The sequence below is a fragment of the Anolis sagrei genome, chromosome 1, assembly GCF_037176765.1.
Source record: "Anolis sagrei isolate rAnoSag1 chromosome 1, rAnoSag1.mat, whole genome shotgun sequence".
In the NCBI taxonomy this organism is placed as follows: Eukaryota; Metazoa; Chordata; class Lepidosauria; order Squamata; family Dactyloidae; genus Anolis; species Anolis sagrei.
The window spans coordinates 136,733,294-136,877,472 of NC_090021.1; the positions used below are offsets into that span (position 1 = coordinate 136,733,294).

Consider the following 144,179-nt stretch of genomic DNA (forward strand, 5'->3'; position numbering starts at 1 on the left):
GCCATCCTCTACATAATAATGACAGGTATGCTTGAGACAGATATAATTTCCTATATACATAAATGATATATCAAAGAAGCCTATATTTGGCCCATCCATACAGGGAAGGCACCATCCAATCGCTCCCGACAGATACCCAGCAATAGAGAGATAGAGAGATAGAGAGATAGATAGATAGATAGATAGATAGACAGACAGACAGATAGATAGACAGATAGATAGACAGATAGACAGATGGCCATGGAATATAACAAATATGTTTCAGGCAGATCTGATAGATCAGGGAACCAATTCAGTCACATACACACATGCCTGTAGATACACACACACACATATATACACAGACACACATACCTGTATACATTTCATATAAATAAAAATGTAATATCTGTTTGTGGGGACATCATACCTCCCAAACCTTGGGAAACTACAAATTGCTTCCTGTGTAAGATAATTGCCCGTCTCCAAGGATGTCACCCAGGGGGCACCCAAAAGTTTTCACAACTCGTGAGAGCCTTCTCATTATAGATCTCTGAAAAATCCAGGGTGGAAGAAAGAACTCTTTTCTACTTCAACCAAGTATAAATGTTCCAAATGCCCACCTTGATTACCATTGAATAACCTTACATCTTCAAACCCAGGCTTCTTCCAAACTGTGGGAAACCTTGATTGAGAGGTGTGACCTGGCCCTGATTGCTTCATGTCTGGAATCCTCTGTTCAGTCATTAGATTTGTCTGACATACATCTAGGCATCTAATACTTCACTCATGGACAGTTATATGTTCCATGTTCCAGATTAGGAAAACCACACAATCCGTACATCAACACCAACAAACGAACAACAAGAAATATTCTTTACCTACAAACATTCACATATATTACAGACCAACACTTTCTCATTACATTATTTTCCATACCACGACACTACACCACAGCAATGCGTGGCAGGGCACTGCTAGTATTTTATAAAGCAGGACACACAGCCGAATTGTCTATCTTAGGAAAGAACTGTGACTCTCTTCGTTGTCCTCTTCTGAGGTGCCTGATGATATTGCTTTCTTTATGAGTGAAAAAGGGCAATTGGCTGTAAAGCTTAACTTTCCACTGGAGTATTTTATATGCAACCATTTTGATTCTTGACAATAAGAGGAATTTCTATCAGCATTTCTAAAAATGATAGCTTGAAATTGTATTTTATAGTTTGTTCACCTGTACTGAGTATGAATGAGAACACTACCAGCACATATGGAAAGAGGCTGAATTATGTGATAGAAATGACAATACAGGTTTTTTTTAAAAAAAAAATACAAACTTCTGGCTTATATACTGTGTGCCTTGCTTTTTGCACTTTTAGAAATTACTCCGTAGTGATTTACATCTTTAATAAGAAGGGAATGGCTGTGGAAAAATCCATCATATATCACTGGCATAGGTTTTAGTGTTAGCTGGTACTTACTCATTTCAGTACTTGTTGAAATCATTTCATATATTTTCAGACAAATGAGTGACCTCTGGCAATGTGGGAACTTGTATTTTTTTTTCAAAAATTCAGCAGGTTTTTTCTTATATGCATATGTATTATTCCATATTCTATCCAGATTCATAGCTGGTCTCTTCCAATAGATGTAAGACAGATAACCTAAGAAAAATACTTGAAGGAAAATATCAACCATGCAACAACTAGAAAACAATGTGTTGAAGGCGCAGATTAAATCTACTGTCCAATTCATTTGCTACAAACCAGGGTTTGTCTGGAGAGCCCCTTCTTTATTGAGGGGGTTAAGGCAATAAAGGTACTGTCTGGACGGGCCCTAAGGAGCTAAAAAGAGAGGAATAGAAAATCTCATTGCTTGAATTGCTTCCTTTTGTGACACCTCTGGATCTAAGCAAATGTGTCTTTGTTCAAGGCTAGAGATCACAATGGAAACCCTTTCAGGTATACTGAGAACAAGTGGATTTATTTGTACCACTTTCTCTTCAAACAGTAATTAAAAGAACATCAAAGACTGAATCAACCTGCCCTGCAGTCCTTACATAAATACATACATAGGAATAGGAATGTATACATCTAAATAATTTTATTGCTATTGTCGAAGGCTTTCATGGCTGGAATCACAGAGGTAGTGAGAATGAGGATGCTTGCCATAGATGCAGGCAAAACGTCAGGAGAAATGCCTCTAGAACATGGCCCTATAGCCCGAAAAACCCCCACAAGAACCTAATTTTATTGCTACTTTCTATGTTATGTCTTACAAAACTTTGGTTTGCAGGAGATTCAACATGTAATAAACAAGCAGACCCATCTTGAATCTTTCATCATAATATTCAAGTTGGCATGATTATTCTAGAGTAAATGGTCGGGAGACTGGAATTGCATCCATACCTCCTTGTCCCAAACTTTTGGGGAGATTTTGGCCCCACAGTCTCACGTTATTTGAAGTCATCCATTAAAAAGAACTCTGACATTCTTCTATTTGGCAACATCTGAAAAAGACTTCCTTTGCTTGTTCCCTTGTTTTTTTTAACATTCCAGAATTGCTGATCACTTCATACATATGGATCACAGTATATTAGCTTTGGCAAAATCCCCCAAATTTACTGAGGAATAAAAATTCACACCTTCCGCAGATATTTTTTTTCTGCATGGGAGGCTCTCAATTTTGTGGCAGTACCTCCAGAAATTTGGGGGATAATTGCTTTTTCACAAGGGGCGAGGTTTCAAGTTGCTAATTGGCAACACAACTGATGCACCATTGTCAAGCTGGGGAACAAGTTATTAAATTTTACTTGTGTTGACATGTTGCCTAAAAGTGATATAAAGGGGGAAATTTTCTAGTCAATGTAACAAAGGTGTAAGCTTAAACTGAAGATTGCAGCATTTTATTTTATTGGGCTGTAGAATATATTCTATTATTCAAAAATACATCCAGTATGAATATGACTTGCCTGCCCACCCACTCTCTCCCACAGATCTCATCCAGTAAAAACATGCATTCATCAGCATACACCAAGGCATGGCATTTTAATGGAAATTTTGCAGGTGTGGGAAATTATTATACTTCCTAATTTCATATGCAGTTTCTAGTTTTGACAAGATCAAAATCTCTCTGTTGTCAACTGTGTAAAAGATTCACATTTCCCCAGATGAAACAAACTTCTAATGTATACAGTCTTTAAGAGGAGAGTAGAAAGTGAGCTGTGTTGTGGGGTGGTCGTCCTTGACTCTTTGAGTGTTTTTTTTTTTTTTTGTGGGGTGTGGGAGACATGTTTGGCAGCCTTTATTTGTTTTGGGGCATATTTTTCCCCAAAGTCCATACTCTAAGGGAGCGAGGCTTTTGCTTCGTCACTGACTCACTTGTGGGTGGAGCTATCAGCCAATATAACTGCTGCCTCTGGCTTTTCAGCTCAGTCTCTGAAGGCCGGCAGCAGATGTCTTGCACCATGCACAGTCAGTAAGAATTATTACCATCTGAAAGGGGTGAAAAAATAACAAAAGAGATGAAGTCAGGTGGGTGGGTATGCAGTGTTTGTCTTCTTGCCAGAAAGTCTCACTGACTACACTTTCAGCAAGTGCAAACTGGTGGTTCCTTTAGAAGAGAAGACCAACACAGTACTTCCATATGTTGAGATTCTTCAGTGCATCAGAGAGCAGAGGAGCTTCCTGGATAGAAAAGAAAGAGAAATGGCCTTGTAGAACCAACAGGAAGAAACTGTCACTGAAAACTAGGAGGGCTATAACACTGAAGGGATAGCATGGAGGACAATCTCCATTAGCAGCAAATCACACACAAGGAATTCAGTTAAGCAATCACTTCCTACATCTTCCTGAGATAATGGTGGTAAAGAGATGCAAATAGAAGATCAGAAGCAAGAGACATTGCATGCCAAGGAAAGAGCCAACCTAACCACTGACTGCAGCAATAAGAATACAAAAGCACTGGTTTGCTGCTCAAGGGTATAGCAAAAACTGTGAACTGAGAAGTGTGTTGTGCATATCCAGAATGTCACCAGCAGATTGCTAAAACTGATAGAACTGATGATACTAAAAACGCTTTTGAAGATATTCCATTGTGCTATCAAGCCCTGGGCAGGAAAGTGAATAGTTTAGAGGCATGAGTTATATTGTTGACAATTCTACCAGTGGAAGGTAGAGAACAACGTAGGGACAAGATGATACACCATGTGGATAATTAGCTACTTAGATCAAGGATCAAGGGCCCTCAAACTTTTAAAGAGGAGGGTCGGTTCACTGTCCCTCGGACTGTTGATGGTGGTGGTGGGGGGCAGACTATATTTTGAGAAAAACATGGACAAATTCCTATGCACACTGCAGATATATTATTTGTACTGCAAAAAACATGAAAGAATAATACAGTGTTTAAACTGATAAACAATTTTAACCAACATAAACTTACCAGTATATCAATGGGAATGGTGGGCCTGCTTTTGGCTGATCAGATAGTCAAATTAATTCAGATAGTTGTTGTTGTGTGACTTGAAGCTGTTTCAGACTTAGGGTGACCCTAAGTCTAAAGTTTAGACCAGGGGCCAAGTAAATGACCTTGGAGGGTCACATCCGTCCCGTGGGCCTTAGTTTGAGAACTACAAGCTATGATGCCTTTTTTGCTCCCCCCCCCTGCCAAAAGAGCACTTTGCCCTTCCATGCATTAGCACATATGCAATTAATCTGGGTTGCAAATCAGTTCAGATCTGTAGGTCCAGATGAAATGCATCCCAGAGTACCGAAGAAACCTGCTGATGTACTTGCAGAATAACTTGCCATCATTTCTGGAAATCTGCAGCTCAGGTTCCAGAAGACTGAAAACAAGCAAATACTTTTCATAAAGAGCAAAAAATAAGATTCAGGAAACTATAGGCTAGTTATCCTAGCCTCAATGCCAGGAAAATATTACAATGGATGATACAGGAGTTTGTTTACAAGCATTGTGATGACATTTCAGAGATTGATAGGAAACAGCATTGTTTTTAAGGAATGATTTATGCCAAATTATTCTTATATGTTTGTGTGATTTAAAAAACAAACAAACCTTGATCCTAGTTTAGTAGGTGATGGGAATACAGTGGATGTCATTTCACTGTATTTCAGCAAGGCATTTGATAAGGTTATCCATAATATATTGATTAGCAAACTGACTGAATATGGAATAGATTGTAACACCATCAGATGGATCCATAATTGTTTGGAAAGGTGTGGCCAAAGAGTGGATGTGCTTAAACTGGAAGAGGATCTCAAGTGAACCTAATGAAGGCAATCACGGAAATTAAAATGGAAAAATATAAAGAATTGGAAGTAATGTTTTTATTAAAATTGTATTGGTCCCCAGCCCAACTCTCATATATGATAAAAGAAATATGATGAAAGCCCAATATGTTGGGATTGTGATATGAGTAAAGTTTGGTATGCCCATATGTGGTGGGAATGTTCAAAAGTCAAAAGGTTTTGGGGGGAAAATAGAAAATATTTAAAATACTACTCCAAGTGAATAGAGAACCAATGTTAATGGGAGTAGTAGGGAAGAATAAGATTTATACAAAAGAACAAGAATGGTTTGAAATGATAATTCTAGCAGAACAAGCTAGATAACCTGGGGATGGAAAAACAAAAAAAAAACTATAGAAAATTGACATAACTATATTTATGATTGGGTTCAATCTGAAATCATAACATTTAATTTGGGAGGAAACACAGGAGGACAAAACAGAAGAAGCTAAAAATAAACGGAGACATATACAGAATTGACAGAAAGACCTAAAGCCAATGTAAATATTGTACAGAAATTAAAGAAATTGTGCGCATGATTAAAGATAAAGATATAGGGCAAATACACAGTCAGAAGGAAGGGTGATGGGGGTGGGGATGAGGGGTGTTAACAATAAAAATAAAAATGTCATTGAAGAGAAGGATGTATAAAAAGAGAAGGTGCAGACAAAATTGTTATATGAAAATGAAGTGTGTATAACTATGAGCATCAACAAAGAATAAGTGTAAGCAAGATGTAATATTGAAACAATAAAAAATTCTGTTCTGTTCTGAGACCAACATTATTCAGTATTTTTTTCTCAATGATTTAGATGATGAATTATAGGGAATTCTTAACAGATTTGCGAATGATACAAAACTAAGAGGGGTGGCCAAAACATTGGAAGATAGAAATTGAATTAAAAAGGATAACTTGAAAACTGGGCTGAAATTATAAAAAAGAAAACTGAACAGAGCCTGAATTAGATGATTATGTTACAATGTGGGCTTAGTAACCTTCCTATATTTACTATATATTTTACTATTTTACTATTTAGTTACCTTCATATATTTACTATATATTTTACTATATATTTTACTATTTACTATATATTTTATTATTTTTATTTATTAAGCATGCTATATTCATGCTAAAGTTCTCCTCAAAAGAAGGAGGGCTGAGAAAAAGGAAACAGCCCTTAACCAAAGGGCTAAATTTGGTTCCTGCCACTTTTTCAGGCATAGGTTGAGCTACAAACCCAGTTATGTGGTGACGTAGTCATCACTTTTCTTTTTATATTTTCTTTCTGGCAATGCCATAGTGTTGTTTTGGTTTTTTTGGCTGTTTTTTAGGAAACCTTGGGGCTTAAAAAGTAAAGTCTTAATAAGTCTCCAAGTTTTAGCACTATATAAAAATAAAGGTTTTACACCTCTATTAAATAGTCACAGTTTAGTTTGGAGGAAAATGTTGTGTTCCTTCAGGCTGACTTTTTTTGTTAGTTGCAAAGGTGTGGCTGGCTTTCGGTCTCCTGGTTTTAATCTCTTCATCCGTCTCACCTGTTTTGTTTGCAGTGCCACCAAGGTACACAAAATGTTGGACCTTTCCTATTTCAAGCTGAAAAAAGGAAAGCCAAATCAGGAGAGTCAGCCTTTCTTCAAATTTGCTCTTTCTCAGTATTTTTTGGGGTTTTTCCCCTCAGTGATCTTCCTTAATTTTATTAACTGTGGTCAAAGATATTTTTTCCCTGACAGCACAGAAAAAGTAAAACCAATGTCTTCTCAGTGAACTCAAAATCCTTTTGGGTCTTCCTGCTCTACCTTGCAATGTTATATAAGTTTCTATCTTAAAGACAAATTATTTCCCCAAAAGATGATGCAGTCAAGCTTAGTACCAAATCCCAGTAGAGAAGCCAAGGTTTATCGGAAAATGATGTTATCCTGGAACAAACAGATTTACAGGTCACTTCCGAGTTCCAAAATAAAAGCTGTTACCCTGATGACAGTCTTCCTTCAATTGCTTCAGATGTGCTGAAGGTTTCGGTCCAATTCCTGTTGGACAGGTGTCCACTTTACTAAGGTCACCAGCTGGAAATGACTACACGTTTCCTATAAAATTAGGTGGTTATTGCTAGTACAGCATTAAAAAAGTTGATATAAACTCCTCGTAGTTACCACAGCAGATGTTATACAAACTCTGAGTTCTGTTTGTTAAAAACAAAATTGTGCCCAGATGCTTGCTATAAAATTTTATGGTCTTTGCTCTGTCTTCTATATCCAGCTCCCATAGATATCAACAGAAGTGATGTAGGTCCCTTTTAAATCAAAGTTCGGTCTTCAGAGCATAACATGGAAAGCATAACAATGTAGTTGGAGGAGTTACTAGATAATATGTGGCATCCTGCAAAATAGCACAAAGAAATTCCAAGCATCACAAGTTGTTCGGAGGTAGGGACACACGCTCCTTTTCAGAGAACAGTGTGGCCCTTGGGACCTCAGTGGCCACTAACCCATCAAATAATTTAAACACTTATTGCTCAGCTGAAAAAACAATTCTCTCCATAGTGGGAATGTTTATAAATGTGGTTTAGGTTTCTCCACCCTAAAACAACAACCTATACCTCCCCGAGCCCCTCAAAACAGCCATAAAAGGCATTTGGAAAATAAGTGTCATCATGCTTGGTCACCTAAAAGTGTGGCTGCAAATTGCATTACAGCACTCAAACACAGAGCTCTGGAGAAGTGAAACACTTGTCAATGCAATCTTCTAGTTTGTTGGGCCAATCAGTTAGCAACCCAGTGGCATCTCTAGAGGGGTGCAGGAGTTGTGAACAGCATTGGGTAATACCATCAGTGGTGGTGATATTAAAATGACTGTCTATGACAGTGGTTCTCAACCTGTGGGTCCCCAGATGTTTTAGCCTTCAACTCCCAGAAATCCTACCAGCTGGTAAACTGGCTGGGATTTCTGGGAGCTGTAGGCCAAAACACCTGGGAACCCACAGGTTGGGAACCACTGGTCTATAAGAAAATGTATAAATATTGTTTCAGGACAAAAATACTATTTTAATTTTTTAAAATCCTTTAGTTAGAGCTAACCATAAGTGGGTTAATATTTTTGTTATCTTGTTCTTTATCCATATTTCTATAGGGCTAAAACTTGAGGCTGACTTAACTTTTTACCTTCTCATGTGCATGTATCCCAGTCAGAGGTGTTGTGATTACCAATTACAAGAATGGTTAGAAACATGTGATTTCATCCACATGTACCACAAGCCTGGGATGTTGCTTTTGTTGATAGTGGAGGATTTAAAGATGCCCCCCAAACACTCTGAGGGTGGAATAGTTTTTGGAGTGCAGGGAAGTGAAACAGTGGATATTAAATACATGGATAAGACAAACTGTATTGTATGGTAGCATTATCTGGTATGAAAAAAGGTCCATGGGAGTAGCAGGGATAAATATCAATGTTCACGCCAAAATTTGTTTACAATGCAGTTCTATACATTTAGATAGAAATCCAGATGTGCATAGAAGTGTGGCGTAACAGCGCAAACCTGTATACTTCTACTAAGATGAATTTCATTTAAGCGAGAGGGCGTCAGTCACTTCAGGATGGCGGATGCTGAAAAATGCATAGAGCTGAGTCCCCCTGGGGAGATAGGGAAGGGTACAAATAATTTATTATTATTATTATTATTATTATTATTATTATTATTATTATTATTATTGGCTGTATAGCCTCCCTACCATACAACCATCAGGCAAATAGAAGGACAATGCCCTAACACCACTATTAATATTTGAGGCAAGATTCTACTGCAAATCTGGTAAATGGACACAGCTAGACATTCTCTTTAGTTGCAGATTTTACTTTAGCACAGGCACCCAAATCTTCCAAAACTTACGAGGGTTATCCAGAAAGTAAGGTTACAAGGCATGTAGTTCTTACAGGGAATTTCCTTTGGGGGAAGTTGGTATTACTGCTGTGTAGTGGGAAGCCAGCAGAAGTGAATGAGCAGTGCCAGTCATTAATAGCTCATCGATTGGCATTTCCCTCCAAGTGCAAAGTTCACACTATAATACACCACCTAAATGCTAAGGGCATGAAAGCTATTGCAATTCATTGTGAAATCATTTCAGTTTATGGAATGGACATAATGTCAAGACAGCATATGACAAAATGGGTAAGGAATATATTGTGAGACCATGCAGAGCCATCCAAAACAAACATCGTGGGATGCTGATGGCGAGAGTCTTGTCTCCTTCATGACAATGCACACCCACACACCACCCATGCAACACAAGAGTTGTTGACTTAATTTGTTGGGATATTGGTTGGCTACCCTTCAGTTCTCTAAACTGAAGGAACACCTTGGTGGAAAACACTTTTCCAATGACATCAAGGTGAAAATCGAAGTGACAAACTGGCTGAAAAAGGCCGAGGAAACTTCTATGACATAGGGATCAAAAACGTGTCCCAAGGATGACAAAATATATTGAACTGAATGGTGATTATGTGGAAAAATAATGTTATACCTATGCTACAATCCATTTAAGTTTTATTAAAATATATTGATTCTTCGTATTTTCTAAAAATCATGTAACCTTAGTTTTTGGATAACCCTCTTACATATAGATGCAGCTGCAGCTGCAGCTTTTCCCCTGGCAAAGGCTACTGTACAATGTTGTATGAAGTATTGAATTGTTGAAAATGTAGTTAATTATACTATTTGTTGCATTAAACATTGCTTTTTTATTTTTTCTCTTTTAAGTTTTTAAGGAAAGAAAACTTGAGAATGCTGTAAAAGATGAACACATGAACATTTCTGTCCAAATGCTTCTCATTGCTCTTTACAAATCACTATTTGACATGCCAGTAAAATACTCCCACTCTTCTTCTTCCTCCTCCTCCTCTTCTTCTGTTTATTTATATCTCGCTTTATCTCCCCAAAGGGGACTCAAAGTGGCTCATTATCTTCTTTGGAAATGTGGCTGTATTGTGTTCCCATTATCATGAAAGTGACAAAACATTTCTGCTTTGCAATGCGGTTATTAATCACGTACAAGTACATGATTAGTTTTATTAACATGTGTTTTTACTGTTGCTGACAAATAGTGATAGTTAACAGTAGCATTTCTTTGTTATGTGTGTAAGCATTTGGGAGCCTGAATTTGGGGTCATTCTTTCTTCAAATACATGGAATTGCTGGATAATGACTCTTTGTTTAAAAGTGAGACACGCTGCTGTAATTTTGACTGTTATCCAACCCATTTCTTGGGATCTTATTTCTCCCACCTCATCTCCAAGATCAATGTTGTTCTCCAAACTACCGAAATGAATTCCAGCTGACAAGTTGCTAGGGGTCGTACTGTTAGTATCATGAATCAGTGGGTTCTGTCTCCATTGTCATCTGAAGGGAAAAAATGGATTTTCTCCAGAACGGAGACCACAAGCCAGAAGCGGGTATCTATGAATCATTGTGGTTTGCATTCACTTAGGAATCAAATAATTTCTGGTTCTTTTAGCATTAACAAATCAGCAGCTAGCTTTTTTGGTCTTCACTCTTCTGGTAACTGCTTGATTAGAACCAGCAAAACCAATTGCATGGCTCCTTGGAGGGAAGGTCTGAATCACAGATACACCGTTCTTCAGCACCACATCCTGAAACCTCTTATATTTTTGGTTTTGTTTAGTAGATAAGCCTTGCCTTTTTAAAAAAGTTTGTTTTAGCACTGCTTAGAGCTTTAACTCATCATAATAGCATTGAGGATCAAGACTATTTATGAAAGATACAGGTTCTTTTCAGGAGTCTCAATGCAAGTATCAAGCATGAAAGTTACTTTGGCTGTTATCAAGGGAGCAGAGTTGTGCTCTTTGGAAAAGCGCAACACAATTTGGGTGCATTGGCAGCAAATAGCATGGCATTTAGAGATATAAAGCAGTGACTATGTCATTAGTACATGTGAAAATGAATAATTATTATAGTATCTTCCACTGCAGGAGAAAAATGAATGTTCCTCCACAGTATTTCCTGCATGGGGAAAGAATTATGGAGGATTTGGTCCAAAAATCATGTTGTCTGCTTATGTCCAGGAAACTTGTTTTCTGTGCAGAAAATCAAGTATTTGCTCCATAATCCATGTGTTTTTCTACACCAAGTGATTCTTCCACAATGATGATATAATTATTTGCCAGTTTTCTTCTGAAATCAAAACAATTAGCTATTTAATTCCCACTGCAAAAAGCCTTTGAAAACTATGTGATTTTCAGAACCAAATTGGAATCTGGGACTCACTCAGCACAGCATTTTTGCAAAAACGACTTACACTAAAAATAGCATTTTCTATGCAGAAAACATCAAAAACATTCAAATCTGTTGCTTTTCTTGTACAAAACAACAACCTACAATCACAGATTTCACACATATGTGCAGAATACAGGGCTGCTCTAGGCCAGATTTACACTGGGCTAACCTGCGTGATGTAGACATACCCTAAGGTCAGATAAAATAAAATATTTCTTTACATAGTAAATATTTAAACTGTGAAATTCCCTATCACAATGCCAACTTGGATGTCAGAGAAATTAGTACCGAAAATGGTTACTAGTCAGGATGGCAATCTTTCACCACTATACTGTATATCAGCTGCTGGGGAACATTAAGCAGAACATGAAACCTTGCACAGTATGGATAATTAAGGCATTGACCCAATTTAGTGGAATGAAATGGGGCTGTTAGAAAAAGGTGTACAGTTCAAGTATTGTTTGAACATATATGTCAAGTCATGAACATAGCTATCAAACCAGTTGCGTCCGCACCTTGGGAAGTCGGGCTTGGTCATGGTGGTCCACGCTCTTGTTACATTGAGAATAGAGTACTGCAATGTGCTCTACATGGGGTTGCCTTTGAATACTGTTCAGAAGCTTCAAATGTTCCAATGGCATGCAGGAAACATATAAGTCTCCTGTTGTGTCAGCTCTACTGGCTGCCTGTCTGCTACCAAGCACAATTCAAAGTGCTGGCTTTAGCCTACAAAGCCTTAAATGGTTCCAACCCAGCTTACCTGTCCAAACGTATCTCCCTCTATGATCCACCTCAGAGGCTAAGATCCTTACGGAAGACCCTGCTCTCAGTCCCATCTCCTTCACAGACATGGTTGGTGGTGAGAAACAGAGTCTTCTCAGTGGTGGACCCTTTTTATGGAACTCCCTCCTCAATGAAACTCTGGGTGTTTTCTTGGCCATTGTGGGTGCCCTGTGCTGGTTGGTATTAACAAAGGAATTTGCCTGACCAGGGTGAAAAGGGGAGCAATCGCTCCTCATTCTCCCTGGCTGCATGGGTGCCTTTGATGACTGCAAGGGAAAAGGGAATGGTGGCGGTGGGCCAAGTGGACAATAGTCTTCTCTTCATCTTTGCCCAAAGTCTGACTTCATTAGTGTAAGACTGAATCCACCTAACCTCCTTTCCCCATGATAAGAACAAGAACTCCCTGAATATACTGTAGACACTCAAGAGTGACTTCTGACTCACACTAGTCAGTGTAGACCAGGGGTCCTCAAACTTTTTAAACAGGGCCAGGTCACAATCCATCAAACTGTTGGAGGGCTGGATTATAATTTGGGGGAAAAAATGAATGAATTCCTATGCACACTGCACATACCTTATTTGTAGTGCAAAAACACTTAAAAACAATACAATAATTAAAATGAAGAACTATTTTAACAAATATAAGCTTATTAGTATTGCAATGGGAAGTGTGGGCCTGCTATTGGCTGATGAGATGAGATTGTTGTTGTTATTGTGTGCTTTCAAGTCATTTCAGACTTAGGTTGACCCTGAGCAAGGGCTGGGTAAATGACCTTGGAGGGCCATATTCGGCCCCTGGGCATTAGTTTGAGGACCCTTGGTGTAGACATTGCCTTTAGAGTTTAGGCCAAAAAAGCCTAGGGGAAACCATCCCATTATTGTTCAGGATAGATATTCAGATTGGAGTTGGATTGTTTTGTTCCAGCACAGTCAAGTCTGAATTTGCATCCAAGGAGTTTGGATTAAGAAATCCGAAGAGGGTTTAATTTGATGAAGCAAAGAAAAGCACAATAAATTCAATTGCTGAATGGAGTGGATTTTACAAATATTCTTTGTGAACATTGAGGAATATTCTTGACTAGCGCAAGCCTTTGATCAATAAATGTAGTAGAATCACAGCTGTAGACTGTCAAGTGAGGATTGGACCTTATTAATAGAGTTGTACGGCTATCAGGCAATAAGTGCAGCAGGCCACTTATATGAATGAAGATGATTACTTACACGTTGCCACAGCTAGCAGCACTGCTTCTGTTTGGTTTGTTGTGGGGAGTTTAGTGGAGTTAAATGGTAGGACCCGAATCAGCACACTGTCTGTCTTAACCGTGGTTATTTAGTTGTTGATTGCGTTCTCCATTGTGAGTTCTTTGATTTTAATCGGATCATTGTGTGCACATATGGAGATTCCTGGTGGCCTAACCAATGAAAGTAATTAAAAGAAATGATGGGCTTTCACTTTAAGTAAACATCTGGTTTTACTTGAAACAAGATGACTTGGCTGTTTCAGAAACATACTTGTAACCCTGGATTCACATTTTCATCTTAGAATATATATTTGCTCTGTTCAAGCAGCATGGTAATGTAAACACTATATATAACTGACAACTCAGATTTTTAGAAATATTCCGTGATCTGGGCATTAGTGAGACCACAAGAATTATTACATTTTTTATTTGATCTCTGTAAATCAGTTTCAACAGTCACTCTGATTTAAACAATTATTCTGATTTATATTCCGAGAGCTATAATTTGTAGAAAATGTAGCTCTGTTTGTGTATGAATGAAAATGTCTTGGCAATCTCGTTTGTTGTGATGTCATAGCTTTCAATTTAATGGAAATACTGAGGGGACAGAAGAAAAATAAGCCCCTTGCATGCTTTGAAGTAAGTTCCACAAATTCTCCTTCGCTTTTCGCTTAAAGTAAAATACCATGGAAGAAGAAGATAGTGTGTGGCTACAATCCTCCATACAGGTTGGCCTCACTACAAATATGGCTGTATGAATGAGTTTGTGACTAGGTTTTGCAGGCAAAAAGTCACCAGGTAGGGTTTTGAAAGATCTCTGTCAGAGATCCTGGTGAACATTGTCTTTCAATGAAGATGGTACAACTGAGGTAGATGGACCAATAGTCTAACTTGAAACAAGCTTCCCATGTAACCCCCCACCCCCACCCCATGTTGCCATTTTTTTCTATCTCAAATATGTAGAAATCACCCCAGTTGGACTTCCACAGGACAACTCATACATGAACTGGGTGTTTACCTATTTATTTATTTATTGGAATGCTGCTTTTCCCACAATATTGGAATCCAAGTGGCTTACACTATACATTAACAAAATAGTATGTGGTATACATATTTTACAATGTAGAAATTGATAAACTGATGACTTTGATCATAGAGAAGCCATTAACTTTTTAAAGCAGGGCTGATGACAGTTACCTGGGGTCCCCAGATGTTTTTGGCCTTCAACTCCCAGAAATCCTAACAGCTGATAAACTGGCGGGGATTTCTGGGAGTTGTAGGCCAAAAACACCTGGGGATCCACAGGTCGAGAACCACTGGTGTACATTGTGTTTTAAGGCATCAAATTGTTGCCTGTGTGTAAAGCTGCCTTGAGTCCCCTCTGGAGTGAGAAAGGCGGGGTAGAAATATCATAAATAAATAAATAAATACATTTATATTTGAGAAAATATTGGGAGAAGTTCTCAGTGGGAGTACAAATATGTTCCTCTTCCATTGAAAATGTGAGGACCTGTTTGGAGTCGTCCTCTACTACTATGTCTTTATGGTTATTAAATAATATGGGGTGGGGAAGTTGGATCAACTGACTAGCTGGAAGTTATCTACTGTATGTTGTTCTTCCTTCTAATTTTGTTTTCTGCATTATAATCTTTATTTTTGTAGTTATGTTCTTTATTGCTGCAGTGTTATGTAGTTTATGTCTATTTGTTCTTATATGTAGTTTTATATTGTAAAACATTTTTGGTTAATAAAGATTTTTTTAAAAGTTTAAACTACTCTCTCCCTTCCCCCCCTCTATATATGTCCTCAACATAGAATATCGTGTGGATCTAGAATAGGCCTGCACAGTCACTTACAGATCCACCTTCAAGATTCCACCTTTGGAAGTCAATCACACATGGCCACAAGTCATCCCCTATGATACACACACACACACACAATAATAATAAAAACTCTCAATAGAAAATTAAGTATAGTGTAGAAAAATCCAATATCATATATATTCATGTACAAGCTTACTTAATGAATAAGTCAAGAATAGGTTTTGGGATGGGGTTCTGTGACCTGTGGATAAGTCAAGGGTTATTCTGCTTGTGGGGGGGGGGGGGGGGGGGCGTGCAGTGAAATAGTGCAGGTAAGTTTGAGAGTACCATAAAAAGACATAAAAAGAGCAGAATCAAATGACCCCATTTCTTATTTATTCTAGGTTTTTTTTTAATTGTGTGTGTGTTTTGCCTCAAGTATCATAAGGTTGCCTGTGATTGCATGAACATAAGCATCAGTTCCAGTTTCAGTCTCATGGAATTCATGGGGCTTAAGATAATTTTCATGACTACCTAATTGCTTTGTTACCAGTGGATCTGCTCCAATCTGGATGTGGGGGGGGGGGGGGGGGGGAGAGATTCAAATCCTCGCATGAAAAGGATTTTGCTATTTTGAGGTATTTATTTGGATAACACTCCTATCTTGATGTTTATTTGTAAAACAGGCTTAGCTTAATATATAAGATGCAGCCAATGTTTGTGTATTAGACTAGGAATAAGAAAAAAGGGTTTGAATCCCAACTCTGTCATGAAAACCCAGTGGATGGCCTTGGACAAGTCACACTCTCAGCTTTAGAAGACAACAAAGAAAACCCTGTGATAGGTTTGCCTATGATTTCCGTAATTCAGATTTGAAGGCACACAACAGCAATAACAGCAACAACACGCTTTAATACTAAAGCTCCCTTTCAGTTAATATCTTTGCAAACTAGTTTTGAAACAGTGACGTACACACAACACACACAAGAGTGCGGGGAAATGTCATTTCTTCCCATTTATCAACCAAAGAAGAAAGAACAGAACTTTCACCATTGGAATACTATCTAATCTAGGTTTTTTTTAGATCTAAGGGAAGACAAGTGTGTTTTATTAAACTGCAAGCTCTCATGCACTTCATCACATCTGCTTTCTAAAAAAATTAATAAAAATAAAACAAAATAAATGAAACATTAAGTGAAGTCCTTCATTATAAATAGCGCACATTACTGCTATACCGTACACTGGAATGAAAAACAGTGAAGAAAAATCTACTCATATGGAAGCCATCCATCTGGATTCACCTAGAAAGAGTACATGGGGATTTCCATCGCTATTGAAAAGGTTATCCCTAGTACAAGATATTAAAAATATGCCTTATGTGATTTAGGGATTTGAAGCATCACTTTGAGTCTTTTAGCAGGAGAACAGAGAAGGAGAAATAAATAAATCTGAAACGCACTTAGAAATAGAAGGATTTTTGTGCACTTTGCCATAATACTGCAAACAACAATAGGGGATATAGACGAAATGTACATTTCAGCTGTGATAATGTGGTTGTAGGTGCAAAACTCCATATAAATAATGTTGCTCACTAAATCCAATTTCTTACAATGCTTCCCCCACATTCCCTCTCCGAAGGATTAATTCCAAAATTGTCCTTGTGCCAAGGCTTTTCCTTGCCTGACAGAGATGTATATGCAGGATGTTTTATTACTACTGAGGGATATTTTATTGATGCAGCTTCAGAATTATGATATTAGAGTGCAACCCTATGTTATCCACAAGGCCTAGAATATACTGAAATGACCAACAGTATTGAAAGCCAGTTGCTTTTCTTTTATTCTTTTTGCAGCTAATCCTGATTTTTTTTCTATCTGCTAGGGGGTTTAATCTATTTTAATGACAGTTTTATTTATTTATTTATTTACTTATTTCATATACTTTTACCCTGCCCTTCTCCCCCCAAGGGGGGACTCAGGGCGGCCTCACATAAGCTCCGTACGATGCGATCGTCCTACAAATAATCAACAATACATTAAAACATTAAAACAATTCATTAAAACAATAGATTAGTCACCCCAGTTAAAACCAAAATCAAGTCTGGGGTTAATTCAATGTCGTAGTATCCAAGTCTTCTTTCCAATTCCCGCTGTCCACTAATCGAATGCCTGGTCCCAAAGCCAAGTCTTCAGTTTTCTTCTAAAGGACAGGAGGGAGGTGGCCAGCCTGATGTCCCTGGCGAGAGAGTTCCACAGACAGGGGGCCACTTCCGAGAAGGCCCTGTCTCCCGTCCCCACCAATCATGTTTGCAATGGTGGAGGGATCAAGAGCAGGGCCTCTCCTGATGCTCGGAAGCTGATCAGCAACCAGGGGAGCTGGCGTAACAGAGGAGTTGTATGCTCCCTGTATGCCGCTCCAGTGAGCAACCTGGCTGCTAACCATTGGACTAGTTGAAGCTTCCGGGCAGTCTTCAAAGGCAGCCCCATGTAGAGTGTGTTGCAGTAGTCTATTCGGGATGTAACAAGAGCATGGGCCATTGTGGCACAGTTCCATTCAGCCTACTAGATGTGGAACTGTTTTGACAAGCACAAGGAGCCCCAGGCTGAGAATTTGTCAATGGGTGCATCTACACTGTAGTTAATGCAGTTTGAAACCACTCAGCTGCCATGGTTCAATGCTGCAGAATCCTGGGAGTTGAAGATTGGTGAGGCACCAGCACTCTTTAGTCAAGAAGGCTAAAGATCTTGTAAAACTACATCTTGGAGCTAAGCTATGGAAGTTAAACTGCCGTCCAACTGCATGGATACTACAGTGTACATACACCCCACGAACCCAGTAACATTTATTTGCTGGATCCCCAAGCCTAGCTAAAGTCATGTGGACTTAATCAAGTAAGATGTGATAGGACTGATCTATTGTAGTTATTTTAAAACTCTTGGGAATGGAAACTGCACACATTATTAAACACAAGGAGGAGAAAACTTTGGACCTCCTAGATACTGAATCACATCTCCATTCATCTCTCACCTGGCTGGGGATGATAGGAGATCAATCCCAATAACACCTGGAAGGGCACAAGTTCCCCATTCCTGATTTAATTCTCCAAAACCTTGTGGGTTTCCCTTAACACTCAAATGCTCATTTCATGAACTGGCAACTGTTTCTGCTCCACCTGCACAAGTAAATGAACACAATGTACCTCGGACATGACCTCAGTACTCATCATATATCGTGTTCTCCCAGCTGTAGTCAATATTTTGTAAGACTCCATAGTTGTTTCCATAATTTTGATTCATTCTGCAATATTTTCTCCTCCCATCCCATCCTCCTCATGCCAGTCACAAACAAGTACCTTTCAATTCTGGTCCAATAAAATAAGTGCAATGTTCAGACATTTGGAAATCCTATAATACTCTTATTTGGCTCCTCTTCTGCAAGACTGTGGCTTTTGCAGTTGACAGAGGAAATGAAAGTGAAATGAAGTCTCTGCTTGTGGATATCTACAAGTGTTCGGAATGATTGAGTTTAAGGTGGATTAACTCCACTGTCGTTCTTGTGGTTCCTGGGTCTTCTGCAGGTGGACCTTTCATACAAAATCTGACAGTGCGTGCAAAAACGACAACTGAAGAAAAAGGGAGGGGAGTGGCAGATAGGTTAACCGAGTACAATAAAGCTTTCATACAAAGAAGCAAGTGCTGAAATGACGTGAGGTAGCTTAGAAAAGCCTTAAGCAAGTATATGGAAGCAGTTTGTCAAAATTATGTCTGATTAGAAAAGTAAGAACAGGCCTTTTTATTCCCTAATGTATAGAACCCAAGGTTAGAGGTATCTATTGAAGGCAGCTATAGGTTGGCTAGCTTCTATATGGCAATATGTGTCAGCCCATGAAAGCAGGGAGGAAAAAAGAGACAAAGATACATAGATTCAGGATAAATCTACATATATAGATCATTTTAGGTGATTTGTGACATCAAAATGCATATGAATTGGGGTGAGAGAAATGCTGTGACTTTGATTTTATAGATTTCTAAAATTCAGTTACTGTATATACTCAAGTATAAGCATAGTTTTTCCATCCCTTTTTAGATTGACTCCCCTCCTCCCGCTGGCTCATACTTGAGTCAAGGTTATTTATTATTTTACTCTATTGTTGTTGTTGTTGTTGTTATTATTATTATTATTATTATTACATTTATCATTTTACTCTATTATTATTCCATTTATCATTTTACTCTATTATTATTACATTTATTATTTTATTCTATTATTGTTACTATTACATTTCCATTATTTTACTGTATTATTATTATTATTATTATTATTATTACTACTACTACATTTATTATTTTACCCTCTTTATTATTGGAAGGATATGTAAGCATATTTACATTGAAAAAAATTAGAATAATGGTTTAATCAGAGTTGGATAGTCTTGTCTTAAATTACAGTTTTATATAAATATTCAAAAACATTTAATCTACAGATGCCTCAATTAATGTAATTTGATTGGTATCTATTTTTATTTTGAAATTCACCAGTAAATGCTGCATTTCCCATCCTCGGCTTATATTTGAGTCAATACATTTTCCCAGTTTTTTTTTTTGTGGTAAAATTAGTTGTCTTGGCTTATATTTGGTTCGGCTTATACTCAAGTATATACGGTATTTTCCTCAAAAATTCAATAGGAACAATGATGGTCTACACTGAAAGCACAACTCATTAAAAACATAAGGCCTATGGGTTGATAATTAAGATAACTGCCTGTTTGTTGCATACAGCCTCCCACCCCATCCACATTCCTTTTGTTAGTAAACAGGATCTGCTAGATCACCACCAAAAAGGAGGACAGAGAAAATTATGTCCTGGAAGATGCTAAACCCACACTACTGAGCCACAGGGCTAAATAAACCAATAGACCTTGAAGTAAATCCCAGATCCCATTGCTATCAGATGCATGTAGGACTCTGTCCAAAGACACCCTGTTAAATTTCCTGAACAAGGCTAGCCAAATTCACAAAACTTATTTCTTTTCAGATAGAAAGATAGGTAGTAGTATGATGGTGAAATAATAATTGTGTTTAGATCCAAATGATAGATCTTACAGATAAGCTTTGAAACTCCTGAAAATGGAATTGCTGTGCATCACAGCCTTAGTTACTACTGAATGAAGGCTGTCCAACTCTTCCTCTGGGGAGGTCAGAGATTCCTTTGATATTAGCCCTTCCACACAGCTATATAACCCAGAATATCAAGGCAGAAAATCTCACAATATCTGCTTTGAACTGGGTTATCCGTCCACACTGCCATATTTTCCAGTTCAAAGCAGAAAGTGTGGGATGTTATTCAGTTGTGTAGAAAGGGCCTGTATCTAATGCATGCCCAGGTGAATCAACATCGTGGTGGGTATCTCAGCCTTGCCCTTAAGGGGATGGCTAGCTCCCAGACAACCCTCTTGAACACATTTACTACTTGTTTGGGGGATTCTGGAAATGCAATCCAAAAAGCACTGAATGGAATTGATTAGTTTTCACATTATTAACTTTGCTTCTACCTTTTGTCATTGACTGAAAATATACAGCTCACCTACTTTGTTCTAGTTGAGCAGATACAGAGCTGTTCAGAGTAATGTGGGAAACTGCTTAGGAACCTAACTAAATGTAAGACCTGAATTCTGTGGAAGGTATGCAGAAAATAAATAAAGAATGCCAGTATAGCAAGGAAATTCTTCCTGCACTTTAGACTGAAGCTATTACAAAACACAAATTACCAACCTTGATGTCTTTCAGCTTTTACAAATGTATAAGATGAAAGCATACAGAACCCAAAAGCAAAACTAAAACAAAGAGAGAGAGAAATAGAAGGCCCTTTCACCAAGAATTGTTAACAGTCATGTATTCCCAACCAAATAAAGTGTGCAAATGTCTACATATTTCATAGTCCTAACCACAAAATATTTTTATTTCAAAAAGTCTATCTCTTGAGCAAAGCCAAGCCTGTCAATGAATATTTTTTCCTAGACTGTTAATTTTTGCATGTAATGGATTCCAAGCTTGTATATTTTTGTGTGGTGGCTGTTCAGTAGATATCCTTTGACATAATCCTTTGCCATTGGAATGGGAAAGATCCATGGCAACATCTAAGACTGTTTGTTTTTTATCAACAACCACCCTTGTTGACTCAGGGTTTGATACCACTGAAATCAAAGACAGCCTTCTGGGGGAGTTTGTGGTTGGATTAGTGCTGAAAGAAACATAACTACTGTAGTCAGGAGTGAAACAACCAAATCTAATCAATGCAACCCTGTAGAACAAAAAATTATAAAACCTACTGAGCATCAATTCTTAGAAATATGTGAGTGATTTAATACATGTACTGGGATATCCTGTCCTCTTTCCGACTAATAATAATATTTCCACATGCTGTACCATAGTTAACTCAGAAACCTTGGGAGTAATTTATGAGCTGGCATATATTCCATGGTTGTACAATAATCCATTAACTAGTTATTCTGCTTTTGTAAACTACTAGTTTGGGTACTCGGCATTGCCCGAGTTATTAGAAGATGTATTTTTTATTTTACAAAATGCATAAAGTTCTGGGTGTACTATAACTCACATCATGCCAGGTTAACCCCCTGAAACTTAGTTTGTCATGTTGGGCAAATTTCCTCGGTGGAGTTCATTACGCTCTCCAGCTGCAGAATGAATTACAACTCCTACTATGGTGGGCCAGTCTGTTTAAATCGCACCAGTACATTCAGTTGGTCATGAGGTTTCTGTGTGCCAAGTTAGGTCCAGGTCCATCATCGGTAGGGTGCACAGTGCTCTTTGAGTGCAGGTGAACTATAAATCCCAGTACCTATAACTAAAAAGTGTCAAGGCCAATTCCATCCCAAACCCACCAGTATTCAAATTTTGGCATATCAGGTATGTGTGCCAAATTTGGTGCAGATCCATCGTGTTTACATTCATAGTACTCTCTGGATGAAGTTGAACTATAATCCCTATAAATCAAGGTGAATTTCCACCCAAGCCCTCCTGTATTTATTGTTGGTCATGGGGATTCTGTGTGCCAAGTTACATAGGTCCATGACCATCTTTGGTGGGGTCCACAGTGCTCTTTGATTGCAGGTGAACTATAAATCCCAGTACCTACTACGATGGCTATAAATCAAGGTGAATTCCCTCCAAATCTCTCCAGTATTTTTCTTTGGTCACAGGGGTTCTGTGTGCCAAATGTGGTTTAGGTCCATTGTCATTGGGAGTCACAGTGCTCTGACTTGATGCAGGATGAACTACAATTTCCTTCATGTGTTGTTAAAGTGTGAAGTATGGAACCTACGCAGTCAGTCAGCCAATGCGACTTAAGTAACATGCAGTCATTGAATTCTTGACAGCAGAAAGTGTCACCCCAAATGAGATTCATCAGAGAATAAAAGCTGCTTATGGTGGTTGTGTTGATGTGAGTACTGTGCGTCATTGGGCAAGTAAGTTTAAAGATGTTGAGGTGGGAACATCTGATTTGTGTGACAAACAAAGAGTTGGATGTCCTGTGACAGCAACCACTGAGTTTCACAAGCAAAAGGTTGACAGACTGATTCGGGACAATCGTCGTATCACTCAGAGAGAAATTTCAAGCATAATCGGCATTTCACAAGAACGTGTGGGTCAGAGACTGGATCTCACCACTGTACGACATCCTCCATACAGTCCAGATTTAGCACTGTCTGACTTTCATCTGTTCCTGATAATGAAAGAAGATCTGTGGGGACATCATTATGCTTCTGAGAGAACTGTGAGACTCTGGTTGCGGAAACAGAATGTCGACTTCTTCCATGATGGCTTCATGTATCCAATTGTCTGGTGATTATGTAGAGAAGTGAATAGTGGTAGTTAAAGAGCACATTATGAGGATTATTTCTGTGTTTCATTTATTAAAATATTCCCATCCAAACCCAAGTAACAAAGGTGGAGGCATTACTTTTCACTCAACCCTCATATACGAAGGATTTCAAAATGGATTTCAAAATGGATGTCTCCTGCAACATTTCATATAGTCATCATAGGCTATCACTTGTATCTGGGTATGATTGTCTTCCAAAGGTAAGACATGGTGGTGGGTTAGAAGAACTGAATCCATCTCTACCACCCGTAGGCCAATCAAAGACGAGGAGCTTCCAGATTTCACAGTCCTGCTCCTGTTGCCACTTTCTGATTACCATGGGGCATGTGGAATGGAGGGATCTCCATGAAGGCAAAGATCATCCAAGGATCTAGGATATCTCTGTACTGTGAAGCCACAAGCCGTTTTCTTAGACAATGTTGCATTTCTCAAGATGTCTCTGTACTTTTACATCTAAAAAACGTGCTTTAGGGGTTATAAAAATAGTTTCAGGGAAAAACTTTAACCTGTACTGGAGGTGGAAGCCTCATTAAGTTCTAGTCCTTATTTCCTTCTTTCTTAGGATTCCCTTGTTAGGGCAAAATCTAATATCTCAAAATCCAGGAAACATATTCAGGGGTTTCTTTGTTGATGATATGGAAAAATTAAACAAAATCTAATGTTCCAACACTTTTATTTCTTTGTTTTGTAAAAGCAAAACTGTAAGTGGCAGATAGCTGAATCCAAGGAAAAACATTTTGCCATAAGATATGAAAATACTATGAAATATCTACACATTACAGATTTAGTTCTGAGTGAATACTTTGACAATGTATGCTTCTGGGGTTCCAAAACATCCCATCTTGTAGGACAAGGGTTAAAAGAACATTTTTATTATGGCTTTGTATATGGTTTGGCTGAATCTTGAACAATGAAGTGAGGTGAACTGATTTGCACCAGCTGTGAAGAGAACCAGACAGGCTCACTTGGTTCAGGAACAGAACATCATGATCTGAAGCAATTTGGATGGATCAGTAGGTCTGGTTGTCAGTTATAGGTGAGACAAAGCCAGGAAGGGTCTCCAAAATGGCCATAGAAAGAAAATGCCAATGTGATGTGCTGCAGAAAGAGAAGAGCTGAATTCAGCTTTGCTTACTGACTGCTCTGACATGAAACCAGAGACAATGACTGGCACTTTCCAATTGCTTTATTTATGGAGAGGTGCTGTGTGAATTTAAGCTGTCAAACATCTCTTTTTTAGTTTACAGATAGTGGCAGATTGAAAGTCTTGGTGTGGGTTTGAAATGGGGGGTTCTTGAATGTCACCTGAATTTGGTCTCTCACAAGAAGACCTCGCCATACACAGGTATAGCAGTTTTGAAAAGACTTGCACTCTCACAGTTTAATCTGAATTCTTTGATATTTTCTGTTATAGTGCTGACAAGGTGTTTATATATAATTTCTAAGTTTCAGATCATTACAATTTAAGGCCTTAATGTCCTTCTTTCAGTTCTTTTAAATACATTATTTCTACTTGACACTATGGAGAATGAATGGAGACAAAATGATTCTCTCTGTTTTATTAATATTGTTCATTCTGTTATTTATTTATTTATTTATTTTACAAGTATCTACAATGGGCAAAAACTAACGATTTCCTTTGAGGCCAGGTGTTCTTTATTGCTCAAGTCCTTGTAGCTTCATGTGTAACCATAATGATTTAAATTAAATTCGTTTTTTAATCCTATTTGGAATCACCTATACTTTTGATTAATATTTTTAAAATTTTCAATTTACATTTTCATTAAAAAAAATAGTGAAACAAATCTATGTACATGTATATACACATGAACCAATACAATTCTTCCTAACATCTATACAATGTTCGTGTTTGGTTATGCTCTCCCTTCCTCCCACTGCTCCTAATTTAGTGACTTCCTGTCCCTTGGGTTGGAGACATTCATACAGAATTCCTTCTTTCTTCCTATTGCATGAATCGCCCATATTTTTAATATATCTAATGTAATAATTTCATGCAAAATCAATGTGATGGAGAATACAGAAATATCAAGGATAGGAAAGGAGATACGGACAGAAATGCATGTATAACTTACTTCAACAAACATACAAGTAATTATTTGAGCTCAGGAGTCCAATCTAAATATAGGCTCAAAGGTTGAGGAAGCAGTGGTACCAATAGATGAAGTACCATGGCCAAACAACATTAGATAGCAAGTTTGTTCATGGCCTGACATACTAAACAGTCAAAGATCCCCCAAACCTGAAACCTTTGGTTCCAGATCAACAGTGGCAGTCTCTGAGCTTAAGTCCAGCACTGGGACAGCGTGCATTCTCTCTAAGAGTCTACGATGTCCAGACATAGACAGTTTATCCACCAGTATATCCAGCCTGAGTTCTTGAGAAAAGAGAGGAAGCTAAGGGTCCATATCAAAGGTCTTTCCTTTTAAGATATCACACTTTGCCAGATGGGGTAAGCCTAAGAGAGGTAGTCTGGTTTCATTCATATATATATATATATATATATATATATATATATATATATGTGTGTGTGTGTGTGTGTGTGTGTGTGTGTGTGTGTGTGTGTGTGTGCATGCCGTCCCCTGCCATGCATTGCTGTGGCCCAGTCTGTGTATACGTGCTTTGTGTATGTATATATTTGTGTATGTGTGTATATATGTGTGTTTGCATATATATGTGTGGTTTTGTGCGTGCGTTGTAATGTATTTTTTGTTTGTTGGCTTTTTAAGTCTCTCCTGCTGTGTTTTTCAGTATTTTTATGAGTGACTAGCTGTCCCCTGCCATGCATTGCTGTGGCCCAGTCTGTGTATATGTGTTTTTTGTGTGTATATATTTGTGTATATGTGTATATATGTGGTTTTGTTCATGTGTTTTAATGTAATTTTTGTTTTTTTGGCTTTTTAAGTCTCCCCTGCTATGTTTTTCAGTATTTTTATGGTCACTTGTTGGCCTGATACAGTGGTTCTCAACCTGGGGTCCCCAGATGTTTTTGGCCTACAACTCCCAGAAATCCCAGCCAGTTTATCAGCTGTTAGGATTTCTGGAAGTTGAAGGCCAAAAACATCTGGGGACCCCAGGTTGAGAACCACTGGTCTGATACGTGTATTGTGTCCAAATTTGGTCTCAATTCGCCCAGTGGTTTTTGAGTTATGTTAATCCCACAAATTAACATTGCATTTTTATTTATATAGATACACACACATGCATACTTTGGAGTTATTGGAGGAAGTTAAGTTGTTCACATAGAACTATCCTCGGTGCTGGTGTGATGTCTTTATTACTGGTTGCTGCATGATAGTAGCAAGTGAATAAACAGTTCTGCATTATATATCCAATTGTTCTGTGATACTTTGCTGATTCTCCTTTATAACTAAGGTCTTACAAATTTAAGATACTTGTCCACCGAACCCTCAATTTATTAATGCATAGAAGAAATGCTATTCATCCTATACACCATATTTTCCCAACAGGTAGGGGAGAAGAGAGTTAGGCATCTTATACAGAGAGATTAAAATATGGTGATGAATTGGCACTGACTTCCTTAAGCACATCATGCGTAATTGTGCCCTTTACAAATCCTTTCCCCCTTGGCAAATAAGTTGTTCTGTATCTTACTCCCAGATTTTCTCCTGCTTACTAAAACAAAGCTATCATTACTGGGAAATGACGATGAATTGAATTTCTGATACATGCGTTTCTCATTTTATGTTGTTATTTTCAAATTGGTAGCAAGCTTAGCTGCAGCACTAACAGCCTTGGTTTTGTTTTTCCACAGGCATGTCAAGCTGACGAAACCACAACACATTCCGAAATCAGACAGCACCCGTACAAAGTTGTGCAAATGTTTCCAGGCCACATACATAAGCCTTAGCAATACTAAGAAAAACAAAGATGGTCATTAAGCTCTGCTGGTTGAATAAACATGGCCACTGGAGCATTTCACTTTCCATGTGGTACAATTTCCTTTGGTGATGCATGCACCCTTGCTTACACACTATAGAATATTCTGGTTTTTAAATTTATTTAATCTTTTAATCAGGCACATATTATGGTTTTTGAACAAAATAGAAAATAAAATGGCTTTGAAAACTCATAGAAGCTCAAGCATGTTGACTGGCCTTCATATGAAAAGCGATATTTGACATTCTTTCCAGCACAGTGCCTCGTAATTGCAATTAACTCAATTGCAGTATTAGAAAGGACAGCAAAGGTTCCTTGGTAAGTGACATGCCTCTAAAATGGGGCCAGGCCAAGTATACACCTTGAGTTGCATATAATCCTTAAATATTTTGAGAGAAAACAAAAAGGAAAATAAGAAAAAATGAGACTAAAACTCCAATCCTTTTCTGGGGAAAAATTGGAAAATTGAATTGTCTGTCCTGGAAGCCTTCAGAAACAGTGAGTCACCTTTTTAATTAGAGTACAGAAACCTTCTGCTTTGTTTAATATTGGAAAAGGTCCATTAAAAAATCAGAAGGGGACTTCCTGCCATTTCTATCTTTGATTTGGGGTTTTACAGCATTTTTGGAAGCTGATATCATTTATATGGGGCTTCAAGTCAACTCTGACTTTCACTACTCCCATTATAGGGTTTTCACACCAAGATTTATTCATTGGGGTTTTGGTATTGCCTTTCAATGGTATTGCCTTTCAACAAGAGACTTGACCATGCAATGTGTTTTCAGGGATGAACAAGGAGTTTATTCTGCTCTCCCACAGTCCAAGACTCAAATCACTATGCCATATAGCCCACAGTCTCTATTCTGTTGTTACGTCCATGAACTTTGTGAAATTTAATGTTGTGTAGATGCATCATTCTACAACAAAGTCAATGTAATTACCCTAGATTTGGCTAACCACATTGTTCTCTAGACCTAGTGAAGTTGATCATCCCTGTTGTGAAGATCAGTCCCAATATTATGCTCATGCTGAACTACATCTTTTAGTCGTAAGGCAACACAAGATTCCTTGTTGGTGTCTTTAAGGCTAATCTTTGTGAGCATTACAGCTTCTTGTTGGATAGCATGAAAAGTAAATGGAGAAGCCTGTTTTCAGAGAACAAGTGTGATGTAGTGGCTTGAGTGTTGGACTAGGGCAGAGCTTTCCAAACATTTCATGTCGATGACACACCTTTTAGATATGCATCATTTCATGACACAGTAATTCAGTTTTGCTAGAAGACCGGAGGTTAAGCCAATCCCTTACAAGAACTAATTGGTGTTGAAGAAAAAGAATTTTTCACTCAAAAACTAGTCAAGAATGAAAACATTAAGGATTGGGAAGAAATTATAAAATACATGACAGTCACCGCCCAAGCAACTGTGGCCTTGGGTTGGAAAGAGCATCAAAAATGGGAAGTTAAAAATGGTTCAGATATCTAGCAGACTTCATGCTCCAGAATTACATCCTTGAAAGGAGAACCAAATATACATCACTCTGAATCAAGAAAAACTGGGATCCGAAATGGGGAAGATTGGTAGATAAGGTCAAAGGAAAAGGAAAATATAAAGAACTCTCCATGACTGATCATTTAAAGTAATATCTGAAGGAAGAAAAGTACTGTTCCTGGCGGGTGGGTCGAGAGGGGGATGGGAGGGGAGTAATATTGATAGACACAAGTGGGAGATAAAGGTGGAATCAGCAGTGTTAAGAATATTAAGAGAAAAACATTCTGTATGTATTTTGAAATGGTGACTGATTTTGATGTTATTCTACCTGTGTTTACAATAAAACATTATATATAATGAAAACTTAGGACATAACTGCATGAAGCTGTAAGGCACGTTGGAGACCCTCTAGACACAAATGAAAAAACTTACTACTATATGGCCTCAGAATAAACTCATCGGAAACCAATTTTCAAGGTGTGTTGGAATTGTACTTTATGAAAATGATAAAATCCTTCTGAATGCACCTGCAAAACATTTTCCAAAATGATTTCTGTAATGTGGCAATGGTGATGTCAATTGTGGGTTTGTCATGAGATGTATTTCTCTCTGCTAAAAAGCAAAAAGTTAACCCTTTCTTCTTATTCATCCATAATTCCAACCTTTTAAAAATTAAATAAAGGAATAAATTTCATTCCCATGGCTACACCAAGGACCTCTTCACATGGGGCAAAATAGCCCCATTTTGCTGCTTTTATCTGTGGATTGGATGGGGCCTGCCAAGCGCCATCAGATAACCCACAGCCAGACTCGGCCCTAGGTAATTATATATATATATATATATATATATATATATATATATATATGGTTTTACACATGCAATGTAATGTAACTTTTGTTGTTTGGCTTTTTAATTCTCTTCTGCTGTGTTTTTCAGTGTCTTTATGAGGGATGGTCACTTGTTAGCTTGATAAGTTTACTCTGTCCAAATTTGGTCATCCAATGCTTTTTGAGTTATGTTAATCCCACAAACGAACATTACATTTTTATTTATATAGATTGATTGATGCTTACTATCTAATGAGCTGACCAACATGAATCATCTCCTCCTTGTCCTTATTTATCCTGATACTGCTCTGTGAGGTAAGTCCGAATGAATGACTAACTCAAGGTCACACAGTCAATGCCATGTCTTAGTATCGACTTCAACCTAGATGTTTTAAGTTACAGTCTCACAATGTAACTAACTACTACACCACATTGGTGATAATAAATTTTCTTGGACAAATGTATTTTAAAAGGGGAAAGGAGAAGCCAGACGAATCTCTCAAGGACAATCTTTTGAAACACATAGCAAAAACAGGCAATTTCACCAAATGAGTAGCACACCGTTTTGTTAACTTTGTGCCTAATTACCCTTCAAGCTTTGTTCTTCAACAGGGATTTCACTCCCAGAGTCTTTAAACAGCAATCTGTTAGTCTTGGCAACCTTCAGTCCACAGTGTAACATTCATCAGTGGCTTTCTTTCCATTTCAAAGGCAGTGCTTGCATCTAATGATTTTGCTATGAAACAAAACAGAAAATGTGCATTGTGGTGCTGAAAAGACATTTCACAGAGTCATTACAGGCTTATTGGAAGGGGGCCCTTGCTTTAATTAATCTTTTCACATTTGTGCATGTGTTGGTATACCCCCCCCCCCTTTAAGTTTTTATTAAGCTCTGTGGGGCTTGATTCTTAGCTTCCTAGGGGATTGCTGCAAAGAAAGTTTGGCTGGACTGAAACGCCTTTTACCCCTGATGTATTTCCATGATTCCTTCACAATTACAGTGACATGGTATGCAGGCTTACTGTGAGAAATCAAATGATCTGTTTTCTTTTTCCCTTGAGGTGAACCACATTTTGCTTGTGTGAAAAAGCAAACACTCCTAACAGGACCAGAACGTAACCTACTGCTTTGGAAAGACTTCTAACAGCCCTGGATATAAACCACTGACCTTTCTTGATGGGTCTCCTTGTGGCCATGAACTGTTCCCTCCGCAACTGCATCTCTGGCTACCCACAGGCTTAACACATGTATTTATTAGTCATCAGGCCTATAAAGTTTTGCTTTACTGGATTAAAAGCCCATGAGCTAACTGGCTATCCCACAAAGACTTATACCTCCTTTTTCCCATAACACACAAGTGCACACCTGATCTAGTGAAATCTCAAACACCATTGATTTCTGAGTAGAGGTGGGAAATGTAATAATTATTACACAGCTATCTTTTCCAAGTCTTCATTCTTTCTGTTCTGAATATGGTACATTTCCCAAAAAGGAGCTGACGTTTTGGCAATTCTTAACCAGAACAAAGTGAAATGCTCACCTATCCATACACCTGTGCTTATTGGTGTTCTCCATCCAGGTTTAGTTGCCTACAGTGCTTTTCAATTTATGTAGTAAGAGCCATACAAAGAGAAAGTGTTTAGTGTCCTTTTTGAAGTGATTTCAGCTAGGACAAGGTCAGTGCCGCTAAACCAGATCAGCCAGGACAGGGAACAAGCACTCTGTGGCAAACCACAGAGGTTTATTGCAGCTTATCCAAAAGGGACACAATACCATGAAACCATTCAAAATGTACAAGCATAACTCTATAGAAAAATAAAATGCATTTTATACACTTCCAATGAATATTCAGACTTCCCGCACCTCCTCCTGATTGGCTGAAAAATGAGCTGGTAAGGATTCACACAGAGATTGGCTGGAGGTTTGTCTGATATCACAGGCAGGAGGAGGAAATCCCTATGGCAAGAAGAAGAACGGCTGATTGTTGGCTGGTTTAGAGGTCCAATTCATTACAGAGACACCCCTGTGGAGGGCATGAAACTGAAGGAGATGATGACGTGGGTGTTCAGATGATTTCTTGTTTGATTTAAGTGTCCAGTTCCATGAAGACAAAGGTGCAAGACCCAAAGGACAAAGGGTGATACTCTTGGATGATCAGAGGCTTGGCACCCTTTCAAAAGGATAATGTATTTGTATTTTGTTTTAGCCTTTCCTTCTGTGAGTCCATAATTACCCAGTGTTGTAGCCCAGCCACCTGCGTGACTTCTTTTCACCCAAACAACACACTGTTCAAAGGTACTCAACAATAAGTAATAAGTTTATTAATAAAAGAATATATAATAGAAAAGCAGGTTCAAAAATGAATAAGCAATAATCTAAAAATCATTCCAAAATAATCAGAATAATCAGAATAGGTAATCAGCAAGGTACATTCAAAATCCAGACTTTAAAGGCATTTTCAAAGTAACACCCACAAGCTTGATATTAATGAGCATAACAACTCATAACTCACATTGATCAACTCTGAACATAAATCCTAAAATCCCAAAAGGTAAAAACAAGAAACTGTAATGCAAGAGTTTCAAAACTTAAACCAAGAACTATAATCCAAAGGCTTGAAAACTTGAACAAAATACTGTAATCCAATTGAGAGGCACTGATTTTATACAGGAAAGCAAGATACAGAATCAATGACAAGAACTCTTAACACAGAGCTCCCAAAACGGGTGATTTGACACATGAAAATCCAACATTGATCTCACAACGAACATTGTTGTAGATCACTTGAGAATTCTAATTCTTGCTCATGACAACTTTCTCACACCTGGGTTCCCTTTGCTTAATTTACAGCCTCTGAGAAAAATGTACCGTAGTTGTCTCTTTGGAACTGTAATTGTTGAGTTGTAGGCAGAGTCACTGTCACCTCCACATTCCTTTCAAAGACAATCCCTGGCAGATTCTCATGAGAATCACTTTCAGTTTCCCTAACAGCAGATCTACTTGTAGAATTCTCATTCTTCAAGGAAACTTTCCAAGACCCCAAAGAAGTAACCAGCTCAAAAGTAAAAACATCAGGCCCCACCAAAAGGTCCCCCTCCTCAACCTCATCCTCAGAGGCTTCACAGGCCTCAACACTCAGCCATCGTTAAGTAGATAAACTTGTTGACTCTGAAGGTCTCAATCTGGAGAGGGAGGAGCCATGGCTTGACAAAAGATAAAGATATATTAAAGAAACATATCTCCCTCTACGTCCCACCTCATAGTTTAAGATTCATTTCAACTAGGAACTTTTTTGAGGAGTTTGCTAAGTGATTTCTTACTTTTTTTAAAAGGTAGTAAATACAATTGTTTATATTGGGGGGAAAACTGATGTTTAACTTGATCTTTTTGGAGGATCAACTTTTTGGAGGATGTTTAACTTGATCTGGGGAGGCCCTGCTCTTGGTCCCACTGGTTTCGCAAACGCGTCTAGTGGGGATGAGGGACAGGGCCTTCTCGGTGGTGACCCCCGCTTGTGGAATTCGCTCTCCAGTGAGATTAGATCAGTGTCCTCCCTCCTTTTCTTTAGGAAAAAATTGAAATGATGGTTTTAGAACCAGGCTTTCGGCTAGCAGGCACAACGGCACTTTGGACACTGAATTGGACCATCTGATTGTTATGATAATGGAAATGGCTATGTGATTGTATAATTAATATGATTGTTTTAATCTATTGTATATTTATGGTTTTATATTGTTGTTATGTTATTGCGGCATCGAATTGTTTTTCAATGTTAGCTGCTCTATGTCCCCCCTCGGAGGTAGAGAAGGGCGGGGTAGAAATGTAAATAAATAAATAAATAAATGTTGAAAGCATTCCTTTAAAACATAAAATAATGATAAAAATAAAAGCACAGAATAACTGAAAGATGCTCCTACAGTGAATGGTTAATAATTAAGACATAGATAAACAAAAAGATATTGATTGCTGGCAGAAAAGGGAGCAGAGAAGGGGACAACTTGGAGTCCTTCTGTACTGTGGAGCTAATGCAGTTTGACACCACTTTAACTGCTATGGTTCAATGCTATGTAATCATGGGAGCTGTAGTTTTACAAGATCCTTAACCTTCTTGTCAAAGAATGCTGTCACCTCACCAAACAACAACTCCATAGCATTGAGCCACAGCAGTTAAAGTGGTGCCAAATTGCATTAATTCCACATGTGTAGATGCACTCTGTAGGAAGGAACTCTATGGTTTGGGAACAGCCTCCTCTCCAGAATCATGACTTTAAAAAAAATCAGTGTTGCGTATGTGGGTGCCTGCCCTTTAGAATTATGAACACTGGAGTTATAGAGATTTTGATTGCCATTCTGTGCCTCTCAGCACTCATTAAAAGGGAGAAAAAACAGTTTGTTTAAACATAAATGAAGCTATGCCACAGAGAGGGGATACTGAAAACCAAACTGAAGTGAATCATCCGTCTTGCTTGGAAGCTTATAAAAACTCAAGTCAGTCCCTTGGGTTTAGTAGGCTCATTTGAAAACTACTGACTAGTATTTCTTTCTCAACCGATGACAACATATACTAAAGATGCAGAGGGTATCCACTTTAAAGACTTGCTGGCTCTCTTGTGTCTTGCCAGATCTTGTAAAAGCAAAGCTTGTGTCGTGAATAGGGTATTCCTCAGATTCTAGACTAGCAGAAGCAAGCTGGAAACTGCCTCAGTCAGCAAGGCTTAACATTTGCCCGTGTTTGAGAGTGTGCCTGGTCTCAACCGGCTTTCTCCCACTCAATTTTTTTTCAAAAGCCCCTTTCTTTGTAATTTATTATATGCTTTTTGAAACACATTTTGTAGCTTGGGGCTGAAATACAGAGAAAGGATAAATGTACTGATCAAACTGAGTCTGATAAATAAGATAAGTGTAGGGATGCAGATATGTATGCATCCCTACACTGTAGAATTAATGTAGTTTGACAGCAATTCAATTGCCATGGCTCAATCCTGTGGAATCATAAGAATGGTAATTTTACGAGGTCTTTAGCCTTCTCTGCCAAATGGGACTAATGCCTCACCAAACTGCAACGCCCAGTATTCCATACCATTAAGCTATGCCAGTTAAAATGGTGTTAAACTGCATAGGTTTTTCAATGTAATGCTAGTTTGAGATATTGACAAGCTGGAATGTGTCCAAAGAAGGGTGACTAAAATGATCAAGGGTCTGGAAAACAAGACCTATGAGGAGTGGCTTAAAGAGCTGGGCATGTTTAGCCTGAAGAAGAGAAGGCTGAGAGGAGACATGATAGCCATGTATAAATACTAGGCTTGGGCGGTTTTGTTCATTAATTTCGTAATTCATTATTAATTTGTATTTAAATTAGCTTACGATCCAATATTGAGCCATGCAGGAATAGTGTGAGGAGTAAATTAGATTTGAAACAATTTTTTCAATTTATTTTGTAATTATTTTGTAATTTTTTTGTAATTATTTCGTAATTATTTCGTAATTATTTCGTAATTATTTCGTAATTATTTCGTAATTATTTTCGCATGTCTGGTGCAAGTTTTATAGTTGTTGTTTGTTTTATCACACCAACAGTCAATAACAGAGGGAGAGGGAAGTTTCAGAAGTTCTCCCTGTCCCATTTGGAGGTTTTTTTAGCATATTGCGCAATCGGGTCCGCCATTAACGAATCGATTCATAATTATACGAAATTTCGTATATTTCAAAATTTTTAAATTGAAAATTTCAGAATTATTAAAAAAAACGAAACGCAAGGGCCCCCTAAAAACAAAACGAGTTTAGAACCAATTTTTTCCGTGGTTACCCAAGCCTAATAAATACATGACAGGAAGTCATAGGGAGGAGGGAGCGAACTTGTTTTCTGCTGCCCTGGAGACTAGGATGCAGAACAATGGCTTCAAACTACAAAAAAGGAGATTCCTTCTGAACACGAGGAAGAACTTCCTGACTGTGAGAGCCATTCAGCAGTGAAACTCTTTGCCCCAGAGTGTGGTGGAGGCTCACCACACTCTGGGGCAATGCAATGAGGTCATATGTGATATCCTGGAATCATCCCAGGGTGATGGGAAGATGGATTCGAGCCAGGGCAGCCTATTTAAGGGCAGCTGCCTCTTCTCTTTGGACTCATCAGCCCATATCCATCTTTATCACCTTCCACATTGTAAGTCTTCTGGTCATTCCAGGGCTGGGTAGGAATCCCACCCCACTCCCCTTCATTTTTCTCATTTTTGTCATGGAGGACTTGGCAATTACCTGCATCTTAATTAGGATGCAGGTACTGGGGTGGGGAGATATGAGTTTATTGAACATCTTGGGCACCCATTTAGTGAAGGATAGGGATCTGGAACTGCCCGTGCAGATTATACAATCAAAATGAGGAAAAATTTACTGTCCTAAGGGATGGTCTCAGGATTTTCAACCACTTCAGGGCCATGTCGTTTGGGAATTGATACCCTCTAATCCAGTTGTTCTCAACCTGGGGATGCCAGATGTTTTTGGTCTTCAACTCCCAGAAATCCTAACAGTTGGTAAACTGGCTGGGATTTCTGGGAGTTGTAGGCCAAAACACCTGGGGACTCATAGAGAACCACTGCTCTAATCAGTCTTCCAGCTTGGTAGTAGCTGGTTTGGGAGAAATCTGGGTTTCTCTCAGAGGTGTTTTTATCCAGGGGAAGTTGAATGTGTGGTCTTGGTGAGACCTATGGAAAGAGTAATCAATAAGGACAGCTTCATACAGGGTTTTTTTTGGCCTGATTTTTCTATTTGTTGACTAGGCCTGCCGAGCATCATCAGATGATGCTGGCATGGACCCACCCTCATTCCTCCTGAAGTGGAAGGGAAGTATTACAAGACGCTTCCTCCTTCATGACGGAGAGGAAATTGTTTTTTGGGTAGCTCCAATGGAGCTACCCACATTTTCCTCTCCTTTTCCCTATATGGGAAAATGGGGCAATGCACGTTGGGGCAATGCACGTTGCTGCCATTTCACCCATCTGATGAATAAGGACAGAACACCAACATGCCTTGTCTTGTCCCCACCATAAGATAGGGGAAGGAGGGAGGGCTCCATGAAGTGCCCCACAAGCCTTCCCTTTTGCTGGCAACTGGCAACGAAATGGCATGGCCCCAGGGGCTATATGAAGAGGTTCTAAGATTCATCCCACCCATGTTTTGCCAATGGATATTTTTTTTATCAGTAGTAAAACACTGTTTGGAGACCGCATAGTGAAGGAGTAGAAGATGGAGGAGAAAGAGAATATAACTTTGTTTCTATGATCTCTGCTTGTTAAATGACTTTGTTATCAATTAGATGTTTTTCCATTTATTCTTATTTAACTGATGGAGGTATTTGGCTCAAAGGAAAAGCTTTCCTTGGGGAAAATAGCTTGTTTGTTTTATGCATTTTGGCAGCTTTAACAGTGATTGGCGTTTTTCTTTCCTATTATGCCAACACCCGTAAAAGCACACACTTGTGGGTTTGTTTTGTTTTATTATGTGTACTAAAGGTTAAGCTTGTGATTTCTTTTAAGAGAGTTACCTACAGTTTTAAGAAAATGTAGATTGGCAGGTCACACAACACAGGAATTATCCCCATGTTACCATCCAGTGTGGCTCCCAATCCTTCTGCCTTTCATGCTGCATTCATTATCTGTTTTACAATTCATTCTTAATAGGAATACGGAGCACCATGGCTGGTGGCCCCAGTGCAGGATCTAAGCCATGGCTGTTACAACGTTGATGTAATGCTGAAACAGTCAGAAGTAAATAGTAATGGCATGATAAAAACCAGAACCAAAACAGCCCTGATTTCAGCAAACAGAAGACATGTGTGAATTAAAAAACCAATGCCAGAGGGCTTGTCTACACCGTAGATAAAGGTCATGCTCATATTCATAGGCTATGCCATCCTTACATAAAGCATTTAGCTCATCTGCATTGTGATAATGTAGGCTTAAATCTAGTTGGAAAAAATCCCTATCACTTTACCAAGCATTATCATCTTGTACTTGTATGTCCAAAGTATGACAGCCTCAGTTTAGTCATCTTGGCTTCTAGGGAGAGTTCAGGCTTGATTTGTTCTAGTTTATCTTTGAACAGTCCACAGAATCTGTAGAACCTTTTCCTTCAACACACATCAAATGAGTTGATTCCCTTCCTGACATCTTTCTTCATTGTCTATCTTTCCACACATACATATAGACATTGGAAAATTATGATTTGGAAGATGTAATTTTGATATCTGATTTTGATATCTTTATGATGTTACACACTTTGATTTAAAAAATGGAAAAAATAGAAGAAACAACAACAACAATTTTATTTCTTATCTACTTCTCCCCAAGGACTGAGGCAGGGTGCAACATAGATTAATATATAATATAAAACTAAAACCACCTAAGACATATAGATTAACACTAAATAAGATTAAAATACATTACACATTTAAATTATGCATACATACATTTAAATATGTCAATTTTTAATTCATAAAATCAACTTGGTAGACCTACTGGAAAAGAGATGTCTTTAATGCTTTTTAAATTTCAGGTAGCAATTAACCTTTGAAATAATCTTGAATCCATTCAAATAATGTTTTTGAAACATGAAGCTTTACTTAACAACAGAAAAACTAATATGTTAGTATCATTTTTCAAATGACAACAACATCACTATATTCCCGTTACTCTCAAAGATAACAAATTAAAGGCAATATTTTTACTAGGCCTGTCAGAGCAATGAAAAAAAAAGTTTCAGTACTCATTACTAAATTAGGCAGTGGCGGCTAATCATTTCTAAAGTGTTACTAAAATATTGTAAGTAGTCTGCTTCATGACTATAATGATATTATGAAATTTTGGCTACTTTTTAATTATATAATTGTGCAAATGGGGAAGCTTCTGGGGCTCCTTTCTCTCTTATTTTTAGAGCTATCAGGATGAAACTTGCAACGATTGTAGAACACATTTACCACTGTTACCTCCCCTCCCAAATTTCAGAACATTTCACGCATTCACTGATTTTGGTAATCTTTTAAAGTTTTTATGAACAACATTTTTTTTTAAAAAAAAAGACTACAAGAGCTATCTCTTTGGATTTCTATTTCCAGTGTTGCAACCCTAATCAGGGCACTATTCACCCAAGTTTCAGAAAGATTTGCATATCCACTGAATTTTAGTGAATTTTAATCAACATAAACTTAACAGTACTATTTCACTGAAAGACCCCAGGGGCTATCCAGTCCAATTGTCTTCTGCCAGGCAGGAAAAGCTCAGTCAAACCACATCCCAATAGATGCCCAGGAGCCCCCGGTGACGCAGTGGGTTAAACCTCTGTGCCAGCAGGACTGAAGACCGACAGGTCGCAGATTCGAATCCGGGGAAAGGCAGATGAGCTCCCTCTATCAGCTCCAGCTCCTCATGCGGGGACATGAGAGAAGCCTCCCACAAGGATGATAAAAACATCAAATCATCCAGGCGTCCCCTGGGCAACGTCCTTGCATATGGCCAATTCTCTCACACCAGGAATCACTCCTGACACGACAATCAATCAATCAAATAGATGCCCATCCAGCCTTTGAAATAATCATAACAACAATAATAGGAAACCTACATGGTAAACTTTGGAGTTACTGCCTTTCGACTTTTCCTATCTCATAGGGCTGATTCAACTCCCAGCAATCCCCTTTTATCTCAAAATCCCTTTAGAGAATGAACATGGGTTTTTCTCCACCACAACTTTCAGGGAGAAGGAGGAGGAGACACAAGGCAGCTTTAATGCGAACGACCCTGGTATTGTGAAGCAAACATAATTCTGGGAAATGTAGTCTGGGAAGGTGAGGATCCCTATGGAAGGGAACTTAAAAGGCTCTGTCCTAAACTATATTTCAGAGAATTCCAATTACTTTAAAATACCGGGGCTACCCGCATTAAAACCTTGATGTGATGTTCTCTGTCTGTCTCTCTATGGGCCAGCCATGTGACGGAGGGGCTTCTACCTTGTCTGACCATCCAGCCAGGCATCCCTCCCTCCTGCCACCTGCCCCAAGGCCCCCTCTAGCTGAAATGCAAGACAGATTTTCAACACCAGACCCATTTTAGAGCTTTGTGTGATAATGTCCATGAAGTCACTGGAGTAAGAGAAGAACACAGGGACTGATATCTCAATGGTGCAACAAGACAGGAAAGTAGAGAGAAAAGAAAAGGCATTTATTTTCCATTTCAGTTAGCCAGTTTCTTGACAGTATTTACTGTACTAGCTTTTCCGACCTCATCCCTGAAATACATACCTTTGCCAAAATATCCCCTCATACCCGTGTACCCTTCCATGCCAAACAAGCTGTTCTCTTTGTTGTTCTGTACCTGTCAGGATGGAATTTCTTTAGATCTTTGTGACTTAAGCCTGGTGGCAATTATACTTAATTACATCTCGGTGGGATGTTGAAACTACAGTTGTTCTGCTTCCATAGATTTAATTTTAATCTTGTTTTATTATTGTTCATGACAAGCAGCATTAAATAGGTATTGTAATATTTGGGATATGAGTACTGGACATGGACATGACCTCCTCCTCCCCATGTCTGCCTCATTTAATTTATAAAGCTCAGTTGCTTATTGGGGTGGGGATAAAGACTGTAAACAATGGCAACAATAGCAACAATGGTGATCGGTCATATCACAGAGTATTTGTGATACAAATTAAGTATCCCTTATCCAAGTGAAAAGGGCACTAGCTATTCACAAAGATGATTTATTGAAATGGGAAAACAGAAGAAAAAAGAGGAAATCTGTAGGGTTTGGCAAATTCTCACCAGATTCTCTAGCTACACTAAGATAACTGGGTTGTTGTAGGTTTTTTGGGCTATATGGCCATGTTCTTGAAGCATTTTCTCCTGACATTTCACCTGCATCTATGGCAGGCATACTCAGAGGTTGTGAGGTCTGGCATCCTCAGGCCTCACAACCTCTGAGGATGCCCTCCATAGATGCAGGTGAACCATCAGGAGAAAATGGCTATATAGCCCAAAAAACCTACAACAACCCAGTGATTCTGGCCATGAAAGCCTTTGACAATACACTAAGATAACTGATCTCAACAAAGGTTTAGGTTTATATCCCTCCTCCCTCCCAAACACCCGTCTAGTTCTAAGATGTCTCCTAAAACATTACTCTAAATCAGATCAGGTGTTTCAAGATCTGTTGACTATTGTAGCTAATACTTGGCTTTAATTCTTAGAATGAGTCAGGATGTAGATTCAAATATATACATAAAATAAACGCCTGTCTGTCTCTAGCAAGCGATTCTATACTCCACATGCTTGTATAAACTCAAGGATGTTAAAGGTTCTTGTTGGCTTTAAGCTGTAATTGTTCTATGGTTTTATTGCACATACTTTTGTCATAAGCTGCCATTTGAAGAAAGCATTGGTTATAAATGGAAAAATAAATAAAACCGAAATGTAAGTTGACTGTTGTGGTGGCAGTCCATGCTACCTCAATAGGTTGTGAACTTACTCAGAAAAGACAAATAAATCTGGTCTGCCTTAAAAGATCCCATTTGGAAAAGAATGTCAGAGTCATCTAAACTGGGGTGGTTTTATGGAACTTTCATACCAAATAGCAATATCTCCAAGTGGGTAAGGATGAGACAGTCGTTGAAATGTTTCTAAATAATGGCAGGAAAGATGAAAATAAAGATGGAGAATAAGGATAGACCAAAGGACATATAGGTCTCTGTAGCAATAGAGGGAAAAGGAGAAAAGTGGGGTTGTTTTTCAAGATTACCTGCCTTCCTGAGTTTTGCCACCAGTGTTGAAATTAGATCATTAATTCATTTCCACCCTAACAGAAACCATTGTAGGCCAGCCTTGGCAGTTATGGGAAAGAAGTAGTACAGTACTGTGTGACAGAGTTAGGGCCTCCTTGCTCAACTTGACCTCTGCCTTCTCAATACAAGCACCTATTTTCATGATAAGAGATGGTCATACCCATGGATCATGTCACAGTCAGGTACTGTTTTCCTGTGTCAAACCGATAATAGTTGCTGTAAGGACCATGAGCTTGGGAGGAGATGGAGGAAAGTAGGATACTTAATAGGAGAGAAGAAGCAGAAGAGAAGGTGGATATAATCAGAAAGACAAGGCACGAGCACAGCACTGTGATCAGTGAAGAAGAAAAGCTCCTGGGTGTATGTATGTCTGAGCCCTGAAGTCCAAGGAGAAGGAAGTGGAGGTGAACATCACAGGAAATGGGTAAATTAAACAGGGTAACATTTATGACAGATTGAAAGTTATGGCTTAGAAAACTTGGGAGAAAGCAACAGAGACAGAAGGTTTCTGGAGAAGAGTTGAGAGCATAACTGAGGCCATAGTGTCAAATGGGAAGCTTGGTGACATGGGTCCAGATATGCCATAATTGGTGGAGTTCAGAATGCTCTTTGATTGTAGGTGAACTATAAATCCCAGGAACTACAACTCCCAAATGACAAAATCAAAAATATTTGAGTGAAGAACATACATTGAGTTGTTAGGTGTATGCTGTCCAAAGTTGGTGTCATTTGGCCCACTGGTTTTTGAGTTCTGTTAATCCTATAAACAAACATTACATTTTTATTTATTTTATTTTATTTTATTTATATTATTTATTTTTATAGATTAACAACAATAATAATGGGCATAAGTTCATATAACAGAGAACCTCCAAAGTTGCCATAAATGTTAGAATTCAAAAATTTCCTGAAATTCATGGGAGCTGGTGTATTCACTTAACATGCAACAGGTCATGCGCATCAATCCTCATGCAGCAACGGAAGACTTCCCAGAAACTATTTATTTTTAAACTAGAACTTAAATGATGGCAGGTAAGGAGACAACTGAAGAGAATGCATGTGCAAGAAGTGATATATTCCAGTCCAAAATCATAGGAAAAATATGCTATTAGTACAAAACCATTAAAAATACAGAGAACAATTGATTTAGTTCCATATGGTTGCTGCTGTTATGGAAGGGCTCAGAAGTACTGTTGATGGAAATAGCACTACTATGAATGCCAACAATAATAGTCCCATTAAATTGAGCCCACACAGCATTTAACAAGATTCAAACCAATACATTATATCATGCACAGTAATAACAAAACTCCATAATTGTTTTAGAAATGGCATCAGGAGAACATTAGACAATTTTGATCTTAATAATTATTTGCTTCCTTTGCACAAATCTATTCAATATGCTTTTTTTGTAAGAATAAATATTTATTCTTCTAATTGTTCTGCTGTTCTCATGGTTATTTGAAAAGTTGAAAAACAATGTCAGGCCATCAACTCTCCACAAGGGGGAGGTTTGGTTGTGGGTTTCTTTAAAAAAAATAATTTTCTCACCTTGTTTTAAGTAATTAGTTTCCCCAGTACTTCTGCCTACTGTCCAGATTTCAAGATTTAAGTATTTTGTATATAATTATGGTATAATATTTGCCAGAATAACAGTTTTCTTTCTAGCACATTCCATTTCCCCCATATGTATTGTAGGGTATCTCTCCAGAATTATTTATAAGATGTGGATACTTGCATGTTAAACTTAGACTCTCATGTCATGCTGACAAATTACATCTAGTAATATCAGATCTGTCATAACTAAGCTGGATAGCCCAGTCCTCTTCCTCTTTTCATCTCCCCCTCCCTCCTATCCTTCCCCTTCTCTTTTCCTGCTCCATTTCCCTTCTTGATTTCTTTTCCTTCTTTTTCTGTCATCTTCCCATCCTTTTGTCTACCACATGATGTCTCCTTTTCTCTATTCATCCCCTCCACAATTTTTCTTCTCAATCTCCTTCCCTTCTCTATTTGTCCTTTTACTCCATTTTACTTTTTCTATTTTTTAAAAAATGTTTTTAAAGGAATTTAAAAATGGTATCTGCTCATAGGAGGGAAAGATACTTGAGACAAAGTTGAAGTACTTTGGCCACATCATGAGGAGACAGGAAAGCTTAGAGAAGACAATGATGTTGGGGAAAATGGAAGGAAAAAGGAAGAGGGACCGACCAAGGGCAAGATGAATGGATGGCATCCTTGAAGTGACTGGATTGACCTTGAAGGAGCTGGGGGTGGTGGCGGCCGACAGGGAGCTCTGGCGTGAGCTGGTCCATGAGGTCACGAAGAGTCGGAAGTGACTGAACTAATAAACAACAAAAATCTGAGCCTAAATGTTCCTAAGTCTTAAACTATGTTCATTACAAACTGAAGCTTTGTCCATTCTCCACGTGGGTCTCTATATGTGGACTACTTGCCCATAGTTGATAGACCAGATGTCCATACCCTCATCAGAAAATGTTTAGAGAACTGTTTATATTCCCAAAAAAAGAAGAAAAATCTTAATTTAATGACACATTTTAATGGCACTTATTTTAGATCCACATGGGACGTACTAGAAGGATTGATCTTACTAGATGAACATTTCAAGTAATCTCCCCTGTAACCTCCCCTTTTAGATTAACTTGCTTAGTGTATGTATTTAGTGAATATGTTGTTATATGAGAACACAGAAACTTTCTATTAGACACTGGAGAAAAGACTAAAAAAGACATTTCCAGCTCCAATGTCTAACATGACTGTTAGAGACTAAAGTTGAGAACATGCTGTTGGACTGTTAAAGTTTAATAACTTATAGACCAGAAACCTAAATCTCTAGTCTCTTCCTTCCAACAATTTGTAAGCATTTATTTGGAGGGATGGGGAGTAGGCTAGCTCTCACATTTGTCTTGAGTAAAATTGCACATATCTTGTTGAAACACATTGAAAGTAAGCTACTGTCAAAGGTGATTCTTGGAAATGCAACACCCTTCCCCTGCTTCTCCCATCCAATTTCTCTCACAGGACTGAAGCTACAAATCTTGGGTGCTCCCAAACAGCTGGAATTTCCTAACACAATGCAACCTTGACTGCATTCCATTGAAGCTATGCCCAGTTGCTTGGAGAATCCATTGGTGAATTCCTTAAGTCTCATTAATCAGTTAAGGAGCAACACTGCAGGCGAGGTCTTTATTTTTTTATTTCCCATTTGTTCTCAATATTCCCTGTTTATTACAAAATCCCTTCCTTTACAAAAGTAATAATGTCGCTGTTTTCCAATACACCATTATCCCTTTTCACTCTCCCTGGGAGACAGCCCCTGTGTGAGAAATAGGAACTAACGGACTTCTGAAATCTCTCATAGGAGGAAAAAAAAACCTGGTGGACAAGTGTTCCAGTAAGATCTGCTTGCAAACCAGCCCTGTGCTACATCCAGCACTGGACACATTTCCCTTTGTTATCCTAGAAAATTGTCTATGTATCATTAGGAGCAGAATCAAATTGTTATTACCAACTAAAGTAAACCCAACTGCAGAATTTGAGTCAACACTTAGTGGTGCACTTCAACTTGCTTCAATGGATCTGCACTAGTTGCCACTGGGTCTAGGCCTATCCATGTGCAATTGCCAAGCAGTTCTCTAATGTTTTCCTAACACCATCCACCAAAGGAACCAATGGTTTCACATTGTCTAACAGCGCAGTACATTTGTGAGCTGCTCAGGATCCCAGTCCTGAAAAACAGCGCCAGTAGCATTCTGTAGAGGAGAACCCAGATGGTGGTGCTGGAGGATTCCTGTTTGATATCTTGATTATTGATCAGTCATTTCCTCCCAGGTTCCTTTTTGTTCCCTATGTTGTTTAACATATGCATGGAACTGTTGGGAGAAGTTGTCTGGAGATATGAAGTTCAGTGTCTGAAGATAACATACAACTCCATCTTTTTTTTTTCTGACTTCAAGGAGGCTGCCTCACTGTTTTAAAAAAAATCTCTTTTGTCAGTAATAGACAATATTAGTATCTTTCAGCCACCATGTTACATGCCAAAACTGTTACAGTAAGTCATAACAGGATCTAATATGTGTGTGTGCTAAAGAAAACCTTATGCTGTTCATTATTATGTGCAGCTGCTAATGTAGGTCAACTAGTAAGTTTGGATCACACCCGGTGAGGTATAACTGTATGGTTTTTATAGAATACAGTTCAGCTTTTGCTCTGAGGAGCCTTTGCTCAGGTATTTTGCTCAACCATTTCTACTGCTCTCGCATTTGGATGAAGACAAAGAAGCCTTATTCTGTATTGCTTACAAAGACTATGTAAGTTTGTTGCACTGTTTGTAACATTGCAAGTTTATGTTTTAACTCTGCTGATAAGAGTAAAGTTTTTCTGTTCTTTTTCCTCTTGCCTGGGTGCAATGTTATTGTGTCTTCTGCATTGGACTTGACTGAAATACGCTTAGCGCAACAAAAACAAACAAATAAAAAGCATCCAATAAGGATCTTCAGATATGCAAATGATTGTGATCATTTAAGTATTAGCAAATTTGAAGCTAAAGCCTTAAGATCATGTAAGCAATAAGGGCATGTAGAAAAATGGCAGCATCTGCCGGTTCCTCTTCCTCTAAAGCCTCCTTGGTGTGATCCCCTTTTCCCCACACACACTCATGAGGGTATTCTGGGAGTAGTGGGACAAAAATTTGAAGATTTCAATTGCGAAGGGAATAGAAAGAAAAACATTTTTCTTTCTATTTTTTTCTTTGCTCAAACTCTTCTTGGAACAACACAATTTTACAGCATGGTATAGTTCCAAGAAGGATAATATATGGTGTTGTTCCAAGAAGAGGTTGAACACAATAAAATGACAACTCAATTAGTGTTGCTCCCAGAACCGGTAGGTTCCCCTCCAGTTTCATCTTCCTGAAAACTAGTGGGCAAGATATTCTGAATTAGACTTGGCTGTTTTTTATTTTATCATCATTTAATTGGCTCTTTGAACAAGCCTTTGGAAACATAGTGTAATGGATGAATATGGAACCAGGACTGAGCGAACATGGAACGGCTTAGACAATGCTTTCAGAAAAAGAGTTAACAGAATGTCACTGGTGAATATATGTTTTTAATGATTTTACATGGTTTTATAATGTGTGTTAAATGTTTCTAATTGTGTTTTATGACTAGTGTGGCATCGAATTGTTGCCAGTTTTAAGCCGCCTTGAGTTGCCTTCAGTCTGAGAAAGGTGGTATAGAAATACCGTAAATAATAAATAAATAAATATTTGCATCCTACCTTTCTCTCAACATAGGGATTCTAATTAGCTATATGAGGTTAAGTTCTTCTTCCCCTACCCCAATATATGGCTGCTTTGACACTCTTGATGCCTAGCTTGGGGAAAAATGTATTATCCAGAGCTTGGGAAAGTTATTTTTTGGATTAAAACTTCCAAGTTCCTTTAGCTAACGTGGTCAGTGGCCATACTCAATGTGTATTTCAGAAAGTGGCAGTTTAAAATAAATCTTTCCTAAACTACCAGCTGATGTTGCTCTAAGTGGGCCACATAAATTGGCCACATCTGATATTAAAATGGCTTAGAGGCCATTTCTATTTTGTTTTTCAGAGAATTCCCAGGCTCTCACAACAACAATGATTACGCAAAACAGACAATGTAGTGGGAAACCTCTCTCTCTCTTCGATGCATCTCTGCTGGATTCATCTCATATCCTTTTGTGATATTACAACCCAGGAACATTCTTCAAAGAGCAGACATTCCTTTGAGCTTCCTATTCAGTGATGGCACACTGAGAATGTGGGACTGCATTTTTGTAGACTTACATGTACAATTTTGTAGACTTTGCACTGCGGCAAGATGTGAGTAAATATAACAGACATATGTCTGCAAGAGGAAAAGAAGTGGGAAGGAATCAACATATTTAACTTTATGTTGATAGGGGTGAAGATGATGATAATAAGCATACCATTTTCCTTGTCTACAAATTATGTCTATTTCCCATTGGTTTTTGTTTATATTACAGTGGGCTGTTTGTATCTGCTGGACTTTGGTTCAAGGACACCACACAGATACAAAACTTTCAATCTCAAGTCCCATTATATACAATAACACAGTAAATAGCTGTACCTTGTATAAAATGGTAACACCAAAGTTTGCTTTTGGGGGATTATTTTTAAATATATATTTATCAAGCCATAGGTGGTTAAATTCATGGATACAGAATCCATATTATAGACTGTTGACTGTATTATAAATATTTTTCAGTGTAAGCTAATTCCTATTTATTCCCAGATGTTTGTTGCAAAAAATATAGATATACATATCTCTGATGATCCCCTTTCAATTTTCCAGTGGCACAGGAAGGATAATTTCAGGGCAGAGTGAATATTTCCAGTGTAAGGAAAAGGTTTTTAAAAATGAGAATTCAATTTTCTGGATGTTATTGTACAGTGCATTGTTTTGGTGAAAATTCTTTCATGAACTGGAATTTAAAGACTGCAGAGTAGCAGAAGCTTGCCTTTAAGAACGGGCTAAGGGCATTACTTTAGGCGTGCACATTTAGAATAGTTTGAACATGTCTGCACTGTTTGATCACTCAAGTCCCTACTTACTCACAAAGACCAGAATAAACCAATCTAATTCAATGATAAAAGATCATTAGGAAATATGAGGTATGTTGGCTAAACTACGTTAGGTAGGCATCTTAGTTAGGTGGAGCTGCAGTGGTATAAAAGGATCACGATCTATACTAAATCAATATATCACCAAATATCCCACAGCTGAACACCACTGTAAAGGGTTGTATGTAATATCACACCACTGGACACCAGTAAGAAGAAAAATATCACAACCAGTGATGTGAGGCTGGAGGCTTATTGATAATATGTCTAGGCAGGATGGATCTTCCCCAAAGATACACTTTTTCCTCAAAAGTCCTACCCCTGTGCCTTCAATTTGGTAGCGAGACGTAGATAGATATGTCGAATGATAAAATGAACACTGCTTGTCTTTTAGTATTCTTTTGGTTTAAAGCTGCCACCAACCCAAGTTGCCTTAGGATTTTTAAAATGAGTTTTTGAGCTAAATTTTTCCCACTTCTGCCAACACTGCTCTTCCCCTAGCTCCCAGAATGACTATTTGATAAGAAACCTTTTTGTGGTATCAGGATGTTAAAGATGCTGGAATTATCACAAAGGATTAATGATAGATTGAGGAACAATAGAGACATTTTTGAAAGTTAAATAGAAAAAATATTTATTTATAAAAATAGACAACTAACTACTTCTGAGAGGTACAAAACGCTTGATGGTTTCTGGAATAAGTTTCTTCACTTAGTTACATACAGAGCTAATCAAACAGATCTAGCTGCTAGTAACAAAAATCCCTCACTCTACTTCAGAGAAATAGTAATGAGTTTCTGACTAACCTATCCCAGGTAGTCCCCTGAGTTATCAGCTAACTCTTCCCAGAGTTCTTCCTGCTAACTAACTCAGCCTAGAGAGCTAATCTCCTGTGCTATCTCCCACAAGAAATCAGGTTGCTGTCTGGCCTTTCTCCTGTCAGCTAATCAGCCCTGACTGGCACAGACACACTCTCCCTGAAAACCTAGTTTCAAAAACACTTCTTCTCCCACCAGGTCCCAGTTCTTATCTCCACAGAAGCTGAAATCTTTTCCCTCCTAGGACTTGGCTCCTCCCAGCTGCTTTAGCCAATCCCAGGAGACCTCAAACTCCTCCTATCTTCTAACTATCCTCACTCAAGATGGCTGCTTCCCTTGCTTAAACTCTCAAAATGGAGGTTTGCCATACTGTTATCCAGGCTTCCTTTCCCGCCTACTAGGTAAGATTCACTACAAGTGGTCTATGTGAAAAAAAAATCCCCTTGACCAGGTGCTCTATTTTTCAGTCTGTAGGGTTTGAGTGTGTTTCCCTAAAGATGGGTAAAATATATTACCAACTCATCTCTTTTAGTGTGGCTGATATTTTGAAATGTTGCGAGAGAAAAACAAATTTGCAATAAGAAATGTTGGTACTGTTCCATTATCCGGTCAGAGGTCACAAGGGGGCAATAGACAGAGAAGGTAGTCCATTTTAGGGGGGGGGAGGGGAGAGAAGGTTGAAGGAGTTAAACCATTTCCCCACATCCATGTTTTCATTGTTGAAACAACCATTGTTTATGATATGGGAAATGGGAGGAGGGAATAACCAGCAAAAACGGGGAAAATAGTTTTCCTCCTTCAACTCCCCCCCCCCCCCCCCGCAATAAAATGGACTATCCTTTTCTGTCTAGACCAGTGGTTCTCAACCTGTGGGTCCCCGGTGTTTTGGCCTACAACTCCCAGAAATCCCAGCCAGTTTACCAGCTGTTAGGATTTCTGGGAGTTGAAGGCCAAAACATCTGGGGACCCACAGGTTGAGAACCACTGGTCTAGACCCCATTCTGGAGTCCACCTGGATAATGGAACAGTACCACACTTTCTAATTCCAATATGGTCAAATACAATTCAAGTAAGTCAGCATGGGTACTCATTTGTTTGTTGATAAGAGTAATTATACCTTATAGTCTGTTAAAAAGGGCCCTCAATGTGGCTTACAAATCATTAATTAAAATATTGTTATCAGTTCATGCACATTTTGATTATCTGTTAAGACAGCTATTAAAGAGCTTATTTTTATTAGAACTATCTCTTCACTATGAAGTGATCTAAGCCAAAATGACAAAAATGCAGTCAGCATATAAAGGGAAGTAACCAGATTGCTGATGTTATTATTATTTATGATGCTGATGTTCTTAGAACAACTTTTCTACTGACAATTCCTTCTGGTTTCCTTAAATTAATTCCTGGATTCATCACAGCCACCCTTGGTTTCAGTGGGGAATAGGGATTCGACCTAAGAATTCCTTAGTGGAGCTTGGGACAATAAGCAGTAGTCATGCTTCTTGCTCTTTTTTCCTATTGTTATTATAAAGGCACCCCCTCGATTGCTCACTGTTTATGCACTTACACTATTTCTCACACATTTATTGTGGTGCTTTCCTTAATTTGATATCACGCTGTGTCCCTATGGGATGCTATTCATACGTTATATCAGTGATCTCAGAGCTGAACTCCCAAAGGTTTCTCTTACAAATGACTCCTAACAGATGTGTGGCACACTTTATTAACTTAAGTACCCATTAGTTGAAAATTTCATTAGTTTGAGGGGAAAGGGGATCAGTTTCATCAATAGACCTGGTATGGGTGGATTCTTTGTGTCAACCTGACCCATATCAAAATGGATTATTGTTGTAAGTGAGACAAGTGACCTAATGTTCTGCCTATTATGCACACATGATCTATAACCTTTTAAAATACTAGTGTGGGAAAACCGCACACTTCAGTGAATCCCCAAACCATAGATTCTTAACAGGTGGCAGTCCCTCACTTAGCAACATTTGTTAGAGAATCTGTGTGTGTGTGTGAATTATCAGGGGGTACATTTTCTAATAAGGTAACCAAGGGGAAATCAGACCAGAAAATGAAAACAGGACAACGTATAGTACAAGACACATCTTAATGAGCTCAGATGGACCCAGTGGAACTTTGTACACAGTGCCACCATCTGACCAGTGGGGAAAATCCACTTTAGAAGGCTTCTCCAGGAAGGTGTCTTCAGACTAATGCACAATATGGAAAGTAAAGGAAAAACTCTGGAGATACCATGGGAAATAGTAGATAAGACCACAGATAATGATTTGTAAGCATCAGTGAGTAAAGGCTGCAAACCACTATAACGTATTCTTTGATGGAGAAGGGTTATCCTGGTGAGAGTGTCACACTAAGGAGACCCATTTTCACGTTCCCACCAAGCCATAAAATCCACACGGTGACCAGGGATCAGATATTCTCTCTTAGGGCTGCTGCTGGTGGTATGAAGATAAACTGGAGTAGAGCCTTATTGAGACCACTGAAGTCAATTTGAGAGATATATGACAAAGAAACAAATACAAACATTATTATATGATATGGGTGATCTATTGTCTGCACTATTTCCATCTAGCCTTTACTTCTCTAGGTGCTGGGACAGGAATCCAACTATTATTATCTACTTAATTTAGGATTGTATTTAGCTATTCATATGTTGCCTTTCAACTAAGATTGGGGCAAAAGGCTAAATGCATGAATTCTCTCTTTGGATTACAATCTGTAGTTCACTAGAACCCCAGGAGGTGTGCAAAGAGGCTGTTCCTAGTTGCTGTTTCTGAGTTCTTGTCCAAGGTCATGTTATCTGGAAGCAAGGTTACTCATACCAGCTTTTGCTAACCTAGGCTAAATTGGAAAATGTGAGAGGTAATGAATATAAAGGGAGGGGGTGAGAAGGAGTGATAAAAACACTACTACTCTACTTGATGAGAGAGATCTTTGATTGCACACATAGTATTCATTCTGTTTAATTTGTTTGTACCTGTAAGACAGATGAAAAACTGATTTTTTGTTGCTCATAGACTACTTCTTCTACTGGTCACTAATCATTCTGAGGCCACTTCTACACTGCTCTATAAAATCTGGATTATCTGCTTTGAACTGGATTATATGGCAGTGCAGACTCATATATCTGCTTTGATAATCTGGATTACATGGCAGGGTAGAAGGGGTCTGAGAGAAATGAGAACAGATCCAACTGAAACAAAGAGGACCATGGATCTCTCACCCCTGATCTCCCAAAACAATATACATTTTCTTTGTTATTAGACTATCCATGCATGAAGGAGTCATAGAAGAAAAGACATCTCTTTGAGGATGGTGATTATTACTATTTTGTCAGTTGATGTGGACAGCTAATGGTCAAAGATGGTATAGCAATGGTGTTGGGGGTCTAACCGAAACTGGTAATGTAAATCTTTGCTTATTTCATTCTCCCGCACAATAATGAAGAAAAAATATCTGCAGTCAAGAGATTATGAAATTTAGCACAATTTCCAGTGCCCTTCCCCATCCAGATCTATAATTTCCCATGTTACTCTGGAACATTTTTGTTTCAGGGGGTAGGAGGAATCAGGAAAAATAACTTCTCTTCTTTCCTTCAGCAGGTACATTCTGTTGGCAACATTCTTCTGTAAGCAGAATTCAGAACCCATTTCTCAGAAAGTGTGTGTGGTGGGAGGGCACAGAGTTGAGGAAATGCTGGCCTGTTTAGGTGTTGCTGAGATTCTCTTGGCTACTCTGCCAGCTCCTTAGCTTTTAACAAACATTTTCCAATAATAGATGTCATTTTTGATCCAGGGCCTTCAATGAATTTAACTATATTTGTAAATTGCTTTGAAAAAAACCTGCCTGCACCCAGTTCTTGCTGGTTCTTTCAAAAAGAGCCTGAGAAAAGGAGAGTGTAGAGGTCTGGAATGGTGTGATTTGGATTAAAGCTCTGTATATGAACGCATCTGATTGCATCTCTGTATATGAAGCCACACGATCCCTTCGATCTTCTGGAGAGGCCCTGGCCCTGCTCTCAATCCCACCAGCATCGCAGGCATGTTTGGTGGGGACGAGGGAGAGGGCCTTTTGGGTGGTGGCCCCTTGACTCTGGAACTTACTCCCTAAAGACATCAGACAAGCCCCAACCCTGGCAGTCTTCAGGAGGAGCTTGAAGACGTGGCTGTTCCAGTGTGCCTTCCCAGAATAATGAATCCCATAGCACTTTGTCCTCCAAAGCACTTTACATTTCCATGAGTCTGCTTGTATGCCCTGCACAAACACTAGTATCTCCTTTCGTTTATGGCCCAGCATTATTTCCAATTTTAACTCTACATTTGGCCTGCCCACTGTTTTAATTATGTGTTGCTTTTTTTTGATAATGTTGTGTATTTTATTGTTTATGCTTTTTAATTGCTTGTATTGATGTTTTATTGCTTTTGTTGTTGTGTTGGGCTCGGCTTCATGTAAGCCGTATCGAGTCTCTTGGGGAGATGATAGCAGGGTACAAATAAAGTTTATAAATAATAATAATAATAATAATAATAATAATAAATTTGCAAAGCAGAAAGATAACATGGCTTCCTTTCAAGTAGACACTTACATAGTTTTGCTTGAGCTAAATTACTAACACTAATGACCTTATCACATGGGGAACTACCCCCATGCCATTTTACCAGCCTCTGTGATGAAACTGCAGGGATTAGGGGCAAGTCTATCACCCCATGTGCCACTTTGTCACACGGGAGTATCATCTCCAAAGCAGCGCAGATCCATACTTAATCCACTGGAGTCAGTACAACATGAGAAGGCTTCTGTGTTGCAAGGAAAGCGCCATATGATGCAATGACCAACCATTGCTAAACCAGCAAGGAAGCATCCTAGGATGCTAAAAAAAAAAAGCCCTGTGTTATGTGGTCATAAGTGTTACATCCAGTCTATTCATGCCTTCCTTTATATGTAAGTGTAAAGTCTTTATGATAGCAAGAAATGAGGACTGTTTTCTTAAAAGGTATCTGTGGAAGGTCAGTCTAGACTCCTGGCCTGGAAAGATAACCAAGAAATCTGCTAGAAATGTTGGTCGAATGGAAAGTTATCCCAATACATGTGCAATGTGTGGATGATGTGACAATGTAAGGTACAGAAGTGCTCTGCTCAAGGCCACTATTCTGTTCGGATCCTGGTCTGTCAGTGATCCTTGATCTATTAGCACAACCTTCTAATTTTTCTAAATTTATCTTCATAGATCTTGTTATTAAGCACATGAATAGTGAGGTATTGTGATGAAGTCCTGGGTTTGAGACTCCCCTTATGTTTTGTGAATGGAAGGAGAGTAGAAAGCAGAATTAAAATTCACTTCCACAGATTATTGGCATGTAAACCAGGAAAAGAAAGATGGAAACCAAATAAAACAAATAAATAAATTGTGGTGTACTCCTCCTCCTGATAGTATGGGTGTTGAAAAATGTAATGCTAAATTATATGTGCAAGTCCTGCTAACTAAATGAAACCTTAGTTCTGAAGAGAACAAAGTCTGAAAAAAATCAGAATCTCATCATTTAATTAAAAGACACATTCACACAATATTTCTACTAATAGTGCAAAATGAGTTTATTCTGATAGAAGCAGGAAGGGAAGGGGAGAGGAAAGGAGGCCCATTACGTTGAGCTCTGTTATGTACATAGTTGATTAACAGCAAAAAATAATAATACCAGACAAATTATTATGCTCAGGTGTTTTGCAAAAACTTAAATTTTAATCTTAGGGACAATTTTGATGAGGCCTCATGCAGGGCTACCCAAAGGGGGCTCCTGACCTCTGAAATACTGTATTGGTTGATTTTTTTGCCCCTTTTACTTAGATATGTAGCACTGTCATAGTAAAGAAAAGCCAGTAAAACATCCCTTAGAACAAGGAGCAGACAAGCTTGGATTAAGCATGCCTAGACAAGAGATGACCTTGAATTGGCTCAAAAAGGAAGTGTTACACAACCCAGAAATAAAAACAAAGTGCAGAAAATACGAACATATTTGATAAAGAAAAATAAATTGTTTTTACAATGAAGGAGCTTGATTGATAAATTGAATATTTAGGACAGAAAAAATAAGCACTCTACTTTACTTGTAGACAGATTTAATGTGACTAATGACTACCACTGTGCTTTCTCTCACTCTGTTCATTTTTTGTTTTGCACATAATGCACATCTAGCATATTTTCCTCTTGCTTCCTTGAATAATTATGTACACCTATGTTTTTTTTTCTTGTTATTGATAATTAACTTTGTTTAGCTTATTCTGACCTTTATCATGGATGCTTTTTCTCATTCTGTAGTATTCATTTAGCTCAGGACTTCCAATGACAAAAACTGGAATCATAAACTATGTCCTACATGGTTTTAATAAAGAACACTGATATGTCATGAAGAATTCATTTATTGCTTATGAAGAGCATTATACTAACTCACAGATTATTCCGTTTTCATTGTACAAATACCAAATGCAAATAGGTAACTTTTTGATATTCCAAAAATACAATGTTCGTTGGATTGCTGGCTTTAAATATGGTGTTGTAAAAGCTTTTCTCGATCAGCTTGCCTACTTAGGATTGTACAAGTTTATGTACCGCTTGTATAATCTGTTGAATGGTCAGTTGCCCAGCACAAATCTGGAGTTCAGTGAAACTCTGGAGCTCTTCTCCTTTTTATGTGTATATATATATGTGTGTCTGTATATATATATATATTTGAGCTTTGATCAATGCTGTGCTGAAATAGTTCATTTCTTGTGGAGATCATCCTCTCTTAACTGGGGAGGCTGATAAAAGGAGTTAACAGATGGCATGTCAAATGGTTTTGGTATGTCTATTCTGAGTTCTCCTTGGCGAACCATTATATAGGGCCTCAGGGTATGAGCTGCTGCTTCCTCAAACTGATGGAGGAGCTGTTGGAGATCCTGGAGGAATGCAGCATAATTATCTATTACCAGGTCGACCAATTTTTTGGTGTTAGTAATGAGCCTCTCATAGGAAAGGTGTTCATATGCCTCCTGTAGCTTTTCCTTGACCTGTATGTTTTGTTCAGCAGCACTCTTCTTAGCAGTCTGAGACCAATACAGAATTTTGTCATGAGCAGACCTGGAGAACTCTGTGATTTGTTCATGGTTGTCCACAAATTCTTGTGCTTTATCTGCCAGGCGGACAATAAAATCAGCTGAACCAGAAACATATTTCTTATGCAACTCCCTCACGGCATTGATCAAGCTCATCAGCCAAGCCATCACTTTCTCTTCCACTTCATAGTATTTTACAGACCATCCAACTACGCTTGGATCAAAATATTCCTCCCGCAGATTTTTCAGACTTTGCAGAAGTTCTTCTCCTTTGTTGGAACAAGTTTCTACAATACTTTGGATTAAGTTTTCAATGCGAAGAGTCCAGTTTTTTCTCTCTTCTGCTAAGTTCTTCACTCCTTGTAAAGCCTCTGTGAACAGTTGTTTTGCCTGAACGCTGATATATTCATAATTTTGGGCTTGTAAATTTCTGATCAGCTCTTCCACTTTCTGGAAGACTTGCTGAATGACCTCTTTTAGGTCTCTGAGATGTTGTGCAAAGTCAATTTCCTGAAGCCCAGCAAATAACCCACCAACTTTGTTTCGTACATGATTTAGAAATCCTTTGATTTCATCAACTATAGTACTACCTTTAATGATCTGGCTGGAAGCTGGTATTTTAACCTCTAGTTCATTGATGAATGCAATGAAAGCATCAAAATATTCTTGTACTTTTGCAATGCCGACATCTACAGCTCTGCTCAATTTTTCAGTAGCCATCACAAAAAGTTCTTCACCAGTATGCTTCCCATCCACTCCTGGCACCTGGAATCTTGAAACTTTCAGGAATTCAATGGCAGAATCGATAAGATGCCTTATCCTTTTATTGTATTCTTTTATTGTCTGCATTGTGGCATCAAAAATTTTGGCTCTGAGTTGTTCGTAGTCAATCTGGTTGGCTTGATCTGCAGCATCATAATACAACTTTTTGGCTCTTTTCCTCATAGTTTCATACTTCCCAGTTGCCTGGTCAGTTACCACATGAAGCTGTTGTTGCAGTTCACTGATATCATTCAAAGTGTTTTCATAAGCTGAATCTATACTGTGTCTCAGGTTGTCGTTGAGCTTTAAAGCCACAGCACGCATCTCCATTCCTGTATGTTCCTTGTGGTATTTGTCAACAGCATTGTATAAAGCACTGGTCATTTTAGGGACTCTGTCCTTAAACCCTTGGAGTAAGTCCATTGCTCCATCTGTTTTCCAGTTGGCCTTGAGCTGGATCAGTTCAGGACTTTTGAATGATATCTCACTTTTTAAGACATCAACATCATTCTCCGGGTTTGACTGTAAATGGAAATATGTTTTTAAGGAAATACTCATTCTCTATTTTGTTATAAGAACAAGACATTCACATATTATTACATGGCATTATTTGTTCTGATTTTGCATGGGCAAGGACTATGACATTAAATTGTAGTAGTAATAAAGATGTAAGCATGATATGGCAAAGCCACCACACTCTTAAAATCCAATATTGGGCACTATTATTATTATTGCGTTTGTTTCATTGCATTACACAGGGCACTAGTAATGCAACACCAGAGGCAATCAAAGTGGTCAGCTTCTGATCAAAAGTTTTAAACGTTGTGATTTTTCATTACATTATAACTGTATCCTCAATTAGCTTCTGACACGATAAATAAATACACAGGACACTAACCAAAATCATGTATCATTTGACTGTTGTTTATATATATGCTTGCAATTCAACCTGATGGATAATCTCAGGCCCCTTCTACACTGCAATATGAAATCTAGATTATCTACTTTGAACTGGATTATATGGCAGTGTAGAAGGGGCCTCAATTTCACACTAGAGGGGTGATTCATGCCTCCTTTTATTTAATTTGATAGTTTTAAAATAGGTGAGAACAAATAAGTTGTAGTGGTTTGAATCCTTGCTGACCTATGGACAAGTCACAAACTCTCATTTGAGGCCCCTTCTACACTGCCATTTAATCCAGATTATCAAAGCAGATAATTCACATTATCTGCTTTAGACTGGATTCTAGGAGTCAACACTATAATATAACCCAGTTCAAGGAGATAATCTGGATTTTAAATGGCAGTGTAGAAAGGGACTTATAGAGTAAAGAAAAAAATTACATAGGTAGGGTTAAAAAGTTATATATGCCAGTTGATATTACCATACTGATTTACTGCAGGACCACAGTAAAAGTGGTGTCAACTCCACTAATTCTACAGTGTGCATGCACTTTCTGTCTTCATTGCCCTTTCTGTCTTCATTACATTGCTTAAGAGTTGACACCAAAACACAAGTGCTTGGAGAAACACTTGAACTAAGCACCAAAACTATGGTGTGGGAAATACATAAGCCAGTAGTCATAATACATTATCACAGGACTGGTGATCAGTTCATGTGAGTGGGTCCAGATTAAGTAAATTATTCTGACAAGTTTGGCCTGGACTCATGTCCCATTTATTTCAGGAGTCCAGCTAACCTGATCTGGATCCAATCCATAATAATTTAATCAAAGGCACACAGTCTGATTTCAGCCTGACCTACCTGAGATCGGTAGAAGATCTTGCTCCTGTAAATATCACTATTCATGTCAATGAGGAGGCCCAGGGTTCCAGCTGATGAGGAAGACACTGATGCAGCAATTTTTGAGTCACTTCCCTGGTAACGCGCTTGAACGTCAGTGAATGTTGGGCTGGTGATATCCAAAGATGCTTTGTGTTCTAGGACTCTAAAGAAGTCACAGATCAATCAGATTATAGACTTTTTCATTATAACACCCTCCCTTGAGATTATAGACTGGCACTAACTTTAATTTAGTCTAATTTAGCTTTTTGGAAGGCAAACATTTGTATTTGTTCATATGTTTTACCTGTTATTTTGATATTGTTTACATATAAGTATAAATCTTGACAGTTTTACTTTGTTTTTAACATTCACTGAGTGTTCTGCTGTTTTAAAATGGAGACAAGGCTGGCTGAATGAAAAAGAATTCACACCAAATTTTCACCAGTTCATTCCATCAAACACAATCCTTTATGACAAATCCCATACAGTTCTAACTGGTCTTATGTTCGGAATTACCTTTTCAAGGAAACACTAAAATTAACCAATATGAATTAGCTACTCACAACAACCAGTATTTTATTTTTGCAGAGATAGAATTTTTTTTCTGAGGCTTTTGCACATGCCTGACTTATTACCACTTTGTGGAAAAAAGTTATTTTACATATTTATTTAATTTACTTAGAGATTGGTTGAGAAGTTTCTAAAGGGCTTCTCAACAAAGATGGGATTAAACATAGTCAGGAGAAGTCACTAGTGAGGGGAAAAGTATTTTTGGTCCTGTTTCATTATCTGGGCAGAGGCCAAAAGGGGGCGCTAGAAAAAAAAAGGATAGTCCATTTTTTGGGGGGAGGGCGAAGAAGTAAAATCATTTCCCCTTATTTTTCTATTATTCCCCCCACCCATGTTGCAGTCATGGAAACAATCCTTGTTTATGAAATGGGAAGTGGAGAGGGAATAACCAGCAAAACCTGGGGAAATTGTTTTCCTCCTTCAACTCCCCCCTCCCCCCCCCCAATACAATGGACTATCCTTCTCTGTCTAGCACCCCCTTTGGTCTCTGCCGGATAATGGAACAGTACTGTATTTTTTAAAAAATATTGATTGACCTGTCTTCTAAAAAAAAAGAAAAGTTTTGAAAATTGTCATAGCAGGAAAAGAATCTGGTAAAATTTAATTGTGCAGAAAGACTATGGTAGAGGGAGCACTACTAAAAAAAAGACCCTGAGTGGTATTGAGCACAATACTGCAGTTGAGGCTTCATAACCTAGATTTAAGGATTTGTAATTGCTCTGAATTCAGCAAGGTTGTGTCATTTTACTGGACGACTACATAAATCCTGCCCCAGCACACCTTAAGAACAAAAGTCATCCCATTCAGCTTCCAACCAGGATGCAAGAAGCAGGATGTTTTCATTTCACTCTGAGCAGCAAATGAGCTTACAACAATCAGAACCAGTCTTGTTGCAGCCTTGTTACTGCTTTGAGGGCAGTGGGAATGTCATTCTCTTTGCACACTGATTGGAGGATGAATAGACTTTCTTTGTATTGTCGAAGGCTTTCATGGCTGGAATCACTAGGTTCTTGTGGGTTTTTTCGGGCTATAGGGCCATGTTCTAGAGTTATTTCTCCTGACGTTTCGCCTGCATCTATGGCAAGCATCCTCCTAATTCCAACAGACCTCACTACCTCTGAGGATGCTTGCCATAGATGCAGGCGAAATGTCAGGAGAAATGCCTCTAGAACATGGCCCTATAGCCCGAAAAAACCCACAAGAACCTAGACTTTCTTTGTTTGATCCTTGCCCTTTCAGTTGTCTGGGGAGGAGTTGGTCGGAGGGAGGAATTAGCTATGCACATGTGTTCATAGGAAACCATACGCATTGCAACATTACAGCAGTTTCACACCACTTTGATTACCATGACTTCATCTTATGGATCCTGGGATCTGTGGTTTGTTATGGAATCAGAGCAATATGACAGAGAAGGGGAGATAGCTCATAAAACTACAAATCCCAGAATACCAAAGCATTGAACAATGGCAGTTAATATTGTGTCAAACTACTACAATCCTGCAGTGTGGATACCGCCTAAGAAGTGGCTCTAAGATTCTGGTATATCTATCAACAATCATGTTGCAGTTTTATCTTGGTTGTTAGTGGAACCTGATATATGTCTCATTTACAAATCTCAAAATACACAGAGGCACATAGGGAAAACTTTGCTCCATTCTGTCATTAGGAACATACCAGATGGCTATGCAATCCTAAGCACCCATTCCATAGCATAGTTAGTTAAACAGGGTTCACCATTTATGGCATAACGCTTGCCATCCGATGTGTAGCCATGCTAACAAAGAAAGTCCTTACCTTAGCCCTTGTGCAATTAGAATTTCTTTGTATTCAGCACTCAGGTCACGATGCGCAAAGGTGCCTTGAACACTTGCTTTATAAAAATTGCCTTGATATAAGTAGGTGGTCACAGCTAGAAAGAAAAGATTTGAGAAAGAAAATATTAACTTCTTTCTGATATGAATTTACCGAAATTCTCCTTTTGTATCTCTACACTCTGTGGAGCAGATTTTACCATAAGTTGCTCAAATTTTAAAACTTTTGTTGCTGCCACTGCCACTATGACTACTAATAGTAGAGCAATAGTGTAATATAGAGCCCAAAATGTGGACCAGCAACTCCCAGTTCAAATTTGGCTGATCTCATCTACCCTGACTGCACAGGATCCCTGATTGTGGGGGATATTCTGTTCAGTTGAATTCCCACTAACTACCTCATCAGACTTCCTTGAAGGAGTCTGCTGGATGTCATCACACAACATAAGGCTACTTCTGATGGGGTTCCTTCGAGGAAGTGTCCTGGCAGAGTGCTAGGACGCTTCTCTGAGGACATGGGAGGCTTCCTATGTTCCATGGAGAAGAACGGAAGGAAGCCAGGCGGCGGTGCTTCCCTCATGGAATGTATAAGGAGGGCAATGTGGGGCGCGGGGTAATATTTTCCCTGACATTGCCCCATGGATTCAAACCTCTAGTGATAAGGTCCTTAGTTTCCATCCTTAAAGTGCCAAGATCAGGACTGAAAGAGAGGTGGGACATACTGGGAAGCAGGGAGGGTTTACTACAACATATAGACCCTCATGCTTTCTACACCAGGGCGTGGAAGTAACAAGAGAAGGTAACAAAACTACTTGCATTGCACTATTTTTCTTGGTCAAAAAAGAACAGTATGATGGAGTTACATTTCAAAAGTAAAAGAGTAGGAGGGAATAGGATTATCTATACTAGTACAGTGAATAATGTCTAGCATCCTTTTCATGACATATGTAAGATTTTCAACAATTCCTGATGTTTCAACAGCTTGGGTGGAGGTAAAGGGTGGTACAAAGGAAAGGAATGATTCAGCAGATAAGTGACAAAACTTAATAAATACTCAGGTGATATTAGATGCAATGCTTTACAGACAGCTCTTCCCAACTTGGCACTTTGCAAATATCTTGGTCCGGAGCACCACCATTCTCAACCAGTAATCATAAAGAGCAGGATTTATGTAGCAGCTTCTAAAAGAGGACATCTGAAGAAGCTAACCACAAAACGTTCTACTTGTAAGCAGTGGTATGAACCCAAGTATTATATGCTTTTTTCTCATTGAGTCCTATACATACAGTCCTCAAGTCATTAACAAGATGGGCTCTGTAAGTTTGTTCTTAAGTTAAGTTGAATTTGTATGTAAGTTGTAACAGGTACATTTTTAAGTGTAACACCAGATGGATGGATGGATGGATGGATGGATGGATGGATGGGTTGGTTGGTAGGTAGGTAGGTAGGTAGATAGATAGATAGATAGATAGATAGATAGATAGATAGATAGCTTTGGAAAGCATAGGGAAGGATTAACACCCCAGTGATGCTTGCTTATTTTGCTGTCTGTGCTCCTGTTCAGAAGATTTCACCTCACCTTCTGTCCCTGTGATAATTGGATTTTGAAAACATTAGCTTGTTGTGGAAACAGGGTTTGGTGAAAAAGATTCAGTGGAGACACCTTTTTCCCATGATAACCCTTCCAATGTAAAATGGTTAATTCATTGATGGTTAACAAAATATACAAAGCCTTTTCTGCTAGCATTTTAGTTTCTGCTCTACAAAATTTACCACATTTGATAGTTAAAGCTGTCATATGTGGGATCTATAAGGTAATAGTAAGGGTAACACAGATGGTAAAAATAATTTAGTGAAAAAATATGCTATATGCATTCTAAGTATTATTATAACAAAATAACAAAGGAGAAACCCACTTCTCTTTTTTGCAGCATAACACTTTTCTTCCATTGGCATCCTGTGTTCAATTGGTTTGGTATCTTGTACTCCACTTTACTGAAGTACAGTGGTTTGGACCCTTAGGCAATTTAGGGCACATTGTAGAATTAATGCAGTTTGATGCCAATCTAACTACCATGGTTCAATGCTATGGAATCCTAGGAATTGTAGTTTGGAGAGACACCACCACTTTTTGCACAGAGAATGGTAAAGATGTTGTAAAACTACAACTCCTATGTTTCCATAGCATTGAGCCATGGCAGTTAAACTGGTATCAAACTGCATTCATTCTTCTACATATATGTATCTTAAATATAAGGAAGTTCATGGAAGGAAAGTATTCAAACTCCTATTTTCCTTATATACCTTGTTGAGGGTAATGGGGGAAGAGACTCTTGAGATTAGATGAAGACAGTACTGTATGAGATAAGATGAAGACAGTACTGTAGAAGACCATCCAAATTAGGCAGGGACAGCTTCAGTTAATGAACAAGAATAGCGGTATGAATGTCATTTCCTGCTATCAGAAGGCAGGAAATGACATTCATACATGCTAGGAGCTAAGCTATTTTTTCAACATCCAAATAACATAAGAACATTGAAGGAATCATGAATAATCTTACCATCCAAATCATATTCCAGAAATTGCAGTGGTGAAATTGCAGTGAAATCAATGGAATGCTCAAAGGAGTTCTTTTTGTTCTTGAAATCCATTTTCCAGGTGGTGCTGTAAAGTGGAGAAGCCATCGCCAGAGAACCAGCTAAAGCTCCAAATTTTGGGAGGTAAATTCCAGCAGGCAAAACCGCCTTGAAAGCTGGGATTTCAATCTGCTGCTCAGGAATGGTAATTGTTGGCAGATCAAAGTCAGCTATCTTATTGGCTATAACATTAAGGTCCACAGTCATATCACCAAAAGAGAGCGTCTTTGGAAGACTGAATTGGGAAACTGTTAATACATATTCTGGTACAGTCAACTGAAAGGATGGAATTTTATAATCTTCTGAATCAACATAGCTTGTTAGGATATCTAATTGAGGCAACTGAATTTTTGGCAATGAAGGCAATGCGATGTCAAATGGCATGGTGAACAATGTTTCAGGAACTGTAATTTGACGTAGGTCAATGGTGTAAGATGGAATTTGCAGGCTTGTAAGTTGATCCACATTTATGGGGATAAAATACCCATCTTCATTTTTTGTATATACTATGGCTGTTGTTGCATTGAGGTATTGCCTTCCACCACTAGTGGTGAGATCTAATTTCAAGATGTCCCATAAGCTTCTGTCATAAATTGGCAAACGATGTCTGAGGAAATCCATGTGACCTCCCAAAGATCCTGACATGGTGAATTGAGCAACTGTGTTGTTATTTGTTAACAGTAAGTCGTGTCCAAGGAACAGAGAATAGATTTGGTTTTCACTTGTCCAGCTCATCTTCTGATTTTCATTACTGATGGTCGTTAAAAAGGCTTGATTAGCTGAGGCCTCACCAATGATATTGTTGGACTGGGTAGCTTGTATCTGACCAATTACTGACATACCGGTTGACCCTAGTTCTAAAGTTACTTTGCAATTCTGATTTCCTTTAGTTGAAACAATCAGATTGGGAAATAGTTTATTTTCTGCATTATGGTCCCATAAGGCATAAAGACGTTGGCTAGATGCTTCAATGGCAACATTTTCTTTCATACCAAAATTACATATTTCATCAACATTAGAGTTAGTCTCAAACTGAAGTGAGGCTCGAGCACCTTTAGCATTTAGGTAGGCATTTGCTTCATGAACCAGCTTTCCAGAAAATGGAATCTCTTTGTAAAAGTTTCCATTAATGAACCCATTGGTCGAAGTATCCACAGATATATAAGATATAATGCTTTCTAGAGTGACCTTGTGTGCAACTTCTCCTTTGGCATTGGCAGCAACAGTATCCAAATCATAATTTAAATTAATGGCAGAAGTAACTATTGGTTTTGATTTTGTATTTCCCTTAAGCTCCTGCCCAAAATTCACTTTTAAGCCAGGCATATTGATTTTTGCAGTGGTTATCACTGATGCTTCTATATTTCTCTTTGTGAGGCTGATAGTGCTGTCATGGTTGCCTTCAATAAATTTATGATTCAGGGATAATGCAGTTGCTAGCTTCAAACTCCTCTTCCTTGTAAGGCTGGTTGTTCCATCCAATTTATATTGCAGGGCATCAATCACAGAGGTAGAAGATGAACTCAAATGAGCAACAATATCAGATTGGTTAAAAAACCCAGCATTTGTGTTCAGGGTAATCACACTAGATTTAAATGAAAATTCATAAGTAATATTTCCTAAGGCCGGAATGTAGATTCTGTTGGATGGTGCATATGTTCGATAGCTGGGAAGCTTAAGGGTCTGTAGGCCTTGGGGAACATGAAGGACTGGTAGCTCCAATGATGGAAGGACTAATGTATACGATGGCACTGAAAAGCCAACAAGTGGGACTGTGAAACTTGGAGTGCTCATTTCTTTTGGGATGATATAGCCAAAGGCAGGGAGCTCTGCTGTAAAAGGAGAGACCTCCATGTTGACCACTGGAATTGTGTATCCTGGAATCCTGATGATCTGTGGGATTTGATTCACTGAAGTATCAACTTTGTATTTGTCAAAATTGGTCTTGGCTTGGTTATATGATTTTGTCAGGAATGCCAAGGCATTGTCCCGGCCTCTCTCAAAATGCTTGTTGAAGAACACAATGTAGTTATTGATTGCTCGATGTACTCCATCTAAAGGAATTTGAAATGAGTGCATATATTTGTTCTTCTTATATTGAGCTTTTAGATTTAAGTCAAATGATTGTTTTGTGGTCTTCAGTAAAGTCTTCAGCCCTGTTTCTTCCCACAGACAGTATTCTTGAACCTTAGGTGTCTGGATGCCAACATAGGGAACAGCTAGTTCAGGAAGTGAAATGGGTTTTGTTAGGAAATCCAAGTTAGCATCACCATTCATAGACAGAAAAGCTCCGATTAGATCTTCATTGTTACTGGCAGACATGTTGTGAGCATATCTGTATTGGTTAAATCTACCCTCAGCTACCCAGCTGATTTGTTGAGTAGAGGGACTCAGCATCAAACCATAGTTATTCAGGAACTCAATTTTGCCAGTCATTTTTGGTAGGAGACTAATTTTTATATTTGCATCATTATTTGTTGATGCACTTACTTCAAAGGGCTGTACTGAGAAAGCCACATCATTATTCAGAGTCCCAGAGATGCGTCCGTTCATTTTAGCATTTTGTGTGCCAGTTACTTTCATTTTCATTTCTGCAAGATTGCCTGTGCCTTGTATGTTGATGGTACTATGCCCCAGTTGTGGAGATTCTACTGTAGACTCGATCTGTAACTTTGCAGAACTAGGTAAATTATATTCATATGCCAGTCTTTGGTTGACCTTCAAGTACTTATCATTTATCTTGTTTTCTGCTACTAATGCAGCTACAGATCCTCCTACAGTAAAACTGACAGTTGATTCATGGGTTCCTTCATCAGAATAATCATAAGTAGCCCATTTCCAGTCTCCTTTACCAATGGAAGTAAGTGCTATGCGTCCTGCTTCCAGTACTGTTTTTATTTCATTGCTCAGTTCAGCTTGGCTGGTGAATAGGGCCTCTGGAACATTTAGTCTGTGTGTATATGTTGTCTTGCTCTCCATGGAGATTTTCTTTTGCAGGTTGAGTGTCAACTTGTTGTGCAGATCTAATGCATTTCTTTCTATACGGAGGTTTGCTGTTGTTTCAGCATTGCCATCAACAGAAGTGCTTGAAAATATTATTTCACCAACATGATCAGCTTTAACGTAGTCATGGGAAAACTTGAAATTGTCCCTTAGGATTAACCGCTCCATCTCAGGTGCCAAGAGATGTGTATCTGCAGTTATGGTGAAAGCAAGGAAGTCGATTTTGGATGTTGAAATAGCTGAAATAGAAGCCATAAATTCTGGACTGTGGTCAAAAGCTGTTACATTTTGAAAACCGGCATTGGTGGTCAATGTGATGAAAGGAGAAGCAACTCTAAAGGCACCAGATAGTTTTCCAAATGTAGGAGCAGTTACAGAGTGTGGAATACGTGGCAACTTGAATTCTGGTATCTGCACATCTGGGAACTGGAAATCATTTAAATTTAGTTTTGGGATTATGAATTCAGGTATCTGTAGCTCAGGCAAATTCATTTCTGGGAAAGAGAAGTCTGAAAAAGACAAATCTTGCATCCTCAGATCTTGGAAAAATGCATCAGCAGGTGGCAGCCGAAAGTCACTTGTTAATATTTGATCTATTGTCTTCACAATCTGCAGTTTGATTTCATTCAAATCAATTACATAGGATGGAATCTTATAAGTATTTAGTATGGTAAACGCAGGAGTTTCAAATCTGGTTGGAATTCTGATTTCTTTCAATTTCTTGAAGTTTACCTGATAAGAAGGAACACGCAGGTCAGTTAACGGGATAATAAAAGCTGGAGTTTGAAAGGTTGCTTCTCGTAGGGCACGGAGGCTAACTTCAAAAGCAGGAATGTTGATTATGCCTGTAGAGATTTCAGGAACTTTAAAACCGGTTTCAACAAACTGGTTCAAACTTTCAGCCATATTTTTCACATTGTACTTTTCTGCTAAATCAGTAATCTTCTTTGAAGCAATATACCATTGATCAGTTAGATAGGTAATTATGGTATTGTATAATTGACTTGCTCTTTCAAGGTATCGCTGGCATTCCATTGCAATGTCCATTTGATAAATCCGATCACGGGCATCTTTCAGGTAATCACCGACCTTAACCCTCAGTTCATCTGTTATGGTAGAGCTTAGGAGATTGAACCAGTTAACAATTACAGCAAATCTAGAATCTTTTAATTCTTCCATGTACTGAGAAACCACATGACTGACCTCTCTGACGTATCGCTTTGCAGCTTCCACTTTCTGTGGTAACTCTAGTGCCCTGATTTCATCATTGATTTTCTGTCTTGCTTCTTGTATTTTAATGTTTGTTTCATCAACAAATTTATTGTAGTCAAAGGATCTTAGCTTCTTTATAAGATCATCAAGGAAATCGTTGACTTTATCCACCAGATTTTTGTAATCAATTGTTTGGAGCTGCTGAACTGCATCATCAATGAATTTAAGTACTTGATTGAAGAAGGACTTCATGTCTATTTTTCTGAGGGACAGGTTTATCTTTTGGATGGTTTCTTTGATTCTCTGTTGGTTAGAGAATTCAATAAATTTCTCTATTAAAGCATTCACTTGTTGATCAACTTTATAGTTTACAATAAGTTCATGCATTTTGGTCTGAAAGACATTTATCTTTTCAAATACTTCATAATCCTCCAAAAAATTAAGAATGAAAGTTTGGATTTCTTCAAGATAGCCTTTCATTTTTTCCAGTGGCAAGGACACTTTCAGCTTTTCTAAAAGGATTTTGATGTCAATTGCTTCCACTTGCTGCTTCAAACTTTCTGCAATTTGTTGGGCATCTATGCTTTGAATCTGTCTTTTCAGTTGGTCTAGTTTCTCTTGCAGTTGAGCTTTGATCTTGTACTGAGCATCTATATTTTGAACCCAAGCTGCAGCATTGCTTCCTATTTGGCTAGGGTCATATTGAGAGATAGCAGATTGCAGTTGTTGAATTGTGTCAATTATCTGAGTGCTGATTTTGTATTGTTGGTCTATAACTTTCATTTTTTCAATAATCTGTTCAATAAGTTGTACAATAGTTGCTTTCAAGTCATAATTCTCTCTAATATAGTTGTCAGCTTTTGTCAGGATTGTTTGCAGTTGAGACAAAGCTTCGTCAAGACTACTTCTAGCACCATCCAAAGCATGTTGTAGGTCCTCTACTGTTATGCTGTAATCTTTCAAGAAAGACTCCCATTTGTCCTTTAGCATAGTCATTCGATTTTCAAAATCAATGGTGTTCACATAGCTATTTATTTCTTGGGAAATTTTATCTAATGTTGCTTTGTATTTTCTCATGTACTGGTCCATATTTATGCTCCTTAGGTTCATCTGAATAGACTTCAGTACAGTTAGGATGGACTGCCTGCACCGTTCATAATGTGCTGGCAAATTTTCCAAGAAAGGTAGATTGATGATGTGGACATCTGCATTCTTATCATACTTCACAGAAAGGGAGAGGCCAAATTCTTGAGGCTGCGCTAGATTTTCTCTTAAATCCAAAGTGTCAATCAGATTGATTCTTCTAGTGGTTGCAAATGGTATATTTATAGGGAAATCCAGTACGGAAAGGTCTGCTAAAGTTTGTCCACTCAGCTCCATTCCAATTTTTTCAGCATTGTTAAAAATATTAAGATCTTGGGTGTATGCCTGATTGTTCAGTTGGCTCTTCATTGTCCATGTGCTGCTTTGCTCTGATGGAGTAAAAATGACAACAACTTTATTATCAAGTAATGTATTGTATCTCTTCCCTGAGTTTAAGTTGTGGTCAGTGGATCCTTTGTAAAAATGTGAAAAAGTGAAGGCAAGAGGTTCTGCTTTTAGCAAGAATTTGCTGTACAGCCGTCCTGACTGTTCTCCAAAGGCCAAGAGTCTTCCATCACCATTAGTATGCATGTCAAAGGTGACAGTGAATGGAGCCACAACAGATCGCATTTCATTAGAAAAGGTTAAGAATTTTGAATTACAGTTACTATTGATGGCGACTGAAGAGGAGAGTCCTGCAACATCCACATTAACTCTGTGCATCAGAGCTGCCCCTTGAATGCTTGCTACTGTGTCCGTTTTCAGATGTGCTGCCAGATCTGCATAGGTGAAGGTATAGGAATGTTTCACTTCATCACCACCATAAGCAGCTTTCACATTACCATCCAGATTTACTTTAAGAAGTTCAAGTTGCAGCTGGGCTTTGTTGTTTGCATTGGCACTGGCATATTTCAAGTCACTGTTCACATTTGCTGTAAGAGAATAGGGCTGCAGCTGCATCTCCAAGCGGTGTTTGTGGGACTTATCTAGGCTGATGGTGTGGTCTAAATTTGTAGTATAAGTCAAAGCCAAGCCCACAATATTTAGGTCATGGGTGTGTTCAAGCTTCATTGCTTTGTAAGATCCTATCAAGCTGTTTGATAACTTCAGCCCTCCTTTATTCACCCTGAAGTTTAAAGTGTTCTTGCTGTCCACATCAGAAATGCTGCCCTGGTAGACACTGGCAATCCCTATTTCTTTAAGAGATGCTTTCCCATCCCAGTCAAATCTTGCATGGTGTTTTCCAAAGCGTCCATTAGTATTGAGCTTCATGGAGGCTCCAGTGGTGGCAATGCGGGCATTCATTTCATTCTCCAGTATCAGTGGGTTATACTGCAGTGTTGTTGTTGCGCTGCTAGTCAGCCCATCTTGGTTGATACTTAATGTGGACTTATGCTCTGCTTTGTTTCTTTCCCCCCTTGCCAACATGTGGCTAATCAATTCGACACCTCGGTTATTCACAGAGCCAGAAATCAAGGCGTAACCTTGGCCTTGTGTGCAAGCAGCCCGGTACTCAGAGCTTAGTGCAACCCCTTGCCTCTGTAGACTTAAGTCAAACTTATTGAAAGCTGTATAGTCCCTGTGTTTTCCTGCTGTCTCGGATGACAACATCAACTTGCTGTCTTGATACTTCAAGGAAGCGGTGTTAGTCAAAAAGCCATTCTGTACATTGGAGATGGAGGTGATTGCCCATACCTCATCCGTAAATCTCTTGGTTATCTGATTAGTAGCTTGAAGGAATGAAGAATCAAAATTGAGGTTGGATTCCCCTACTATTGCATTGCTATTTAAATCATAGGTGCCTGTATCTGTGTATGTGACTTTTGCAAAGGCTGAAGCAATATCCAGTTGACTTTCCAAGTTTTCGTTTGCAGTAAGCAACATGTTGCTAATTTTGGCATCTCCACTGTAAGACAGAGAAAACTTGGCACCTAAAGGACTGGAAGCCCCAGCTGTAATTCTATATCTGGTAATGTGACTGGGTTCAATAATGTCTAGTCTGCTGATTTTAAAATTTGAATTGAGGAGACTGTGTTGCAGTAAGTTTTCATAATCAAAGGTGAACGCATTCTTGTCATATTTGGTTTCACCCTGACCTGAAATAAAAAAGCAAAAGAAGAAACATTAGAATTGACTTGGTGAAAATGTTAAATAATAGAAGCTGTTGGGATAATTATCTACATATTGGTTTAGTCACAGATGCAGTAGGTCAAAGAATTTCTATACATCTTTATGAAAATATCTATAAGATAGACTTGAATGTAACTGAATGTAAACACTCATTGCATTTGGAACCAAGGGTTCAGATTTTGGAAAGCTGAAGTTGTATTGTCGAGAGCTTTCAAGGCTGGGCTGTATGGCCATGTTCTAGAAGCATTCTCTCCTGATGTTTCGCTTCATCTGTTTAACCATCCTCAGAGGTTAAGAGGTTCCAACAGACCTCACAACCTCTGAGAATGCCTGCCATAGATGCGGGCAAAACATCAGGAAAAAATGCTTCTAGAAAAAGGCCATACAAGCTGAAAAACCTACAACAACCCAGACCTGAAGTTATTGTCCACATAGCAAAAGAGTAAAAGGAGACTAGGCTCTACATACTATGCAGTGGTCAAAACCTTTTATTCTTTAAAAATCCCAAAGATCCAAATGAGGATTTGGAGATATACTCCTTTAATAAAGAAATTCTAGGGTCATTATGGATGGAGTAATTTTTCAGTCTATTACATCAGCTGGGTAGAAAAAAAGCTTTGGGAACAAATTATATCACCTGTCTTTTCATTGGTCTCTTACTAGATGGAGTCATTTTAAAAAAAAATTGATAGAATTATTTCTTTTCCTTTAATATTCAATGGTCCACTTATATAGAAATACGTACCGCAACATATACATGGATGTGTATATGTTTATATGTAAAATTAAAACTGATACTTTTTAAGAAAAAAAAGGGGGAGGGTTAAGAGTCTGTTGTTTTTAGAATAACCCCTGAAGAAGACCAATTTGTGATAAGGCCAAAATGCATTAATTAAAAAAATACTTTGTGAAGAATAAACATTTTGCAATCCCATAGCAGGGAAGCATAGCTGCTTTCCAGTTATTTGTCTTGTGGTCAACATAACTGCATAGGAATAAGGCTCACTGAGCTTAATGGAGTTTATAAAAATCTAGAAATCCCTTGAAGCCTCAAATGCACTGTAAACATATCCATTAATAAATCAGAATCTAACTTAGTTTATCCTTAAATTTATTGACTCATTTCAAACTATAGCACTTTCTTCCCTGCAAGATTATAATTGTAGTTTTAATTGAGGGAGGCTTCAGATCTTGGTCATGAATAATTGTGACATAGAAATACTTATGCCATTTACCTGAAATATTGTCATGAAAATATTTTCATAATGGAATTTCATCATACTAGAAGAAGAAAACTATCAACATATAACTGAGAACAAGGCAATGGCAGGAGTGAATATCACTGGAGGACTTAACCCAGTTCTCAACCTCTGGGTCCCCAGGTGGTTTGGCCTACAACTCCCAGAAATCCTGACCAGTTTATCAGCTGTTAGGATTTCTGGGAGTTGAAGGCCAAAACATCTGGGGACCCACAATTGAGAACTACTGACTTAACCTCTAGTGCAGTCCTTAAGGAATAGAGGATGAATCCTGACTGCTGACTCTATTCCACCTTCCTTTCTCATTGGTTATAGTCAGTTGTAATGCTAAAACTCTAGCTTCAGGTTTAGGATTAATCTATCATTTGCTCCTGCAGTGAATCTGTAAGGAGCCAATTTGAAGCATTTGTTTTCAGTTCACTACAGTTGGAGTGAACTGGACAGGACCTCTGCATCTATAATGGTTGTGTAGAAGAGGGAATTTCAGTTGGCATTACTAATTACCTGGTTGCAGGATATGCAACACCTACTGCAATCCCCTCATCTGCACAACTTTTGAAGGTACATGATTCACCCCCAGTTCTCAGTCTGGCAAATTTAGTCAGAAATAGAAAAATGCTAATGTATTCAGATAATCATCAATACTCTTTAGAAACCAAAGTCAATTACATTTCCATTCCAAGGGGAAAATTTTCAGTTTATAATGTTTATGTTAAAATGCCATTTAAAATTAAATTACATGTCTGGGATAAACCTCTTGATGGAATGCAGCTCAAATGTGCCACCTATTATTTTACTCTCCCTTTCCTTTTCCTCGTTTTAGGTTCGAGAGAGAGGGAGTCAGAAGCATGAATTCAATCACTAAATTTTAAAATAATTTACTCCAGTTGCTTCCTTTTGTTAAAAAGAATTCAAAATGATTAATGACATCATTGATTTTAACTCTTTAGTTCCCGTCTTTGGCCATAAATGAAAAATTCAGTGGTAATGCAGTTGTTAGGTAAATATTAGAAATGTTATTTCATGTTTTGTATACTAAAAGAAATACGGCAATGTCCCTGTGAGAATATATAAGGCTGCCACAATTTCCAACATAAGAATATATTATGAACAGTTCCTAGATTCACCTACTCACAATGGGTTCTGTGATTATAGTAGACCCCATTCACTGGGGTTAGAGGTACAGGACCCCCATAAAAATGGAAACATCATGTATAAAACCATGCATTTTTAAGCTGAGGGAACACCTCTCTAGTAATTTCTGGGTCCTCCAGCACCACTCTGTGTTCTCAACCTTTAGCATAAATTAACCACTGAGGCCCCTTTCATACAGCTGTACAAAATCCACATTGAACTGGATTATATGGCAGTGTGGACCCAGTTCAAAGCAGATATTGTGGATTATCTGCATTAATATTCTAGATTATATGGCTGTGTGGAATAGCTAAGAGTCACACTGGAGGACACGGGCTTTCCTAGAAAGATCAAATTTGTCAAACTCCCAAAAGTTAAACCCACAAATGTTAAGAGGAAAGTATTATTAAACTCAAGGATAGCTGTGCAAAGTTAGCTTTTGGGCAAACATGAAATGGTGCATAGTTTGGTGGTAGAAGGAAGGGATTATAAGTAACATATTTCTAAATTATAAAGCTCTGGATAAATAGCATTTGGTTACATAATATATTCTGATTAATTTCGCCATCAAAGTCTTTCTTACCTTGCGTGCTATATGAAAGTAGATCCAAAACAGAATCAGCTTTCATGAAGTAGCTTGTTTTCAGGATGTAGGCCTCGCTTGTGGTATTAGCCAAAGAGTAGGAACCTGACCAATTGTAGTAATTGCTGTATACATTCGAAGAGATCTCAAAAGTGCCGAGCAAAGGGACCTGCAGTGTGTAGGACTCTGGGATGGTGAATCGTGGGATCCTGTACTCTTGGGAAGGCATGCTCACTCCCAGTGATTCCATCACCAATGGAGGTGTTCTTACAGTCTTGGGCATTTTTATGTCATAGGATGATCGGCCACCAAAAGGCACTGGGATGGTGAAAACGGCTTTTTCCTTGTTCCAAATGTATTTAATCTGGCCATCACTGCAATACAAAGTTAATCAGAATGAAAATACAATGACACACTGTGCTTAGGAAGCAGAGTTATAACAAGTTAGGTTGTTTCATTCATTTAGCCCAGCCTAATTTACTCAGGGTGGGAATGAGGGCTGTCTCGTTAATGTATCTACCAGAGAATGGTTTTTCCTATCAGTGGTGACCTTTCTACCTGCACCACAAACTGAATACAGAACTTTCCATTGCCTCCATTTTCTTATTGGTTGTTCAGTTCCTTTTCTTTCTACACACATATATTTATTGAGGAAAATAAAATAAAATAAAATTCTACAATATCTTTTGTTTTTTGAAGTTCTAAGACTTATGTGTCTGGAAGCTCATACGATTAAATCCAATTAGGTCCTCTTCCAGTAAATTAAATTTTGCATTACAATAGTGGGTAACTCTTAGAAATCAAAAGGCCCACCAAAACACTGAATAAGATCAACTATAAATAAGATCATCTATGGTTTTACCTTCTCAAGAAAAGCTCTTCAGGAATGGTGATAAGGTTCATGCTCTGAAAATTTAGATCCTGGAATCCACTTAATTTATCTTTTAGCTGTTGAGCATATGGAACATCTCTGGATGCCTGATGTAGCCATGTATTAGTTGCCTGCAAGTTCAGAGTAAAGTATCACAGCACCATCAGTTTATGATTTATGATTCAATTAGTTCTACCAGGCTGTCTGAGTAAAGCATTAAAAACAGGAATTAGCTTTAAGCAGGTCCCCATTTGTCCATTGGTTCAGTACAGCAGTATCATCCCCACTCTCTGGGGCTGTTTGAGATATCTCAAACATGTTGGAGGATCCTACCTAGGAGATCTTTCTATGCTATCATTTTGAAAAAAATGTATTGGCATGAAAAAGAGCCCAGCATCGTCTCCTCGTTGCATAGATTGTGACTTCTTGTTATTCTGGTAGTTTTGCAAAGAACCAATGATGCACTAGCCCCTTACATTGCTTATTGCCCCTGACATTAACGGGCCTTTCCCTTCTCCACTTTAATAAATCCACCCATCTGTCTGTCACAGAAGATGACTATCTTTACTCATTACAGATGCTCACGTGACACATTCTAGTCAATGCTCTATCTATCAGACCTACAAGCACATTGCATTTTACATGAAATATACAGTGTTCTGCAATTAGTTTTAAAATATATCTATATTCCCCATCTTAATAATTACCAGGATGTTTTCGTTTGATTTGTTGTGGCTCCATCTTCAAAATATTACCTTTACTTCAATTAAATCACCTTGATAGAAATACCCCCAACAGCACATCCACTAAAAGCTGTAAACAGTGCATTTTTTTAGATACTAGCAGCTATTCACTAGCAATATATTTGCTTCTTTTGCCATCTCTATCTATTGTCTCCTAGCATTGTCCTCCAGTAAAGAATGGGGCCTCTCTTCTTCTTGATCACAGCTCATTTTTGCTTGACATTTTTTTCTGCTATTTTCCACCAGTTCCTTCTGGGTTTCATGGACATTCTAGCCATATTTGCAAATCCTTACTATCCTTAGTGTTCACAAAAATAATTAGTAGAATTAACATTAATTTGACAAAAGGCACTTACTGTTATAAAATGTGAAATGATATGTCGGATTGTCATATCTGTATTGGCAACTTTGCGGTCCAACAGCTCACTCGTTTGCCTCTGCAAAGCCTTGGAGTAATCATCTATTGGCAATTTTCCCGACATTTTCTTCAGGGCAGCACTTGTGCCAGAATTCCACTGCACTTCAATTTTTTCGTTATCTAAAATTCATTTTTAAAAAATCTATTTGTATCGGCATTCACACAGTTTGTTTTTCAAATACTAAAATCAGACATAAGCCTTACATTGATGCTTAAAAGCATTTAGAGACCTATTTTGGCTTTGTATGTGCTGGTGGTTGTTTTACTACAACTAAGATCCATCCAATAAATCCTGTGCAATTCTGAGCTCCTAGGTTCAATTTCCAGAGTCATCATAGTGAAGTGGAGTGAATACTGTAGTGAAAGTCTATCGACCAAGTTTCAAATCACCACTTGATCAGAGAACTCTACTGGGTGAACTTGGACAAATCATACTTTTTCAGCCTCAGAGAAAGGCAAAGCCAGCCCTCTTCTGGACAAATCTTGTCAAGAAATCCCAGGGCCCTTCTACACCACCATATAAAATCCAGATTATCTTCTTCGAGCTGGATTATATGGCAGTGTAGACCTATATCTGCTTTGATAATCTGGATTATATGGCCGTGTAGAAGGAGCTCCAGTGATATAGAAATGGAAACAACAGCAACAGCATGAATCTAAGCCAATAATATTTCCATATGAAAAACCACTCTTGGTTATCCCAACAACTTCCGTTTTGGCATAGCTTAGGCCCAATGGTCGCAATCAATGACACAGTACTGCACTTCATCCCATGTCCTTGTTCCTTAGCTACAATTTGTACTAACCCATTCCCTTGTCTTGTTTACAGTCTGGCCATGTCTTCCAGTAGTTGTCACTATAGGCTATTGGGTGTTGTTCTGAGTTTTAAATTGTTGTTTTCATATGCTATATGTTTTATGTTATTTTATTATTGTATTGTATGTTTATTTTATGTGTTGTAGGCACTTTGTGCCATATGTAAGCTCCCCTTCAGGGCAATGGAGGCGGGATACAAGAATAAAATTGCTGTTTTTATCATCATCATCATCATCATCATCATCATCATCATCTTGGTGCTAGTGTAGTTGAATAACTGAGAATTATAAATCTTTGCCAATCTACAGCAAATCTACAAGAAATTCGCTAAGAGATCCAGAGCTATTCTTTGCTCACTTCTCATTCTTTTAACTTGGTTTTCACACAGGATTCTTTCATGGCCACAATTAGATGCAGAAGGTCTTTTACAAGTGAAACATGTGCCTATCACTGAACTGTAATACTCTTAACTATACTCTCTGATTTAATAGTTTATAGATTGTATGGTTCACATTTTTTAAATATTCTATATGTATGTTATGCAATGGTAAGGTAATAAAGGTCCCCAGAGTTGAGGTGTGATAACCACAATTCTGGTCCTTCACTGTACATTAGATCAAATGTCTGTGCAAGCCTTTTTGTGATTGTGTGTTAGAAATCAGCAGTTAGAAATCCTGACTAAAGAACAAAGGCACCAGTGGCTTGCAGAAATAAAGTAAAGGCTATATTATGAGAACCTCATTCTCCGTCTAAACTGGCATTTAAAATCCAGATTATCTGCTTTGAACTGGATTATATGGCAGTGTAGACTCATGGATTATATGATTTGATAATCTGAATTATTTGGCAGTGTAGAAGGGACCTATGATAGGACTAGCAGGAAGAGAAAAGATTTTAAAAATTCTTAAGGATTAGGTTATGGGCTCAGGTGTTTGTTGTTTTAAGAGATCTGTAATAGGATTAAAGGGAGATCAAAAGGAGGGAGAGATTTGATCACACAGCAGACACATCTTGTTTCCTCTTTTTGGATGCTGTGGTGATGGTTTATTTGTTGAGAAAGGAGCTTACCGTATCTCAAAACAATTCTCTCTGAAATTGAGGAGCCATGTGCTGTGGCTGAAGAGTCAATCTGGAAGATGATTCCATTAGACTGTTGCAGTAGTGATACATCTGTTTTAGCCTGAGTCTGCAAGCGAGGAATTGAGACTGAAGCTTCTATTGATGACTCTCTCCCAGCCTGATATCTAGAAAGCAAAAAAGAACATAAATGTTACTCTTTCTTACTACATTAGGGCTTTACTTTCCATACTATTAATGGGTGAAAAGGTAACAAAATGTTTACACTCTTATCTGTCAGAGTGGCCATAATTAATCAGTAAATTGATGTTACCTGACCATTAAAGTTTGTTCAAATTGCTCAAGCTGAGCACCATTTAAAATAACTTCATTTTTTTCCTGTAAATTGCAGGGTGTTCCACCAAATGTGAAATGGATCAAAGATTTTTGACAGTGATATCTTCAAAAATTAGGAAAAAGATTGTGGCATTACCCTATACGTCCCGTGAGAGTAACTTCAGGAATTTTCTTGTTGTTGATGTCTAAGATGAAGGAATATGCTTTCCTTTGCTCCGTGGAAGAATCAGTAATTCTGAGGTTGGTACCAAAATCAATGTCAAAACTGGGAATCTCGAGGTCACTCGTAAAAATATGTTTGCCTCGGTTGTATCTCAAGGTCAATGTGGCTTCACTTTTCTTTACACCTGAAAATACAGTGGAAAGGAATGGTTTGCAGGCAGCTTAAGCTAGACATGATGGGCTACAACTACAATACTATGCCCAAAAATATTTATTTCAAATATGTATATCTCATCCTTCTCAGCCGCTGAGGGGGACTCAGGATGGCTTACATATGAATACATCTGGAAAGCACCAATCTAGTTTGTCATTCACTCAAAGAACTAAAGGAAATATAGCAAAGTAGCTGACTGTTTTTTAGATGTTGGCTTAAAAAATCTCATCTTTCAACCTTTCAACATGCATGGGCATCAGGGAATAGCACTGTTGCCAGTTGTATCTCTTGCTCCACTGTTGATTTATGGCAACTTCATCAATTTCATAAAGTTTTCTTACTCCCCTTGTTTAATATGTATTTATTTTATCAAAAGAGCTGAATTTTCCAGGAGTTTATAGCAGACTCTTCAAGGATGTTGCAACTAAGAACGGGAACTGGTTTGTGGGGGGGGGGGGGGGGAGCAGGTATTTATTTTTTGAAAATCTTAATTTGGCAGATAATTTTGTCTGAAAATAATAGTGCTGTATCTTACCTTCAGCTTGAGCAATGAATTTCATGGTGTCTACCAAGTCCTCTTCTTCTCTCTTTAGTTCATAGTTAGCACTTGCACTGTATTCCTTTACTTCTCCTGTTGGCTGGATTTCCACTTCATATCTAATGATAGCAACATGGAAAGTCACCACTACATATGCAGCTTATTTATAAACTACTTTTTACAAATCAACTACCAGACTCAATTTGTAGCTCTGATTTAGGGTTAAGTATTCGTTTGTGGAAGCCATTTAGAAAAGGTTTTTGACAACGGCCTTAGATTAAGATTAAAGAGATAGTCAAAACTGAAATTGTACTATTGTTTATTAGGTGGGATCAGTGTATAGAATGATCTCTAACTTTAATTTATGTGGTGTCTCTCACATCGGAAATAAATCCCCATGTTTTTCCTAGGGATAGACAAAATCAGTTTCCCCCCTCCCCAATTATGGTATGTTTACATGTGAAAAGTCTCTATCCCCACAAGTCTAAAATACTTGCCATCCTATGTACTGTAAATTCGATACAAATGAGAAAAATCAGCTCCTAATTATCACAGTTTCTACTTTTTCTTTTTAAAAATGATGCTTCTAGAACTCTGTGTGATGAAGAGAAATTTCAAAATGTGTGCGTCATTACCACAGTTTTAGAAAATAATGGCGAGTGTGAATTTCATTTGCAGTTCATTTTTTATAAGAACTAGCCATCCCCTGCCACGCGTTGCTGTGGCCCAATCTGTGTATATGTGTTTTGTGTGTGTATGTGTATATGTGGTTTTGTGCATGCATTGTAATGTTTTTTTTTTTTTTTTTGCTTTTTAAGTCCCTTCGGCTGTGTTTTTCAGTGTTTTTATGAATGATGGTCACTTGTTGGTCTGATAGATGTATTGTGTCCAAATTTTGTGTCAAGTTGCCCAGTGTTTTATGAGTTATGTTAATTCCACAAATGAACATTACATTTTTATTTATATAGGTTTATCCAAAATTGCCAGGTGTCTTGACATTTGAAATAAAAATTCAAAGTTGTTTTTATTTTTAAAGTTAAAGCATGAGAGTATGAAAGTGATCGATGTTCTTCATTCTTTTCCTTGCCATTGGAAATGAAATACTAAAGGTAACTAGGAAACTAGAATATGTTTGTTATGCATTGTAATAAATGAAAGAGAACAAGAACTGATGTGAACATTTACCTACATTACATGGTTATGGAAATTATCGTTTGTGCAGTTCACAATTTTTGTTCATTTGAGGCAATGGAAAAACCCTAATAGAAAATATAGGCTATTTTTGCAGGAAAAAAAAAACCCTTGGACAAACTCACCTGGTTTCTCCAGTGAGAGGATAATAAGGAGCTGCTTCTGTGGAACTTGCGTTGGAGTATTCTACTCTGACACACATGTTAAGACCAGCAAAGAAACGAGTACAAGATGTCTGGGATTCTCTGTTCTCGATCAGAGGGGGAATTACTTCAGTTCGAGTTGGGGTGACCAAGTGCAAGACATTACTGGGGGAAAAGATGGTGGAAAGAAGAAGAAAATGCATTTTTAGTTTATTGATTATGTACAAGAGCAGCCTTCCCCAACTTAGTACCCTTCAAATGTGTTTAGACTACAAACAGAAATATTTATTTATTTATTTATTTCCTATATTTCTATACCACCATTCTCAGCCCGAGGGTGACTCAGGGTGGTTTACAAAATGGCACAATTCGATGCCCACAATAATATAAAAAACAGTTAAATCATTCAACATAGATAAAATTCACTAAATAATAAAACTTACTCTAAAAAGAAATCTATAGCACTGTACTTAGCCAGTCTGTTGATTTTTTTTAATTTTCCTAACAAAAGTTTTAAACATTTCATTATAGTGGTTTGCAACATTATCAGCTGTAAGAAGAACAGAAATCAAAATCTGCAAAACTGCAATCTGCAAAGTAGCCCAACTATTGTCTAGAATGCAATTGATAAACCACAAAACTGGTTGTTTCACTCAGAACATTACATCTTGGGAATAATTGCATAGGAAGTACAAGAGTCTAAGTATAAATCAGCAAATCATGGTTACAGCCAGAAGCCATTTCTGCTGACTAAAAAAGGCCCACAACAACTCAAAAAATGATTGCCAAATGTCTCCATAATAATGCTGTGGATGTCATCTTGTTTGGGAAAATGCAGCATAGATGTTATATGTTAGAAACAAACTACAATATAAGCTGCTTACAACTCTCATCTTCCTAAATAAATACCTGAGGCTGAAGAGCTTGGTTGGAGATTTTGGTGCAGGAATAGCTAATTTCAGCTGGCCAGCTCTCACCCCAACATGGGCTTCAATTCCAGACTCGTGGTACATGTTGGTGTTCATCTGCACACCACTTCTAGCAAACTCAGGGATGTTCACTCCTAGATGTGTTACAAACTCAATTGCCATTGAAGGTTTAGCAATCAGTTCTGCTTTCATCTATTGAACAGGGAAAAAAATACAACACTTACTGATTTGATTCCATCAGTTTAATCAGACTAGTAAAGGGTTAGAACACAATCCACTATCAGTCAGGTCTATGAAGGTGCTGTTGGACTACAGCTCCCATCAGCCCTAGCCATCAGAGTCAGTTCTTAAAGATTGATGGAAATTGTGGTTCAACATGTGGAAGGCCACAGGTTGTTCCCAATAAGAACACATCCACTTAGGTCAGTTTTGAACTGGCATAGAAGAAAGCAATTTCACTGTGTGGATCATTAGACTGTAAATCCATGGACTAGTTCGAGGCCTTGATGGTATTTACACAAGCCACAGAGGCTGGCCTCAAACCAATTCCAGGATCCACGTTTTTTTCTTTAAATTTTCTTTCATAGAAACCTATAGAAGTCATCACTCCCCTTTAAAGGAGGTTGTAGAGGCCATTTGAACAGATCTTCAAAATCAGAAAGTGTTTCCTACATACTTTTGATTTAGTATTATGAGAAGTGCCAAGATGCTTTGGGGAGAAACACGTCTTTGAAATCCTAACATTCAGTCCTTTGAATGAACCTTCCTCTATTCCTTCTCATGATTCCCATCTATGTCTTGGATAAACTCATAATATTATAAAAAATTAAAAATTGGTCAAAAATATTTTTGAGTGATAAGTTCAAGGTTTATTTTGTAGTCAATGTGTTTGGTGTAGTCCATATTGTTTCAGCACAGAGGTATTGTTTTTCTTTGCAGAAAATAGCTATTTCCCGCAGAAGAAATTCTCTTTGCTGTGTAAACAATTACATATGAATTTTGCTCAGGATAAATCATAAATTGTGAACAGCCTTCAAAAATAGTGTGGTTTTCAGAGAATTTCATGTAAGGGAAGAAAATTGCAAAAATTAATGGTTGTTTTCTTGGAGAAAAAAACTTTGTGAAGAATTGCATTCCTGTTTCTTTCCATTGCTTTCATATGTGGATAATAATATTTACACTCAAATGGGAGACATCAAAGACTCACATTCCTCTGTGAAATTTTCACTCCAGCCTTCATCCCTGGAGTAGCTACTCCAGACAGAGCAAACTGTAGCTGCAATCCTGCCCCAGTTGGCAGCTCAAATTCATTGTCCATGAAGATATAGTGAGCGAAGAGGTCATTCTCCGTCCCCCTTGACACTGCCTGTGTGATCTGGAGGCAAGCAGGAAGAAAATCAAATTGAAACAAATATACCAAGTACTCTCTGCCTTCCTCCAGGAATGGAGAACGTCCTTTTGTAGCATTTCTGCACTCCCTGATATTTTTTACTAGTGGATACTTTGCAGGTGAACTTAGAAATATCATTTTGATATAAAAAACTACTTTTAAAAAACCAGATTATTGAAACAATAAGAAAAGAAATAATAATGCTTTGTATCTTTTATTTTGATATCAATCTAAAATACAAAATGACAGTATTTCCTAAAATGACTTCTAAAAGGGTGTTTTGAGTAAATGATACCTCTTGCTCAAGAAAACTGTGTTAATAATTTGACTGATTGATTGAAAACAATGATGTTGACTCTCCTTTTTTTAAAAAAAAACTCTCTAAAGGTAGATAATATTACATTTAATGTTACATCTGTTCTGTTGTCTGATAAGCATCTTTTTAACACTCTTTCCCTTCCTCTCTCCTCCAAGGAGCTCAAAGCAATGCATTTTGTTCTTCTCCCTATTTTATTATCACAACAATTTGTGAGGTAGGTCAGCAAAATAATGTACTGCTCTTAGATTACTCAGTGAGTTTCATGACTGAATTATATCTATAGCTCCGTTGTCTTCCCTTCATTGCCATTCTACCTTATAAAAATTAATAAAATACTTTGTTTTCTTGTTAAAGTATCAAAGTAAATAGTTATTTTAATAAGAAGAAGAAAACACACTACGAGACATTAGGCAGTGAGATGACTTGGCTAATATAAGATGACTTATCACAAAAATGCCAATCTGAGCTTTGAGCTTGTTGGCAAATTAATAAATTAAGGAGTCAAGAATAATTTGGGGTAAAGGCAGGATATATATGAAAAGAGGAAGAAGAGGAGGAGGAGGAACAGGGAGGAAGAAGGAGGAGGAGGAGGAGGAAGGAAGAGGAGGAAGAAGGAGGAGGAGGAAGAAGGAAGAGGAGGAAGAAGAAGGAGGAGGAGGAGGCAGAGAAGGAGGAGGAAGAGGAAGAGGAAAGCTTACCTTCTCAAGCCCAGTCTCCAGAGTTCTAAGGCTTCTCATTATCAGATTCCCCACTAACTTTATGTCACTAAGTTTCAAGTAGCCCAGCTCTTCCCCAAGGATTCGGAGGTAGGCTTTAGCTTCAGGTGAATCTTTGTTGACAATTTCCTTGATCAGTTTTTCAAAATTAAGCATGACTGCTTTCATAACATCCTGGGAATGTAAATAAAAAAAAAGTCAAAATTAGAAATAATACACCATCACACCAAAACCCCTGAGTTCAAACACGGCACTGTTAGCTCGTAAGCCCATGTATATATGCACAGGAATTTTGGTTTCACTTACTTACTCAAAGAAAGACTTTGCAAAATGATAAAATGATGTATGCCAATGTTAATCAAGGATGATGCATCTTTAATGTCATGTACGTATGGCATATTATGGTGAGCCCAGCTCCTATGCTATCTTTTAAGAAAGATGTCTTTGAAACTGGCTTGGCAGAGAGTGTGGTAGTCTGCTCTGGGATAAGGAATTAATCCATAGAAAACAGCAGCATACCTGGTCTTGCTTTCCATCCTTGGTATATCCAAAATAGTCAAAGAGTACTTGGGAAACTTGGTCAGGTACTTTGCCGTCAATCCAGTACAAAGCTTTGGTGGCACTATCAGGGAAGAACCCTTTTGGTCCGAACATGGCATCTAATGTAGGCTCAAAATTTTTCCCATCCAAACCAATCTAATATGGACAAGAGAGAAAAGAAGAGGTGAGCGGGGAGTCACTTCAGAATCTCATATTAAGTAAAGGAGGCAATTATACACAACAGGCTAGAAAGGGCAAACACCCTTTCCTTTTCAGGGCCAAAGGTTTCACTTCTGATAATATTTATTCTGCAGAGTATATTTATAGAAGTAACATCAGATATTTTAGTTGTCCCTCCACATTTACATTTATGACTTTTGCTATTTTGATTATTTACAGATTTCATGCAAAATGTTCTCTTTATTAATCTCTAAGTGCCCCAAGGTGATTTTGTCTTGCTTTTATTTTGTATTTTATTTTTTATGAGTCCAAAATAGGACCATCATATTGCGTAACACAGAGAGACACCGCAGACCAGTAAAAAGACAAACAGACTGTAAAAATGGGAAAGGAGATTTTATACCTCAAACAGATCCATAGGTCTCATTCCAACAACCTCTAGTGTTGTTTTTAGCATTGATTCCCTCGGTACATAGCTTCCTGGCTCAAAAATCAGATTTCCTTCGAGTTGTCCCATAACAGGATTATTTTTCCATGGTATCGACAGAGTTTTGAATGCCTGGTAGTTCCGTGAAAATTTTTGGAAGTCTCCGGCTGTTGGAAGCTGGTCTCTGTTGATGGCCTCTCGAACTTTACTCTGAATACTAATAATGTGGAAACACAATGACAAATTTGATAACAAAAATATTCTTGTGAAAACATTTAAGGTAGATTTTTGGCAAAAAGGATTTGGGGTGGTCAACTCTCATGGGCTTTGAGATCAAATTAGTCCTTCCAAAAGATACAAAGGTTCACACCCCACTACGCCGCTATAAGAAATTCAAGTTTTGCCCCTAAATGCATAAAGGACTTTTTGCCAACTTTCAATCCTTTAAGGTCCAGTAAAGAACCAGACATCAATTTCTAGGTCACTTCTTGTTTTTGTTACCAAGCACTGAAATGGGCTGGGCTGTAAAAGTAGCAATGCCCCCTCCTTGATGTACACATATCCTACCGAGAGGATGTGGGCAATTATATATTTAAAAATATATAGAGACATTTTGACACTAAAAGCCACAAAAATGATCCTGAGGGTTGCACACTTTGCCTCAGGCTTGGTTTAATGCATTCTGGGTCCCCCATTTACACTGCCATGCAATACATTATATTTGAAACTGCATTATATGGCAGTGTGAATGGAGCCTGTCCACTTCCTCACACATGACAAAATAAGCATCCCAGGATGTTTCTGCCCCAGTTCACTCACGGAGCTCCACAACACTCATCAGATGATGTAGGCTGACTTCTGGCAGGGCTCTGTGCATGAACTGGGGTGGCAGCATGGCAGGATGCTGCACCACCAACATAGTAGCCTCCCTGTGTTCCATTAAGAACAATGAAGCTATTGTGGGAATAAGCCGCAGGATGAAGCTTCTCCATGTGTGATGCCCAGGTGCTGGGATTGCCCCGCTGCTGCCCTGATTCACCACAGAGGCTAGCAAATCGCAACACTGGACTTCTTCAATGTGATGAGGTCCCTAGTCTCATTGAGGGTATATTTGCCACCTCCAAGTAAGACTGCTCTCAGTCTTACTTGTCCTTAACACTTGCACCCCTCCCTCCCCTAGTGCTTTTACTATCCCTTTGTTTACATTATTGATGTCTGTGGGTTCATCAACACTGTAGAATTATTGTAGTTTGACTCTACTTTAAAAGCCATTGCTCAATACTATTGAATTGTGGGAGTTATAGTTTTTCAAAGTGTTATGTCTTCTTTGCCAGAGAGTAATGGTGTCTCACAAAACTACAACTTCCATGATTCCATAGCATTGATTCATGCCAGTTAAAGTGATGTCAAATCGCATTAATTGAACTTCGTAGATGCACCCTGTGTCTCTAATCTACACTCTTATGTAGTGAGGGTAGGCATGCCACCCTAGCTGAAGAAGGACTGGGAGATGACTCTATGGATTAGCTTTAAAAAAATCTTTGCAAATATCTACTAATATGTTGTTCATTCGTTCAGTCGTCTCCGACTCTTCGTGACCTCACGGACCAGCCCACGCCAGAGCTCCCTGTCGGCCGTCACCACCCCCAGCTCCTTCAAGGTCAGTCCAGTCACTTCAAGGATGCCATCCATCCATCTTGCCCTTGGTCGGCCCCTCTTCCTTTTTCCTTCCACTTTCCCCAGCATAATTGTCTTCTCTAGGCTTTCCTGTCTCCTCATGATGTGGCCAAAGTACTAATATACTGGCTGAATTTCAAGTATATCCAAGGATATATCATCAGATTCTATAGGAGCCTTACTTACAATTCAGTGTAAGGGTTTTCAGAATCTAGGATGTTGGCAATATGAGAGGCAATGAAGCTTTTCACTTGTTCATTCTTGTCCCTCTGAAGAGTTTTAATGACTTTGGAGATGTCAGAGGTGGAAGGATTTCTCATCAGCATCAGATAAGCTGCCAGCCGTTTATCAACTGGAGAAGAAGCTTCTTGGAGGACCTTAACGAGAAGTCCTCGATCCTGCAAGAGTCAGAAGGACTGGATGTTACAGTACAAAATATGTTGCTATTTGAATAAATATTTGAGTCACCATGCTCAAAGTTGAAGGTTTTTTTACAATCTCAAGTGAAATTCTTTGAATTCAAAAGTTATTGTAACTCAAGTGTGCTGGTGGCCCATCTACAGTACCAATATGTTTAAGTAACTTTTAGTATTGTGGTTTTTATTCAGAAGTGTATTTGTGTGTGTGTACTTATATATAATAATTAAGTGAAGTACTTTTATTATAAATTTGAGTCAGGTGATGATAACTTATTTGTGCATAGAAACAAAGTGGAATGTATTTGATTAGCAATCTAAAGCCTAATAAAGGAAGAGGAAACAAATAAACACGATGGTATCATAATAATACACACAGATTTACCTCATCATTTATAGTCATTTTCCTCAGTGCCTGAATAGCTGCTTTCTGGACTTCAGGGGATGCAGCATTACTTCTAATACATGTTTTTACAGAGTTTTTCAGATCGGCATTGTTCTCGTCCAGTGCATTTCCCATGTTGCCGATAGCCTGTAGATCACATTCAAATGGTACAAATTAACTTTCTCCAACCAACAAATATTAGCAGGTAACTAGAGTTTGGAAATATTACTTTGAGGAGATATATTCCCTGGTTCCCTAGCCAGCATGGTTAATGGCACATTTCTTTTCTTGTGAGGACTACATGTAAAAGGTAAAGGTTTCCCCTTGACATTAAGTCTAGTTGAGTCTGACTCTGGTGCTCATCTCCATTTTTAAGCCAAAGAGTCAATGTTGTTCATAGATGCCTCCAAGGTGGCTGACATGACTGCATGGAGCGCCATTACTACATGTAAACAACACCAAATATGCAGTTTTTTCCCTCTTTTTTAATTACCTTCAAAGTCAAGTAGGTGAGTTCATCTTCATTGGAGCATTCGTTGCCAATCAGTGATATCATAAAATTTGCCACATCATTTATTTCTTTTTGCAGAGGGCCTATTTCACGATAAAATCTGGAAAGTAAGAAGAATGCATCAAAGTTCTGTGAGTGTCAGGGGCCACTCATAGAAAAGAAGAACGAGTGGTGGACCCAAGGGATAAAGCCATCTTCCAAAGCTATTTTACTGCAAGAACCGTATCATTTTGTTATCAAGATATGGCTGAAAAGAACTTTGCCATAAACTCTTAGGAAAAATTATTTCTGAAAGCTAGGCATTAAAAGAACTCCACAGTTTAATGTTAATATTTCTTGCTAGTGCGGGAAGGAGTTGTACATAGTGTTACACTAAAGCTTCCAAATATGGGAAACTGATTTAATTTTAGTGTTCTGCAGAATGGAGATTGAAAAATCCTTGGGAAAAGTTTCTAAGGTAGAGTTTTTTCTTCTAAAGTACAGACAGTCCCTGAGTTACAAACATCCGACTTACAAATGACTCATAGTTAAGAAACAGGAGGAGACAATAGAAAGAGAGGGAAATCCGCCTCTCAGAAGGGAAATTCACTCCTGAAAGAATTTCCACGGGGAAAAGGTGTCCCTACTGAAGCTTTATCAACAATCCTTACATACAAATTCAGTTTAAGAACAACCCTGCAGAATCTATCTAACTGCCAGTATACCGGTGTTGATGCTGAATTTCATTTTCCTGTTAAAAATGCACCAACAAGTGACATACCTATTTACTGCATGACTCAAGGCATAAAAAGTTCCTCGACTTTGCTGATATTGGGCCATGTTAAGGAGTTCCTGTATCATCCTGGTAGAGGGAGAAGATAGTAGGCCCAAGCTGTACGTGATGGTATCTGCTATAAGCGGATCAACATTGCTGGTCCTCAGTATTTGGAGGAGAGCTCCATAGCATTCTAGGGTGCCACACTGACTTAGAGCCTGTATCGTGATGGAACTAAGGAGAAAACAGAGAAACAGAAAATAATACTGATTTGAAGGGGGTGGAATATGTCTTCCTTACACTATCAATATAACACCCACTTTACATGTTCATGATTATTTCATTTTGTTTTCAAAACTCAAGTTAACTTAATTATAGTCAACTCACTGTTGGAACAGCAGCAAAAATCCAAAATAATATTTCCAAAACAAGTTTATATACTCCTGGAGATCATATCAAGCAATCCTCAAAATAATATAAGACCTGATTGATAAAAAAATAGATAGCAAATTCTTATGAGAACAATTCTGAAGGTGTCTAAGTTACATGGCTCATTGTGGTGGAAGGAGCTGTGGTGGTGCAATGGGTTAAACCCTTGTGCCAGCTGAACTTCTGACCTGAAGGTTGGCGGTTCGAATCTGTGAGATGGGGTGAGCTCCCCTCTGTCAGCTCCACCTTCCCATGCAGGGACATGAAAGAAGCCTCCCACAGGATGGTAAAACATCTGGGCATCCCCTGGGAAAGGTCCCTGCAGATAGTCAATTATCTCACACCAGAAGTGACTTGCAGTTCCTCAAGTCACTCCTGACATGAAAAAAGATGTGAAATCCTGAGTATTCTATTTGTCAGAAAAGGCCAAGAACTTGAAAAAATACAACTCCCAGGATTTAATGTCAAACTGTATTTATTCTATAGTGTAAATTTGTGAAAATTCTGATTTGAATGTTTGAAATTAATCCTGATGGCCTAGAATTCAGTATATGGCCTAGATTTCATCACCATGAAATAATGTTTCAGTTTGGGTGATGACAGCGCATTTAGTACTTAATAGATAGCTTGTAGGATAAAAAAAAAAAACCCCAAATGTCTTAGATGGTCTTATAGGAATAAACTGTTTTGATTTTTTAAAAAATCTATGACTTTTATGCTTATGCTCTATTCATGGAAAAGCTTTCTATCTCTTGCTGTTCCCTCTAATCCTTATTTGTAACATCTGCCTTTCTATTGCATCATCTCAAGAACTGGCTTATATGTAACAGAGCTGAACACCTCATGTGCAGTTTGTTTGCTATCGATTTAACTGTATTGACACAACCATGATTAATAAATTACCTGGAAGTTTCCATCAGCTTTGGCACCAGAGGACCCAGAGTTTCATTGTGCAAGACCCTCAGCCCAGTTACAAATCGGTAGAAGAGGCTGGCTCTTTTCTGGTTTTGCTGGGTGACTGAGAGTCTCTGCAGTTCCTGGAGGATTTTCAGAACAGCATCATTCTTGGAGGACTTGGTCTCGACACCTTCCAAGGACAGCTGTCTTTTTCGCAGGCCATAGACTGCAAAGTAATATGACTTTTTAGAATACAACCCCTGACAATTCCTTCTGAAATATAACTGAATGGCATGCTGCTATGGTTGCAATAGGTAGAAGGCCTGTGAATTCAAGAAGTGTATTTTTCTATCTCTCTGCCTACTGCTATTTCCTCAGTATGCCACCTTGATATTTATTTATTTATTTGGTAGTTTTGTATGCCGGTCTTCTCACCTCCATTCGAGGGACTCGGGCCGGTTTCCAACATCAATATTACAAACCGTCATTAAAACATCATATTTCTAAATCACACTAAAACATTAAAACACTGAAACAATTAAAATGGCAAAAATACAATCATATGATTACAGTGGTCAGTCGTCATCAAAGTTATTATTCGTCGTCATCCATCCATATCACAGGATCATGGCTCATTCGTTGAATGCCAATCCCCAAAGCCAGGTTTTCACCTGTTTCCTGAACATTAAGATCGAAGGGGCAGTTCTGATCTCCAGTGGAAGGGAGTTCCAGAGTCGAGGGGCCACCACCAAGAAGGCCCTGTCTCTTGTCCCCACCAGCCGCGCCTGTGAGGCCGGTGGGATCGAGAGCAGGGCCCCTCCAGACGATCTTAGTAATCTTGATGGCTCATAGGGGAGGATACATTCGGACAGGTAAATTGGGCTGGAGTTATCCTCTTTATCTACAAAACTGGTTTTATAAAAGGAGTCATTGAATAAATATTTCTTTAAGGTGCATCCAAGGGGTGAATTGTAATAGTAGATCCCGCACTGTGAGGTCAGAGACATAGCAATCCTAAATACCCCTAGAGGTTTTTTTTTATTGTTTTAAAGGGGTGCTTCCAAGGGGCGTTTGTGCTATGTTTTTGACATAGCACAAACGAGATCTAACCTATTATAGGCCATGGGGGACTGTTTCTCAAACTCCATTTTTGTGTCCCAAAATTCAAACAGTTGTTCAGCAAGTGGTCATATTCAGTGTGTTGTGCAAAATGCACTTCTCTGCCTAAACATATTTTTGCACTTTTCCCCCCAGAGAGATGAAATACTCACAAAAAATACAGAGGAACAAAAATATCATTAATCACTTGCTATCCTTACATTTAATAATCAAATCAATAAAGATTTTGATCTTTAATCCAGCCTAAAGAGTTGCATTTTCCCTCCATTCTTCTTGGATCAAAGGTCTTATCTTAAGTTCACATCCTCCACTAAAGACTAGGAGGAATTATCCATTTTTCTTCCTTTTATTTAAGTTGTCCACATTCCCTTTTTAAAATGTATTTAAGATTTATGAAAATCTTCATTCCTTACCATCCATTTCTCTGTTGTTGATTTTGGGGGTGTCTTCAATTCTCAAAACCTGCTTGACAGTTGCCATCATGCCATATTGATTCCTAATACACATCAGAAAAAATGAGCATAATTTTGCACTGTCTCCATAAGAAGCCTTAATTAAAACCATAGTTGTCTCCCAACATTATAGAGCTAGAACAGCATGCAACCTACTTGTATGAGGAAGGCAGAAACAAGTGCTTCTCAGAACAGACTGCTCCAGAGATATGCCTTCTCTTGGGATCAATTGTATACTGACAATGCTGCTTGCTGCTTATCAAGGTGGATAATGGAGCATTCTGTAAAACACAGTAGTAGTTGAGTTAGTTTTATAGTCAGAAGTAGTGAAATAATATACGTTGAGCCCAGCTCAGGGTGAAAAGATCTGTTTCTTTTGATTTCTTTTCCATTTAAATTGTTGTTTTTTTAAGCTTGAAGCACTTTCTATCCGAAGCATGAAAAGAAATGCACATTTTTGGCAAATTCTTCAAGACTGAGCTGAAATTATTGTCTCCCATCTGGACTGTCCAAACTCAGTAGGAACTACATCACAAGGACATTGAGGTACTTCCTTGTCAAACTAATGGACATTTCTTGGGGGAAAGAGTTGGCAACCCTAATTCAATACTACAAACATCCATAAAGGAAGAAAAAACAATCAAACACTGATTTTAAAGCATTAAAACACTCAAAGCTGTGGACTGATATGGATGAATCCATCTGTTTTGTTATCACCCCTTAAAATATCAATGTTGTTTCATTCAAAATATGAAGATATTTATACATTTGGAATATTCTTTTTAATGATCCCTTCCTTTGCATTATTATCTTAATATTATTGATTTACTACTGCGAAATGAGATCTTATCACTTTATTGAAAAGTCAGCCGTCAAGCTTTACTGTTTTCTGAAAAGTGTAGGAGGGCATCAATGCTACAAGGGGTGCACGAACTCATTCCCACATTCTGATCCTATCTACTTACCAAACCTTTAATGAGGGCGATCGGGCTGACGAAATCTCTGATGGGTATAAAATTGTCACAGGATTTCAGATCTCTCTCGATCTCAATTTCTCCTACAGCGGCAGCACCATTCCTCCTGGTTTTGATTTCACTCTCACATTTTCCATAGACAGTATCCTAGAAAGAAGAAAATATACATTTTCCGTTGTGTCCTCAAAAACAATGGACATGTATCTAAAAAGGATTCCCTGATCATCCAGACTTTAGCTTTCTAGTTTGGATCAAGTACTTGATCACTCAAGTTCGCTTCAGTTTGTCAATGAAAGGGGAAAACTGTGATGAACACACTCCTTACCATAGTTAATGTCTGGGCTTCAGAGTCTGTCTCTATCGGCACTATAAGAGCAGAGATGATGCCTCTCTTGATGTTGAGTATGTGCATAGGTTCATCATCCTCAGCATACAGCTGGACTTCGTTCTGATCCTTAATTGAGAATTTTAGCTCATACCTGTCCCCCAAAAAAGAAAGATGGGGTTTACACAAAGAAAGGGGAGGGACCCTAGATTTCATAGCCATAGAATATAGCTTTCCACTATCTCCCACTTTCATGGAAGTCAGTGAAATGCCACTTAGAGTATGAAGCAAATTAGTTTTCCTTTTCAAAATTATATTTAAGTTTCCATCATTACTGTAAAAATCTGGTGGGTTTTCACTCTGCTTTGAGAACCAAGGAGAAAAATAATTCAAATATATATACTGTTGGTCCTATGTATTTAAAGGTTTAGCCTTTGTAGATTTGATAATTTGCAGTTTTAATTACTATCTTTTCTATGGAAATCTCTAAGTCCTCTAGCGTGAAAAAGAAAATCATGACTTGGTCAATGTCTATGGAAATGTCTAACCCTAACCCTAATGTCTATGGAAATCATGCTGGAGGAACACTGGAGAGCATATAGACTCCTAGAGAAGTATACTCTCTGGGAAAAAAACCTAAAATAATATTTTATGCAATTTGTTTTCTATTGATCCAAAGTATGTTTATGTGCATTTTAGGAACTTCTAATCATGCAAATCTTTCAAGCATATAAAGATTTTGTATGCATAACTTCCTTCATCAGGCACGCCGGCAAATCTCCGATATGGAGGATTTTCAGTTTTTCATTTTCTGCAGTGCTAGAGATGTTGCAGACAATGTTCTTATTTTGTCTCCCTGTAGCTACATCCCATTATAACTATCCAGAGGTTTGAGTATTATACAAAGATTTGTGTTCACATAGTTTATATATAGAAAGGTGAAGCCGGTGCATCCACTTTGAAAGTAGCAAAACACCATGGCTTGGGTGAAGGCTCCTTAAGAACACTAAAGAATTCACAACAAAGATCTCATGGAAAATTAGATTTGATTTAGTTTTTCTTACTTGGACATGGCCATAGCAAAGTCATCTGAGCTCTTTGATTTCTTCAACAGAGCTTCTCCCTCAGGATTAATACCAGACACCTCACGGAGGCTACACTGGCTTGTCCTTAGGTTGAAATGACATAGTTGAGGGACTTCCAGCTCAACCTGAAACAAACAAATACTGATTAGGATATCAATGGTCCAATCTTTAGATTTCTTGCAATAAATGAAATTTGAAGCTGAGTCAGGGAGACATCTTATCAAGAATAGATGGTGGTTTTATTACAATAATTCTTGGGATCTATTAGGATTTGGTTCCAGACCTCCTGTGGATACCAAAATGCATAGATGCTCAAGTCCGATTATATCCAATGGCATAGTAAAATGATGTCCCTCATATAGAATGGCAAACACAATGTTTGTTTTGGGGATTAAAAAAACTATTTTCAAGCATGGGCAGTTGTATTTGTGAATGAAGAATTTGTGGATACAGTGTGTGTATGACAGAAAGGGAAACAAATAGAGGAAAGAAGATCGCCACTGATAAAAATTAGGATCAATGGGGGTTAGCATGACTGAGGCCAGGGATATAAATTATATAAGTAAGTTAACATGTGAAATTCAACTTTAATAGATTGTATTTTCTATTACTATCTATTAAATAAGTATTTTCCAACCTCTGCACAAAAGAGGCATAGCTCCATATGAAAGTCAACTTCAAGCATTTTTGGATCGAATCCCACTGTGCCTCTGGACAGCTAAATATAAGTCACCCTGTGGTGGCTGATGGATCCCATATCTGTGGGTTGGTGAGTCTACTCAAAGCTTCAACTTCAACTTTAAAAGAAATCTCCAAAATGCTGACTCATATTCCCAAATGAGCATTAACTTCTTCTGTAGTTCTTTAAAGTGTATATTAAATCCCAGAGTGCATTTTCCACTTCAATAAGCTATCCCCAAAAGCAACTCTCGCTTTTTCTCCTTTTTATATAAAATATATAAAACATTTCCCCAGATAGGCAAAGGAATCATCCTCTTACTTATTTGAATAGTGCTTGTATGTTTTAGAACAGATACAAATACATTATTGTACCATAATAAGGAATTGACCATGTGCCTTTTTTTTTGGGGGGGGGGGATGATTTGATATCCAAATGACTGGATTCTTTCTCCTTTCTTACCTTGCAGACAATTTTGGAGCCACTGCGTGTATCTGCTGTTCCTGTCACCCCACTTGTCGTTTCTGCTTCATAATTATAGACATATTTTCTGAGATGCTTAAACCTGGTTGTTTCTCCTATAAGATATAAACAAAAATAAATCTTTACACATGTAGTTATTGATTTTTTTTTAAAAAAACACACCCTTTGAGTTTTAAACACTGCAATCTTTTTTCCACAATATTTCTAAGTAAGACTTTAAAGCAGTCGTTCTCAACCTGTGGGTCCCCAGATGTTTTGGTCCACATCTTCCAGAAGTCGCAGCTAGTTTACCAGCTGTTAGGATTTCTGGGAGTTGAAGAGCAAAACATCTGGTGACCCCCAGGTTGAGAACCACTCCTCTGAAGGCTTTGATGAAAAACTATGTTTTAATTTGGTATTTGCATGACATCAAGATCAGCCCCTGTTGAACCTCCAAAGTGAAGGCATTTCATGATTGAGATATCACAACAGAGAAAGTTCTCTCACACATCTTCACAAATGCATTGGCCCCACAAGTGGGATGCAATGGGATGCTCTCAAGTAAACCTTGGGGCAGGTGATTTCAGAGAGACTTTATCCATCAGATTATGTACACAATCTTTTTAACCATCTGGATTTTATACATCTCCACATGTAAACATATAGCTGGTAGTATTCTTCACACTTAAGGCAGTAAGAAACTTGAACAAGAAAATAATAGAAATTCTGGGTTGTTGTAGGTTTTTTTCAGGCTATATGACCATGTTCTAGAGGCATTCCCTCCTAATTCTTCTTTTCTGGTTGTTTCTTCTTTAACAACATTGCATTTGATTGTGATTTTTTTACTGTTTTTTTTTTTTTTTTTGCTGGGAGGGATGAGGGCTAAGGTTCTTCTTTTCTCTGACCACACAACATATGGATTGACATGTGGATGAAGCTCAAAAACACCAGCAAGGGATAATGAATGTGTATTCTACCAAACGTTAAATGTCATTTTCCACCAACCTTACTCTGAATGGCCAATAGTGCAAGATACTGGGGGATGTTCTCCAACATCTTCTGCCTATTTTCACATTCCTGAATTTAGATGCTAGTATGGTGTACCAAATTTAGTTGGAATGTGGTCCCACTCAGTCATAAAAATCATTGGATAATCTTAGACCAGTGAATATTTCTGCCTAGTCTACCTCCTAAAATGGAAGGAGAAATGAAGGAAGTTCCTTGGAGAGGACATAGGATACATATTAAGAATAAATTTCATGGAGTTACTGTTTTACATTCTTATGCTGGGTAAATAACATTTAAATGGGAAATATACGATGAATACATGTTGGAGTACACCAACCAATTGCAGTCATACTTTGAGCTATTAGGGGCAGTCCTAACCAAATATATGGAAAACTATGTTTTCTATTCACACTCTGTATGGGTCTTCTACATGATCATTGGCCAGTCTCAGCTTTTGGTAAACTGTGCATTGGTTCTTAGTGAAGACTTGAGCTTTGGTCCCATCAGTGGCAGCTGGTGGCCCTATGTCAATGGGTGATCAATTTGTTGCAAGTTTTACTCCAAACTGAGAAGGCGTTATCAAAAATATTTTTCTTATTTTGGTGATCATATTTGTCACGTTAGACAGCTCCTTTAAAGTTTGGATTCACCACATCATTAGCATGAAAACACTTGGTTGCTTCTGGATCCACTCAAAACCAGCTATTACTATACCACATAGGCATTTCAATCTCCCATTATGCACTTTTCAGAACTTTCAGTATGAACTATCTTTTCCAGCAAGTAACTGGAGAAGAGTATTTGATAAAACCAAATGCTAAATCTTACTATTTCAGTATGAAAATAAGAAACAAGGAATCTCTTTCAGGTTTATAAATTCTTAACTGTTTTCCCACTATCCTTTAAAGATTTTGTCATGCCTGTTCTAACCTTGCAACCTAGTATCCAGGCATTTGGGCTTAGAGTTCTCATTGTCCTCACCCTCTGCAGCCCATAACAAATGAGGTTAGGGCTTGTCCAAATTATCTGGAGGGTCAAAGGTTCCCCAAAATTGTTTTCTGTTATTAATATAATGATAAAAAATAAAGATAAAAGTTTCCCCATTACATTAAGTCTAAATGTGTCCGACTCTGGGGGATGGTCCTCATCTCCATTTCTAAGGCGAAGAGCCGCCGTTGTCTGTAGACACCTCCTAGGTCATGTGGCCAGCATGACTACATGGAGCGCTGTTACCTTCCCACAGATGTGGTACTTATTGATCTACTCACATTTGTATGTTTTTAAACTGCTAGGTTGGCAGAAGCTGAACCTAACAGTTGGAGCTCACCTAGCTCCCCAGATTTGAACCGCTGACCTTTTGGTCAGCAAGTTCAGCAGCTCAGCGGTATAACCCATTGCATCACCAGGGCCCCCTAATATAATGAATGATAAATGTATCAATATCTCTGAGCATTAGTTGTCTTCTGGATAAGACAAGAGGAAGATATGGTAAAAACTGGGAGGATGTAGAATAGGATATTGAGTAGCCCCAGGCCTGGAGATTCCACATTGCATGAACACATTGAAAAGGTGTCAGCACTGACAATTTTCCTCCAGAAAATCAATTTCTCCCCACATATTGGATCCAAATTGATGGTTTCAATTTGGTTTTCTTTGGTGCAGATTCTTTCTTACAGCATTTGTACAGTTGAATAAGATTCAAGGCCTGCATCTACAACAGCTTTTCCCAACCAAATGTCTTCCAGATGTGTTAGACTACAATGCCTCTCACATGCATCTAACGTGGCCATTGGGGTTGTAGTACAATATATCTGGGAAGCACTAGCTTGGAGATAGCTGATCTATATGCTTCTTGGCACATGCATGTACCTAAATGTAAGCAACCAATTCATCACCATTAGTATTTCAGCTACCAAATTGGTGCTTAAACATATCAAATCCAGAGAGGTCCATGGGACCAAATGACTCGAGGTGGAAAAACTTGTGTGACTCTTATCGGATAAGATCTATACCAATGAAATGACAATGTAACTATTCATGTTTATCAGTACATTGCTTTTTGCACACTTAGTGTCTATCGAATATATTTCTCTGGTGAAATTTGGAATTAACACTTGCAGAATGTGAAGCACTTTGAGCTTAAAATGTGAGATAATCATGTTTGTCTGTAGATGGTGCTAAAGCTCTGTGCCCAGAAAAAATGTTTCTTATCAGGGAACAGAGAGCAAAACACCAACTCAGGAGATACTTTGACCCTCGGGATGAACATTATGTATCCAGCTGATCACTCAGGAACAAACAAACTTTTATACAAAGGTTGCTTGAAAACACTTCCTGATCCTATTCTCTCCCTTGTTAATAGGTTATCCGATCAGTATTTTATTTTCAACACAAATTTACTGATTTCCAAAGATGATCCAAACCATTGCAGCAAAATGGGTAATGAGTCCTGTGACACTTTAAATATTGTGTATATGTGTCTGTGTGGGTGGGTGTGTATCAAAAAGGAAAGGAAGGAGGGCAATGTGTCAAAAGGAAGGTTGACAGTGAATGTAGAAACATGTCTGGATTTGCATGCTTGAAGAAGGGAAGGAGGGAAGGGTTGGAAAGAGAGATCCCTGCTTTTTGTACACATAGAAGTGAATGCTGGCAATTACATTAATGTATTAAATGCAATGCTTTAATCAAATTTGTGACTTAGAATCATAGAATCACAGAATCCTAGAGTTAAAGGAGACCTTGTGGGCCATCCAGTCCAACCCCCTGCCAAGAAGCAGGAAAATAGCATTCAAAGCACCCCTGGCAGATGGCCATCCAGCCTCTGCTTAAAGGCCTCCAAAGAAGGACCCTCCACCACACTCCAGGGCAGAGAGTTCCACTGCTGAACAGCTCTCACAGTCAGGAAATTTTCCTAATGTTTTTCCTGTAGTTTGAAGCCATTGTTCCGTATCCTAGTCTCCAAGGCAGCAGAAAACAAGCCTGCTCCTGCCTCCTATGACTTCCCTTCACATGGCCATCATGTCTACTTTCAGCCTTCTCTTCTTCAGACTAAGCAGGCCCTGCAGTTTAAGCCACTCCTCATAGGGCTTGTTCTCCAGACCCTTGATAATTTGAGTCACCCTCCTCTGGACACATTCTGGCTTGTCAACATCTCCCTTCAATTGTGGTGCCCAGAATTGGACACAGTATTCCAGGTGTGGTCTGACCAAGGCAGAACAGAGGGGTAGCCTGACTTCCCTGGATCTAGACACCATGCTCCTATTTATGTAGGACTTAATGCTTTAAAAACTTTTGTATCACAATGTTTTGCCCATCTGTTTTAACTTGTATGGTAGAGTACTCTGAGTTTCATTTCAAGAGGCAGGCAAGGTATAAATCAAATTAAAAAAATAAGATAACAATAAGAACAATAAACATTTTTACTGCATTTTCAGATGCTTAAAAAACTGGACTGAGGTTGATAGCACTCTCCCAACACACTGAGTTTCATACATTGGGATGACAATTTCACAAATGAATCCTGCAATATAATCAATCACTGCAAATGCACAAGAACTCTTATTATGTCATAAGGTAGACAGGAAACATTTGAAATTCTTTGTGTGTGAAAGAATGAGATGAGCAAGGATTTCTGTCCCTTCTTTACAGGAGAGCCATTTAAATCAATGAGATATGAATTAAGCACAACTATGGCCCCTTCCACACAGCTATATAATCCAGAATATCAAGGCAGATAATCCCACAATATCTTCTTTGAGCTGGGTTATCACACAGATAATGTGGGATTTTCTGTCTTGCTTTTTTGGGATGTAGGGCTGCATGGAAGGGCCCTTAGACCCTTCTACACAGCCGTATAATCCAGATTATCAAAACAGAGAATCCACATAACCTGCTTTGAACTGAATTATGTGAATCTACACTGCCATATAATCTGGTTCAAAGAATATAATCTGTATTTTATATGGCAGTGTAGGAGGGCCCTTCTCCACTGCCATTTAATCCTGAAAATCAAGGCAGTTCATCCACATTATCTGCTTTAAACTGGATTGTGTGAAGAATCTAAAGGGCTGAGAATGGCGGTTAACAAATGCATCAAATAAATAAATAAATAAATAAATAAATAAATCTACACTGCCATATTATCAAGTTCAAAACAGATAATTTGGAATTTATATGGCTGCCATTGAAACAACCTATGGAATTCTGCAATTGAGAGTCAAGGAGGGGAGTCTGGGATTGGGAGTCAGCCAATGAGCTCTCAGGGCTTACAAAACCTGAGATCTTCTGTCAACATCACTCGGGGCCCTTCCAGACAGGCCCTATATCCCAGAATCTGATCCCAGGTTTTCTTCTTTAAACTGGATTATATGAGTCCACACTGCCAGATAATCTGGGATAAACAGAAAACTTGGGACCAGATCCTGGGATACAGGGCCTGTCTGGGTACATCTACATTGCAGAATTAATGCAGTTTGATCCTACTTTCACAACCATGGCTCAATGCTATAAAATTCTGGGATTTGTAGTTTGATGTGGTACCAACATTATTTTGCAGAGAAGGCCAAAGTCTTTGTAAAACTATATCTCCCATTATTCTATAGCATTTTGAGCCAAGACAAAGAGGTAGATGTACCTCAAGTCTGGTCTGATCCATTTCCTAAAGGAAATGTAGGTAAACAGTTACTGACAAGCAAAGCTAAAAAGCAAATAAGCAAATGAGTCAGCTACATCTTTTTGGTGAGCAATAACAATAGATTTCCTCCCCTGAATTTGCACGCCTTACAGACATTTTCCTTTGAAAAAGTAAAGTTTTTAAAAAGCAGCAGAAAACAAAATGAATAAAAATACCAGAACACTAAAGGGAATACTAGAACAAAATCACGACCAGTCACAAAACATATCAAATTTCAGCTCATCTTGCAGTTTCACACAATCCTGCCAGATTCAATCACAAGCACAATGCAATGAGTGTGTTTCCACAGTGGACCAATTATACACTGATGCGTATCTATAAAGACACATTGAAATCTGGCACTAAGAATTCACCAGCACAAATAGTTTAAGGAATTGGAAAGAAGAGAAGAAGAAAACTGATGGAAGGACTCACTTGAACAAAGTGGATTTGTATTTTCAGAGCCATCATCTTCTGTAAAATAAAATTAAAATGGGATTAGCTCCACATTTTCTAGCATGCCTGTAAATAAACTGTGTGCAGAAAGAATAAGGGAGCGCATATAGAAACAACATAACCATATCGGACTAATATGGGACAATTATGTTTTGGACTTAGGACAGATTTTGAGAGTTTACCACAACAATGTACGAACCCTTTTACCTCCTATGTATCATAAGGAATAGATGCCTTCATGAATAGGGAGCCCTTCCACACAGCCATATAACCCAGAATATCAAGGCAGAATAACCCACAATATCTGCTTTGAACTGGAATATTTGAGTCCACACTGCAATATATTCCAGTTCAAAGCAGATAATGTGGGGTTTTATTCAGCTGTGTTGAAGGGGCTCAGAGCTACACTGGGATTATCTATCTATCCAGGCCCGTAGCCAGGATTTTAATTTGGTGTGTGTGTGTGTGTGTGAATTTGATTTGGGGGGGGGGGGCTGAGTCTGAGTGAAAGAGGGTCTACCCTAGCAAACCTTTTGTATCATTACCCCAATACTCCTATGCATTTGGGATATATTGAGCATGGTGATCAGATCATGATATGAATAAACGTTACAGTTTAAATAATGTACCAGCAGGGGCGGCTCAACCCATTACGCAAAGTAAGCATTTGCAGTATAGTTGATTTTGCCCAGGGGCACTCTTGAGGCACTCTTGGGGGATTTTGCCCAGGGGTACTCTTGGGGGAAAATAGACCTTGACATATGTGAGTTGTAGTTACTGAGATGTATAGTTCACCTACAATCAAAGAGCATTCTGAACTCCACCAATGATGGAATTGAACCAAATATGGCACACAGAACTCCCACAACGAAGCAAAATACTGTTTGCTTACCGCTGAAAATTACTTAGGGCCACCTCTGTGTACCAGTAAGGCCTTATCACGGATCATCATGAGAATTTTTTTGGGAGGGACTGAAGCCCTGCAAGCCCCCCCCCCCCCCGGGCTACATGCCTCTATCTGTCTGTCTGTCTGTCTGTCTGTCTGTCTGTCTGTCTATCTATCTATCTATCTATCTATCTATCTATCTATCTATCATCTCCATCTCTCAAAGAATATATTGTACAATATCATCAAACATCCAATAAATAGATTTGTGATGTTGTCCATGCTAGCAATAAAATCCCCCCAAACAGTTACAGTTCCAATTTCTCTACTGTGCAAACAAAAAAATTGACTTTTTTTTTATAAACACATACTTGCTAAAATTGTAAAATCCTATTGCAAAGATCCATTTGAGTGAGGACATTCATTTACATAATACATGTATTGAGATAAAGCTGCTTTTGACTCTATTTCTAGTCTTTTACTAACAACTGGAAAGTTTCTTGTGTTTGTGAATGATAATATTTGGCACAGAGATGCAAAACAATCAGGAAGAGCAACTTCATGCATGATTGGTAAATTAATTTACTATGGAGCATTTTAGCTGATATCTGTACTCTTTCAAAACCAACGTTCTGCTTCAGGCTAGCAACAGAATTCCTAGTTACAAAGGATAACAGAGTTGCTAAAATATTTGTCTTTAGGGAAATGTTACTCAAAAAAGTTGTATGCCATTCATCATGTGCTTCTCTGACTCAATTGTTAAAATAATCTATCTTTCCAGCAATGTATAGACAACAGATGAAGCTACATATATAGGAACTACACAATGCCATTTGATTTGTAATTTGGTTAGTGCAAGGAACTGTCCATTGAAGGAGGCAGTCTGTTATACATCACTATTAAACACACACAAACAAAATCACTGAAGCCAAAGGCAACTAACAAAGCTTATTTTGTTCATAAAACAGAACTCAATAGAAATATACTTCCCTTTTGATACTAAGCCTGCCAACAACATAATTCTATATATTGATGGTCAGATGTACTGTATGTATTCATGAGCAAACCTAGAGATTTTAATAAAATAATTAATTCAAAAAAATCTGGATCGACCTATCCAAGAGTAATGTACCTCAACCTTTTATAGAAAATGTAACAATCCCCTTCTCTGAGAACACTGGTAAACACCTAGAACATAATCCATACAAGTAAACCCTGTGAGAAGTATTGATCCCATTTATTGTCTCTACCACAAAGTTGCTTCTGGTCCTTTGGAATACCTGGGTAGGGAAATGGCTTTCCCCTTTCTCTGGAATGACCTTCAACATATCCTTGAGTCAAATCAAAATCCATAATTTTGGCCCCCAAACCCACTCTCAACCTATATCAGAGGTTGACATTATACATGGGTATGTCTGGCAAGTCATGGAGGATAAAGTATGGAGGATAAATTCCCATCATATGGAAACCTTACTTGGAGAAACCCATGGGGATTTCATCTTTCACGTATGGAGAATTGGGGTCTTCAGAATGCAGATAAACCTTGCATGAAACCACTGACTTAGACTAACTAACACTAGTGACATGTGAAATTTGCCTTTAGGTAACTGGTTTCAGTCCGACTGCCCAGTACTGCAATATGTTTAACTCTCAATTAAATTCCACCAACTGGAAAAGACCATACACTTGCTGTAATGTTCACAGGATTATCCCCATGGTATAAGGCTGTAGCTTCATACTACCATGTAGCTTTGTGATGTAGGCAGTACGTTAAAGTAGAATCGTAACTTTTAAAATGTATGAGCCAATTGTTAAAAAATATGTCACAAATCACAAGACTTGTTTTGAGGACTTAAAAATACATAAAGAAGCTCTTCAGCATACACATCATATAACATTTTCTGAGAAAGGTAACCAAACCATGCCAAATCTGATTACATCAGTCATTAAACCTGTTTCTTCTCATTAAAACCACCTTCTGGGTAGACAAAATATATATCATGCCATGAAACAGAGTGGCCATGAACCAATGCAATGGATGGATGTGTATCTGAAACACAATTAAGTAGATGTACACAGATCCATTCTTAATAGGTACCAGATCCTCATGGCAACGACCACCATCATCACCATCAACCACTGATGGCCACATGCTCTTTCATCTATAACACATCTAAATTTAACACTGTACTACATTAAATCCTCTCCTCATGCAAGTGGGCAGGGGAGCCCTTCCCATGGAGATTCTCCCTGCATCCCAGGATAAACGAAGATGAGGCCCAACTTACGTGTCCAAGCACCACTGCTCAGCAGCAGGAGCAGCCAGAGCTGCGGGGGACCCATGTTGAGCAAAGGGACCCTTTGCCTGCTCTGCCCTCTCCCCCTCCTCCTCCACTTTCTTGCCTGAGACTGAGTGTTCTTACTTGGACCTGCCTTTAAATAGTCCCTGGGAAAGCAGCTGAGCCAAACGGTTTAGAAAGTTCAGAGCAAATTGCAAAAGGTCCAAAGGTTATAGTCCTCCAGGATCCTCACTGCAAAAGCTACAGGAAAGCTAGTTCGGGAGGTAGGGAAATGAGGAAGGTATGAATATCAAAACATTGCCCTGAGGTTCCTTATTCAGAAATACGTGCTTTTTTACAGGTAGATTTGATGGCTAAGTCTTCCACACACAATATATGGTACCTTTTCAATATCATGATATTATCTGTATGAAAAGACCTTATACTTTCATGTCCAAGCACATGCTCTGTGTCAGGATCCTCACTGATACACAGACTCTGTATTAACATCCTAGGCTATTAGACTTCTGCTAGTTGCATTCAATCTTCTGCTTCACAAACAATCACAGGAGAAGGCAGCCTTGAGCTAACACAACTTGACCCTGGCTAATCTTGAACAACTTGAGATTAATTCGGATTAGTGTCCAGTAACATCCTGGAATGTTACGATTTCTTACAAGTACAAGAGATACTGTCCACTCTTTGACATCCTTTTGGGGTTGTCCATTTATTTGGGTTGTTTGGAAGCCTTGGCCCTAACTATAATTCTCCATCATGGTCCCTCCCCCTTCTCCCCCCACCCTGTGAGAACCTTATACTAGACTTACATTTTCATGTGTTGAAATGGATCATGGCAACATATTATATGTACTCATGTATAGATTGAACTCTATACAAGTCAAAGGCAAAATTTGGGTCATAATTATGGATTTTGATATGACCCATAAATAAGTTGAGGGCCTTTCTGTGAAAAGGAGAAAATGAAGATGACTGAGGACCCTCATATCAACACAAATATTATGTAACAGTACTATCTATACCAAATGGCCTTATGATTTAGTGGGAAAGTACACAGGGAATGAGGTCAGCATTTGGAGCCCTGCCCTTTGTGCATTTCTGTCTCACATGTTCGAACAAACATTGGGATTGGATTATTATCCGTGCTGTACAATGGAATTACAAGTTGAGCATCCTTTACCCAAATTGCTTGGGACCAGAGGTGGTTTGGATTTTTGCTTTTTTCAGATTTTAGAATATTTGCACACACATACTGAGATATCTTGAAGATCCAAGTCAACACACAAAATTCATATATTTTTCATATACACCTGAAAGTGATTTTATATAAAATATTTTTCAGAACTACGTATGTGAAATGAAGTTTGTATGTACGAACCATCATAAAGCAAATGTGTCATTGCCTTATCCACCCCTTTGGAAATATTTGAATTTTGGAGCATTTCAGATTTCTAGATAAGGGATAGTCAGCCAGTATAAAGGACTGGCAGCATGGAAGCAACAAAGTTGTACATTTTTAAATATCTTGTAATGTAATTAATTCAGCTCCAGCATTTAATTCTAAAGAGTCCCAAATACATTTGTGAAAACAGTTTTTTTTTTAAAATGGAAAAAAAGATTGTGGTGTAGGATACTGTTGAACTGCCCAGGCACTGGTGTTCATCTATTTTTCAAAAGTTTAATTCCTCAGAATTTCAAAAGTATTTTAAAAAGAAAAATGGTTATAAAATTGTGTGCTAAAGCCACCATTTTATAGCCAAATCACAATCAACACTATATAACAAAATATAAAATCAATGAAACAATAAGTTAGGACACTCTGTATAGCACAGCAGTAGAAAGTCACCAACAGTTTTTCATTCAGTTGGTGGTTCCTTAGGAGTCTCAGGTAATACAGTACTCTTAACCAACACTGCCGTATGGGTGCCTTATGGTACTGAGATGCTGGTTTGGGTTGGCACTTCTGTATTTTTTATAACACTATGAAAAAATGAGCCACATATTCCAGATTAGAGAATTCAAAACCAAAGCAAAACACAAATCTGGCTCCAGCATCACACTCATCCTATTTTTTAAAAAACAGCAAAAGTCAAGATGAGAAACAGTGTTAACTTTATAATACTCAACTCCTGGAACAATTCCATTAGCATTGCCTCCGAAAAATCCTACAAATCTCTTGGAAAGATAGGTGGACAAATGACAGCATGCTGGAAGAAGCAATGACTACCAGCATTGAAATTATGCTTCTACACCATCAACTCCGCTGGACTGGCCATGTTGTCTGAATGCCCGATCACCGTCTCTCAAAACAGTTACTATACTCCCAATTCAAGAACAGAAAATGGAATGTTGGCAGACAGGAAATGAGATTTAAAGGTGGGCTTTAAGCCAACCTTAAAAACTGTGGCATAAACACTGAGAACTGGAAAGGCCTGGCCCTTGAACACTCTAACTGGAGGTCAGCTGGGACCAGCAGTGCTGTGGAATACGAAGAGGCACAAATGGAGGGCGAAAGGGAGAAATGTGCCAAGAGGAAGGCGTGTCAAGCCAATCCTGATCGGGACCTCCTTCCACCTTGAAACCCATTCCCTCACTGTGGAAGAACATGCGGGTCAAGAATAGGGCTTCACAGCTGAACAGGCCAAACAGGGCATAGGTTTATAGCCTGTGTTGGATGGGGTTACACTTCCCCTGACGACACAGGTTCGCAGCTTGGGAGTGATTCTGGGCTCATTGCTGAGCTTGGAACCCCAGGTGGCCAGGAGAGCTTTTGCACAAATCTTGTGCGCCAGCTGCGCCCGTACCTTGGGAAGTTTGACTTGACCATGGTGGTCCACGCTCTTGTTACATCCCAAATAGACTACTGCAAGGCACTCTACATGGGGCTGCCTTTGAAGACTGTTCGGAAACTTCAACTAGTCCAACGGTCAGCAGCCAGGTTGCTCATCAGAGTGGCGTACAGGGAGCACACAACTCCTCTGTTACGCCAGCTCCACTGGCTGCCAATGAGTTTCCGAGCACAATTCAAAGTGCTGGTTTAACCTTTAAAGCCCTAAATGGCTCTGGCCCAGACTACCTGCCCAAAAGTATCTCCTGGTATGAACCATCATGGAACTTAAGATCATCTGGGGAGGCCCTGCTCTTGATCCCACCGCCACTGCAAACACGATTGGTAGGGACGAGGGAAAGGGCCTTCTCGGCAGTGGCCTGCCATCTGTGGAATCTCCCCAGGGACATCAGACTGGCCACCTCCCCCCTGTCTTTTAGAAGGAAACTGCAGACTTGGGACCAGGAATTTGACCAGTGAATAGCGACAAGTGGAAAGAAGACTTAGGCAACTCATGATAATGAATTAACCCAGACTTGGATTTGGTTTTTAACTGGCGTGTTTAATCAATTGCTTTAATGAACTGTTTTAATGTTTTAATATACTGTTGATTGTTTTGTGGTGCTTTTGTGAGGCTGCCCTGAGTCCCCCCTCGGGATGAGAAGGGCAGGATATAACTATAGGAAATAAATAAACAAACTACATACTCACAACCAAACACTATGCTTGGAAGGCCATCAGACAACTAGGGATTGTCTAAGTAAGTAAGTAAGTAAGTAAGTAAGTAAGTAAGTAAGTATTGATTGGATGTTATAATATTGGTCTTGCTTCAGGTGTAAGTGATGGACTTATGTCACTTATACTGACAACCCAACCAATAAACAACTGAACTCATAAAAATCAGAAGCAAATTTTGTGAGGGACAACTTGATAAACTGAATCTATAATGTTATATTCAAAATGTCTTGGTTCCTTGAAGATGCTTCCTTTTTTTCTCAATATAATTTTCAGCCATTATATAAAACTTTTGAATTTATTTTATTTATTTATTTACTTTATTCGTATACCGCTGTTCTCAGCTCTTAGGTGACTCACAGCGGTTAACAACAAGAACAGCAAAAAATTCAATGCTACAACAACACAGTATACATCTTGCCCCACGAAGCTGTTGTGAGAGGTAAAGAAGTGGAGAATCATGTTTGCTATCTTGAACTTACTGGAGGAAATGTGGCATATAAATATAACACAAAATAATAATAATAGAGAAATGGTCAGATAGAGGTAGGGAATTGAACGTGAATATGCCAGAATGCAGGCTTAAGTCTTCTTTACCTACTGCTCCTTGAAAAAGAAAAACATCACGTTGTTTAGGACAGAAATCCCGCACCCCACCCCCAATATTGTGGTCTTGTTCAAAGCCTCACTATGAGGTATTTGTGGTTAAATAAAGAAGTTTTTGCACCTTTGGTCTTTCGGTACATATTGCACTGACATTGGGTAATGAGTAATGGAGTAAATTTTCCTCATAGTCTCAGTTGCTTTAGAGTATTGGCCACACTTGGCATAAAATGGGATATGTAATAAATATGCTGAACATATAAAAATAATAGTGATACTGGGGTGACAATTTCAATTTTAGGTCGTGAAGGAAAAAAAGATGTTTGAGACAGATGTAAAAATATATAGAACTATCCAGCTTTATAGCAAGGGGAGAGCAAGCATATATTTCCCATGTATGTACAAAAAAAAAACCAAACAAAAAACCCAGTATCTCACATTAAAGTTCACATAGTTGTGCTTTTGGGTGTATCCAAGACTAAATTTCAAGTCATTATTTTGGAGTATTTCTTGTCATTTTCCCCCTACTTGTAGGCATAGAAATTAAGCTGAGGAGCAGTCACATTTCAACTGAAGCATAGAAGGGCACAGGAATGTTTTCGGCTCCCTTGCCCTCTCCTAGCTCCTGAATGACATAATAAAAATGTTTATGTGTGACAAATTTGCAGTTCTTGGATGTCTTTTATTAAAATATGTATATTGTGTCCTGTATTAAAAGATTTTGAGGTGACTTACAAATAGTGTTAAAATGGGTTGTTGAAGGCTTTCATGACCAGAATCACTGGGTTGCTGTGAGTTTTCCAGGCTGTATAGCCATGTTCCAGAAGCATTCTCTCCTGACATTTTGCCCACATCTATGGCAGGCATCTTCAGAGGTTGTGAAGTCTGTTGGAAACTAGGCAAGTAAGGTTTATATATCTGTGGAATGTCCAGGTGGGCAAAAAAACTCTTGTCTGCTTGAGGCAAGTGTGAATGTTGCAATTGGCCACCTTGATTCGCATTGAATGGTCTTGCAGCTTCAAAGCCTGGTTGCTTCTTGACTGGGGGAATCCTTTGTTGTGAGCTGTTTGCTGCCCCTGATTGTTTCATGTCAGGAATTCCCCCTTTTTAGTGTTCCTGTTTATTTACTGTCCTGATTTCATAGTTTTTTAAAATACTGGTAGCCAGATTTTGTTCATTTTCATGGTTTCCTCCTTTCTGTTGAAAATATCCATATGCTTGTGGATTTCAATGGCTTCTCTGTGTAGTCTGACATAATGGTTGTCAGAGTGGTCTAGGATTTCTGTGTTCAGGTTGGTTCATCAAGTGCTCTGCTAGAACATGGCAATATGGCCTGGAAACCACTCACACATGCCAGTGATTCTGGACATGAAAGCCTGTGACAATATGTTTATATTTCTCACATTTAGGGAAGTGCCCTGCTACAGACTCCCCGTGTAAGGAAAAAGATCTGGGGATGGGTTGGTGGGCGCTAGTCTCCTCCCCTCCTTGTGTGTTGCTTTCAGTTACGTACATAAGGATTGAATAGGGCTGTTATGAGATTAGTTTGGCCTTAGCCTCCCTGCTCACTCTTTTTAGTTGCCAGCCAAACAATTTCAGATGGCATATTCAGCTGGTCTGTTTAAAACATTTTATCTCAGGTTTCCAGAGTGATTCACAAATCAACAGGTTAAAACAACAGTTTATCATTCCATTTTCTTTACTTTTTAAAAACATAGTTTCCTTGGTCTTATCCATTTGAAAAGGCTGCCTTTACTGCATGTGCTCTTAAATGTTATTATTAGGGATTTTGGTTTTGTTTTATCATATGGTTGTACGTCGTTAGGCTTTGTGATTTTCTTTTTGTATTTAGTTTAATATTGTGCATAACTTTCAGCATTTTTTAAAAAAGAACTCTCTGTATCAATGCCTCTTTATACTTGTATAACATGTAGAATGAAAAATGTACTCACAAAACAAAGATTGATATATCATGTGGGTGCAAGTAAAGTTTTAAAAGAGAATTCATCACATAGTTTAGCTATTTAAAATCAGATACCAGATTTTTACGCTCATTCCTGAAGTCTGAATAGAAATGCATCTACAATTGTAAAAAATAAGGTTTTTCTTTTTTTAAGTATACATTTTATTTATATAGGCAGCATTCTAGCTAGCTAGCACAGTGGTCCCCAACATTTTTTTGACCCGGAACCACTTTGACCAGGGACCACTCTGCAACATTAATATCAAAAGGGTTATGAATCAGTTTTTGGTCAACTTTAAATTTGGTTTGGTTATTTAGGGTGCTGATTCAGAAAATTTACCTTGGATAGATCACACATCAGCTCTAGTTTCTGATACAGAACATATGCCATCTAGTAGTCACCATCTGCTCATCCACAGAAAACCGTATTTAATAATCTAGAGCTGATGTGGTAATAGTAATCTTTCGTGGGTAGTCAGCCTCTCCACTCCCGACATCCTAATTGCCTTGGCACTATAAGAGGGTCTCCTGAGACCAATCGCTCTTGTTGCCTCATGGTTTCAAGTCAATGGTGTAGTAATGGTGAGTCTGGGACCATATTTTCATTCTTGTGGACAACTAGTCATCCATGGACCACAGATTGGGAACCACTGAGCTAGCATAATTAACAAGTGATGATGAAGAATGGATGTAGGGGATCCTTAATATGCGAAAATACAAAATACTTTAGATTCTACGGTTGGGTTTTAGAAAACAGATTTATGAGCAGGGCATTCTGAATAGAAACATAGATCTCTGTTTTTATTGATGTGTGTTTGTTTGTATATAGTACAGGGGCCTATCTTTCCTCAGGCTTTTTGCTCTCCTAACCCTTTGTTCTTCTCCAACTGAACCTTCTCATCTGTTTTCCTAATGCAACAATCCTAAACATATTTAGTACTATTGAACTAAAAAAACCTCCTCAGTAAATAACAATATTAAAAATAATAACAATAACAATAATACCTGCATATCCTGGCAGCTTGTGGAGGGGACAACATGGTTAAAACAGAGAGATAAAACACAACATTACTAAAATACATATAACAAGATACACATAAGACCAACACCAATAAAATGCTGGTTAAAATTCACATATTAAAATTGATGAGGTAAGCCTGTAAGAAGAGATAGGTCTTCAGTTGTGTCTGAAATTCTGATAACAGATTTAGCTGTAGGAGCTCTTCTGGCAGGTTATTTAACAATCTTGGGGTGGCTGGTGAAAAGGTGATGATCACCAGTTGGGTTCTGGATGGGTAGACTAAACGTCCCCCAGAGAATCTCAATGTCTGGGGCATATTGTATGGGAGAAGGCAATCCTGTAGGAAACTAGCATCCAACTATATGTGGTCTGAGACTAACCCACAGACTGCCACTTTGAATAGCACTAATCTATATAGTGGCAGCATGTGGCTCACATACCAGTGGGTTAGTTAACCTGTTTTGGTTGTGACACTTTAAACAAGCTATCTAAACTTCTGCACTCTACAGACTTTTATCACATGAAGAAGGCATTGAAACGGGATATCTGTTTTATGTAATGTCATGGGCATTCCATTGCCAGTCTGCCTCCTGATCATGATAAATCTGTCCCTGCTGTTGATGGGGAAAGAAATTATGGAGCAGCAGGATGGCAGAGTTACATGATAATGCAGAAGTACAATTAGGGGACCACAAATTTATGAACTGGCACAGTTCCATGCATGCGGAGTTGAATGATAGAAAGGATGCTCGTTCCAGTATATTGCCACTTTAGGTGATCACATGACTGCCATGGGATAGTAGCTTCATGTGATAAAGTCCTAAAACAAAAATGAGTCCAGTACTTTGGACAGGTCCTTTAAACTTTAGACCAGTGGTTCCCAACCTTTGGGCCACCAGGGGTTTTAGACTTCAACTCCCAGAAATCCCAGCCAGCTCTTAGGAACTGTGGGAGCGGAAGTCCAAAACACCTGGAGGCCCAAATGTTGGGAACCACTGCTTTAGACTTAAAACCAGGCCTTGTAGCCATGCTCTCTACAAAAAGAGTGTTGTCGTAATCACTTTTCCTTGTTCTGCATTTGTATTAAATCTCTTTTATTATTTGGAAAAAAAACTCACACTGCAAAGTTGAGTTAGAGACTAGCTGCTGATAGCAATAATGTCAAGGAGGTAAATGGAGCAGATGTTGTTTAGCAACAGGAGGAAATTTTCCTTGTTCGACTGAAAACAAGTTCAATGGGAGGGGACAGAATATTTGTGCTGTTCAGCAAGGTGCATCTACCTGGAATTGCTTTGGTAAAATGTTCTTCAGTGCTTATCTTCTAGAAGATTAATTGGTCATTACAGTAAGATAATAGCCAGTGTGATGATATAATGGTGTTAGACAAGAACTGTAGAGACTTACCTTCAAATTCTCATTAGGCTTACATGTTTTGCCTGGTAACACAAACTTTACATGTATGGCATATGCTGTGTTTTCAACTGTTTAGGATTAGTTTGAATCAAGATGAGCTATTTCTTGATCTTGAGAAGGATCATTCCTGTTTTTGGGATAATAGTCTGGTTTAATCCAAGACAAATAGATTTGATTCCAACATATCTCATCCAATATTCAAGATCTCTGGAAATTTCCACCTTCCACCATCAAGGGGAATTGATGTCCCTTTACCATTAAAGGGACCCAGACACAATAATTGTATATACTATCCATTCTGAAATCCAACTACTGGATGAAAACAACAAAATGGGGGTATGATATGGGGAAAATAGCAGGCAGAGAAAGGTCTAAGCTTTTTACCTTGCCTTTTGCCCCACACTTTTGAATTTATTTGTTCATATATTTTAATTTATATCTGACCTTTTTGTGAGTATGAGATTAAAAACACACTTCTAAAAGAAAGGATCCAGTTTTATTTAGCTAGCACACAGCTAAATCGTTAACTAAAATTAACTCTTGGACAAGCTCTAATGAATGAGGGCACAATGAAGACTCAAATTGGTATTGAGTTGGGAGATGGCACCTCGACAAAATAATCAATCCTTTGAGGAAGCTTGTTAACAATCTAAAAATATGGGAAAGTTTCTTGTTTTATTATAATAAGCACTATTATTATTTGATAAAAATATTTTGCTAATGCAATGTTTAAGTGCAGCTTCATTTTCTTCATCTGCTTCAGCAATATGGATTAGGATGGCCCTGACCCAAGGTAGGTGAAGAATTAGTTCCTATGTGTTTGTGCATGTCTCATTAGACAGGGTGAATTGTTTTGTGGGGTAACAATTCACATACCTATCCACATCTGCTTAGATGTTCTTCGTTATTTCCCAAGTCACCTTGACCACAAGCTAGTCTATGTTTTTAATCAGATAAGAGATTCACCAGCTTTTCATTGGGCAGGCCTCCATAATATTTATGTGACATATGGGGTCCATTCACCCTAATGCCCACCAAGGGTGCTTAATGCAGTCCTGTCCCATATTTTAGAAAGCCACAAGATGCTCTGGACTGACCTTGAAGGAGTTGGGGGTGGTGACAGCCAACAAGGAGCTCTGGCGTGGGCTGGTCCGTGAGGTCACGAAGAGTCGGAGTGACCACAAGGCATGAAACTACAGGTGGTCATTGCATCTAGTGACACTGCCCAGAAGGCTAAGAGAAGGGAGAGGATAGAGAAAGCATATAGTGACACTGCCCAGAGGGCTAATCCGGAATACCTCCTGTATGTGGGCTCATATAGATGGGTCCTGTGTTTTTCTTCCAAGGTGCTACATGCTCAAGAAAATCAAGTTATCATTCTTTGGGCAGATGAGTTGATATGACATATTGGAAAAGGCAGTAATGCTTGGTAAAGATGAATGCTGTAGGAAAAGATTACAGATGGATTGATTCAATAAAGGAAACATTAGTTTAGTTTGCAAGAGCTGCTGGTCACTGGTTCTCTTGGAGATCCCTCATCCAGAGAGGTGCCATTTTACTCTGAATAGACAGTTACTCTAGTAATTAAGGATTGCATCGTTATTTAAACTGAAACTGAAAATATCAGCATTAGTTCCAAACAAGCAGCAAAATCCAACAAAGTCAAACCTTATTTTCTGTTTTTAAAATCTTGTATTTCATTTTCCATATGTCCATTGAAGCTGCATTCTTATAATACTTACCCAAGGACAAAGGGCAACTGAACTCTATCACACTTACCTCTGGATAAACCCATAAACATGACTGAGCTGGGAGTCCCTGACTCATAATAAAACTAATTACTCACTTGGGTGTTGTGTGCCAGTGAATATTCTCCAGACTTATCCTGCATACTTTTTCTTGACTAGCACAAGGGAGTTTCTTCTTGTATAAGAATAGAAGTACTTTGAGTTCTGTTATCAATTTTCCTTCAGATAAAGGAGAACTGAAACTGGCAAAAACTGAAATGAGTCATGTGAAGCTATCTTCTACCCAACATGACCACTCAACTATTCAATTCAGAAATAACTAACCATCAGAAGTTCTTCATAGTTTCAGGTGGAGAGGTATTTTCCTATTCTACTTTTTGAGATTTTTGAACTGGACATGAAGGAGGATTTCAAAAGAGAGAGCTTGACAATTTTAGCTACAATACCTAAAATTGTGTTTTCTGGACAAGTATTCAAATTGCTTTCAATTAGTATCCAAACAGCAATGGCATGTGTAAATAATTACATAAATAACAGGCCTTTGATAAAAAACAATTTTGAATATTTTTTTAACTGTTTTAAAAAAATATTTTGGGGTGCTGAATTTAAAAAGCACAATAAACATGTTTTTTCCCCAAATGTCATCACTAATCTAAATACTAATTTCATTTAATTACATATTGCAACATGAAAGAATATTGTGGGAAAACTATAGGCAATGAGGCAAATCTGGATTGTGTTTGACTTTAGAATGCCACGTTTCTAGAGAAGCAAATTCCTATAGAATTTTTCAAAAAAAATATGATTTATGAAATGATGGCACAGTCCCTTGTGAAGAATGGAATGGTATGAATTAGAATTGGTCTAGATGTCCATGCCAATCTCACAATAAAAACTTGTGCACCAGCTGTGCCCGTACCTTGGGAAGTCAGACTTGGTCAGTGGTCCACATTCTGGTTACATCCTGAATAAATTACTGTAATGCGCTCTATGTGGGACTGCCTTTGAAGATTGTTCTGAAGCTTCAAGTGGTCCAACAGGAGTTGAGTGCTCCCCAACCCGACTCAATAAAACGAAGAGGAAGCAGGGAAAGCATGGGAAGACATGAAAAGGACATGGGATAGCCTGTCATTCCAGAAGACAGGGCAAGGTAGTAGGGAACATAATCACAAAACAAAGAGATTGGTTTTCATATCACACATATAGACAAGTTCAGAAATAAATAGTGCACATTTAAACAGAAATGTTAAAATTTTCACTAGACTGGGGACTAGGTGACCTCTTTAGTCTATAGCAGTGGTTTTCAACCTGTGGACTGCAGCCCAGCAGTGGGTCACAAAAATGAAAATCCAGTTTGCAAACCTCCTTCCTCTTTATTTAATTTATTTTCACTCCTTTCTTCAGAGGTGACCAGCCCTGCCCCTTTTGGTATTAATGTTGGAGAGTGGTCCCTGGTAAGGTGGGCCCTGGTTAAAGTGGACCCTGGTCAAAAAAACGTTGGGAACCACTGGTCTACAGGTTGGGTGCTAACTGTTGATGAGTAACTACAAAGAGCCCTGCTCTTCTTTCTTATTTTTTTCTATTTAATTCATTTTTGAACTGGGCTGCCAAAGGGATCATAGATTTAAACAAAGGACTCCTTTCTTCTTCTCCTTGCCCTCACTCTTCCTTGTTATGCATATGGCCTTTCATTTATTTTTTTCTGATGGAGTCCTAAGGCTGTAATGAAGTCTGATAAAGTTGTTCTATCATGCAATAGAGATAACACATGGAGATACCAGATATTTTTGCCCATCCTTTATGCCCAGTCCTTGAACTTGTACCGATCTTAATAAACTTTCCTTGTAAAAAGGTAAGATGTTATTTATTCTTTATGCACCTTCTCCTTAAGAAAAACAAAGAAGGTGTACCCCTGATATGGTCCTGCAAATCAGGACAAGCAATTTGTGTTAGCAAATCCATCCTATTATAGATTCATTTCATTTTTAAAAACACACAAATTAGAATGTATTGATGAAGCAAAATTATCTCCTTGAAAATGCCAGAGTCATGGAAGATTTTTATCTCCCTTAATAAAATAAATTTCTAATTACTGCTTCTTCTGTTAACATCATCTTTTTTCAATGTTGACATAACTGTTGATCAGCAGTGACCTCCGGGCATTCCCTGGGCAATGTCCTTGCAGATGGCCAATTCTGTCACACCAGAAGTGACTTGCAGTTTTTCAAATCGCTCCTGACATGAAAAAAAGCAAAAGCAAAATAAATAAATAAAGCAGTGACCTGTGCTGTTGTGATTCTAAACACATTGAGAACAATGATCTAAATCTAGTTGTTAGTCTAAGCCAAATTAGCTCAACTGAACCAGTCAGTGAATAATAATAATAATAATAATAATAATAATAATAATAATCCGCTTTATCTCTCCTAAGGGTGACTCGTGAACAATGACTTAATCCCATTGATTTACTATCATCTGTATTGCATCTGCTTTAAAATCCCAAATAGATTTAGATCATTGGAAAGCTCCTCCAAAAATTGGGTTAATACCAAAATTAATTTCACAACTTGATTATTATAGAAACTATCAGCCTCCATTATGTATTAGTGCATGTCATATCTATACAGATTTGAGAATTAATGAGATATGTTTTACCTCAGGTCAGGCCCGTAGCCAGGATTTCGATTTGGGGGGGGGGCTGAGTTTTTTTCAGGGGGGAGGGGTTCGGGGGGGCTGAGTTTCGGGGGGGGGCTGAGTTTCGGGGGGGCTGAGTCTGAGTGAAAGAGGGTCTACCCTAGCAAACCTTTTGTATCATTACCCCAATACCCCCATGCATATGGGATATATTGAGTATGGTGATCAGATCATGAAATGAATAAACATAACAGTTTAAATAATGCACCAGTAAGGCCTTTTCGCAAACCACCATGAGAATTTCGGGGTTGAGGGGGGCTGAAGCCCCTCAAGCCCCCCCCCCCCCCCCCCAGCTACATGCCTGCCTCAGGTCATTTACTTGAGTTTATATATTTTAAATGGCATTATTTATTTGTTTAACTGCATTCCAGCTTTTCTTTGTTTGTTTTTTGCAAACTAGAAAAAATATAAATTTATCCTATTATTTTAAAGATATCTGTATACATGAAATCATATTCGTCCACATGGATTCAAACTGCAGGAAAACAGGTAGCACCTAAACATTAAGAAGAACATCCTAACAGGAAGAGCCATTAAACCAGTTGCTCTCAAACTGTGGGTCCCCAGGTGTTTTGGCCTACAATTCCCAGAAATCCCATCCATTTTACCAGCTGTTAGGTTTTCTGGGGGTTGAAGGCCAAAACATCTGGGGATCCACAGGTTGAGAACCACCATAATGAATACAGTTGGTATTCACTGGTGTTTGGTTACCAAAATCTGTGAATGCCCAAGTCCCATTACACACAATGGTTGTGCTAAAAGGATGGTTTGAAGCTGTGAATTTTGGAATTCTTGGGTACTGAATCCATGGATACATGACTCAACTGTATGCTGCTTCAGAGTCTGGTGAAGTCTCCCTGTCTGGAGGTTTTTAAACAAAGGCTGGGTAGCTATTGTGTAGTACTGTGTGATGGTATAGTTGGCCTGGATGGCCCTTGGGATTTCTTCCAGCTCTGTGATTCTATGTTCCTATATAAAGAGAGAATTCAGATTCTGTTTTCAAATATATGGAAGGATTGAACAAAGAAATAAACTTGTATCTTGAATGGCTGTAGAGAATCCAAGAAGACTGTGGTGCTTAAATCCACAATGACGTGAATTAAAGAGATTTTAATAATTAGGAGTTCATTTATATCAAATGTGCCATGGCTTGTTGCTTACTAATTAGCTTGATTTTTCCACTCGATCAGCTTCAAGTCTTTCATAGCGAACAAGCTTCGTTAGCAAGTATTACTCCAGAAGAGCAATTTCACAGACTTATCAGCTCCTCCTGCAATGAGGCTGTAACAACCTCCAGCTAAAGACATTGACCCATAATAGATAACCTGCCATTAAGCAAGAGGTCATTTTAAAGTTGTAATAACTATATTAACATAGACAGCTGTCTTATACCAGGTCATTTGTGCAAATAGTTCAGTATTATCTGTGCTTGACTTGGTCCCTATCTACACTGACATATAATGCAGTTTCAAACTGTGTAGACTCATATAAAACAGTTCAATGTAGTTACACTGCATTATATGAATTTCGGAGTAGTTTCAAACTGCATTATGGAGGAGTAGATGGAGTAGATGGAGGTTCGGAGCAGCTCTCTGACACCAAGGTGTCATTTTTCCCAACGTTTGCTACATGATGTTCTCAATACAGCAAGGTGCACATGGCATGCAAAACATGCATTGAGTCTCTGTTTTAGAGAGAAAAAGTGAGATTAATAATAATAATAATAATAATAATAATAATAATAATAATAATAATGCCTTGATCTGCTCCTAATAAGGCGTGAAGGAAAACTGCATTGGGTCCACATTTTAAAATAACCCAATACTACCCTTTATTTCCAGACTTGATACACAGGTCAGAATATTATTATCATTTGGACATCATGGAACGTATCTGCTCACAATAATTTTTTCCTCTGCTCACGATTATTTTTTCCAAGTTTTTAGAAGCTTTCTGAAAATGCTTAAAATTGTCACCCAAGAAGGAAAAATAGGACAGTGGAAAAAAAAAAGGCAAATCAGATATTCAAACTAATTTGATTAAAACACAACAATGGAATACAGAAGATAATTTGTAATAGTGACAGACAAGGCATGAGCAAAGCAGAGAGAACAAACACAATGATTACTGATGATATGACAATGATGATAACAACATGCTGGAGCTCCTTAGAACATACCACCACTATGTCACCACTATCTTCTCCCAGGCCAATGAGCCCTTTGATAACATGAAAGTGTTCCCTTTTCTACATGCATTTCACTAGATTCTCTATGCATTTTTCAAACACGGTCTAGCCATGTCACCTAGTACACCAGTTGAACACTTTGATGGATTTACTACAACCGATAAACTGACACAGATTATGAAATAATACACTTGGAAACCTGATTTCAGAATAACAGTGGGTTTTAATGGGAACAAGAATGCATCTTTTATAAAAGAACTTTCTCTGGACATTACAAAATTTTCTGAATTTTGTTCTTGTTTAGGATTGCCTTTAGGCTTATGTACGCTACCCAAAAAACTGTACTCACAGTGAATGGACCACCAGCAGTCTTCATGATGAATAGTGACTTTTGGTGACTGTCTGGGTTTTATCTCTCACTTTAAATGTAGTTTGTCAAACTTTTTGCAAAGCTGGGGTATACTCCAGAAACTGTCTGGAATTCTGGAGTATCCTGGGGCTTTGGGGCAGTCTGGACAGTTGAATCAGGTCTTATTTGGCCCAATCCACTTTACAAAACACCAGTGCTATCACCTTTCTCTTCACTGATCAGCTGATTAGCATAGGCAAAGAGTGTGGATCATGCATGTGTCGCTCCCAATGTCCACAGAGCTGTCCACAGACCTTTATCTGAGTGACCACAGTGGCCAAGTGCTTGGACAGTGCTTCATGGTCTGCAAGCAGCAATACAGAAGAGGTGGGAGCCCAGTGGGGCCATGTGGTCCTGGGCCATTTGGACAATGGACCCAGATTCAGAATATACATGCTAGATCGGGTGCTGTTACAAGGCAGATTTACATTAGGCTAACCTGTCTGGTGTAGATGAGCCCTAGGTGTCTCACCTACAAGGTCAGTTCATTTTGTGGTAATAGGGGAGTGGTACTTCTTAACTGTGACACCCCAGCTATGCAATGACCTCCCCTTAGAGACCCAGCTAATGTCAACGTTAGTTTCATTTAAGTATCAAGAAAAATTCTGCCCATTCAATAAAGGCTTTAATTTGTATTAATTTGTTTCAAAATGCTAACTTAAACTTATATGGTTTTAATTTTTTGGATCTTGTTTAAAAGCTTTAGCTTGTTAATTGTGTATGTTTTAATGTATTTGTTGTCATTCTTTTACATTCTTTTATTTGCAGTGCTTTTATTTGTATACTACCCTGTAATCTTTTGATATGGGGTGGGATAGAAATAATTGAAATATTTAAAGATACAAACATACTTGAGCACTGTTTTGTGAAATATGAAAACTCTGTAGAAGTCCTATTTCTCGGGCAGAAAGGTAGTAAGGAAATATGCAGAGTGAAAGAAAAGGACTAGTCTAGACATTTCAATCCTTTATGTTATCAGTTGAATGTACATGTGGCATCTACATGTCTACAGAGATAGAAAACTGTTGCGTTGTTGTTGTTGTTGTTGTTGTTGTTGTGTGCCTTCAAGTCACTTCCAACTCACAGTGATCCAAAGGCAGAATTTCCAGTTGAGACTGAGATACTATACCTGTTCAAGCTCAGCCACTGGGTTTCCATGGTTGTGCAGGAATTTGAAGCCTGGTCTCCAGAGTCATGGACCAATACTAAAATAACTACATCATGTTGGATTTAATTGCCACGTTATGATCATATTACAAAGATTGAGGGGGAAAGAAAACAGAAACAATATTATTGCATTTACATTGAAAAGAGGATTTTTTTTACATCTGTATTAATTCTATCTCTCCCTCTTTCTTTCCCCCCAGAATTGGGACTCAAAGTGGCTCACAATTTAAAAGAATAATACAATTAAAACATAAAAAGTAAATATTAAAATTGAATTGAATTGTTTTCTAAAATCTACAGCGATACGCACAGGAGCACCTCAGAAAGCGAGAGTCCAAAAATGGCAGGCTAAAGCATGGAAATTCAACCCATGGCTGATACCCAATGAGAGACTCCCTCCTGGGCACACAGAAGACTGGGTGACTTGGAAGGCACTAAACAGCCTGCGCTCTGGCACCACAAGATGCAGGGTCAACCTTAAGAAATGGGGTTACAAAGTGGAGCCCACGACATGCGAGTGTGAAGAAGAGCAAACTACAGATCACCTATTACAATGTAGTCTGAGTCCTACCACATGCAAAATGGAGGAGCTCCTTATAGCAACAGCAGAGGCACTCCAAGTGGCGAGCTACTGGTCAAGGGACATTTAATATAACACCAAGTTTTTAAACTTTGTGGGTTTTTTGTAATACATTACAACTGTACCATTGGTTCGCTCCTGATATCTATATATATAATAAAGAAGAGTGTTTGTTTGTATGGGAAGGACAGAGGTGCGGAGGGCGGAAGGTGTTTGTGCCAGCGTTCTGATTGGCTGCCGCTGTGGTGCTATTTGCATATGGTCTCTCATTGGCCAACTTCAATAGGAGCCCCTGGTGGAGAAAACAGTTCATGGCAGAAACGGGGACATGAGAAGGAAATTTGCATATGGTCTCTGATTGGCCAGCCTCATTTCCAACATTCTGAGATGACAAAGAGAGGAAAGGAAAGGCCGGAGGCTGGGTCAGAACACTCCCAATACAGACTGAAATAGGCACACAGAGCCCCCATCACCCACTCGACATCCTACTGCAGTTTGGAGGAGGATGAACCATGGATGATGGGACTTGCAGTACCACCACTCACATTCTGAGACCGCTATTAACCTCATCCAATGACTGATCAGGACCAAACTTCGCACATAGACCTCTCATGACCCACTGTACATCCTGGTGTGGTTTGGCCGGGGATGGACCGTGGATTATGGGACTTGCAGTACCATTGCTCAATTCTTCAGACCACTGCAACCCTCATCCAATTACCAATAAAGACAAAAATTGGCATACTGAGTCTCCATGACGCACTCTACATCCAGGTGCAGTTTGAAGGAGGATGCACCATGGACGATGGGACTTGCAATACCTGCACTCCCTTCCTAACACCATTACAACTGCCAACGATGATGGATCAGGATCACAATTTACACAGAGACCCTGCATAACTCACTCTACATCCTGGTGCGGTTTGGAAGAATTTGACAATGGATGATGGGACTTGCAGTCACTTCCTGAGACCATTGAGACCTCGCCAATGACTCATCAAGACTAAACTTGGCACATGGAGCTTCAATGACCCACTCTACATCCTGGAGCAGTTTGGAGGACGACAGACCATGGATGATGGAACTTCAAGTACCTCCACTACCCAAGACTGCTGCAAAACTCATCTAATGACCACTCAAGACCAACATTGGCACACAGAGCCCCCATGACCCACTCTACTCCTGCTGCAGTTTTGGAGAAGGGTGGACCATGGATGATGGAACTTCCAGTACCTTCACTCACATTCTGAGACCTCTGCAAACCTCATCCAATGACGGATCAAGACCAAACTTGGCACATAGACCTCTCATGACCCACTTTACATCCTGGTGTTGTTTGGAAAAATTTGGAGATGGATGATGGGACTTGCAGTACCTTTGCTCACTTCCTGAGACCACTGAGACCCTCGCCAATGACTAATCAAGACTAAACTTGGCACATGGAGCTCTAATGACCCACTCTACATCCTGCTACAGTTTGGAGGAGGACAGACCATGGATGATGGGACTTCAAGTACCTCCACTCCCTTCAAAACATTGCTGCAACTCTCTTCTAATGACCGATCAAGACCAAACTTGGCACACAGAGCCCCCATGATCCACTCCACATCCTGCTGCAGTTTGAAAGGGGATGGACTTTGGATGATGGGACTTGCAGTACCTTCACTCACTTACTGACACCACTGCCACCCTCATCTAATGACCGATAAAGACCAAACTTGGCACACAGAGCCCCCATGACCCACTCTATATCCTGCTGCTGTTTGTAGGAGGATGGGCCATGGATGATGGGACTTCAAGTACCTTCACTCACTTCCTGAAAATAATGCAGCCGTTATCCAAAGACCAATAAAGACCAAACTTGGCATACAGAACCACCATTACCCACTTTCTCTAATAACCCGGGCAACGCCGGGTCCCCAAGCTAGTGATAAATAAAGTAAAAATTAACTGTTTACATTATTAAAACAGTTCACAGCTGATTAAAAGAATGAAATGTAATTAAAGGCTCATAAAATAGTTCAATTAAAACAATACAGCATCTTCTAGGAGTTTTTTTTAAAAAACATTCTAGTCTCTCTGAAAAAGGTGTTTCAGAGTCGAGGGGCAGCCACCAAGAAGGCCCTCTCTTGGATTCCCATCAACCGTGCTTGTGATTATGATGGGACTGAGAGCCTCTGTGGATGATCTCAGAGGCCAAGCTTAATATTTCTAATTTTATATTTAAATTTATGCTACAATGCTACTATAAAATGTGTACAGCAGTGCAGCTGAACCCCCTCCCCCCCATCCATGATTTACTTCTATGCCCCCAGCCCCTTTCCTGAGCTTGAGAAAGAAGGAAATGGATACTTCAGTTTTGTTTCTCAGACATCCACCTGCTGAAAAGGAATGAATGTTGAATACACTCAGGCAGAAAGATGCAAGAAAGAGATCCTTTCCTCTAAAAATAGAACTATAAAACAGATTGGGAGGTTAGGTTACTGTAATGTTGCAAACCTGCCTCTTTCCTATCACACCCCAAATATTATCAAGGAGCTATGGAGTAAAGTGTCACGAGTTTCCTTTTAGTTATGCTAAGAATAAAAAAAATGCTAGGAAGACCTCTGTGCACATTTTGTTGTCCTGGAAATTCTGTGAAGAGAACCAAGAACAAATTTATTTTAGTTGAACATTAATTCAGCAGACACTGTTTGCACACCAGATACCTGCTCTCAGCCTTAACCATTTATTTTCCTGATTATACACATGTGAAATGTTGGTATTCACAAAATTCCAGAATAGCAATGAAAGGGCAGGGTGGAACCACATTATGATCTGCCAATGTCACATTTAAGCTTCAAGGACTAATCCAATTGTTAGTCCCAACTTCAGTTTTTGTTGTCATTGGCCATCAGGTTGACTGTAATTTCTGGCAGCCTTACGAATGAGAGACCTTTACTCGCAATGGCCAGATATTGCAAACCTCAACATCAATGGCTTCCTTGATTGAATCGGTTCACTCACAGAACAATCTTTCTCTTTTCTTACTGTTTTCCTCTTTGCAAAACATTACAGTCCCTTCTAACCCAATTAGGATAAAATCTTGGTTAACCAGTACCAATCATGTTCCATTGACACAATGGGTTTACCTAAAAATCACAGATCCAAATATATTTAATGTAACTACATTGTTACTGTTAACTTATTTGTTCTAATTCTCAAATGACGCAAGAAGCATTCTGCTTCCCTTTCTATGTAACAGCTATAAAAAGGGCCAAAAGTATTCTATATTTTCTACATAACCTAAGTACATCAATGATCATCATACAATGAGAGGAAAGAAGAGAGGTGTGGCCCAAGCATTCAACCAGATATATCAAGGAGTTGTAACTCATCATGTCCCAACATCTACTAATTTTGTGTTTGAAAATGTGCTTCTCACTATCATTATACCCAAAGCATTGATAGCAAATGTTTAGAGCATGCTCCTGCTCCGATCTCAAGCAAGAAGTGTTGAGTCTTTATCCATTATTTTGAAATATTCTGGCTTCTTGTATTTAGAATCTTTAGGAACTCATCCAGCTGTGTAAAAAAATTCCAGTGCAACCCACATTAAGCCATGCCTTTTGCAGAATTTGTAGCAATTTCATAGTACATGACCATCACAACAACTACATTGATATAACTTGGCCACGGTGTTCCATGCTCTTGTTACATTTTGAATAGATTACTGCAATGCTCTCTACATGGGGTTGCCTTTGAAGATTGTTTGGAAGTTTCAAGTGGTCGAATGGCCACCAGCCAGACTTCTCACCAGAGTGGCATACAGGGAGAAGACAACCCCCCTGTTACATCAGCTCCATTGGCTGCCAGTCTGCTCCCGAGCACAATTCAAAGTGCTGGCTTTTGCCTATAAAGCCCTAAATGGTTCTGGCCCATCTTACCTGTCTGACATTTCTCCTTCTATGAACCATCACAGAGATTAAAATCTTCTGGGGAGGCCCTGCTCTCGTCCCACCTGCTTTGCAAGTGCGGTTGGTGGGGACGAGAGACAGGGCCAACTCAGTGGTGGCTTCTTTGCTCTGAAACTCTTTCACCAGTGAGCTCAGATCAGCGCCCTCCCTCTTGGGCTTCAGAAAGAAAACAAAGACATGGTTGTGGGGCCAAGCTTTTGGCCAATAAAGTAATTCAGTGCAAGAAATAAATAAGGAATATATTAAATTGACGATTGGAATGGCCCGGTCTACAATTTTGGATCATGTTATTTTAATGTTTTTTATTAGGTGTTTTTAATTCTATGTTTTCATATCTAAATGCTGTTTATATCTTATTTTTAATGGTCTTATTGATTTTAACACATAGTTACCGTACTTTCCGGCCTATAAGACGACTGGACGTATAAGACAGCCCCCAACTTTTCCAGTTAAAATACAGAGTTTGGGATATACTCGCCATATATGAGTACCCCTCCAATGCACACCGCATTTTTTAAAAACATCAGATTTTATTTCAATATTGTAATTTTCCTATTACCGTACCCCCTTCTCTGCCTCTCAGATCTCGCACATGTGCATCTGCTCTGCTTCACTGCACTCCTCAGGAGTGAGATCTGAGAGGCAGAGAAGGGGGTACGGTAATAGGATACAAGGGCGGGCCAGAAGGATGAAAGAGGTGTGTTTTTCTGGGCACAGCACTGCTCTATCTTTTTCCCCCCATACCCTGGGCATCCGGAATGCTTGCACTGTGCTCAGCCCTTCACTTACACCTTCCCGATGAGGCACCCCCTCACCTCATCATTGGGACAGTGTTGAGCTCCTACTTTCCACCAGTCCTGGTGAGTGGATTTTCTTCTACCGTACTTTTACAGTGCCACCCTTGCTGCTTTCATACGGTCACCACATATAGCGGGGATGCGGCCGTGACCATTTTGGAGTGCCCCCCACCATATGTGGAAACCACAAATTCTCCAGTCCAGCTCGGAAGTTTCAGCATCGGCCCTATAAGACCACACCCTGTGTATAAGACAACCCCCAACTTTTGAGAAGATTTTCCTGTGTTAAAAAGTAGTCTTATACACCTGAAAATACAGTCTATATTTCTTGTTTGGATTTTATGATTTGGTTTCACATGTAAGTTAGGCATTGGATTTTGCCAATATTATGTTATAAGTCACTTTGAGTCCCCCCAGGGGTGAGAAAAGTGGTACATAAATACAGTAAATAAACAAATAAACAAGTAAATAACAGAATATATGAACAGAGGTTTGAATTGCTTTGGAATCCACGAGACTTGCTTTACAGGAAACATATTTGTGCTTGTGGCATAAGAAGATTCCTATCATCCCAGCTTCTCATTGTTCCAAGCCCTATAGCTTGACCTTTTTCAGCTTAATCTATGAAATGCAATGAAAAGCAACCATATGATTTATCTGCACTTAAAGTGGGTGATTTGTAATATGTAAGTAACATGATTTATCTGCACTTGAAGAAAGTATTAAATAGAAGCCCGCGTGCTGTGACTTGGGACACACTTTTTCTGTTTAAATAACTCAACATAACAGAGGTTAGATGTAGAAAATGGTGCCCCCTCTGGATTCGAGCACAGACTGCTTTGTGATAAATCAGACGCTTACTCCCTCCTCTTTCGTTCTTTATGATCAGACCTTTGACTAGGATTGGAAGGGTTATCAGAGTGGTCTGGCCTCTCCATGTGCTGCAAGAATTTGACATTGGCAGTTTTATGTTGTACATAAAGGAACAGGGATACTTTTAAGGACTGGAATCAGAAAATGGAGCAAAGTCATTCTGCTCTGCCTCATGTAATACAGCCTTCAAGTTGCATCAAAGCAACTGGATGATTGGGAAGCCTATTGTTTGAAGAGAGGGGGAACTTTCACATATAAATCCAAATTCCAGAGGGGTTTCTTACATAAAGTTAATAAACTCAAATGCATTCATTTTCTCCAGCCCCCCAAGCTCCAGATCATGTTTGTTGAAAGTAATATATGATGCCGTACTGGGTAGCGCTTAAAGTTTGGAAATGAGACAATACTTTTTAAAATAGTCTGCTATAGAGATTTATGACTTTTGACACCAAATGGAAGATACATGTCTGGGATAATGACAGCTTTATTGGGCTTACTTCAATTGGATGAAAAATTCATACAAACATTTTACTCTACAAAAGTCTTTGGGAGGCAAAAAAAAAAAATCCCCAATGAAGATTCCATCTGGAGGAGTTTTGCGAAATGTTCAGGTTGCAGCTTAACAGGAAGGCAAATTCTACTCAAGTACGCTGGATTTCCTAGTGAATATGACAAGGCTTAACCCAAACAGCTAACAGACTTACCATATCTCTTCACCACTGCGAGGCAAATAGTTTGAGGGTAGATACTGATTCATTGTGATGTGAGAAAAGCTTCACTGCCATGGTTTTGTACATCTATTCCAGGGGTTGTTATTTATTATATTTTAAATGCAGGTAGCAACTGACATCTTTCCCTGCTCTTTCTCAGTTTTTCATCTTTTGGGTTGTTGTAGGTTTTTTCAGGAATCAAGGAACATGAAAGGCACTGCAGACTAATTCAACCAGAGAAGTTAGCCACAGCAAAGCACCTGATGAACCAACCTGGACACAGCATTTTATTTGAGAACACAGAAATGCCAGACCACTCGAACAACCACCATGTCAGACTACACAGAGAAGCCATTGAAATACACAAGCATGTGGACAATTTCAACAGAAAGGAGGAAACCATGAAAATGAACAAAATCTGGCTACCAGTATTAAAAAAACTCTAAAATTACAACAGCACAACAACAGAGAGGAAACAAACAAGGACATCTAATCACCTCTCAACAAACATTTGCTCTAGGCACTGTCAGGCCATTATATGCTAATCAAGGTGGTCAGTTGAAACATTCACATCTAGCTCCAGCAGACAAGAGTCCTTTGTCCCACCCTGGTCATTCCACAGATATATAAACCCTTTTCCCTAGTTCCAACAGACCTCACTACCTCTGATGATCCTTGCCATAGATGCAGGTGAAACGTCAGGAGAGAATGCCTCTAGACCATGGCCATATAGCCCGAAAAAACCTACAACAACCCAGTGAGTCTGGCCATGAAAGCCTTCAACAAAACATTTTCATCTTTTGTTTTATGAATAGAAGACTAGAGGCCCTTCCACATAGCCATATAATCCAAAATAACAAGGCAGAATATCCCATAATATCCACTTGGAACTGGGTTATCTGAGTCCACACTGCCATATATCCCAGTTCAAAGAAGATAATGTGGGATTTTATTCAGCTGTGTGGAAACGGCCTTGGTTGTCATTGAGATTCAATTGCATAGGAAGCTTAAGATCCCCCATGACCTCATCACACTAGAGAATGAATCCACTTTAAATCCGGTTGCTGCCTCCTGCAGAAATCTGGGGTTTGTAGTTTAAGGAGGGGCCTTTAACAGACTTATTAAACTATAAACCCCAGAATTCTACAAGAGGCAGAAACCAGATTTAAAGTGGATTCATTCTGTAGTGTGATGAAGTCACAAGTGCCAATTTTACCAGCAATTGCCCCTAAAAGGTGGGACCTAGTAAAAAGGAACACCCAGTAGGTGTATCATGTGATTTGAGGTAGGAAAGATCTCCTCTCCTTTCCATACAGATGACCTCAAAAACCTTCTTCATCCAGCAAATGTTAAAAAAAAAAATGCAACACTCGGCACATAGCTGCACTTTCATCATGACCTTAGTGGTTTTGGAGAACCGCAAATATATTTAAACAGTCGTGACTGTAATGTAGAAGAAATCTTTCTGTATACTAAAACAAGTGGAACCTCAGAATGCCCATTTTTATCTTTAAATGTGCCTTTTTCCAGGCTAACCCTTATCAAGGGGGATAAAAAGAAGCACTACAAAGGCTAACAGTGTTCAATTGCTAACTATAATTTGCAGTCGTTCATTTTCCTTTTACTTCAGAATTTATATAATCAGATTTTTCAGAATTGAGACACTCTGGTGTGTTTGCTTTTCTATGTTGTTTCTGGGCATGAGAGAGACATTGCAAAACAAAAAGTTTGTATTGGCTGTTTCTCACAGGAATGAAACAGATTAATCATTAGTTTTTATACTGGTACTTTTAACTAGGATATCTCCAGAAGGCTGGGCATCCGATTTCAACAAAAAAACAAAACATGTGTTTTGGTCAAAGTTATGCACTTTGAAACCCCACTAAACCTTAAAAAATTATATTCCAATAGTTAAATGCCACCTGAGCCCTCTTATTCAGATAGAATATGATATCCACATTTATACAGAAAGCCTCCGAATTCAACAGAGTTTAGGACACAGGTGAGAACAACAAGGCCTTTCAAAGGTGGTTAGTTTACAAATCCCATCCCCTTGGCCAAAGTTGAGGAGTGCTGGGACTTTGAATCCAACGACATGTGTAGCTGCACGATTTAGTGTTTTAAAAGAAATGAGAGTCCAATTTGGACCTGGAGCAGGTTATCTCACACCCTGTAACATTTCACAGACGAAAGCTGGAACATGTGTAGCCATGCAACAGCAGAGTGTGGTTCAGGTGGTAAAAAGGTAGGAATGAGGAAGAACAGACAAGCTAGAAGAGGCCACAGCACTTTGCTTTTGCTTGAATCTATTGGGAAGAGCAGGTTTTGCTCCCTCCTCTCATCTCTGCTGGGTTTCATGTAAGATGAGGATCAAAGTAGAAGGGGAAAAAAGAAACTGGGACCTTTTAAAAGTGACTGGGAAAAGTAGGACAACAGAGGATTCATTGGGACTGTCTTGATCAAATTGGAACAGTGTGGCAGTATGTCATTCAAGCCCATGTGAAATTGACAGATTCTCCATTAAAAATGAACAGGTCCGAAAGCCTCGATCAGGACATAAAGGTAGTTTAAGTTTCCCACCCCCTTTTGAGTGCAAACTGCATTTCCTTCACAAATTGCCCCAATGCCCTCAAATGACTCAACGGGACTCCTTTAGTAGGCCTCCAGGACTCACTGCACGTCCAATGACAATATGCTGGAGCGTGATGGTTTTTCTAAAACCCATTGCTGCTAAGGTTTGTATTACCGTATTGCTGGAGATGGATGGCAGTGCCACTGGCCCAACAATTATGAATACCAATTTGATTAACATTGTACGACGGTGGGTCAAAAAGTAATGTCTTCATTGCTCTAACTTTTATTTCTTTCCCAGCTACTGGACTATCTAGGCATGATATGATAGCATGAACCTTACTCTACTGATATAGTATTTTCTTTTTCACATTGACTGATTATAACAATGAATCTGAAGCTAAAAAAATGAGTCATAATTGAATTTCTGGCAAAAGAAGGTTGTGCATCTAAGGAAATCCATAATCACTTGAAGAATGTTTATGGGGATGCTGTAATGGACATCAGCAATGAAAATTGCAAATAAACCAAGAAGTGGGTGGCTGACAACATCAGTCACAGATACAAATCAAGAATTTGCTGATGAATTAATTCGAGTAGAAAGACGCATTACAGTTCAAAATGTTGCTGATGCCTTGAACACATAGGATGTTATTCTTGTTGATTTTCTGCAACATGGTGCCACAATCAGCAGTGAAACCAATGTAACCACATTTAAAAATCTTAAGGAGGCAATAAGAAAGAAGAGACCATCAAGCTTCATCATGATAATTCATGCCCACACACGTCATATTTCACAACCCAGAAATGGGCTGGTCAGTAGTGTCTCACTCACCCTATAGCCCTGATTTGACCCCTTCTGACTTTTACCTGTTTGGATCTTTGAAAGACAACCTAGATGGTTTCAGATTCAATGACCTGAATGATGTTAAAACAGCTTTAAAATAATGGGTCACGAAGCAAATAATTTTTCCAAAATGGTTTTTATGCCTGGGTTAAATGATGGCGCACAAGTGTTCAAATTGATGGTGACTATGGGCCCTTCCACACAGCCCTATATCCCAGAATATCAAAGCGGAAAATCCCACAATATTTGCTTTGAACTGGGTTATCTGAGTCCACACTCAGATAATGTGGGATTTTCTGCCTTGATATTCTGGGATATAGGGCTGTGTGGAAGGGTCCTTAGTTGAACTGTAGTTTTGTGTAGAGGATAGTTCAGGCTATGACCTGTAGCAACTTCTGCTGTTATATGTTCTTTCATAACATTTTTATGACACAGGAGGCAAAACTGTTTGATCCACCCTTGTACATATGATGCTCATCTGGGGGCCTTTTCACACAGCCATAAAATCCAGAATATCAAGGCAGATACTCCACAATATCTGCTTTGAACTACGTATATTATCTGAGTCCAAACTGCCATATAATCTAGTTCAATGTGGATTTAATACAGCTGTGTGGAAGGGGTCTAGGAGACATGTGACTAGTTTTCTATTTTTCATTAAAAAAACTCATTTACAAAAACAATTCATTTTAAACAAAGATCTGGTATAGAAATTGACAGTTCTCAGTGCTCTCATCAAACCAACACTTTACAATTAAGGGAAGGGCAGATACAGGGTGGCATGGGTAAAGGTTGTCCCCTGACATTAAGTCCAGTCGTGTCTGACTCTGGGGGTTGGTGCTCATCTCCATTTCTAAGCTGAAGAGCCGGCGTTGTCTGTAGACACCTCCAAGGTCATGTGGCCGGTATGACTGCATGAAGTGCAGTTACCTTCCCTCCGGAGTGGTACCTATTGATCTACTCACATTTGCATGCTTTCGAACTGCTAGGTTGGCAGAAGCTGTGGCCGACAGCGGAAGCTCACGCCACTCCCTGGATTCGAACCTGTGACCTTTCAGTCAACAAGGTGGCATAGCTAAGAATAGTTTAGATGCTGTTGGAGACTTTTATTAAATGGATATCTTAGCCACTATGAACTGTTTTCAAAGATAAAGAGAAAGATGTATTACTTAACAAGGAAACCTGGCTATTGTAACTGATTTATTTTAATCAAAATTGTCTATTTTGATTAAAGAAAAATGTTAATAATGTTTCTGAAAGACTAAAAACCTTTGATTGAGTTTTGGAAACAAAAGATGCTGACTTGATGGCTCTTGGTTTTGAAAATCAGCATGAGCTAAATGCATCAATGTTGTGTAATTTATAGTCAATGTGAAGAGGGATAGAAATTGAAGTGATGTATTACAACTGCAGGAAAGATTGTTGGAAGTCATCTTTTTCTCATTTTATTTTACTACCTGCCATTTTGTTATATAGGCAGGTAGCTTAAGTATGTGCGATAAATGTTTTAAGAAGACCCCTTAAACATCCTTCCAATCCAATCAGCGGCTGAAGGCATGTTTAAAGGTGTTTGTTGGCCAGTGAGGGCTGTGTTTCATAACCTATGAGTACTAGCTATGATGAAGGTTTTCCCCTATGTTCTAATGAGGATGATGAAACATGGAAAAAGCTTGTTCTCAAAGATTGTAAGAGTATGGCACAAGCTTTCAGACAGTATAGATCTATGTTGCATTTATCTCATAACTTATAACTCATGCCCAGTACTTTGAACTGTATCCAGTAATGAAGTGGTGGCCAGTGAAACAATTTCAAAAAGAGAATGATTTGCTCCCAATAACCAGATCTCATTAATCAAAATGTGGGGAAAATGTATAGATGATAGTGACTAGAATAAAATGATACAAGCTGGAGTTCAACCAGACATAGAGGGACATCATTCCCCCACTTTCATGTACAAAATTCCAGCTGAATTTGATATATTGTCGAAGGCTTTCATGGCCGGAATCACTGGGTTGTTGTAGGTTTTTTGGGCTGTATGACCATGTTCTAGAAGCATTTCCCCATGCCCAATAATGCTTCATTGGGCCAGGGAAAATTTCCATCATGCCTTAAGCAGGTGGTAGTAAAACCTCTATTAAAGAAGAACTCCCTTGACCCAACTATATGTAGCAATTACAGACCAATTTCCAACCTCCCTTTTCTGGGCAAGGTTCTGAAGTGGGTGGTTGCCTCACAGCTTCAAGGATTCCTCGATGACACTGATTATCTGGATCGCTCGCAGTCTGGCTTTAGGCCTGGGCACAGAACCGAGACGGCTTTGGTCGCCTTGGTGGATGACTTCATACAGTAGGGGGAGTGTGACCCTGCTCGTTCTCTTGGATATCTCAGTGGCTTTCGATACCATCAACCATTGTATCCTTCTGGGGAGACTCGCTGGGATGGGCCTCGGGGGCACGGTTTTACTGTGGCTCCAGTCTTTCCTGGAGGGTCGTTCCTGGGGGACTTCTGCTCAGACCCCAGGCCATTGACCTGTGGGGTCCCACAAGGATCTATTCTGTTCCCCATGCTATTCAACATCTACACGAAACCGCTGGGAGAGGTCATCCCGAGTTTTGGAGTATGGTGCCATCTCTACGCAGATGACACCCAACTCCACTATTCATTTCCACCAGACTCCAAGGAAGCCGCTTGGATACTGGACCAGTGTCTGACCGCTGTGACGATCTGGATGAGGATGAACAAGCTGAGGATCGGTGAAATTAGGAAGGCCCCCACCTTAGAAACTTTCAAGAGAGATCTCAAAACCTGGCTTTTCCAATGTGCTTTTGGACAGTAGCCATACTATCATACACAGTTGCTCCCCCTCAACGTTTTTGCCCCCAGAGTATATTTCCCCGCCTGTATGAAGGTCTATTTTTATGACCCCGTTCCTTACGATCCCTGCGGGGTGAGAAGGGCGAAATATAAAAGCTGTAAATAAATAAATAAATAAATCATTAAGCAAATACTTTGTAGATTATTTTAATATTAGCTAAACAACCAGGTTAGATATATATTAGATACCATCAACTGAGTTCTGAAAACTTTCCACACGGCACCTCGACCCATTGCTCAATGTTTGAAGTTACAAATGTTTGAGATCGAGACAGACTAACCTAGAACAAAATATTTTCAGGGCAAGAACTAGCTATCAGTTGGCTGTTAAGAACAGATCCTAATTTAATTTTTTTTTTTGCCATAGCCAAATTTTATTCTTCCCTGTAGTGCCTGAAATTATATATGTATGCTTTCAAGTCCCCTGTTGAGCTATGGTGACCCTATGAACCTAATAGGGCTTTCTCAATATGTAATACACGGGCAGTTGAAACAATATTATTGCAAGCATGAAGCACAGTTTGAATATAGCCAGATATTTTTTTTATGGAGTTCCCTTAAAAAAAAAAGCAGTTTGATCTAAATTAGGCATTTATTCAGCAAGATTCTGCCAGAAGATTTTAAACAAGGCAAGTTTCAGTTAGATTAGTGATGATACTCTAATGTGGGAACTGCTATGTACGCATTTGCTTAAATTCAAATGATATATCAGGTGTATCTCTTTTCAAACTACAGTTCCATGCAGATATAATTTGAAATTTGATTTAAGTATGCACTCTCCCAATTTTATCTTTTGAGCAGAAATGCCTCAGATTGGCCCTAAAGGAAGCCACACACACGATCCCAAATTTATGGCAGTGGGTCAGAATCCAGATGGTTTAACCAAATTGTGAGCACATCAGCTATGCTGGAACATCATGTAATCTCACCATTCATGTTGTTTTCCTCAGGGGGTCTCAGAGCTTTCTTTGAGCTCCAGTTTGTCACTGAGATCCTATGTTGAAATTGGCATAGACACCAAAACATTCAGGGTGAAGGAAGGGGGCGATCCCACTCCTTTTTCCTAGCCATGCAGGCATCTTTGCTGATCACAGAATCCTAGAATCATAGAATTGAAAGAGACTGCAAAGGCCACCCAGCCCAATCCCCAGGCATGCAGAAATCCCTTGCCCTGCCCAAAGCTCCTTACATAAAAGGAGTCTGACACCAGTTTGAAACCCCATCTTCCCATGGGAAAAAATGTTCTGCCCCCAACCACAGAAGATACAATAAAAAGCAATCCGGGTTAAAACAATGTTTTTAACAAGGAGGCACTAATGACGTATGCTTTTATTGATGTTGTTATGGTTTTTATTATATGTTAATGTTTTTGATTGTATTTATGGTATTGTGGGCATTGAATTATGCCCTGTAAACTGCCTTGAGTCGCCTGTGGGCTGAGAAAGGCAATATACAAATACAGTAAATACAGTAAATAAATAAATAAACAAACAAATAAATACAAATGTTTTCCATCCTATCCTATTGATCAGCATTGAACTCCCACGGGTTAAGAAGGGTGGGGTAAAAGTGTTTGAAATAAATAAATAAACCCCAGAAAATACAAGAGACAGCGGTTCAGGTTAAAACCATTTCTTTTCATGGGACCCTTTGGTTCTTCATCAACCCCCATAGGGCACAAGAGACTGCTGATTGTTGGGCAATGAAACAGGATGGGAAAGTTTGATAGTTCCAATCACTCCTGTTTTTCAGTTGTAAAGATGTGAGTAAAGTGTGATAAGAGGAAGGAGCTCTGAACACAATTGCAGGTCCATGCTCAGCGTTCCTCCTTTCAGGATATTTCCTCCTCTTTTCAGCCCTGGAACATAGGATGAGCTCTGTGCCTCTCCATGCTAGAAAAGAGGCTGAAGTGTCCTACAAGGGGGAAATTCCTCAATGCGATGAGTTTGATTGCTGGAGTTCCCTCCATTCAGGACGCTTCTGCCTCTTTTCAACTACGGAGGACTATGGATGACAGCCAGAAGTAGTTTAACTCATGCGATGAGCTTAGTGCCTCTCCATGTTTGATTAGAGCAGGGGTCCTCAAACTTTTTTAAACAGAGGGCCAGGTCACAGTCCCTCAAATTGTTGGAGGGCCAGATTATAATGTGAAAAAAAACTTGAATGAATTCCTATGCACACTGCACATATCTTATTTGTGGTACAAAAAACACTTTAAAAACAATACAATAATTAAAATGAATAACAATTTTAACAAATATAAACTTATTAGTATTACAATGGGAAGTGTGGGCCTGCTTTTGGCTGATGAGATAGAATTGTTGTTGTTGTTTGCTTTCAAGTCATTTCAGACTTAGGTTGACCCTGAGCGAGGGCCGGGTAAATGACTTTGGAGGGCCGTATCTGGCGCCCAGGCCTTAATTTGAGGACCCCTGGATTAGAGGCTGCAGTGTCCTATGACTGGGAAATGTCTCAATGTGGTAAGGTGGCTAGAATCCAGAGCAGCAGAAAACAAGTTTGCCCTCTCCTCAATGTGACATCCTTTCAAGTATTTAAAATGGCCATCATGTCTCCTCTAGGTCTTCTCTTCTCCAAGCGAAATCAAGCTGCCTCTGGCGTTTCTCATAGGACTTGGCTTCCAAGCCCTATGAGCACCAGCAGGCCCGTAGCCAGGATTTCGTTTCGGGGGGGGGGGGACTTTTTAGGGAGGTTTCGGGGGGCTGAGTTTTGGGGGGGGGGGGGCTGAGTCTGAGTGAAAGAAGGTCTAGCCTAGCAAACCTTTGTATCATTACCCCAATACCCCCATGCATATGGGATATATTGATTGATAAGGCCTTTTCGCGAACCACCATGAGAATTTCGGGGGGGGGGGGGGCTGAAGCCCCTCAAGCCCCCCCCCCCCCCCCCCGGCTACATGCCTGAGCACCAGGAGCTCACAAGGAACTCTGTTGCCATCTGGGAGTTGCAACTTTGGTGAGAAGACCATTATCTGCCCGTCCCCTTTTCTCTGGGATCATGATAGTGGCCAGTGTGGATAATAGACCCAATCTGTCCACACTCTGCCAAATCTGTGAACTTGCTCCTGAATTTCAGACAAACAGTATTCCCACAGCCTTTCTTAATGCTGTGGCATTAACATGGTTTACCCCACAATACATATTGGAAGTGGAGTAAGATGCAAAATTTAATCTGGTAAATAAATGGATTGCACTGTGGATAAGAGCAGGAAAGTTGAAATGATTGGATTGTAACCGCAAGAGTGCTAACATAAAGGACATTTACAGTATTATAGTTGATTGCCTCGTTCAGTGTGTGTTAACTCTAATATTCAAAACCTGTTGTATTATTGAACTAAAACTGATGTAAATAGTAAAATTGAGCTGTCATTTCATGATATGTATATGATGTGTAAAACCGAGGTAAATAGAAAAATGGAGGTGCCATTTCATGATATGTGTATGCTTCCCATTTGATTCTATCACTCTATTCACCTTCGCATCACACTTGCAACAATATGGAAGAGATAGGTGAGGTTCAATGAGAAATAACATAACCAAGACCTTCCAGGGAGCTAGTGCCAGGGGGAGTTTCTATCTCAGTTACTAAATCTCTTGATTCAGTTACAGGTGGCAAATCAAATTCTATTTTTACACAAAACTTCAGCAGGTGTGTGGACACAACCCAACTGTAGGGGGAAAAAACCCAACAATAACCAAAGCCTCTGTTTCTCTGTCCTATCAGGAGTTTTCATGCAAACCCTGGCCTCAAATCACAGAAAAGATTGTTTCCTGCCATGCGAAAGAGTCGTTCTTCCATGACTACAAAATGGTCTTTGTTCCCTTGCTAACTTGATGAAGTCACTGCCACGCAGAAAAAATATTTATTGCACCGTGCAAAGGTTGCAGCCAACAAATATGCTGGTGCAAAGTCTGGGATCCTGAATCTTTATAATGAACTTAAGACAAGGTATTTCTTGCTGCCTCACCATAATCTACAGACTCCAGATAAAGCAGCTTCTTTATAACTTTTGAGATAAGAACGGAGAAAAACAGGCAGGACAGGACGGATGCTGGGTTCATACTCAGCTTAGCTCAGTCCTGATTCCAGTTTTAACTTGCATCCCCAAAGCTGATAAATAATGGCATAGTCAGCATTGCTAAGGCCTCTATATATCTTGGACTGCAGCAAAGGGCAGGCTTCTTCCAGAGGGATATGAATTAGAAATCTTTCTTGAAGCCTAATATCTTGAAGCCTAATACCTGGATTGAAAATCATATAAATAAATAAAATTAATCCAATCAAGCTATAGACAAAGGCTCCTTTTGGAGCCCTAAATCCATGTCTAGCAGCAATGGATTTCTAAAGTCAATGAAAAAACACCCTATCACAATCTGTTTAAATGAACTTCATACAATCAAATGTAAGCAACCTGATACCTGCAGAAAAAAAAGTTTCTATTTCCTAAGTATCAAAAATTAAATCTCACATTACATGATTCCTGAATTTACATTTTGATATGTGTGTGTGTATGTGTGTGTGTGTGTGTGTGTATATATATATCTGCATGCATGCATGCATGCATGCCAGGGACCTTCAATATCTCTAGTAATGATTTCTTCGTGCCATATGTTTATCAGATATCACAAGGAAAGGGCTGTAGTAAAGGGCATGGCTCATGAGCAAAGAGAATGATTTGCAGTCTAAACATCTCAATTCATTCTCTCATATATTGAACCAGGACTGGGAAAGACTATTCTTTGAAACCCTGTGGAGGATTTTCAGGCCAGCAGTAGCGACTTCCCATCTCTCAAAATTTCTGAGCTGAAAACTAAAAACTGATTTGAACTCTTGGGGACGGGCCCTTGTGTGACAATTGCAAAATTGTGTGTGTGCTCACGTTCAAGAGGCCATATGGGTTCCCTACACTCCTTCCTGAACAAATATAGAGTACAGCATATAGGTGGCCAAAGGTCAAATCCTACATAAACTAATGTTGCTATTTGTTGTTATTGTGCGCCTTTTAGTTATTTCCTATATATAGTGACCCTGGGGCTACCCATCACAGGGTTTTCTGGAGCTGAGAGTGTGACTTGACTAAGATTACCCAGTGGGTTTCCACGTCTGAGTGGGGAATCCAGCACTATAGTCCAATGCTTAAACCACTATATCACACTGGTTCTCATCTATGCTAATTTTAGTATGTCATATATTGGATATGCATAGTCATTTCTAATGGAGTCCTATCTAAAAATCGATCAACATGACTTCTAATCTGCCTAGAATGACAGGTATTACATCTATTTATGCATTTTACTAAGGGAGGTGAGTACTGAGGCTTTCACACTGAGGTGGGCAAATTGTAATCATCATCATCATCTTTATTTGTACCCTGCCACCATCCCCCAAAGAGATTCGGGGTGGCTCACAGAAGCACTCCAAGTGCCACATGGAGACAACAATACATAAGTACAAATACAATGACATAAGTATAATTAACAGTGCATAAAAATCTCATTAATAATATTATAAAAATTGAAAATTATAAAAGCTGTAGTCATGCAGCTGGATGCAGCCTAACGCTGTTAATAGGATGTGTGAATTATGTCTTTTGAAAGTCTCCAGAACAAGTGATTCACCTTTTGAATAAGTAATGGGGCTCTTCTACATCGTTGCGCAAATGCCTATAGTGTTTCATTTGCATTTTTAGCAGCCCAAGTACCTCCTGCCAAATGAGGCATCTAGAGTAATAAAAAAAAAAAAACATCCCAGATCCCTTGAAGTTGCCCACTCCTATTTTGAAGGCATGTCACATTATAAAATCAAACTTTTCCCTCCTAGCATGCTGCTAGCTTTGTTTCTCTGCCTGGAGAGAAACAAAGGAGGCCCAGGAAAATAAACCAGTTCTCTGAAAATCTGCCAGTTCTGTGAAACCTGGGACATTGTTGCACCAAAGTCCATTAGTGTCTATTAATGCTGCAATCCTATTCTCTGTGAAAACGGGAACACATTGGCATTGCTCTTCTTTTCACATTGACCCTTAACAATGCTCTATTGACACAGATTACATCCACTACTTATTGCACAACCCTGTGGTCTACTGCACTGCTTATTAGCTGTGAGTCTCAACCCCAAACTGGGCCCACTTAAGTAAAGGCTGGTGTCATGAAAAATTTGGCAATAGTAAAAGGTTTCTGAATGCCACCGATTTATATGAATCTACTAGCTGTCTCCTGCCACGCGTTGCTGTGGCCCAGTCTGTGTACATGTGTTTTTTTGTGTATATATGTTTATATATGTGTGTGTGTTTATGTATATATATATATATGTTTGTGTGTGTGTATATATATAAGGTTTTGCGCATGTTCTGTAATGTATTTCTGATTATTTTTTGCTTTTAACATCTCTTCTGCTGTGTTTTTCAGTGTTTTATGAGTGATGTTCACTCGTTTGCCTGTGTCCAAATTTGGTGTCAATTCGTCCAGTGGTTTTTGTGTTATGTTAATCCCACAAACGAACATTACATTTTTATTTATATAGATCAGCAAACACAGGCACTGCTTACAGTGGACACAACTGTACTCCACAAAAAGGAAATTCAGACTGTTTAATAAGTCTTGAAAAGGCTGTTTTGTTTTCATGTTTGATTTTTACATCTATTCTATATACTTTTGTATATATGGGGTCACCTAAAATATTTTTGTGAGGGTTCTACCTATTTCTCCCTAGCTAATTGGAATATTGTGAGATATTAAGAATTGGTCCATGATCACAATTCCATGGTTGTTGCACAGTACTTCTTTTCCAGTTTTCCATGCACACGTTCATATCTTTTTACTTCCCATCATAATAGATATGGATGCATTGTTGATTTTAATGGCTGACAATGAATTGCAAATCTTAGCCTTATACACATTAGTTTATGCTGCCAGGGAGTGGTGGCTAAAAGTGCCAAGCAAGGCTTTTTGGTGCTTTGACCACAACAGCAGAACTCAAGAGTTCCAATGGAGGACTTTGAATCCTGTACATCCCATCACAGTGAAAGGTGAGTGTCCATATTCAAAAAGCAAGCCTTAACAAATCAATGCTGTTGGAACATGAATGAATGTAGCTGAACACACGAAAGAGTAACCTTTTCAAAAATACCTCTGCAATACATTCCACATGAATGGAATCCAGGTAGAGCAAACAAAAAAGCAGAATAGTAATAGGAAAGAACTATGAAAGAATGCAGTTAAATTAGATTTAAAACAAAACAAAACAAAAATGTGTGTGTAAAAGGGTTAACTAATGGAAAGCAGCCAAAGTTCCTCTCTGTCTGCATTTCAGAAACTGAACGGCCACACGTGGATATATCCAATATTGTGGCAGCAGCACTAGTTATTTGAAAGGCCACCCTGAGTCCCCTTCGGGGTTGAGAAGGGTGGGATATAAATGGGGTAAATAAATAACTTACTTATCACATTATTATCAACAGGAGCATTTTCTCAGGCTTCCCCCATGAATTAAAAGTTACAGCCAAGCAACAGGAGGAAATCTAATCTTCCACCCCAAACTTCATGAAGTAACGTCCCTGGAAGCACTATCCATTTGTGATTCTTTTCCATTTTCAGGCATGATTTCTATCACAGTTCTTTTCAAATAAACATGCCATTTATAAATATAAGTGGGCACTAGGCTCATCACCTCTCACCTACATGCTTTCATATATTTTCCATTTGAAAATTGTTGATTTATCCTCATCTCATAAGGAACTGAGTTGTTTACCACTATATCTTCTGCAGGTCATTAGTTTAGCTCTTAGACATTTAATTGCTCTTGAAGTTTAACCTTAGGCCATGGGAACAACAAACAAAGCTAATAGAGTTTGAGGCACATTTTTCTTCGCATATATTCAGCACTGGATAATTTGAAATAATCAGGCAAATATTGTATTTTCTGGCATATAAGACTACTTTTTAACCTAGGAAAATGTTCTCAAAAGTCAGGGGTTGTTTTATACCCCGGGTATCATCTTATAGGATGATTGCTGAAACTTCTGAGCCAGACTGGAGAATCTGCGGTCTCTGCGATCTGAGAGAAGGAGGTACAGTAATAGGAAAATTACCATATTGAAATCAAATTTGAAGTTTTTTAAATTTGTATTTGGTGTGCGTTAGAAGAGGGGTAGTCTTATACGGTGAGTATATCCCAAACTCTACATTTTAACTGGAAAAGGTGGAGGTCGTCTATGCCCAGTAGTCTTATACACTGGAATATATGGTAATTGTTTGGTCGATGTGTTATTGAAAACTTTCACAGCTAGAATCATTGGAGTGTTGTGTGGTTGTTGGGCAGTATGGCTGTGTTCTAGCATCCTCTGAAGATGCTAGACACATTCAGGCAAAATGCCAGGAGAAAATCCTGCTAGAACATACAGCCCAGAAACCACTTAACATCCCAATTTGTTGCTCGATCGGGAGCTCACCTTTCAATCAAATGGTGTTCAGGATGTCTAACAACTATAATGCAAAAACAGTAAGACATAACAAAATACCATAAAAAGCAGCAAAATGCATACATTTAGGAAAGATAAAACCAAGATACCATATACAGTCATGTATAAATTGACCTCATGTATGAATCAAGGGCGGAATTTAGGACTATAATTATGGATTTTGATGTGACCTGTGGGTATGTCAACAGTCATTCCACAAGCCATTTGTGACTCTGCTCAGAGAAGACAGTTCCGTTTTAGAAAAAAAATTAAGCTACTCTTGATATTCTGGGATATAGGGCTGTGTGGAAGGGCCTTAAGTCTGTCCCCGGAAAACTAGGAAGAAGCACCAATCCTCTCTACTCTCTCAGCCCCGTTCTGCCCTGCCCTATATCCCAGGATCTGACCCCAGATTATCTGCTTTGAACTGGATTATATGAGTTTACGCTGCTTGATAATCTGGGCTAAGCAGATAATTTGGGATCAGATCCTGGGATATAGGGTGGCGTAAAAGGGGCCTCCGTGCTCCTTTGAGGGAAAGCACCAAAAGAGCCACTGCTACCATTTTTCCTTCCTGACATTCAAGTTAAGATTTGTTCAGACCTCTGAACAAACCTTGTTGAGAAAACCCTGTGATAGATGCACCTGATGTTTGACATAAGTCGCCCTTGGGCCGAGAATAGCGGTATATAAGCACAGTAAATAAATAAATAAATAAACTATTATTTGGAAGACACACAGCAGCTACAAGAAATTGTGAAGTAATTGCAGTAGAAAAGATTTGACATCCTATTATTTTTACTTAATTTTTGAGAGTAGAAAAGGATATTGGGTCTACGGTGAAATCAAAGATTAAATCCCTTGAGCTCTTTTTTTTTTTTTAAAAAACTAACTTCCCTAGGACCACTTTCTACATAAAAGTTGGCACAAACTTCTACAAATTCTGGAAGCATCACAAACCCAGGTTTCTTGGGAAACTAGCATATCTTTTTTAAAAGTGGCCCCACTGAAGACCAAATGTTTACTTTTAATACTCACATGTTGGATTGCATGGGGTTTTTTTTACATTGGAGAACAGTGGATAATAAGATTTAATTTTCCTTTTTGCACTTCTATCTAATGTGTGAACAAAGGGTTGGAATGGCAAATGCCTGTGGAGTTAGGCTTGTCAACTGTGTTTAAATGCATTGAACTTTTCTGGGCTTAATGTGATGACAATGTGTTTAATTGTTTTAAATTACTGTAGTTTTAGTTGAGCCTCTGTCCAGTAGAGAGTGCTCCACTCCAAAATACACTGACCCAGTCAGCAAAAAGACCAGCCTGACAAGGTCACATGA

The 144,179-nt window shown here is 38.7% G+C and overlaps 1 protein-coding gene across 1 annotated transcript; it reads right to left on the reverse strand.

Moving 5' to 3' along the window:
• Nucleotides 1–54,407: 54,407 nt before the first annotated feature.
• APOB (apolipoprotein B) lies at nucleotides 54,408–104,510 on the reverse strand. The gene is made up of 29 exons (XM_060787002.2): nucleotides 104,385–104,510; nucleotides 101,190–101,228; nucleotides 95,075–95,190; nucleotides 93,913–94,058; nucleotides 92,849–93,002; nucleotides 92,515–92,670; nucleotides 91,706–91,830; nucleotides 91,511–91,593; nucleotides 89,985–90,204; nucleotides 88,659–88,886; nucleotides 87,881–87,998; nucleotides 87,388–87,534; nucleotides 86,773–86,984; nucleotides 84,886–85,126; nucleotides 84,282–84,458; nucleotides 83,745–83,936; nucleotides 82,545–82,712; nucleotides 81,318–81,529; nucleotides 80,391–80,573; nucleotides 79,072–79,193; nucleotides 78,297–78,507; nucleotides 77,816–77,991; nucleotides 75,870–76,051; nucleotides 74,762–74,901; nucleotides 73,900–74,273; nucleotides 63,420–70,889; nucleotides 60,842–60,956; nucleotides 58,457–58,640; nucleotides 54,408–57,213 (listed from the first exon to the last, which is right to left on the reverse strand). The coding sequence occupies exons 1-29, from the start codon at nucleotides 104,437–104,439 to the stop codon at nucleotides 55,597–55,599; spliced, it is 13,563 nt and encodes a 4,520-aa protein (XP_060642985.2). The 5' UTR covers nucleotides 104,440–104,510; the 3' UTR covers nucleotides 54,408–55,596.
• Nucleotides 104,511–144,179: the final 39,669 nt, after the last annotated feature.

Coding starts and splice junctions, on each gene's coding strand:
- APOB (XM_060787002.2), bottom strand. CDS start 104,439: ATGGGTCCCCCGCAGCTCTGGCTGCTCCTGCTGCTGAGCAGTGGTGCT. Junction 88,887..89,984: donor AAGCTGATGGAAACTTCCAG/GTAATTTATTAA, acceptor TTTTCTCCTTAG/TTCCATCACGATACAGGCTC. Junction 74,274..74,761: donor GAAGAGCTTTTCTTGAGAAG/GTAAAACCATAG, acceptor TTTGTATTGCAG/TGATGGCCAGATTAAATACA.